At 41.7% G+C, this 115,471-nt stretch overlaps 1 long non-coding RNA gene across 1 annotated transcript; it reads left to right on the forward strand.

The window, feature by feature from the left end:
• The first annotated feature begins 48,065 nt into the window (after positions 1 to 48,065).
• Positions 48,066 to 97,640, forward strand: LOC122238339. The gene is made up of 3 exons (XR_006217247.1): positions 48,066 to 48,169; positions 90,659 to 90,905; positions 97,406 to 97,640. It is a non-coding gene; the product is annotated as an uncharacterized LOC122238339 (long non-coding RNA).
• The last annotated feature ends 17,831 nt before the right edge of the window (positions 97,641 to 115,471 follow it).

Consider the following 115,471-nt stretch of genomic DNA (forward strand, 5'->3'; position numbering starts at 1 on the left):
ACCCCCCTAGCAACCCTCAGTTCATTCTCTATATTTAAGAGTCTCTTAGGTTTTGTCCACCTCCCTGTTTTATATTATTTTTGCTTCCCTTTCCTTCTGTTCATGTGTTTTGTGGCTTCAATTCCACATATGAGTGAAATCACTCCCATCGGGCTCTTTAACTCGAAGCCTATTCTCGGTCAAACTCCTGTTTTGTGACCCTGTTTTGGATTCACTCTCTAAGATGTCACACGATTCCCAGTCTCTGCCTTCAACTTCACCTACCGTAACCACGGCTGGGGACGACGTCCATGCCCCGGTGATCTACCATAATTTGTGGGATTTGCCCCCGTGTTTTTCCCTGGCTTCTGCCTATCAGAGGAGGTGGGGATCAGCCTCCTGCTGGCAGATTTGAACACTGTAACCAACCCATGTCAGACCCTAGTTTGTGGTTCGGACAGCCGGTTCTTCTCCTTGGGGCCATGCCCAAAACCACATGAATCCCTCTTGCTTGGTTATTGCCAGTTTTCAGCTCATTCTTCCAGTGCTCACCCACCACTGAGATTCTAGCATGCCCAGTAGCCAAATCAGCCCACATTATAGCGCCCACTTTCCCCCGACGTTCAGAGAGTCCCTGCCTACACTGCTGTGCCCTGTTCTTGCCCCAAGACCCCCTTTCTCTAGAGCTACAGACTGCATGGGCTTGCCAGGACCCAATGCCTGGCTTTCCCTACCACGCTGCCCTCACTGCTGTCAGTCCGACCACATATGGACCTCGCTAACACCAACTGCCTGCTTGGATTGCTGCCGAATGCCCCCCACCCCCTCGGAGCACCGCCAGCTGGCCAGACACCCAGCCAGGCCCAGCCCCTGCCTCCCTGACACTCCCTGCCTTGTCACCCCTGTGGCCCCCATCGTGTGTTCCACTCACCAGTCTGTCTGCTGTCTGGTCCTGGCCATTCCTCACCTGACCTCTCTCCCCGGCTCTGATATTTAAAATCCAGTTGCTATGAAGGGACCGACTGCCTGCAGCACGGGGCACAGCTCCACACACGGGCTTCTAGAGACTTCCAGAGGCTTCATATGTGTACATCATCTCCTGAATTAGGTTTGGAGTTCCTTTAGGTTAATAAGTGTGTTTTATGCCGACCTAATTTAATGTCTATTGAGTTCTTATTGTGTCCTTAGCCCTGTGCTGGGTCCTAGGGTGGGGGTGAGTGGGCGGGGTAAGCACAGAACAGAATCATGAATCAACAAGTGGCCTTATACCTGGAATAAGCCTTTGAAAAGACATTTGTCCTTGAAGTTTGTGTCTGATATCGGCTCCGGATGGTAGAGCTTGTTGCTGATCTTGACCTTGTATCCAAGTTCACTGCTTCCCTGATGTATGTTCGATACCTTGTGCATATCTGGGATTTAAACCCTTGGTACATGTGTCTCAGTCGCTTCATGGGTGAGGCTGAGAACATGTGTATAGAAGAGAAATCCACTGGTTTGAGAATCTGCAAGACCATCAGGTTCTGATCCATGCGGGGTATTAATGTATAAGAGCTATTTCAGGATTTCTCTAGAGACTGGCCAAGAGTCCTAAACCAGTTGTCTTGCTGGTCTGACGGGGCTGGGAAGTTCCGAGCCTTAGGACCCACTTTCCTTTCTTACTCAATGTTTTCCTTCTAGAACACTGTGGGTTGTTAGTTGCCTTGAGTTGGAACACGGTTTGCATTCACAACGGCAAGTTTATTCATCCTTTTAATCGATGCATGGTTTTTTTTTTTTTTTTTTTTTTTTTGGACATAGTTCTCAATTCTTTAAGAGGTGACAACAAATTTTGGTTTTCTACTGTCATGTGAGAACATTAGGCCTCAGCAAAGCGTTGCTGGGTAAGGAACATAAAGTGCTTCTGTAAAAACAAAACAGAAAAAAGAAAGGAAGCAAGGAAGCAAGGAAGGAAGGAAGGACGGAAGGAAGGAAAGTGCCTTATATGTAAAGAGGTCATATGACTGATCATCCAAATTGGGAGACTTTGAGAGTGTGAGGGTCCTAAAAATAATTTAACTGGTCTACAGCCGGTGTAAAGCAGGAGCCTCGGGAGAACCTGGGAATTACGTCACACTTCTCAGATATGGCCTAGCTTGGCCTTTGCAGGCTCAGCGCGCTGAGCGGGCTCGTATGCAAGTTCTGGCTGGTGGCCGTGCTGGCTCCAGAGCCTCCATCTCCTGACTCCCAGCCCTCATTGTTTCTCTTGTCTTTCATCTGAATCTCTGCCCTGTAGGAATTTGTAATCTAGTAACTAATGTTCAAGAGTCAGGAAAAAAAAAAAAAAAAGACAATGAATGTATGTCAGTGAACTACCAAGTACGTGAGACAGACAAGCACTTTACCAGAGTCCCTCCGCTTAGATCTGGTCTCCACCTTGGCTTCTGCTGGGTTTTTATCCTCGGTAGAGTTATGGCCACCAAAAGCACGAAATCTTTTGGTAAACAATACATAGAATGGACAGTCAGAGGAGGGAAAGATCTTCTGTTGGTTGGCTTTTAGAGGCCACGGTAATTGAGTCATGCCTTAAAAGATGGGTGTAATTTAGATCCTTCTAATGCATTTCCAACCACATCCAACTCAATACCGTGATCAAAGTTGTTGTTTAATATATACTAGTTGACTTGTTTTGCCCTCATGTACACCCAAATACATTTTGGATACATTTGTGTCCATACCCCTGTGGCTCAGCTGTCTGAGGCCACAGTGCTATCAAATGACACATAACAAGCATCAGCGCTAGGGCACCTGGGTGGCTCAGTCGGTTAAGTGCCCAACTCAATTTCAGCTCAGGTCATGATTTCATGGGTTTGTGAGTTTGAGCCCCGCATCTGGCTCCACACGGACAGTGAGGAGCCTGCTTGGGATTCTCTCTCTCTCTCTCTCTCTCTCTCTCTCACTCTCTCTCTCTCTCTCTCTCTCTGCTCCTCCTCCGCTCGTTCTCTCTCAAAATAAATAAATGAACTTAAAAAAAATAAGCTTCAATGCTAGTTCAGTTTTTAGAGGGGTGTGTGTGTGTGTGTGTGTGTGTGTGTGTGTGTTTGTGTGCACGTGTGCAGTTTAACCCTGGAGCTTCAGATTAGATCACTTGCAAAAATAGTTAAGTTGAATTCCATCCCACCTACAAAGAGTTTCCATTTAAAAAAAGGTGACCAGTGCAGTTCTCTAATCTTCAAAGATACACCACCACCTTTCTGTGACCCCGGAGGGTGTAGAAGGCACTCTGTCTCCCTCCTCTTTGCGAAGATAGGAAATCAATTCTCTCATTTCTTACAGAAGCATAAAGATCTATCACATGCAGACTAGAGAACCAGACTGTCTGTACCCATTCAAATTAGAAATGGACACTTGCTACTTAGTGCCTGATATATACCAATGTACATGAACAGAGCACTTTGCAGAGGTCCCATTGTCACCAATCATCAGCGACAAATCGCCTTGAATACTCACACACGGGCCATTAATAACCTTATGTATTTATGTATTTATTTATTTATTTATAAAGTTTATTTATTTATTTTGAGGTAGGGAGGAGCAGAGAAAGTGGGAGGGAAGGGGAGAGAGAGAGAGAGAGAGAGAGAGAGAGAGAGAGAGGTTCCCAAGCAGGGTCCTCATTTGTCAGCACAGAGCCCGATGCAGGCTGAAACAAAATCAAGAGACACTCAACGGACTGAGCCACCAGGTGCCCCCCTTTTTTAATTTTTAAGTATTCTTTACAGCCAACGTGGGGTTTGAACTCACAGCCCACAGATCAAGAGTTGCATGGTCTGCTGACTGAGCCAGCCAGGCGCCCCAGCCTTATTTGTTGTTAAACATACCTTCAAATAGTTGCTATTCGTTGAATATAAGCACTTGCCATACCTCATCTTGTTTCAGCTTGGACGCCAGGAAGTGGTTATCATCAGCACCGCTTCCTAGGTGAGGAGACGGGCGCAGGAAACCAAGTGACTTTCTTAAGGGAGCAGAGCTAAGCTCTGAATCCACGTGTTTAAGAAGCACCCTCTCTTTCTCCTAAGCAACATGCTGTACTTTCTTATCAAAGGTTTAATCAAATATTGATTCTTTATTCTCAGAACTTGATTTTCATGATACATTTTTGACTAGGGAGACAGCACCAAGACTCTACATCCTAGAAGGTGATTAATGCTGGAGAAATCTTCCAGGGGCACCTGGACGGCTCCGTTGGTGAAGCGTCCAACTCTTGATCTTGGCTTGGGTCATGATCTCACTGTTCGTGAGTTTGTGCCCCTGCACTGACAGTGCAGGATCCTTGGGATTCTCTCTCTCCCTCTCCCTCAGCCCATCCCCTCTGCTCGCTCGCTCTGTCCCTCAAAAATAAATACATAAACTTAAAAAAAAAGAGAGAGAAATGCTTCCCCTCTTGGAAGTTGTGATATGTTTAAGAACAAATAGTATGATCAAGAAAGAATTTGTGGTATTTAGTGCAAGCCGTAGGCATCATTGTGAACGTTTTACTCATTGCCTGTCAAAAGCATATCTAAAACCCCAAGATTCAACTCTTCTCTTGCCTCACCGTGACAGAGTACTGTAAAGACGTTTCACTGTAACCCCTAAGGGAAGTCACACTCCTGGGAAATTAATAGCTATTTAACACTGGCTGAAAACAAAATTTCTCAAAGTTAGGCTTACATCGAGGCAGGGTAGGTACACTGCTGAACCGCATCAAACCTGTGCTCCGGGCACCCATAAACCTTTGTGTTTTGATTTCGCAACATTTTGTGCTACACTTACCCACTTAACTGCATTTCAATGTATGTCACAAGAATTTTGGCTCATGTCTTTTAGCTAGTAATATACATGCACTCATGAGCTTCAGAAACACAGGAAACCGATTTATACTGAGAGACAACGAAGGATCAGGAAAACAGAATTCTGGTGTCAGGAAGAGAATTGACATCCGGGAAGGAGACAACAGGAGTTCAAGGAAGACACGAAGAACGACAGTGTGTAGAATAAAGGTTAATAACCAAGCTGGGTGAGTCTTAGCTTCTGAAAGTACGAGTAGGCGAAATTCTGGACTGACTGAGAATTAAAAGTGGACTTCGTTTCCAGCATTTTCTCTGATGTATGTGACTTTGAGAAACCCGATTATTCTGTACCTCAATTTCTTTATCTGTAAAATGGAGTCATTGACCGCCTACTCAACTCCCCTTGTGGTTATAAAGATGACAGAGATAAGGGTTACAAAATGCTCTGATGAAACTCACTGTACAGACATGGAATACATCTGTTATTAGAAGCTACGCCATATTTCACCTCCAGTGGCCTCTGACTAAAGTGTGCTGAAGTCACATTCTAAGACAGATCATCAGGCACTCTTCAAATTTCCCTATCTTAGGTAATTACTTCCCCCACTGTCTTCTTCAGGTTCTTATTTGTAATGCATACGAAATCAAAAGTTTATTAGTTATTCCAAGGTTCGTGCATGTTGCCTGAACTGGAACACATGTCTACCTTTAGTGTCTTCAATTTCAAGTTTATTTAAAAGGGTACGGGTGGTGAAAATAGGAAATTGGATATTTTATCTTGCAGAGCACACTTTTTATGATGAAGATCAATCATCGTTATATACAATGTAAAGGGTTTTTTATTTTTTATTTATTTTTTTAATGTTTATTTTTGAGACAGAGAGAGACAGAGCATGAACGGGGGAGAGTCAGAGAGAGAGGGAGACACAGAATCCGAAGCAGGCTCCAGGCTCCGAGCTGTCAGCACAGAGCCCGACGTGGGGCTTGAACTCACGGACTGCGGGATCATGACCTGAGCCGAAGTTGGACGCTTAACCGACTGAGCCACCCAGGCACCCCATATACAATATAAAGGGTTTTTTGAGGTTTACTTGTTTATTTTGAGAGAGAGAGAGGGAGATAGTGAGTGGGGAGGGGCAGAGAGAGAGAGAGGGAGAGAATCCCAAGTGGGCTCTGTGCTGTGAATACAGAGCCCAATGGGGGCTTGATCTTACGAACTGTGAGATCATGACCTGAACTGAAATCAACAGTTGGACGCTCTTGAGACTGAGCCACCCAGGTGCCCCATGATGTAAAAATTTCAATGAGTGCATTGATTAGGAAGATAGGAAACATTAATTATTGTAGGAAAACACAGAGGATATCTAGCATCCTGTTACGCTAACTTGGCATATGAGTTTTATAATATAAGGAGATTCATTCAGCTGCAAGTTTTGGGGGGAGTAGTGGAACCCTGCCTGCAAAACCACAGCAGCCTAGAAATAAGTGTCTTCTCACAGACACTCTACAGGGCTCAGCTACTGACTTCCTGTTTCCAGGGGATGATATTTTCTGGTCAATTAGTAAAGTACTCTAAGATGAAACTTTCTCAGTGCGGCTGTAACTATTGAAACACAAACTGCTGCCATCTTGAAAAATCACTTGTCCTACTCTCGGGATATCAGCCAGAGAAACTATGGAAAAGAGGCCGTGAACTGCTTGGATAAAGGATGGAGTGGGGCATCTAGAAGATAAAATTCCAGGTCTGGCATTTTTTTTTTTTTTTTTTTACTTCCTGTCCTCCATCCTGGGCAGTGCACCCATCCCCATTAGTGACTCACTCAGGACAGCTCAGGTCCAGTTGAGTTGTGTGGACCAAGCATGGAGGCAATGGGCTTTGCCTTGTAAAGAGCTCTACCTCGGTGGAAAGAGGGTAGACTGGTCAGGATTGGAAAATAGAAGGTGTGTTGTGGAGATAGGGGAAATTATCAGGGATCATGTGCATCTTACTGGGCTTGAGTCAGACCTCAGAGGAGAGGAGCCAAGGGAAAAGAAATCCAAGACGGGCATCACTCACCAATACCACCAGGTGCCGGAGGCGGGGCACTGCTCCAAGCCCAAGTCTGCCCCAGGCAGCACCCGCTCCTTCAACAATAAATTGAGTAAAGACTTCTGAGCTCCTCTATGTGCCAAGTGCCGTGTTAGGCAGTGAGGATCCTGTGTTATTCTGGCCACTTACTATCCAATCCACTTTTTCTTCTGGTAATAACCTTATGAATTTCTTTCAGGGAGCCATTCCCTGCTCAGGCCACATGGTTTAGAGAGTCTCTATCCCCAGCTCTGGGCACAGAGCAGGTGCCTCAGGGCTGGCCAATCACCACACTGAGTCCCCATGGCTAGTGACTGGTTCAGAGATGGCTGAGTCACTCAGGTTCCTCTAATTAGAAAAAACCCAGAACCTAAGAGGGAAGCGCTGGGAAGACATTTTTCTCCTGGGATTTCTAGCAGTAAGAATGAAGTCAGCTGGAATTGCCAGGACCCACCGCATAGCACCCAACCTACATCGTGGGAGGCAGCGCTAAGATGGAGAAAAATGGAATTCTGAAGATATCATTAGAGCCTCTGGATCCGGGCCAAATCAGTTTGGCACTAACCCTGAACTTTCCCATTTTATGAGCCAATGGTTTCCTTTTTCTTTAACTCCTCCTTGGCTTAAGCCAGTTTGGATTAGTTTTTATGTCCTTTGCCACCAACACTGAAAGAATTTTGACACAGGGCCATAAATGAAAAGACATCACGCCTGATACTGAAGCTGCACACCTATGGTTAGTGCAAATTTAGAGACACATTCCCAGCGTGGGGGGTACAGCAGAGGCAGCAGCTGATTCTGCCTGGGGAGGATGTTCCCGCGCCCTGGGGAGGGGAACAGTTGGTGACTAGCCTACACTCCTACTGACCATAAGACATTCATTCTCTCTTCCTACATGCCTCAAGCTAATTAGTTCTAGGAGGGTCCAGTGGTCTGGAAAGAATTTCTGGCAACTCCTTTTTTCTTCACTTTCCCCTAGTCTGTGCATTTCCCTTAAGGGAAATGGTGGAGATTGCCGAAGACCCTATGGTCAAGTCAAAGGCTGGGCTGTTGAAAATGACAAGAGAAAATATTTTTCTTTCTTTAGGGAAGCGGTAATTGGCATTAACCACCCCCCTCCATGGCAAGAATAGGTCATGTGAATGACAACCACTAACAATAAAGCATGACTTACTGAGCTGTCAAACATTTCTTATGGCTGGATATAATCTTGGACATACTACTGAAAACCAGTGAATCCTGGATCCATCCAGCCGTTGTGCCCTCCTGCAAGCTGGATAGCCTACTGCAGCCTTCAGCAACAGTTCCTGCGGAATGACTTCTATAGCCGTGTTTTGGATTTGCAAGATTTGCTTGATAAGGACTGGCAGTGTTTTCTAGGACACAACGTCTGTCTTTGCGAGGCTGGCGTGGAGGAGGCAGAACGGTGAAGTGGAGAGAATGTGAACTTGGAGTCAGATGGATCTATTTTGATTTCTTACCGCACCCAATCAAGATCATTAACTTCTGTGAACGTTCATCACAGTCTTGAAGACAATAGTAGCTCACTCTGTGTGGTTCCTGTAAAGAGTGGATGGGACCTTGCACACAGCTTGCCCCATTCCACATTCATGATGAAATAAATGGTTAGAATCATTGTTGAGACAGGTTTAAATCCTGTCTCTAAAAGCCAAGATTTTTAAAGTTTTTTTTTAATTTAACTTTTTAAATTTTGTTAAGAAAAGTTTATGTATTTATTTTGAGAAAGACAGTGTGAGTGGGGGGGGGAGGGTTGCAGAGAGAGAGGGAGAGAGAGAGAGGATCCCAAGCAAGCTCTGGGCTGATTGCGCAGAGCCCAACGCAGGGCTCGATCCCACAAACTGTGAGGTCATGACCTGTGCCGAAACCAAGAGTCAGATGATCAACCAACTGAGCCACCAGGGCGCCCCTAAAAACCCAGATTTTGTAAATTTCTAACCAGACCTCTACTTTTCCTTCAAGTTCAGTGTGCCCCAACTTACCCTTTTCCATTCCCCAAGTACGAGGGCTATTTTCCCCAGAGTAAATTCTTCTCCATGACCTCTATGGTAACAGGGAAACTGATGGGCCACGTGTCCAGCTGGGATCCCAGCAGGGAGGGTAGACTATAGCATGATGGCTGGCTTGGGAGAGACCCACTTTCCCACTTTCCCTGGCTGAAGTCAGGTAGCAGATTTCTTCTCTGCTTCTCTGCTTTCACCTGCACCTGCTCTCAGCTGATTCTGTGGCACAGCTCAGCTTCTTCACAGGGGCCCGACTAGAGTGCATACTCCTTGAGGACAGAGACATGATCTTTCATTCATTGCTTGCTCTCAATGCCTAGACGGTTCCATGGCGTAAGGTAGATGCACCATGAATCTTTAGGAAGCACTGTGTAAGCAAATGAATCCGGAATCCTCACTGGCTTCCCTTTCTCAGTGTCTCCCCCGGGGCTCTGTCTGGATTTGGGAAAATGTGTAAGGGCTGATTGGAATCCCTTTGCCAGATTCTAGGGCTATCCTTCACTTTCTTAGCTTGGCAACCCACCTATGCATCTGGAGATCTTAAACTGGCTCTGAAGGTGGAGAGAGATACTTTGGTGGCTCAAAAGAGATTAGACTGGGCACACGAAAAGGCCAAGTTGACTTTTCAGTACCCCTATCCCTAGAGCTACAGCCCTCAAAACATTTAATTTCTGGCTGGATATTCCATTCCATTATATTTATATTATTAAGGAACTGCTTTAAACTCGTAGGAGCTGGGACCCCCCCAAACAATATTTTAAGTGAGACAATTTTGTTTGTCTTTCACAGAATAAGAAGGCTGGAGGCGGGTGGTCAAGGGCTGAGATAGCTCCACAGCAGCATCAATATCTGGCATCCTTCTGGCTTTCTTCTCTGCCGTTCTTAGCATGAGGCTTCCACCTTCACAAGAGCCTGCGGGGGCTAAAAAGATCACATGTAAGTCGGAGGATGGACAGAGGACGAAGGAGTGCTTGCCAGCTGAGGAGACGCCTTGAAAGAGCTTTCCCAAAAACCCTGGGCCAAGCTTTCCATTTCATGTCCTTGGCCATTCATTCTGCAAGGGAACGTGGAGATAATAGAACATACGTTTTTGTTTTTTTTTTTTAACGTTTTATTGATTTTTGAGACAGGGAGAGACAGAGCATGAACGGGGGAGGGTCAGAGAGAGGGAGACACAGAATCTGAAACAGGCTCCAGGCCCCGAGCTGTCAGCACAGAGCCCGACTCGGGGCTCAAACTCACAGACCGCGAGATCGTGACCTGAGCCGGAGTCGGCTGCTTAACCGACTGAGCCACCCAGGCACCCCAGAACATATGTTTTTAAAGCATGACGTATTGACACTTCCCAAATATAGGAGTTGGTGACGAAGACAATGAATACTGGCTAGGCAATTAGCAGTCTCTGACCAATTATTGTATCAAACCAAGTAAAAGAAGATCACGGACTTCATCCTGTAGATTTGTGGAGACATTCTTGGGAGGATGAAAAATCGGGCTTGAGGAGGCCGTGCTTAGGGAACAAGTCCCAGAGCCACACTGCAGGACTGGCCTGCTTAGCTAGCTGCTGCTTCGAGACCCCCAAACTGCTCTGTCTCTGCACCAATCAGGATGCTCCGGGTCTCAGCATAACCAAATGTCTCCACCGCTGTGCTTGCCAGAAAAAAAAAAAAAAACCCTCTCCCTGGGTAGGCTCCTTCTGTGACCTCTTTCCTCCTTGCGAGTTTGGCAAAGTGAGAATGCCCGGATTACTGTCCCGTGAGGGAGTCTCACTTCCTATAAAATTCCTTCCTATAAGGAGGTTGGAACAAATGTTGAGTAAATCAGTGGGCAATATTTGCCCCGATAGTTTAAGCTGGTCGTATAATACACAAATTTGCCATGTTCAGTGACTGTGTGTGTGTCTTCTCCTTTAGGAGCTTGCTCATTTACTTATTTACTTGATCAGCATTATTCAGGGCATGCTTTGTGTCAGCCTTGCACTAGGTGCCCTGCAGAAAACACGAAGTTAAGCTTTACGCTGGGGGTGACAAGAGGGCCGATAGGGAAGCGGGTTGTGGCGAGCTGGTGGGTGCTGGCAATGCCTTCTCATTGCCAGTTGTTTGTTTCTGGGAAGGACTGCAGTTTTCACACCTTCCCACATGTCAAAAGCCAGAATTTAAGCTTTCATGTGAATTCTTCACGTTCTTTTTTTTTTTTTTTTAATTTTTTAAAGTTTGTTTATTTGGAGAGACAGCAAGTGCGAGTGGGGGGAGGGGAAGAGAGAGAGGGAAAGAGAGAATCCCAAGCAGGCTTCATGCACTGTCAGCATGGAGCCCGATGTGGGGCTTGATCTCACGAACCACGAGATCATGATCTAAGCTGAAATCAGGAGTCCACTGCTTGACCGACTGAGCCACTCAGGGGCCCTAGGACTCTTCACATTCTTAAAATCAATTATTTAAAAAAAATTTTTTTAATGTTTGCTTATATTTGAGGGGGGGAGAGAGAGAGAGAGAGACAGAGTATAAGTGGGGGAGGGGCAAAGGGGGGGGAGGGAGAAAGAATCTGAAGCAGGCTCCAGGCTCCAAGCTGTCAGCACAGAGCCCGACGTGGGGCTCGAACTCATGAGCTGTGAGATCATGACCTGAGCCGGCCTCAACCGACTCAGCCACCCAGGAGCCCCAAAATCAATGATTTTTTTAAACACTAACTAGACATTAGAATAACCCAGAAATCTTAACATAAAGCACTCGAGCCTAATCATTAGAAAAACATCAAACAAATCCCAAGTGAGGAGCATTCTACAAATACCTGACCAGTACTCCTCAGGACTGGCAAGATTACCCAGACCAAGGTAAGTCTGAGCAACCACGATGACCAAGGGGAGCTTAAGGAGACATGACAACTAAATGTGACATGGTAACCTGGATGAGGTCCTGGGACAGAAAACAATCACTAGAAAAAAAACGAGGGAAGTCTGAATAACGCATGGCATTCGACAGTAATACTGGATTAATACGGTTCATTAATTGTAACAATCGTACCCCAGTAATGTAAGACGATAAGAGGGAAAACGGGCCGTGTGGTGTGAGAGGATACTTAGCACTATCTGCAATAATTCTGTGACTCTCAAACGGTTCTAGAATTAAAGGCATTTTAAACATAGATTCTGATGTCTCAGACCCTTCCCAGGCCAATTAAAGCAGAATCCCTGAGAGGGTAGGACTCAGGCAGTGACGTTTTTTGGAAAGTGTTCCCAGGAGACTGTGACGTGCAGTTGGGGTTGAGAATCGGCGCCTTGCATTTGGCAACCGACTCCTATATTTTAAAAACACTGTAATGGTAAAACAAAACATCTGTGGGGCCATATGCAGCCTGTCACCACCAGTTTGGGAATTCTGCTGTACACTTTCAAGAAAATTATAGTGCAGTTAGGGAGAAACACATATAATCAAATACAGAAGTCATGGCTGAAGTGTGGATAGCATATGAGTCTCGGAGAAGCAGTGGGTTCAGGTGGGAGAGGAAACAGCGGTGGCCGTCAGCGTGACTGAGAGAGAACCTGTGAGATACCCCCCGACTTCTTTCCCCGTTGCTCACCTATTTTCTCTGCCTGTACCTCGTCTGCTATTGTTGTCCCAGGGGACAATGTGCTTGGGGGAAGCACATCCAATCCAGTGATTGATGATTGATCAGACTTGCTTCTCCAAGTGTGGTCATCCATCGGCTAGCCTGGCTGGCGTTACTCGGGAGTTTGTTAGAAATGCTGACTCTCGGGCCCTGTTCCAGAACCATTGAATTGGAATCTGCATTTTAATAACATCCCCAGGTGATTTATAGTCACACCAACTTTTGAGAAGCACTGGTGTAGACAACTCCTGTAAGTCAGGAAGGGGAATTAGAAACACATTCCGGCACTAAGAGAAGGCACTGAGGAGAGGAGGAGGACAAAAGTTTAGCGGTGAGTGTTGGACTCTGTCTTCAGAGCTGGCAAAGGGTGTCGGAATAGCCAGGCAGTATTGTGGCAACCGCGAATATTGGGGCAGATTCCTTGTTTCTTCGGGGGCAGCTCGTCACACCGTCACGTCCAATATGGCGCAAGAACAATAGAAGAGCATTGGCAGAGGATGGGTCTACATTTGTGAGGGTGAGACAGTGACCAAGGACCCGCAAACTGCACATGGCACCGAGGACACCCAGACGCTTCATGTGCCTCAGAGAAAGGCTGTTAAAAGGGCCCCAAATCCAAGGAACTGATAAGGTCCCCTGGGCTGAGAATGAGGCGGCTTCAGAACATGGGGACAATGCCAGAGGTCAAGGATTTCTGCAGCTGGTATCATCGTAGCATCCAAAAAACCAAATGGGACAAGCCATACCTCAGCAGCTACCAGTTCAGTACATTCAGAAGCCTCCTGAGGCGAGTGGTGTCTCAGCACATGTAGGGAGGAGACGGAGGTATGTCACCTCCCATATTTCCTTGCATGCAGGTGCCATCTTGGCAAGTGCTGGGGGTTGTATGCACTCCTCTGAAAGGAAAGAAATCATCTGATGAGGAGTTGGAACCTTCCATATCTTCCTGAAAGCATTGACTTTATTTTTTATCTTTTTTTAATGTTTATTTATATTCGAGAGAGAGAAAGAGTGCAGCATGGGGGGGGGGCGGGGCAGAGAGAGAGGGAGACACAGAATCTGATGCAGGCTCGATGCCGGGCTCTAACTTAAACTTGCGATCATGACCTGAGCTGAAGCAGGATGCTTAACCGACTGAGCCACCCAGGCGCCCCATGAAGGCATTGGTTTGAAACCTAAAGAGACTGCATTACCTTTCATTGGCAAGTTGGGTGCTTCCACTCTACTGCTCCTGTCATTAGCAGAGATAATGGAATACAGAGAAGATAAACATAGGATTTTTACATATCTGAGCTGAAGCGCATGCGTTTCCTGCTATATCAGGAAGGGCTTGTAGGGAAATTTAAATTAAAGTTAACGGATGAGGAGTGTCTCCCAGGAGGGTCAGGGAGGGCATTCTAGGCAAAGGGACGTAGGGTTGTCCACAGCGTGATGGACTCGAACCGAAACTCATCCCGATGGTTAGAGAATGCAGTGTGTGCAAGGGAAGAAAGACACTGGTAGGTAGGGTGAGATCTTGGTCTTTGGATGCTATGCTGTTTGGATTTTATTTTTTTTATTTTTATTAAAAAAAATTTTTTTTAATGTTTTTATTTATTTTTGAAGGAGAGAGAGAGACAGAGCATGAACGGGGGAGGAACAGAGAGAGAGGGGGACACAGAATCCGAAGCAGGCTCTGGGCTCTGAGCTGTCAGCACAGAGCCCGACACGGGGCTCGAACCCACGAACTGTGAGATCATGACCTGAGCTGAAGTCAGATGCTTAACCGACTGAGCCACCCAGGTGCCCATGGATTTTATTTTTATGGGCAATTGTGGAGAGGGAGGAGTAGATTCAAGTTTCAGAGTCAGTACCCTGGCACCACTGAGGAAAATGAGTTGGAGGAGGAGGGCATTGGAGGCAGAGACCAGTTAGGAGGCTTCTACGTGGGGGAAGAGCTGGAATAAAGTAAAGAAAGAAGTCTTAGTTTTCTCCGTTGGGTTACTGTGGGGTGGTGTGGTCATTCCTGGAGAGAGGGGCTTGCAAGAGAAAGGAGGTGACCCCCATAGCATTGACCAGCCTCTGCTTGACCATCTCCCTACTGTGGAGCATTCAGGCTGTTGGGAATATCTCGTTATTACAGTGCTGCTACGGGGGCGCCTGGGTGGCTCAGTCGGTTAAGTGTCTGGCTTCCATGATCTCACGGTTTGTGAGTTCGGGCCCTGTTTCGGGCTCTGTGCTGACAGCATGGAGCCTGCCTGGGATTCTGTGTCTCCCTCTCTCTCTGCCCCTCCCCTGCTCACGCTCTGTCTCTCTCTGTCTCTCAAAAATAAATAAACATGAAAAAAATTTAAAGTGCTGTCACGAACATTCGTAAATAAATTATTATTTTTAAAATTTGGGGGGTTGAGGGAAATGAGGCCATATTTCCAAGTCATGACTTTTTTGTCAACATGCAAAACAATTTCATAATGCTTTTAAATGTTGTCAGATTGCTTTCTGGAAAGACATGCCACTGTATAGCTTACCAGCCGTTGTTAGTATACCTTTCTGCATATCGTTCTGATGTATCGGATTTTTATTTAAAGATCAATTTTAGCTAATTTAAAAGGTGGATCCTAGAGTTATTTGAATTTTGATTTCCATAATGAAGGGTAAGCCTGTGAATTTTGTATGTATTGTTTTGCTAGATTTTTTCAGGCCACTTGTTCATCTCTTTGGATACCTTATCTTTGATTGCAAATAGTGAGTACCAACCCTCCATAGCTATAAAACTCTCATGGGTTAAGTTTTTTGGTTTTTTTTTGTGTTTTTGTTTTTGAGAGCGAGCGAGAGCGAGAGAAAGAGATAGCATGAGAGTGCACGTGGTGGGGAGGGGCAGAGAGAAAGAGAGAATCTTAAGCAGGTTCCATGCTTCGAATGGAGCCCAATGTGGGGCTCAATCCACAACTCTGGGACCATGACCTGAGCTCAAATCAAGAGTTGGATGTTCAACCAACTGAGCTGCCCAGGCACCCCAGGTTAATTTTTTAAAATAGGCTTTATTACATTGTACACCAGAGGTCGTCATTCACATAATTTTTGTATTGATATCTAGTTGTGCCAATAATATTCATTAAATAATGACTCCTTTCCTGTTTTGTGTTCTTTTCGGTCATCATTATTTTCTGGTTTTTAGAGCAAACTTCTGCTACATCTACTCCATTCCTTGTTTGTTTAAGGTATGTCACTAATTCATGACAATTTGATTAATATGTACGGATCTTCACCATAACCTGCTTCTTCATGAGGCTCATACTTATTTCGTAAAAAGTAATATATTATTTTTTCCTTTTTCTATGTTTGCATCTCTTTGATTTTATTTAAAATAACAATTGGGGCGCCTGGGTGGCTCAGTCGGTTAAGCGTCCGACCCTTGATTTCAGCTCAGGTCATGGTCTCACCGTCAGTGAGTTTGAGCCCTGCATCGGGCTCTGTCCTGGCAGTGCAGAGCCTCCTTAGGACTCTCTCTCTCCCTCTCTCTCTGCCCCTCCCGTGCTCCCTCTCTCTCTCAAAGTAAGTAAATAAACTTAAAATAAAACAAAATAAAACAGTGATGGACAGCTTGTCTAGTACAGTATAAAGTAAGATTCATGACAAAGGGAAATTTGACATATTCCTATTTTTAAGCTGAACGTTTCTAATGTTCTGCATTAGGTGTGATAGTTACCATCAACTTTAAATATGCAATCTATCAAATTAAGAAAAATTCCCTTTAACTGAGAAAATATTTTATTTTATTTTATGGTATCTTTTAAGTTGTATGTATTTATTTTGAGAGAGACAGAGGCAGCATGAGCCGGGGGAGGGTAGAGGAAGAGGGAGAAAGGGAATCCCAAGCAGGCTCCGCACTGTCAGCACAGAGCCCGCCTCAGGGCTCCAACTCATGAAACCACTAGATCATGACCTGAGCTGAAACTGGGAGTCAGACGCTTAACCGACTGAGCCACCCAGGCGCCCCAAGAAAATATTTTATATTTAATCAGATTTGTATCTATTTATACTGTTATGTGATCCTTATTTTTTGCTGTTAATACAATGAATCACCTCGATAGTGTTCTATGGGTCATGTTAACCTTGCACTCCGTGTCAATAAACCTTGTTCATTGGTGACAATGTGTCTTTAGATGCTTGGAATGACCTCATTTCTTTCTTCCTTCCTACCTTCACTTCCTCCCTTGTCGCCTCCCTTCCACTCTTCCCCTCCCTTTCTTTCCTCTTTTCTCCCTTTCTTCCTTTGCACCTATGCTGATAATTATAATTTTCTTCTTTGATATTGGCCTTCGGCTAGGGAAACAAATCCATGTTGAACTTATGAAATCAGTTCAGGGATGTATTGTCTTTTCTGGTTTTTTGAAACAACACGTGATAGAATTAATTATTGGTTGAAAGACTGGCAAAGCCACGTGACTTTTCTCCTCCTTTGTTTTCATTATGTTGTAACAGCTTTTCCTATTTTTTTTCTAGATAGTTCTGGTGGCCTTTTTCCCCTCAACCATAATAAGTCTAGTATAATACATCATCTCCTCTCACTAATTTTTCACCCAAAGGTGGACTAACAGAAAATTGGTGCCTGTAGACCTCTTCTTTTTTAAAAAAATTTTTTTATTAAAAAAAAATTTTTTTAATGTTTATTTATTTTTGAAGGAGAGAGAGACAGAGTGTGAGAGTGGGGGAGGGTCACACACACACACACACACACACACACACACACAGAATCTGAAGCAGGCTCCAGGCTCTGAGCTGTCAGCACAGGGCCCGAGGTGGGGCTCGAACTCACAAACTGGTTCGTGACCTGAGCCGAAGTCGGACGCTCAACCGACTGAGACACCCAGGTGTCCCCCATAGACCTCTTCTTAAAGAGGTTCTGGGGAAACCTTTTGAGATGTTCTCCAGGAGCCTGTGCCAATGGGATTGAAAGCCTACATTCTTGCTAGTTCTCTTTGCTTATGTAGTTTATATTTTTAGAAAACTCGTCCATTTCATTTTGGCTATCAAGTATTTTAACATATAGTTGAAAATAATATTCTTCCATTTCAGTGAAATAAAAAAAACTTTGGCTCATATCGTAATTGCTTTTTTCTCACGCTGAATATTGCTAGTGTGGGTTTTCCTCTTATTTCGATGATTAATACTTCTCAAAAATTGTCAGCAAACCTCCTATTATTGATTTTACATCTCCTTTTCTGCCTTATTTATGCTTGGTTTATTAGTTCTCCATTTCTTTAGTTTCTCTTCATGATATTTTCTTTTTAAAAAGCAGATAATTTAGAAAATTAATAAAATAAGAAAAATTACGGCTCAGTCCCAGAAACCAAAGACAACTATGATTATTTTGATGCAGTTACTTGTGTATTTTTTTACATAATTGTCAGCTGTATGTACAACTTTATATATTGTTGATCATGTGTGTGTATTATACAGTGAGAATATATTGTTTAAAATATATTGGAGGGACACCTGGGTGGCTCAGTTGGTTCAGCATCCGACTCTTGATTTCGGCTCAGGTCATGATCTTGCGGTTCTTGGGTTCAGCCCTGCATCAGGCTCTGTGCTGACAGTGTGGAGCCTGCTTGGGATTCTCTGTCTGTCTCTCTGTCCCTTTCCTGCTCATGCCCATGCTCTCCCTCAAGAATAAACAAGTAAACATTAAAAAATAAAATATATATATTGGAATTATGTAGTAGATTTCATCTGACGTAGGTTATTATTTAAGAGATTAGTTTAAAACTTGAATCAATTCGGGATGCCTGGGTGGCTCAGTCAGTTGAGTATCCGACTTTGGCCCAGGTCATGATCTCGCGGTCAGTGAGTTCGAGCCCCGCGTCGGGCTCTGTGCTGACAGCTCAGAGCCTGGAGCCTGTTTCGGATTCTGTGTCTCCCTCTCTATCTGCACTTCCCCTGCTTGTACTCTGTCCTTCTCTGTCTCTCTCTTAAAAGTAAATGAACATTAAAAATTTTTTAAATAAAAAAAATAAAATATGAATCAATTCTTCTGTTGCCTTTATTTCAAATTGCACTCCTTTTTATTTTGGGAATGTATTATGTAAAAATATCTTCCTTTTTTTAAAGTAATCTCTACACCCAGCTTCGTCTTGAACTCATGATCCTGAAATCAAGAGCTGCACATTCTTCCAACTGGGCCAGCCAGGCACCCCTCTTTTTTTCTTCATGTAATGAAATTTTTTGATATTCTGATGACCCCTTACACTGGAAAAAAATGTATTAACTTCTATGGTTCCACATGTGTGTTAATTCCACCTAATTTATTATACTCATCAACTCCGTACTTTCTTCATTAAATCCAGTTCCTACTAATTTGTCATGCGGAACATTGACATTTCAAAGTACAATTCTAATTTCTGCCTGTTTTTTCCTTGCGTGGTGTTCTGGTGCTCTAAGGCTTTTGTTGCTAATGACACCTTTTATTATTATATAATGACTTTATTCGTTTCATCTTGAAATCGGACAGTGAGACAGCCACTCTTACTTACAATCAAACAGGCAAACCATGTCAACCCCTTCTGTGGTACTGCCCCAAGCATGTTCCTTGGCATAGGTATTGGTTTCCTGGGGCCGCCATTACAAAGTCCCAAAGGCTGCACGCCTTGAACAAGAGAAATGTATTATCTCACAGTTTTGGAAGCTTAAGTCCAGGATCAGAGTGTCGGCGGGGTTGATTTCTTCTGAGGACTGTAGGGAGAATCTGTTCCATGCCTCTCTCCCTGGCTTGTAGATGTCTGTCTTCTCCCCGTGTCTCTTCAGATTGTCTTCCTTCTGTGTGTGCATCTGGGTTCAACTTTCTCCTCTTTATAAGGACACCAATCAGATTGGATTAGGACTCATCCTAACCTTCATTTTAACTTGTTACCTCTCTAAAGATCCTGTCTCCGAATAAGGTGCCGTTCTGAGGTCCTGGGTGTCGGGACTACAACATATGAATTTAACAAGTTAAACATTCAGTTTATGATGTTTTGGGGAGGATATTCAGTTCTGTGTGTTCAATTCAACAAATCTTTAACTCCATATTCATTGAGTCCAATAACTCACGTAGTTTTACTCCTTTTTTTTTTGGTATCTCCTTGTAAAATGTATTTTTGTTTTTGCTATTCTTTTTTGCTTTCATTCATAGGGTTTTATTTTTTTAGGGTTTTATTTTTTTAATGTTTATTTTTGAGACAGAGAGAGACAGAGCATGAACGGGGGAGGGTCAGAGAGAGGGAGGCACAGAATCTGAAGCAGGCTCCAAGCTCCGAGCTGTCAGCACAGAGCCCGACGCGGGGCTTGAACTCACGGACCACGAGATCATGACCTGAGCCGAAATCAGACGCCTAACCGACTGAGCCACCCAGGCGCCCCCATTCGTAGGGTTTTAAAAAGTGTGCTTTGAACTCTGTATCTTCTTGAGATGATGATGATCTTATCTAATTTGGTTACTTTTCTAACATTTTTAGACATTAATTATTTAACATGGTGTTTACTTCTGTAAGTTTCTCGTACAAATGGGTGAGCTTTCTTTCCTGGGGGTGATAAGAAGTCAGAAAGTTTTCTGTGAAGGTGCCATCTTTCAGCTGTGTGTGTGTGTGTGTGTGTGTGTGTGTGTGTGTGTGTGTGTGTGTTTTCCCTTACATCTATCAGGCTTCTGGGTAAGATTTTATTTGAAGAAAGCCATCGGTTCTCTGTCTACATTCTCTTTTCCAGGCCTGGTGCACCCATCCCCCAGCGCCTGTGAACCTAGGCTGCTTCTGACCCACAGCTGCCCTCTTGTCCGCAGAATTGCCCTCAGCATGGGGCTGCCTGGAGCCACTCAGCAGCCCTCAGCCAATGGCCAACTGATAGGATACAAAAGGCTGGCCCCTTGCCTAGCCGGTGCTGGACTCTGAAGTGTAGATTGGCTCCTGGGCTCCCTGGGGATGAGGCTGAAGCCAGAGTCCAGCTGCGACCACGTCTTATTCAGTGTTTGCACCGTGCCTTATCTTGCTTCCCCCACTCCTCTGCCCCAGGACCACTTCCTCCACAAACCATTCGCACAAGAATCTCCATCTCAGGTTCCATTTCTAGACCAAAGGATTCCTTAGACAAGGGTTCCACAACTAAACACCATGTAACAATCATGGATCTAATTCCGTTATGTGGTGGTACATCTACCCGGGTAAGTGGGACCCCTGGTGGCTCTAAGGAAAGAAGTTAGAATTCATCTTTCAGTGCTTCTCTCTCTTGCCATCTTCTGAGAAAGATCCCTCTGGAGATGGACTTTGATCAGCTGCTACAAGAGGAATACCAACCATCATTTTGGAGAACCTCTGGTCCAGGGGACATAATCCAACTTAAGCGGATGCCTTAAGACTCTGATGTTAAATTGCTAAATGTCTTTGCTAGGGAGGATTACAATATTAATCCTTCTTGCCTCTTATGCTTCTTTTTTAAAAACTTTATATGCTTCCTCTGATGGGAATTGGAGACCGAGCAGGCAGGCGTCAAGCTCAGGAGTAAAGGCAACAAGGAAGGGAGACGAATGGGTGAGCGGAGTATGGTGGGAGGTGGGCAGCTGAGAAGTGGGAAGCTCTCATGGGTCTCCTTGGGCATCGTGGGTCCCTCAAACTCAACATGTACGAAATGGAAATATTCTGTCCCTGAATCATGCCTATTCCTCTTCCCTACTTTGGTAGATGATGTGACCATCTACCCACTTCTCTTGTCAGCTGGTACTCTGCCTCTTTGTCTCCAGAAGCCAACCTAACATTACTTTGCCATCTGTACCTTCTAAGTATTTCTCAGGTGTATTCACTTTTCTCCACCCCCTCTCCTACTAATCCTGTCCACACCACTGTCATGTCATACTTGGGCCGTGTGACAGGTTCCTAACTAACATGGACTATCCATTACCCACAGTGTAGCCACAGTGCCTTCTGAAACACAAATCTGTTTGTGCCATTCTCCTACTTAAATCCATTCATCTATCAGTGGACACTTGGGCCACATCCATGGTTTGGCTATTGTAAATAATGCTTCTATAAACATCAGGGTGTGGGGCGCCTGGGTAGCTCAGTCAGTTGAGTGTCCGATTTTTGGCTCAGGTCATGTCTTGTGGTTCACGAGTTCAAGCCTCGCATTGAGCTCTGTGCTGACAGCTCAGAGCCTGGAGCCTACTTCAGACTCTGTGTCTCCCTCTCTCTCTGCCCCTCCTCTGCTCGTGCTCTGTCTCTCTAACTCTCTCAAGAATAAATAATAAACATTAAAAAAATTTTTTTAAACATCAGGATGCACGTCTCCCTTTGAATCAGGATTTCTGTATTCTGTGGGAAATACCTACTAGTGCAATTGCTGAATCGTAGGGTAGTTCTATTTTTGACTTTTTAAGGAAAGTCCATACTGTTTTCCAGAGTGGCTGCACCAGCTTGCATTGCCACCAACAGTGCAAGAGGGTTTCTTTTTGCTGCATCCTCGCCACCACCTGTTGTTTCTTGTGTTTTTCATTTTAGCCATTTTGACAGGTATGAGGTGATACCTCATTGTGGTTTGATTTGTATTTCTCTCTTGATGAGTGACGTTGAGCATCTTTTATGTGTCTGTTGGCCATCTGGATGTCTTCTTTGGGACAATGTCTATTCATGTCTTCTGCCCATGTTTAAATCGGATTATTCATTTTTTGGGTGTTGAGTTGTATCAGTTCTTTATATATTTAGGATACTAGTCCTTTATTGGATATGCCATTTGCAAATATCTTCTCCTATTTTCTAGGTTGCCTTTCAGTTTCGTTGACTGTTTCCTCTGCTGTGTACAAGCTTTTTATTTGGATGTAGTCCAATAGTTTATTTTTGTTTTTGTTTCCCATGTTTCAGGAGACACATCTAGTAAGATATTGCTACATTTGACATCAAAGGAGTTACTGCCTGTGTTCTCTTCTAAGATTTTTATGGTTTCATGTCCCACATTTAGGTCTTTAATCCATTTTGAGATTATTTTTGTGTATGTTGTAAGTTTCATTCTTTTGCATGTTGCTGTCCAGTTTTCCCGACACCGTTTGTTGAAGAGACTGTCTTTTTCCCATTGGACGTTCTTCCCTGCTTTGTCAAAGATTAATTGACCATATAAATGTGGGTTCATTTCTGGGTTTTCTATTCTGTTCCATTGATCTGTGAGTCTATTTCTGTGTCAGTACCATACTGTGTTGGTTACTACACCTTTGTAATACAACTTGGAGGCTGGAATTGCGATGCCTCCAGCTTTGCTTTGCTTTTTCAAGATTGCTTTGGCTATTCGGGGTCTTTTGTGGTTTCATACAAATTTTAGGATTGTTCTAGCTCTGTGAAAAATGCTATCAGTATGTTGATAGGGATTGCATTAAATGTGTAGATTGCTTTGGGTACTATAGACATTTTAATAATGTCTATAATGTCTATATTTTTCTTACAATCCATGAGCATGGAATGTATTTCCGTTTGTGTAATTTTCAATTTCTTTCATCCGTGTTTTCTAGTTTTCAGAGTACAGAGGTCTTTACCTCTTTGGTTAGGCTTATTCCTAGTTATCTTATTATTTTTGGTGCAATTGCAAATGGTTTCATTTACATTATTGCTGCTTCATTATTGGTATAGAAATGCAACAGATTTCCGTACATTGCTTTTGTATCCTGCAACCGTACTGAACTTGTGTATCAGTTCTTGCACTTTTTGGTAGTGTTTCAGGTTTCTACAGAGAGTATCATGTCATCAGCAAATAGCGGAAGTTTGACTTCTTCCTTTCTAATATGGATGCCTTTTATTTCTTTTCTTTTATTTCTTTTCTTGTCTGATTGCTGTGGCTAGGACTTCTAGTACCATGTTAAATAACAGTGGTGAAAGTGGACAACCCTAACTTGTTCCTGATTGTAGAGGAAAAGCTCAGTTTTTCCTTATTGAGGATGATACTAGCTGTGGCTTTTCCATATATGGGCTTTGTTATGTTAAGGTATGTTCCTTCTAAATCTACATTACTGAGGGTTTTTATCATGAATGCATGTTGCACTCTGTCAAATGCTTTTTCTGTATCTATTGAAATGATCTATGGTTCTTATCCTTTCTTTTATTAGTGCAACACACCATGTTGATTGATTTGTAAATATTGAACCACCCTTGCAAACCAGGAATAAATCCCAGTTGATTGGGGTGAATGATTTTTTTTTTTCAAGGTATTGTTGGGTTCAGTTTGCTAGTATTTTGTTGAGGATTTTTGCTTCTATGTTCATCAGGGATATTGGTCTGTAGTTCCCTTTTTTTATGGTGTCTTTATCTGGTTTTGGTATCAGGGTAATGCTGGCCTCATAGAATGAATTTGGAAGTTTTCCTTCTCCTTCTATTATTTTGGAATAGTTTGAGAAGAAGAGTTATTAACTCCTTTAAATGTTTGGTAGAATTCACCTATGAAGCCATCTGGTCCTGGACTTTTTTCTTTTTTCTTTTTTTTTAATGTCTATTTTTGAGAGAGAGAGAGAGAGAGAGAGAGAGAGAGAAGAGGGGCAGAGAGAAAGGGAGACACAGAAACTGAAGCAGGCTCCAGGCTTCATGCTGTCAGTACAGAGCCCAACGCCGGGCTTGAGCTCATGAACCACGAGATCATGACCTGAGCGGAAGTCAGACACTTACTGGCTGAGCCACCCAGGTTGCCCCCTCCCTGCCCCGCCTTTTTAGAGTTTTTTGATTACTGATTCAATTTCATTGCTGGTTATCGGTCTGTTCAAGTTTTGTATTTCTTCCTGTTTCAGTTTTGGAAGTTTACGTGTTTCTAGGAATTTACCTACTTCTTCTAGATTGTACAATTTGTTGGCATATAGTTTTCCATAATATTCTCTTATAATTGCTGGTATTCCTGTGGTGTTTGTTATTTCTTCTCTCTCAGTTGTGATTTTATTTATTTGGGTCCTATCTCTTTTCTTTTTGATAAGTCTGGTTAGAGGTTTATCAATATTATTAATTTTTTCAAAGGACCAGCTCCTGGTTTCATTGATCTGTTCTATTGATTGTGTTTTTTGTTTTGTTTTGTTTTGTTTTGTTTTAACATCTATATCATTTATTTCTGCTCTAATCTTTATTATTTCCTTCCTCTGCTGGCTTTAGGCCTTGTTTGGTGTTCTTTTTCTGACTCCTTTAGGTGTACATTAGGTTGTCTATTTGAGATTTCTCTTGCTTCTTGAGGTGAGCCTGTATCTATGTACCCCCCTCTTAGGACTGCTTTTGCTATATCCTAAAGGTTTTAGACTGTTGTGTTTTCTTTTTCATTTGTTTCCGTGTATTTTTATCCCCCCTCCCTTTTTGAAGTAGGCTCCAGGCCCAATGTGGGGTCTGAACTCTCAACTCCAAGATCAAAAGCAACATGCTCTAATGACTGAGCCAGCCAGGTGCACCTTTTTAATTTCTTTTTTTATTTCCTGGTTGACCCATTCATTGTGTTATGTAACCTCCATGTATTTGTAGTCTTTCCAGACTTTTTCTTGTGGTTTATTCCTAGTTTCATAGTATTGTGGTCAGAAAAGGTGCATGGTATAACTTCAATCTTCTTGTATTTGTTGAGGCCTGTTTTGTGGCCTATTACGTGATCTCTTCTGGAGAATGGAGAACATTCTGGAGAATGTTCCACGTGCACTTGAAAAGAATGTGTATTCTGCTCTTTTAGGATAAAATTTTCTGAATATATCTGTTAAGTACATCTGATCCAGTGTACCATTCAAGGCCAAGATTTCCTTTCTGATTTTCTATTTATAACATCTGTCCATTGATGTAAATAGGGTAGTAAAGTGCCCTATTATTGTTGTATAATTATCTATTAGTTTCTTTATGTTTGTTCTTAATTGTTTTATAGATTTGGATGCTCCCATGTTGGTGGCATAATATTTACAACTGTCATATCTTCTTGTTGTGTTGTATTTTATTTTTTTATATAATATATATTTTATTATATAGTTCCCTTCTTTTTTTTCTTTTTATGGTCTTTGTTTTAAAGTACAGCTACTCTGACTTTCTTTTGACATCCATTTGCATGATAAATGCTTCTCCATCTCCTTACTTTGAATCTGCAGGTGTCTTTAGGGGTAAACTGAGTCTCTTATAGGCAACATATAGAAGGACCTTGGTTTTCTGCCCATTCTGACACCCTATGTCTTTTGATTGGAGTGTTTACTCCATTTACATTCACAGTAATTATTGATAGATACGTATTTATTACCATTTTATTACTTGTATTTTGGTTGTTTCTAGAGATATTCTCCAATCCTTTCTTGTCTTTCTTTCATGCTTTGTTGATTTTCTTTAGTGGTATATTTGGATTCTTTCTCTTTGTTCTTTGCATGTTTATTAGTGGTTTTTGGTTTGTGGTTATTATCAGCTGTGTGTATAACCTCTTCTGTATATGGCAGTCTGTGTTAAGTTGGTGGCTGTTTAAATCTGAACCCATTCTAGGCCCTGTCCTGTGCTCCCAGAGCCTGGATATTCTCCTTCACCCCATCTTCACACATCATTGTTTGCTGTCCTTCTTCCTCACAAGACTTCAGCTGGGAAGTCAGGAACCATGTCTCTCCTTTTTTCTACCATATCCCCAGTTCAAGGGCTGCAGTGAATACACACTAAACTTTTGTGCCAATCAGAAAAAGGCCCCTCTCCAGGCAATAGGTTTTTCTCTCTTGTTTTAGTGGGAGCCACGTGCCAGAATATTAGAGCTTGGGCTAGATTCGGCCTTCCTTTACCCCACTTGGTCAGATATTTTTGTGCAAAGCAAAGACCACACAACCATACACAGTGGCCTTGAAAAGCATCAACCAAGTGCTTTGTGGGACATAAGAAAAGAAGATACCCACAAGTAGCCTTGGGTTAGTCACTGAGTTATGTGTAAAAGGATTGCTTATCATTCCTTTTATAATGGAATGCATAGCAGAAAAGCCTGGAAAATCCTTCAGAACAGGTGAAAGAAATTTCAAAGCAAGAAAGAGAGGTAAGAACAATTCACGTATCTAATAGGGCTGTCACAGCATTGTGTTATAGTATAGTTGGCAATATTTTTTTCTTAGTAAGTCGTGCACAAAATAATGGTGCATCTTACAATCTATGGCATCCTAGATATGATAATATATGAACATCAGTTAGGGATTATATTCAGTTGCACGTAAAAGAGACTGAACTCCACTGGCATAACCAAATATAGTTTATTTTCCTCGTGTGCTGAGAAGCATGGAGGCAGGCAGTCCTGGGATGGTCTATCAGCTCTATAATGTCATCAGTCATGGTTCCCAGTAAGTACCCAGGTTCTGTCTCTTTTCCTTCTACTCCCAGCATATGGCTTTCTCATGATTCCCTCAAGGCTCACAAGGGGTTGGTGACTAGCCGTGTCTGGCACACAGTGGTTTCCATTATGGTCTTGTCTATTTAGTGTTTTTTTTTTTTTTTTTACTATTAAGTTGGATCTTAGTCTTTATTTTAGCTTTGCCCTTTATTTTTTATTCTTATCAATTGCTGTATTATTTAGCTGTGATTTTTGTTTTCTCTGTGGACCATCAATGTTCCATTAATTCTATTCTTTACCAATTCATGGAGCTGTTTTGTGTGTCAGCATTTACTTATTAGCCTCACTCTTCTTTGTCTCTCTTAGCCTCGTTAGTATCAGATGATTTCTTCTCTTCTTGGAATCTTTGGGGAGTATTGCCGGTCCCACCATTGTGCATAATTTGTCTTCTGTGATTTTGCCTTCCCCTTCAGTTTTGTCATTCTTCTTATTTGATTTTTGTTGTTAAAACATTTAGATTTGAGGGGCGCCTGGGTGGCTCAGTCAGTTGAGCATCCGACTTCGGCTCAGGTCTCACTAATAAGCAATAGTCCAGGTCATTTCTTCTGACAAAATCCTTAAAACACATACACACAGGGTTCCCTGGGTGGCTCAGTCGGTTCAGCAGTTGACTTCAGGTCAGGTCATGATCTCACAGCTTGTGAGTTCGAGCCTTGCGTCGGGCTCTGTGCTTACAGCTCAGAGTCTGGAGCCTGCTTCGGATTCTGTGTTCCCCTCTCTCTCTGTCCCTAACCCACTCACATTCTGTCTCTGTCTCTCTCAAAAATAAATAAACATTAAAAAAAAATTTTTTTTTAATTTAGATTTGCTTGTGGTTTTGGAAGTTTGTCTTTTTTGTTTTTGTTATTGCCATATTTTTCTTTTTACCCCAGAAATTGTAACTGTGCATGTGTGTTTTTAATTTTTTAACGTTTTATTCATTTTTGAGAAACAGAGACAGAGCATGAGTGGGGAGGGGAATAGACAGAGGGGAGACACAGAATCCGAAGCAGGCAGCAGGCAGCAGGCTCCAGGCTCTGAGCTGCCAGCACAGAGCTGGACATGGGGCTCGAACTCACAGACTGCGAGATCATGACCTGACCTGAAGTCAACTGCTGAACCGACTGAGCCACCCAGGCAACCCTGTGTGTATGTGTTTTAAGGATTTTGTCAGAAGAAATGACCTGGACTATTGCTTATTGAATTCATAGGGATATCTAATGTGGAGTAATTGTATAAAAATACACTGTTGTTGTGGGAAAGATTGGAATCTTCAATATTTTCCTTCAGCTCTCATCTAGTATCAATTACCTTCATTTAAAAAGATTATGTTTCTGAGGCACCTGGCTAGCTCACTCAGTAAAGCATGCGACTCTTGATCTCAAAGTTGTGAGTTCAAGCGTCCCACGTTGGGTGTAGAGATTACTTTTATTTTTGAAAAAAATTTTTAAAGTGTGTTTATTTATTTTGAAGGAGAGAGAGGGAGCGTGAACAGGGGAGGGGCATAGAGAGAGAGGGAGCGAGAGTGAATCTCAAGAAAGCTCTGCACTGTCAGCGCAGAGCCCGATGTGGGGCTCGAACCCATGAACCATAGGATCGTGACCTGAGCCCAAGTCGAACACTCAACCGACTGAGCCACCCGGGTGCTCTGAGATTACTCAAAAAAAGATTTTTTTTTTTTTTTTTTTACAAAGTTTGTGTTCCTTATTAGAATGTTATCATTTATCATCAGGAACTGACAAATTAGGGCTTATGGACAAATCTTGCTCATTATTTGTGTTTGTGAGCTAAATTTTAGGGGACCAGGGCTATACCCATTCATTTACACATTTTGTGCCACAAAGGCAGAGTTAAATATTTGTGACAAAGACCATACGGTCCTCAGAGTCGAAAATATTTACTATCTTGCTTTTTTAAAAAAGGTTTGCTGACCCCTGTACAGAGTCTAATTTAATCCTACAGCAGCCATATTAGGTATGTAGCATAGCATCACTTAAACTAAGAGAGGTTATGCAATCTGCTCAAAGTCACGTAGCTGGTAAATAACAGTGCCAGGCTCTGGTCCCAAGTCAGGGACCCTACTATTTAGGCTAGCCTCTTTTACGTACACAGAGCCATTTTCATTTCACAAACATTCTCTTGTTCTTCTTTTTCCACACGAGAAAACGTTCGCAGAGCTGGTGGACAACCAAGGCAGGATTTGAACCCACATCAGTCGACAGCCCCACTGGTCTGCTCTTTCTACCAGACAACACTGCCTCTCAATATTATATTGTTAGATATTTTGTATTACTTCTCTAACATTCTGTGAGCAGCAATGATTTGATCCTAGCTTTAAAAAAATGTGTCACGAAATCAATACCGGGTCCAGTTCCCTCCAGAAGTGAAAGGAAAACTGTTGGCAGGGGAATGATATTTTTTGACTGATCCATTTTTGTCCTTTCTGATCCCTAAAGCATTTGGGGACATCATTTACCTAACAAAGTAGTTACTGCAGGAACGTGGTAAGCTTGAGAGAAGTTGCTGTGTTCTAGCACTGCCTTCCCCCTATTTTTTTCCCTCTGGATTAGCAGGCAATAAATGCAAAATTACTCCTTATACGAAGTCACTATGCGATCCCATTAGTTTGATTGGAAGCCTACAGTTTAAAAAAAGAAACTGGATCAGATTCTCCCTCCGTATTTCTTTTGACCTTTGAACATGTAACACTAAAAGGTAATCATCATTTTATGATGTTCAAAGATTCGCATTTTATCAAAGTACAGACAGGATGCATGAGACAAGTAGGTCCCCACATCCTAACTGTGCGGCATTGGGTTGTAATTCCATATGGCTTTGTGGGAAGGAATTGGCAGCCTGATGGAAGTTAGTAGAACTAGAGAGACAGCATCAGCAACAGAATAGGAAAAGAGGCTGTGATAAAGACAGAGAAAGAAACAGAGATCCCCCTTGCAGATTTCCAAGTGAGTCTTACAGGCACAAGCAAGGGATGTGACACAGACATAGTGACATGGCTGTGGGGCCAGTCCTCCCCGGCACCCCTGATGTGTGAGGTTATCACTCTGCTTGTTCCACACCTGGAAGAGCAGAGACCTCCTCTGAAGTCTCACCAGGAAAACACAGGGGGAGAGAAGGGGACACAGCAAGACTGAAGGGCCACCACCTGATAGAAGGGCCTCTAAAATGCAGCCTTCCATCCATGACATAGCAGGCCGGGTAATGCATTTTGTTCCCCCACTGGTTTGTTTTTATCCCATAGGATCAAACAGCATGGACCCGATTTGCATCACAGACAAGAGTGCATTTGCCAATTCTTTGTTGGGTTTCTTCTAAGAAGCAGCAGTTTTAGGCTTGGAGTCCATTGAACAGAGAGCAAGGAAGGAATAGAAAAACACTCCTGGGACAAGGGGTTCCCTTCTAATTATATTTCTGCAAGCCTTCTGTTTACTTCCCAGGCTGCCCTTAATCAAGCCCCAGGGCACTAACAAGCCACAGGTGAAATTCACACCAGGCAGTCTGTGGGGGGTTGGAAATTGACACCACTAATTCCCAACGGGCTATTTTTGCAAAGGTGTAAAGTTTATTTTCTTAAATTACTTGGAATACACTTCCCATGATTTTAGAGGCTCCTTTAAAGGACCCAAAAGGTCTAGCAGAAGGTATGGGAGGTGATTGTGATTATAAGGGCTTTTTGAAATTAGTTATGACCCCGGTCTGAAGTACTCAGAACATTGCTGTTGTCATTGTCATGCTTTTTTTTTTTTCCTTCAGAAGCCACTGCAACAGGGCAGAGGCACAACAGATTGCTTACTCTGCCAGCCTCCAAGAACCACTGAAAAAAAAAAAGTAATTTGCAGCATTGGTGGGGGAGTCTAGTGAGGCATGCAGTGAGAAAAGAACCAGGTGTTCCTTACTTCATTTGTATTAGGCCAAAGAGACAAAGAAATTCATTCATGAAACAAAAATACAGACTAGGTCAGAGTAGAGAAAATCCATGCTCTGAGGGACCGGCCCGATGACCTTGAACGACCACTGGAGAGAACCATTGATCTGAAGGAAAGTGACCCAACAGGCTGCTTTTCTGGCTTGTTTTGACAAAAAGTATTCCCACGTGTGGTTATGGTGGTATGGCACAGGTCAACCGGTTTAACTAGCTTCTCTGATTTCTACCAAGAGCACATGGACACCGTTTTCTTTTCCTTCCTTCCTTCCTTCCTTTCTTTCTTTCTCTCTTTCTTTCTCTCTCTCTCCCTCCCTCCCTTCCTTTCTTTCTTTCTTAAATGTTTATATATTTTTGAGACAATTCGAGAGACAGAGTGCAAGCAGGGGAGGGGCAGACAGAGGGAGACAGAATCCGAAGCAGACTCCAGGCTCCGAGCTGTCAGCCCAGAGCCCGACGCGGGGCTCGAACTCACAAATCATGAGATCATGACCTGAGCCGAAGTCGGACACTTAACCGACTGAGCCACCCAGGCGCCCCAGACACCACTTTCTGACTTGTGTGATCAACAAACAGAGATGATTTGATTTAAGAAATAGCAGATAGTAGAAAGAGGACAAACAAAACATGTACAGATTATATTCTTGTTATTTTCAAGTGTTGGAATAATCAAAACGTCTCAGAAGAGCGAGAACGCAGGGGTTCCCTAACGGAGGCGAGCTGGGTCTAAGCTTGCTTGGGGCTGGGGTTGCCACATACTGCCTCTTCCAGCAGCCCATCACTGGTGCCCCAAATAATATCACCGGGTTTGTTCCTTTGGGTTCGGCTTGGTTATTAAGGGACCAGTGCGTGGACTTTCTAAAACCTTAAGTCTAGCCTAGCTTATTCCTGAGGTGTCCTGTTCCCCAATGTGGGAGATGACTGGGGAACGCATGCCTATAGACCTTCCAGAGGGTGGTTCTGGGCAAGGCGGAGCGTCACCGGGTGGCAGCTGGGAGAAGAGGAAGCTCTGGGGGTGGTAAGGGATGTTCTCACAGGGACAGAGAGTCAGAGAAAGAAAGCCAGCCTCACCCATTTCACAGTGTTTCCTGGGCTCGTGGTAAATTTGAGAAGGATGACAAAATATTGTTCAGACATCTGCCCCGGTTTCCTGCAAAGTTGGAGAACTGAGGAAATGCCCCTGGATTTCAAAGGCCTTCTATCAACGTTACTTGTAAGACTGGGAGGAAAACCACAGATGATCTGAGAGGCAACCCGTTGTTGGCAAGATCTCGACTTCTGAATTGACTAACGTTGTCCATCAGGGAGCTTTGGCCTCGGCGTGGCAGCACAGACTGAACCGTGATCTTTGCAGAGTGATGGATGCAGGGGAAGCCAGCAGATGGTTTACAGGGATGTGGCCAAGGCACTAATAGCAACAGAGCCCGGTGCTTGCAATTGCTTAGTCAGCTGAGGCCTTCACATACCGCACAGACGAGGAAATGGGCTGTTACAGGGTCGTGTGAGGACAGGAGTGGAGCCTGAGTCCTGGTTGGACTAAGCAGATTTCCCCTAATCTCCTCAGCACTTAGTCACGGGGGGTGCAGCCCTATGGAGCTTCACAAAATTCTCTAATGCTTTGTATGATTTCATGCTCCTAGAATGTTTTCTGCCATCTTTTGGTGATATTCGGAGCTCACCAAATTAGAAAAGTTTTCATGTGTATGGAAGTTGTCTTTGTATACCAACGTTCTAGGATTTTTTTTCCTTTTATTTTTGATGTCATTCTTTTTTTTTTTTTTTTTTTTAATTCCAGTATCGTTAACATGCAGTGTTACATTAGTTTCAGGGGTACAATATAGTGATTCAAACCCCTTCTTCTATTTCACCCATCCCCCTACCCGCCTCCCTTCTGGGAACCATTGGTTTGTTTTCCATGGTTATGAGTCGGCTTTTTTGTTTGTCTCTTTGTTCTTTTGTTTTGTTTCTTAAATTCCATATGTGAGTGAAATCATGTGGTATTTATCTTTCTCTGACTGGCTTATTTCATTTAGCACTATGCCCTTTAGATCGATCTATGCTGTTGCAAATGGCAAGATCCCTTTCTTTTTTACGGCTGAGTAATATTCCACCGCCCCCCCCCCATCTTCTTTATCCATTCATCTGTTGATGGACACTTGGGATGCTTCCATAATTTGGCTGTTATACATAGTGCTGTGATAATAGGGGTACATGTATCCCTTTGGATTAATATTTTCATATTTTTTGGATAAATATCTAGTAGGGCGATTAGTGGCTCATAGGGTAGTTCTATTTTGAACTTTTTGAGGAACTTCCCTACTGTTTTCCACAGTGGCTGCGTCAGTTTGCATTCCTACCAACAGTGCACGAGGGTTCCTTTTTCTCTGAGTTCTCACCACCACCTGTTGTTTCTTGTGTTTTTGATTTTAGCCGTTCCAACTGGCGTAGGGAGAGATCTCACTGTCGTTTTGATTTGTATCTCCCTGATGACGAGTGATGTTGAGCATCTTTTCATGTGTCTGTTGGCCATCTGGATGTCTTCTTTGGAAAAGTGTCTATTCATGTCTTCCGCCCATTTTTAAATTGGATTATTTCATTTCTGAGTGTTGAGTTTATCAGTTCTTTAGATATGTTTTGGATACTAACCCTTTATTGGATATGCCATTTGTAAATATCTTCTCCCATTCTCTAGGCTGCCTTTCAGTTTTGTTGACTATTTTCTTCCCTGTGCACAAGTTTTTATTTTGATGTAGTTCCAAAAGTTTCTTTTCGCTTTTGTTTCCCTTGCCTCAGGAGACATCTAGAAAGAAGATGCTATAGCCAGTGTCAAAAAACTTACTGCCTATGCTCTCTTCTAGGATTTTTATGGTTTCAGGTCTCACATTTAGGTCTTTAATCAATTTTGAGTTTATTTTTGTATATATTGTAAGAAAGTGGTCCAGTTTCATTCTTTTGCATGGAGCTGTCCAGTTTTCCCAGCCCGATTTGTTGAAGAGACTTTTTCTCATTGCATATTCTTTCTTGCTTTGTCAAAGATTAATTGACCATGTAATTGTGGGTTTATTTCTGGCTCTCTATTCTATTCCATTGATCTATGTGTCTATTTTTGTACCAGTACCATGGCGTTTTGATTACTACAGCTATATCTTGATATCTGGGATTGTGATACCTCCAGCTTTGCTCTCCTTTTTCAAGATCGCTTTGGCTATTTGGGGTCTTTAGTGGTTCCATACAAATTTTAAGATTATTTTTTTCTAGCTCTGTGAAGAATTCTATTGGTATTTTGATAGAGATTGCATAAAATGTATAGATGGCTTTGGGTGGTATGGACATTTTAACAATATTTACTCTTCCAATCTATGAGCATCGAATATCTTTCCATTTGTTTGTGTCATCTTCATTTCTTTAAAAAAATTTTTTTTAATGTTTATTTGTTTTTGAGAGAGAGAAACACACACACACACAGAGTGCGAGCAAGGGAGGGGCAGAGAGAGAGGCAGACACAGAATCCGAAACAGGCTCCAGGCTCTGAGCTGTCAGCACAGAGCCCAACGCGGGGCTCGAACTCACGAACCGTGGGATTATCACCTGAGCTGAAGTCGGACACTTAACCGACTGAACCACCCAGGTGCCCCTCATCTTCAATTTCTTTAATCAGTGTTTTACAGCTTTCAGAGTACAGGTCTTTCACTTCCTTGGTTAAGTTTCTTTCTAAGTATTTTATTGTTTTTGGTTCAATTTTAAGTGAGATTGTTTTCTTAATTTCCCTTCCTGCTAATTCATTATTAGAGTGTAGAAATGCAACAGATTTCTGTACATTAATTTTGTATCCTGTGACTTTACTAAATTCATTTATCAGTTCTAGTAGTTTTTTGGTGGAGGAATTAGGGTTTTCTATGTATAGTATCATGTCATCTGCAAATACTGAAAATGTTATTTCTTCCTTACCAATTTGGATGCTTTTTGTTTCTCTTCCTTGTCTGATTTCTGTGGCTAGGACTTCCAAAACTATGTTGAACAAAAGTGGTGAAAGTGGACATCCTTGTCTTACTCCTGACCTTAGGGGTGAAACTCTCAGTTTTTCCCCATTGAGTATGATGTTAGCTGTGGGCTTTTCATTGTGGGCTTTATTGTGTTGAGGTATGTTTCCTCTAAACGTACTTTGTTGAAGGTCTTTATCATGAGTGTATTAGTCTTTTTTTTTTCTCATAGATTGTGGCTATAAAACTGAACTGATTAAGAAAAAACTTATACAAGTAGTTCACAGTTGGGAGAGGAGGTGCTGAGGACTATTTTATATATATAAAAAAACACAGCCCCAGCCATAAATATTATATATATAAAATATGTATATAAAAACACATAAAACTGGAGCCTTCACAAATATTATATCTTTACACAACATATAAATTATAATATAACTGGGCCCCGCCCACAAATATTCTGATCTGTCCCATCCCGTCCCCCAATCCTTTTAACTTGAGTTATTTCATTGGTATTTTGGCTATGATTGCACTTAGATGTGGGAAACAGAAAATACATCTACAGTGGCTTAAACAGAAAAAGAATGATTTTCACACCCAATAAGTAATGTGGAGCTGGTGGGTCTGGTTCAGCAGTTAGACACGACAGGGTCTATCTACCCAGGGTGGTGCCCTTGGCCTCTTCCTTCATAAATGCAAGGCAATGGCTATAGTGTGCCATCTTGCCCCTCGGCGGGAAAGGAGACGGGGAACTGGGGCATGCCAGCTTTCCAGCAGCTGCCTGGGAAGGCTTCTGCTTCTGCCTCTTGGGTCTGAACTGGGTCAGTCAGACGCCTCCAGCTGCAAGGAAGGATGTATAGCCAGAGGGGACAAGGAGCAGACGTTGGGAAGGGTTGGGGTACCCATTCCACGAATCTGCCACAGTCAGTTGCTAGAATGACGAGAAAAACAACGAGCTTTGGCTGGTTGACTGTCACCATTGATGTGATACCTTCTTCTGCCTCCAATGTAAGATTTGCATTGTATGGATTGGCTGCTAAATTTTGGTCCTTGGGGACACCATCTAATAATGCTTTTCCATGAAATAAGAAACTCATTCAAGGGGAGTCTGTGGGTGGCATCAAAGCCTGGACCTTATATCTAGGGGCACAAATGCCTATACTTTTTCGGGACGTGAATTCTTGAGATCAAATCTTTATTCTCAAGCAGTTCTACCACATGTTTAACCGGGAGGTAAACTGTGCTGAACTGTGAAAAAGAGAAAACTCAGTGTCTGTCAATAGCTTCGCTGGGTGGAGTAGAGTGTGCCTGGGGGATATCCAGATGGCTTTGTCCTTTTCAGTGCAGACGTGATGAGCAGGGTTTTTTTGCGCATTTTATTTGTTTATATTTTTGTGCCAGTGTAATTGACATACAATGTTGTATTAGCTTCAGGTGTCCAATACAGCGATTGAACACTTCTAGACATTACCCAGTGCTCATCCTGATAAGTGTTCTCTTAATCCCCTTCACCTGTGTCACCATCCCCCCCCCCCCCGCCCCCACCTCCCCGTACGTTCTCTGCCGTGAAGGGTTTGGTTTTTTTGTCTCTTTTTCTCTTTCTTCGTTTGTTTTGTTTCTCACATTCCACATATGCGTGAAATCATATGGCATTTGTCTTCCCGTGATGAGCGATTCTGAAGGAGTCCTTCCAAGGATAGACCAAAACAGAAATCAAAACAGTTGTGCATAATTACGAACTACTGACACAGGAGCGGCGGAGATCCAGTCTGCTTCTGACTCTGCCACTGTCCAACTGTGTGACCTTAGGCAGGTCAGTAGTGTCTGTGGGGTTTTATTTCCACATACGGGAAACGATGACGCTGGATTCGGCGATCTTTGTTTTCAATATGAAGGAAAATGATGTTCCCCTGAAGGCTGAACGTTAATTGACTAATCAGATGGAGTACAGAATATACGGCTTATGGTTTGGATATCATCAATTAAAATTGAGCCAGTTTGCACAAAATTTTACTTAAGAAGTGCTGAAATGACATTTCTAGCTTAGATCTCTCTGCTGAACGTACGTAGCTGACCCCCGAGCGTCTCTTAGGGGATAACCCGCTGCAGGAATTTCTTTATTTTATTTGCTTTTATTTAAAAATTTTGTTTATTTATTTAGAGAGAGACAGAGACCGCATGAATTGGGGAAGAACAGAGAGAGAGAGAGAGAGAGAGAGAGAGAGAATTCCAGGCAGGCTCCACACTCTCAGTTCTGAACCTGACAGAGGGCTTGAACTCACAAAACTGTGAGATCATGACCTGAACAGAATCCAAGAATAGGATGCTTAGCTGGCTGAGCCACCCAGGCACTGCCACCGTGGTTGAGAATGGTACCTACTTCTCTTGCAGACCTGCTCCTCCTGAGTTTTCTAGCTCAGTGAATGAACTCTCCATTCAGCCTGTTGATTCTTTCTTCTGCGTATCTGTGTCCCTAAGCCTCTCTCTGCCCCCACTGCCACCATCCTGGCCAACTTGACCTCTCACGTGATTGCCACAGCAGTCACCCAGCTGGTTTGTCCTAGCCTTGCGAGCCATTCACGTGATCTTCCTACAACGCGAATGTAATTATTCTTTCACTCGGCAAATATTTATTGAATGTGTCCTATAGGACTGTCCCTGTTCCAGTCCCTGGGGATTCGGTAGTGTACAAAATAAAGTCTTCACCTTTGTGGAACTTACATTACAGAAGAGGCAGTCTGTAAGTAAATGAACAAATGGATATATTACTAAAGTGATGGATGGGGTGAGTGCTGTAAAGAAAATCATGATAGGAATGTTTTTAGATAGGGTGGTCAAGGAAGATACTTGCAGGGTGATAATGGGTGGGAATGAAGTGAAAAAGCAAACTAGGTGATTGTCAGGGGAAAGAATGTTCCAGAGTGAGAAAGCCCTGGGAGGAGTGGGGAGGGGCTTGCTTGGTGAATTCAAAGAGCAGTAAGGAAGCCAGTGGAGTGTCAGTGGAGAGAAACAGGGGCAGAGTGGACATGAGGCCTCGGAGGTGACAAGGGACCAAATTACTAGAGACCTGACCGGCCACTGAAAAATTTCTGGGGGGGGGGGGCGGCGGGGGGGAAGGGAGGGAACACGGTGCCCACACTGAGGTTTCAAAATTCCCTTTGCTGTGTAGAAAATTAACTGTAAAGGATCAAGAATGGTCACAGCGAGATCAGTTAGTAAGCTTTTGCATAGCTTTGGAGGAGTTGTTTCATTTTTCTTGTTGTGGTAGAATACACATAATCTAAAATTTACTATTTTAACCACTTCTAAGTGTCCAGGTCAGTGGCCTTATACACTGTCACACTGCTGTGCCACCGTCACCGCCATCCGTCTCTGGCACATTTGCATCTTCTCAAGCTGAAACTCATTAAATACTCATGAGTCCCCGTTGAACACTGACCCTCCATTCCCTCCTCCCCAGCATTCAACTTTCTGTCTTTGTGAATCTGACCATGCTGGGTCCCTAATATAAGGAGAATTGGGTAACATCTGTCTTCTTGTCTCTGATGCGGTCGCTTAGCAGTAATGTCTTCAAGTCTCCTCCATGTAGTGGCACGTGTCACACCTGCCCTCCTTTTTAAGGCTGAATACTATTCCACTGCACGTGTATACCGTTTGTTCATCCATTCGTCCGTTGGTGGACACGCGTGAATGGTGCTGCTGTGAACGTGGGTGGACGAAGATCTCTCCAAGCCGCTGCTTTTGATTCTTTTGGGTCGACGCCCAGAGGTGGAGTTGCAGGACCATGGGGTAATTTCTGTGGGTCTCTTTCAATGGCGGAGGACGGGAACCTCCACCTCTCCTTAACGTTTCTCAGTGGTTTTCTACCGCCACCAGGACCAAGTCCGAAGTCAGGTGAACGTGGCTCAAACATCCCACACGGTGTAGTCCTCACCCAACTCTCAAAGTCCCCACATCCACCTTCTGACTTCTAGCGAACTTCTTTGAATCCCCGCAACAGGCCACGTGGTTTCCTCTTCTGAGAATTGACCCCTGACCCCAGCTGACTTGTACTTATTGTTAGTTCCCCCTGAGGACTTATACTTCTCAGCCCACCAAGTTCAGGTTAGGTTTCTAATGCCTCCATCCTGTGTGCTCCCCCAGGACCTTGCCTTGCCTACCGTACGCGTGGCCATCCTTAAGCGCTGTCCTACCTCACTCCGCGATGCCCTTGACACGGTAGATGCTGTGTCTGACACAGACCTACTACCTACCTCCCAGTGGAAAGAGTACTTATTGAATAAACGAACAAAGGTGGACATACAATAAAATTATAATCTGTCCTTTCCTCGAGACACAGTGCTTTAAAACATGAGTTACAAACGAAAACACCCCCAGGGGCCACATAACACAACTTCATGATGCTGAGTGTGGGGGCTTAACAGACAGAGTGGGGGGCGTGGCTTTCCAGAGCTCCTCTTGTACAGTTCTGGGCAGTAGGATCACTGCATGACTATTTAAATCAAAACTTGTTAAGTGAAATAAAATTTAAAGTCAGATCCTTCATCAAACTAGCCACATTTCATGAACGCGGTAGGTAGCCACATGTGACTATTGGCTACCACACTGCACAAGGCAGATATAGAACATTTTCATCATTGTAGAAAGTTCTATTCAATGGTGCTGTTCTAAGGAGTGTATGTCCCACCAAAGTCATTCAGGTTTAAAATTTTGACCACCGTGCTGGCTGAGCAGAATACTTCGGCACCCCAGTTTCGATTCCCCGCTCTCAAAGACGAGTCTTCCGATAAAGCCAGACACTGGGAGGTTGCAGCACTGGGATTTGTCTTTGCAGAAATGACAGTTCCATTGACAAGACAATGACAGTGAGGACATTGCTTATTACCCACTTTATGTGGTGGCCTTTTCCTGAAAACGCTGGAGGAAATTTCTCTCTGATTTTAGCGTCAGGAATAGTTATATGTATATTTTTCCATCACAGTCTAATTCTGTAATTGATCAGATTTCCCTTTTTGCATTGGTGTCTAAACGAGTCAAATGTGACCCAGTGCTCGCAGGTGAGCCAAACCTCATTCTGTGCATAAAACCCTTAGTTTAGTCTTATTTTTCCTATTCCTCCTCCCTTCAGACAAATCCTGTGGCATGTGTTTTGTAAATGCATTCCCCCACCCCGCCGGTGAATCCAATCTACTTATTTGGTGCTATACAGTATCCCATATATATGCACTATAGGTTAATTCTCAACCCCTTTATTGATAGGAATTTGAATTGTTTCCATCCTTCCCTATTACATCCATTACACATGGATGTCCCTGTGCATATATATCTTTGCCCTGGTGCATGAGAGGGCACTGAGAAATGGAACCATGGGGGGCTATGCTTATTCTTAGCTTTGAGAGGTTGTCAAATTGCCTTCCAAAGTTTTGTAACAATTTATGTCCCCGCCAGCTCTGTATGAGATTCTCACTCTTACCTCCTGCTCTCATCGGGAATGGTTTCCATTTCTGTGAACATAATGGGCTGAAATATCCCATTGTTGTTTTGTTTTGCATTTTCCCCAAGCACTGGTGATACTCTGTTTTCATACTTGCTTGTCTAATTGTGTTTCCTCTTAGGTGACCTTCCAGGACATCCTTTGCCCATTTTCTACTGGAGTGTTTATCATCTTCTAATTGATGGAAGGGAACTATGTAAATCTGTTTTTAAAAATAACAGCTTTCTTGGGATATTATGCACATAACCATAAAACTAAGCCTTCTGAAGTATACAATTCAGTGGTTTTTTAGTATATGCCCAGAATTGTGTAACCATCACCATCATCTAATTTTAGAACATTTTCATTGCCCCAAAAAGAAACCCGGTAGCATTAGCAGCCATTCCCTACTTCTCCCCACCCCCACCTCCTGGCCCCAGCCAACCACCAATCTACATTCTGTCTCAATGGATTTGCTTATTTTAGACCTTTCATATAAATGGAATCATTTAATCACATCCATTTTGAAAAAAGATGGGCATATAAATAAACACTTTAATGAGTTATAAGGCAATTTTGCGTTTTTGAATTATGCAACTGGCCCACCATGCTTAGATGCTTTTTACTTGCATCTAAATCCTTTTCTCTTCCCTAACATAAGTTATGAATGATAAATATATACATTTTAAAATCCGCCTTCCCGATCCCTGGCATCTTTCACCTTCAAGGATTCCCGGAGATCAAAATCTTCCCTTTGAAAAGCATTGGCCTGAAGCAAATCATAGTCTAAACACAGCTCTTGTAAGAGCAGAGCTAAAATTCCGTTTTGTTTACATTTGGCTGAACTAAAAGGGGTCATTTCGAGAAAGAGTCAAGGACTAGAAAAGGAAATGGCCCAGAATGAGTCTAAAAGATTTAATGTTTAAAAATTGGGGAACGCTGAGGGGACTTGCAAACTATTATCAACTGCACGATTGAAAAGGAATCATGCAAAGTGTTAGGGTAACCGGCCAAACCAAAGCTCTTTAAGGGCAATCATCACAAAGTATGTATTTGAATGTATACATAATACCATGTACAGTGCAGAAATGAGAGCGTAGATCATAAAGTTCCTCTAGGAAATACATTCCTTGAGAGTTGAAGGTGGGGATGGGCAACAGGAGGGACGGGTGGTCTTGAATGAGAAACTTACAATCAGAAATTTTCAGCCCACGAAACAAAAGGATTGGGTTAAACAGAAGTGAAAGTTAAATCTAATCAGTAAATCAACTATAACGTTCATCTGTTCTGTTTCTCCCATCTTTCCAAAGCAAACAACGGTGGTGGTTATTGATTTTCTTTGTGCATTCCGATAGGCAAAACGGTGTTTTTAAATTTTATGGATTGGAGGTTCCATTTCGTGTTTTCGATGGAAGTATTCGTCCTACTGTTCTGTTGGGTTTTAGAAATCCAAGTTATTTGAACATATCTTTCAATGTTAATCTGGTGTTATTTTTTTTCCCCCTAAAATGTAAACTCTTGTAGAGGCTTTGTAAACACATCCAGGGTTTCACACATGCCCACGAGGCCCTAACACATGCTATTTGCTGCCAGGCACAGATAGCGACTGTGGGTATTGTTACACGGGCTGGCATCTTCTCCTAGGAAGTATATGTGTATCCGGATCTCTGGGGACATGTTAGATTTAAGCATAAGTGGGATTATAAAATAAATGCAATACGTTTTTTTGACTTGAAACTTCCACTTACGTCTCGCCAGTTAGCCTCTTCTATTTATGCTGCTTTTAAAGAGAAAATGGTCAAATCCTCTAGTGGTTTCCTGAAATAACAATAAGGAGATTCATGAAACATAGTCTAACACGTCGGTCACCTCCCCTGACTGTGGGACACAATCGAGACCTGAGAGTATTTTTAGGAACGGCAGTTTATGACTTTCAGGCACATGTAAACTAGAGCGGCAGGCAAGGTGTTTCCAAGCCAAGGACCTCCTGGTCTGTGTTTATGTCTCATTTGTGATGGACGGTGCAGACACTAACAGAGCGCTAACACGCTTCAAGCAGATTGGACCAATGGAAACGACAATGTGATCAACATCTTTTCTTTATTAATATGCTTATCAAGAGTTTTTACAGAGAGGAGTCGCCGTGCAGCTTCTTTTGCAGGCAAACACACTTCAAAGTATTTCAATTAGAAAGGTCTAGTCAATAAAGAGAAGGTGTGCACCCCAGGCACTTACCAAAGATCTCCGCTCTTAATTGGTTGCCAAAAAGCACAGCGGAAGCAATTAATATCCGGAGAAGCAGTTTTGAAGGACATGTTAATTATTCATTTTCTTAAATCTCTCCGTTGCTGTTTCTGCAGTCTTGCCTGGCCTAAAAGCAGCCATACTTTTCTCTACAAATGTTTCTCAGACTTTCACGTCCCAGGTTCCTGGGCCCTGTCCTCCCAGTTTTGATTTAGTTGGTCTGAGATAGGGCTTAGGGATCTGCACGTGTCAAATAGCACCAGGCGATTTTGTTTTTTTAATGCTTATTTATTTTTGAGAGAGAGAGACAGAGAGAGACAGAGTATGAGTCGGGGAGGGGCAGAGAGAGGGAGACACAGAACCTGAAGCAGCCTCCAGGCTCCAGGTTCTGAGCTGTCAGCATAGAGCCCGACACGGGGCTTGAACTCGCGAACCACAAGATCATGACCTGAGCGGAAGTTGGACGCTTAACCAACTGAGCCACCCAGGCGCCCCAGCCCTAACAGATTTTGATCCAGGTGAAAGCACCGACCACGTTTGAGAAACCAGGTGTGAGTGCATCAAAATTTCCTACCTGCTGTGGTCCGACAGATTATGCTGAAGGTAGATGGGAGGCAATTTCCTCTGAAGAAAATTTCACATCTCTCGCAAAACTGTTGTTTTGATGATGTTATTCAGTGTTTCTTATGGGTCTTGTATATCAGAAATTATGCAAGGGGCACCTGGGTGGCTCAGTTGGTTGGGCCTCCAACTTCAGCTCAGGTCATGATCTCACAGTTCGTGGGTTTGAGCCCCGCGTCAGGCTCTGTGCTGACAGCTCAGAGCCTGGGGCCTGTTTCAGATTCTGTGTCTCCTTCTCTCTATGCCCCTCCCCTGCTCACACTTTGTCTCACTGTTTCTCAAAAACAAATAAATGTAAAAAAAATAAAAATAAAAAAAATTATGTGACCAATTTATCTGAGAATTTCCTGAGTGGCAGGAAAAAGTTTTCCTCTCAAAAAAAAAAAAAAAACTGAATTTCCTCCAACTAACAACCAAAAGAATAAAAATTATTTCCTCTCTCCCCACCCCTGGAATATATAGGGGAAGCTCAGAGAACAAAAAAAGCATCTTTTTTTAGGTTCTCAGCTGGACTTTTTCCTTGTTCTCTTCCTCAACAGGCTTCTGAACTTTCTTTTTTTTAAACATCGTTTTAAAAAAATGTTTATTTACTTTTGAGACGGAGAGAGACAGACTGTGGGTGGGGTAGGGGCACAGAGAGACTGGAGACCGAATCTGAAGCCAGCTCCAGGCTCTGAGCTGTCAGCACAGAGCCTGACGCGGGGCTCGAACTCACAGCCGTGAGATGAACTGAGCCTGAGCTTAATAGACTAGGCCACCTGGGCGCCCCCTGAACTTTCTTTCCTATTTAGGTTTTAGCTGTTCTGGCACAGACCTCTCATTATTGTTATAATGCTTTCTGAGAAGTAGGGAAGAGAAATTATAAAACTCTAAGAAAATGTTTAATATAATTGTAGCTTCATAATGTTACCAATAGTTCTCTTGCATCATTTAACTGCAAGCCAGGGTCCCGTGTTGACCTGGACTATTTTTCTGGATTAAAAAAAAATTTTTTTTTTGGGGCGCCTGGGTGGCGCAGTCGGTTAAGCGTCCGACTTCAGCCAGGTCACGATCTCGCGGTCCGTGAGTTCGAGCCCCGCGTCAGGCTCTGGGCTGATGGCTCGGAGCCTGGAGCCTGTTTCCGATTCTGTGTCTCCCTCTCTCTCTCTGCCCCTCCCCCGTTCATGCTCTGTCTCTCTCTGTCCCAAAAATAAATAAAAAACGTTGAAAAAAAAAATTAAAAAAAAATTTTTTTTACATTTATTTATTTATTTATTTATTTATTTTCTGTCTATAGTAAAAACTTTTTTTTAAATGAAATTTATTGTCAAGTTGGTTTCCATACAACACCCAGTGCTCATCCCAAAAGGTACCCTCCTCAATACCCATCACCCACCCCCCCACATTTATTTATTCTTGAGACAGAGACAGAGCATGAGTGAGAGAGGGGGAGAGAGAGAGAGAGAGGGAGACACAGAATCTGAAGCAGGCTCCAGGTTCTGAGCTGTCAGCACAGAGCCCGACGCGGGGCTCGAACCTACGAACTTCGAGATCATGACCTGAGCCCAAGTTGGATGCTTAACCGACTGAGCCACCCAGGCGCCCCAACCTGGACTGTTCTTCTGGTTCACTGTGGTCCTCGGGCAGACTTTGGGTTCCCCTTGTTCCCCGAGGGTACATTATCCTGAGTTGGTCCCATGATGGTCTCTGTGTCCACTTTGCTGATAACCCTTCTTCGGCTGCTTTTCTCAAACTTAACAATGTTGCTTAAATCTGTTGTCTTCAACAGTGTCTGATATTTTGTGTTTATTCATCATAAGCATTGAATTTATTTTCCAAAAATCCTTATTACCAAAAACTGGAAACAACTTAAATGTCCTTGAGTGGGCAAATGGGTAGATAAACTATGGTACATCCGTGTAACAGACTACTGTTCGGCATTATACTATGTGAAAGAACCAGTCCCAGAAGATTATATGCTATAAGATTTCATTTATTCGAGATACTGAAAAAAACAAAGCTATAGAACAGAAACAGGTTGCCAGAGATTGGGTTGGGGAGAGGGTCTGCCCAAAGGGAGAACATGAGGGATTTTTTTAGGTATTGGAATGTTCTGTATCCTGTTTGTGGAGGTGGTTACAAGAATCTGTGCATGTGTTAAAACTCAGAATTGTACACCAATGTGAGTTCCATTGTACGCAGTTTTTAAAAAGACAAACCACACGGGCGCCTGGGCGGTTCAGTCAGTTAAGCATCTGACTTCACCTCAGGTCCTGATCTCACGGCTTGTGAGTTGGAGCCCTGCATCCGGCTCTGTGCTGATAGCTCGATGCCTTCTTCAGATTCTGTCTCCTTCTCTCTGCCCCTGACCCTCTCTCTCTTTCTCTCCCTCTCAAAAATAAATAACATTAAAACATTAAAAAAAAAAAAAAGACAAACTACAGACTAGGAGAAAATATTTGCAAAACATATATTTGTTAGAAGACTTGTATCCAGAATGACAATGATTTCTCGAAAGTCAGTAACAAGAAAACAAAGCAATTAAAAACAGAACAAAAGATTTGAATAGACATTTCACCAAATATACAGATGGCAAGCAAGCATATTGTCATTGGGGAAATGCAAATTAAAACCACTGTGAAATATACCTGTTAGACTTGATAAAATAATGATAAATAATAAAACTGACAATACCAAGTGCTGATGAGAGTCTGGAACACCTAGAACTGTCCTGGAGTGCTAGTGGGAATGAAAAATGGTTACAGCCACTTTGGAAAACGGTTTGGTGTTTCTTTAAAAAGTAAGTGTACCCCACGCCGACGGTTTCGCTTCTGTGTATTTATCCAAGAAAAAAATGAACACAAATGTTCACACAAAAACCTGTACAATTACATCAACTTTATTCATAATTGCCCCAAGCTGGAAACGATCTAAATGTTCTTCAGCTGGTAAATGGATAAACAACCTGTGGTCCATCCATACCATGGAAAAAGGAACAAATTATTGATACATGCAATGACATAACAACATGGTGAATTTCAAATTACATGGTGAATTTCAAATTACATTATTCTAAGTGAAAGAAGCTGGATGAATCCATTTATGTGACATGCAGAAAAGGAGAGAAATATAGGAACAAGAGAGAAACAGATCAATAATTTCCGGGGGCAGAGGGAAGGGTTGAACACAAAGGTGCAAGGGAATGTTTTAGAGTGCTCTCTAACCATTCTAGATCTTGACTGCAATGGTAGTTATACAACCATATGCATCTGTCAAAACTCAGAGAATTATACGCGTTAAGGAGTAAGTCTTTCTGTATGTAGATTATACCTCAAGGAACCTGATTAAAACACACACACACACTCGCACACACACGATATGGCCCTCAGAACTGAAAGAATTTGGCACTATGTAAACTTCGCTTTTTTTTTTTAATTTAAAAAAAATTTTTTTTTTAACATTTTATTTATTTTTGAGACAGAGAGAGACAGAGCATGAACGGGGGAGGGGCAGAGAGAGATGGAGACACAGAGTCGGAAGCAGGCTCCAGGATCTGAGCCATCAGCCCAGAGCCCGACGCGGGGCTCAAACTCACGGACCACAAGATCGTGACCTGAGCGAAGTCGGACGCTCAACCGACTGAGCCACCCAGGCGCCCCTAAACTTCGCTTTTTTAACTTTTCTTTCAATTTTCCCTTTCTTTTCCAATCAATTCAGTAATGTATCACTCGCCATGCTAAGCATTTCTTGGACTACAATAGAAGTTTAAAACTAAGTTTCTGATGTCAAGTTGTTTATAATTAGGAGGACAGGCATTGCAATTTAGACTTTATCTGGTAAGTAATAAATGGTCATTATGAGTCCTTAAGTATAGAGATGACTAATGAATGTAACATCTTAGAAAGGTCAATCAGAAAGTTTTGCACTGTATAGATTATAGCTGGCAGATACTGAAGGGGGAGACTAGTTAAGAAGCTGAACTAACCTAGAAGTAAGGTGGGTGGTAAGCATTCAGACAGGTGCAAGGCAGTTGTGGGTATGGCCAGGCAGCTTAAACACGTGCTGAGGGACAGAGCAGGGACCCCTAAAATCGAGAACCCCACCCCCCAGCTTCGTAACATTTCACAGACCTTTGCAACTTACAAAGAAGGGCACCATACATTTTTTAGTCTTAGGGCCAAGCTGTAACCTTTCTCTGTGTTAGGACAGCAAGAGATGGAAAGAAAAGGGTAAATTTAAACACAAAATAAATAAATTAAAAAAAAAATAATAGCACGTAAGGAATGTAGGGGAGAAGGAATAAAAAAATGACTTCCAAGTTATGATCTTGGACGAATGGAAGAGTCTGAGTTTTGCTTTGGACCTCGTGTAGTTTGATGCGAGAAAAGGCCATTTGGGGTGCGGATGTTCCTCCTGCTCCAGCTAGCCCCGGGCTCCTTTGCTGTTCTGGAATAAGCCAGGCGTATTTCTGCGGCAGAACCTTTGAACTGGCTGTTTCATTTGCCTGAACTCCTCCGCCCTGCCGCCCCTCCCCATCCCGCCCCCATAGTTCCAGGGTATCTGCCACACCCCCTCCAATTCTTTACTTAAGCCGCACCTCTAAATGAGGCCTACCTTGACCACCCTGTTTAAAACGGTAACTGGTTTTCTGCTTACTTCTTTTCTTTTTCTTAGCACGTATTAGCTCTTGCCTTCTAGCATCCGTTGTTTACTTGGGATGTCTGTTGTTTGCTGTCTGCCTTTCCTTGCTAGAATGCAAGCCCACAGCGGAAGGGATTATTCCCCGTTTTGCTCACGGATGCATCCCGAGCTTCTAGAATGGTACCTGGTACACCGTAGGTGTTCAGTAAATATCTGTGAATAAATAAAGTATAATAATGAACATGTACAGAGCACATGCTGGGACTAAGCGCTTTACCACCTGGTTTACGTTATTTATTTCACTGAAGACTTAACCCTCTGGGGTAGGTCCTATTATCATTCCCGTTTTACAGATAAGGAAACAGAGGCTCAGGCAGATTCCAAGACTAGCCCAAGGTTCCATACAGCCAGTAAGAGGTGGAGCCAGTGTCCAAACACCGAACTGCCTGCCCCCAAAGCCTGCATCTGGCCCATGAACACTCACACCGCCTCCTCACTGGTGAGTACCTGGCCGTGTTGCAGGTTCTTGGTAGACAGATCAGATCTGCGGGGCGGAGTTGACAGTTGAAGCCGTTTGAAGGAATGAGATATCCGAGCGACACCCTGTACCAGTGATTAGGAGAGACAGGCTGAGACAGCTGCCGTGCATACTTTCGAAAGATAATAAAGCTGGAATTTGAACTCAAGGTTTTCACTCTTCTGTGGTTTATAAGCGATACAAGGTTTAAATCCTATACATTCCTTCCTTCCTTCTTTCCTTCCTTCCTTCCTTCCTTCCTTCCTTCCTTCCTTCCTTTATAAAGGGGAAGTGCAGGCTGAATCCTCTTTACCCGCCAGTTTTTGGCCAAGTCCGCCAAAAATGAGATTCACTTAATGCTGACACTTACTGGAACTGTTCTATGGGAACAATTCATTTGGTTTCTGTTTTACCATACAGACAGGCGCATTTACCATTCTTTATATAGAATTCATTATAGAAATGCAATTGACAACACAATGGTAGTATTGGAGGAAACTCCTAATTTGGATCCTTGCTTTATCAACTCTGGCAGCAGGCCCCGGTTATAAAAATATTCCTAACCTCTTTGGACAGGGATTTACTCTTCCGGTGCGGATTTAGGGCAGGATGACCTTTCACTCCCTTTGGACGCGCGCCCTCTTGCGGTGGACGGTGAGTTTGCACGTCTCCGTCCGTTCATGTGAGCCATGAACAGAGTTTTGTCGTGATCATTCTGTGATCTCTATCCCTGGTAATTGTCGGTTGGTCTCTGGTGTTCTTTAAACATAAGGGCAAACACGCCGTTTTTATTTCTAGCCTTTATTTTTCACTGTGTGTTTGTATGCCAACTGCTGCTACTGTGACCGATTTTAGTTATAATTAGTTTCTCCATTTTATGGAGGGGAATTGGTGAATGAGAGTAGAAAAACATGTGAAATCGGTTTAAAAAGTCTCTACATTTTAAATTATTAGTTCGTCCTTTACCCAAACAATTCGCATTTTTGTGTTAAAAGCATGATATGAGTGTCATGCTGAGAAATTTCAGGATGTCTTGGGATTGCGAGTTCTGGTTTCAAAGATGTCCTAAGGTCAGGGAGAAAAGGGCAAGATTTGGGGAGAAGCAGGAGGATGAAGATTGTGCAAATCCTTGTGTCTCTCACGCATGGATGCTTGAGAATATGCCTCCTGGAGAATGGTAACAGATAGTATGTAGAGTCCCTTGTCCCGATTTTAATTCTCCTATGTCATGGCTGCCGTTTTAACGCCAATAAATGAAGGGACAATGCCTCGTGCTTATTTCATGATAAGGTCCTGGGTCTTTGGAGTCCAGCAGAACTAAGTTTGACTCCAAACTCTGGTACTTAGCAATATGGCTTTGGGCAAATTCTTCCATCTCCCTTGTTGCCACAGGGAGACATCAAGCCCCATGTTGTAGGGTCAAAGGAGGTCATGAGCATACAGGGCCTCACTTAGCGCCTTTCAACTCAGAAGTCATTCCTCCATGAAAACACCCACTCAGTCCTGATTTATTGTAATCCGGTTGGGACAAGATACACACTAAAATACTGGATAGACAGGGTATAATAAATTGAGAATTATTTGAGGCGTACAACAAATCGCCCTTATTGTACCGCCCATTTGTCTTTATGTTTGGAGGCTGTCTCAACAAGTGTATATATATATATAGGATTGTTATATCTTCCTGGTACACTGAAGCTTTAAAAAAGATCCTTGTTTGGTTACCCTAATAATGTTGTTTGCCCCTGGAACCTGTTTTGTTCAACATTGCCACAGGTATGATAGTTCTTCGGGCTAAAATTTGCTTGGTTTAAATCTGTAATTACGTATCTGCCGTTCTGAAAACCAAAGAGCTCCGAAAACAAGTTTTTCTTGTGATTCCTTTGACAGCAAAATCTGTTCTATGCTGATGTGAAGCTATTTATTGTCTTATTCTCTTAGTGTGAGCATTTATGTTTCCTTCGGAATACTACTGTGTGTGATTAAGAGGCGATACCTCAAACCCCAATGAGAGTGTAATGTAAAATATAAGCTATGACCTATATGGATTTCTGAAATTAAAACTAACCTGAATTTGGAAACACATTTGGTTTTAGGATTTTTAGGGTTTGGGTTAAAGGTGTGTGCATTTATATACATTTTTTTTTCTATATATACATCTTTAAGATGTGTATCTTTAAGTAGAGTTTAGCTGGGTTTGTTTCCAAGCTGCTGTAATAATGTCTTTTAAATGGAAGATTTTGTCAGGGTGCCTGGGTGGCTCAGTCGGTTGTGTCCGACTTCAGCTCAGGTCATGATCTCGTGGCTCTTGAGTTCGGTCCCCGTGTCAGGCTCTGTGCTGACAGCTCAGAGCCTGGAGCCTCCTTCCGATTCTGTGTCTCCCTCTCTCTCTGCCCCTCCCCTGCTCATGCTCTGTCTCTCTTTGTCTCAAAAATAAATAAACATTAAAAAATAGCTAAATGGAAGATTTAATCTATTTACATCTATTTCTGATGTATTTGGATTTTTTTTTCCTGTCGACTCATTTATTTTGCTTTCTAATTGTCGCGCATTCTATGTACTCGCCTCCTTTCCAGAATTCTACTGGATTAATTGACCATCCCTTTCTCTTTTTTCCCAAGTTTTTGCTCAATTAGCTAGGAGTTATACCCTCTTTATCTCTTAATTGTTCCTTTTGAAATAGTTTCATGCATATTTAATTTACAAAGTCCAAAATTAATGTCTTCAGCCTATGCCTGAAAAATTCCAGAACGTTTCATTGCTCTCTGAACACACTCTCAGCTTACATGCTTTTTTTACTCTATGTTTTATCTTGTTTATTTGTTTTTTATCGAAGTGTAGTTAACGTATGTGTTATATTAGTTTCAAGGGTACGATATAATGAGTCAGCAATTCTGTGCCTTACTCTGGGCTCACCACAATAAGTGTACTCTTAATCCCCTTCCCGATTTCACCCACTGCCCCATGCCCTCTGGCGACTAACAGTCTATTCCAATCGTTAAGAGTCTGATGTTTTGTCTCTTTTCTTCTTTGTTCTTCCACTTGTTTTGTTTCTTAAGTTCCACGCGTGAGTGAAATCGTATGGTATTTGTCTTTCTCTGCCTTATTTCACTTAGCATTATACCTTCCAGCTCCATCCATGTTGTTGCAAATGGCAAGAGCCCATTCTTTTTTTTTTTTTTTTTGGCCGAGTAATGATATTCCATTGTATTTATACCCCACATTTTCTTTATCCAGCCGTCTATCGATGGACACGCGGGTCACTTAATTTGTTACATAACTTGGCTATTTTAAGTAATGCTGCAATAAATGTAGGAGTGCATAGATCTTTTTGAATTAGGGTTTTTGTATTCTTTGAGTAAACACCTGATGGTGGAATTAACTGAATCATATGACAATTCTATTTTAAATTTTTTAAGGCCTCTCCTGTTCTCCTCAGCAGCTGTACCAGTTTGTGTTCCCACCGATAGTACATGAGGTTCCTTTTTCTCTGTATCCTTGCCAACACTTGTTGTGTCTTGCGTTTTTGATTTTAGCCATTCTGACGGGTATGAGGTGATATGTTGTTGTGGTTTTGACTTGCATCTCCCGGATGATGAGTGATGTTGAGCATCTTTCCATGTGTCTGTTGGCCATGTGTATGTCTTCTTTGGAGAAATGTCTCTTCATGTCTTCTGCCCCATTTTTAAATTGGATTGTTTGGTTTTTGGGTGTCGAGTTGTATCTGTTCCTTATATTTTTTGAATATTAACCCTTTATCAGAGATGTCATTTGCAAATATCTTTTCTCATTCAGTAGGTTGCCTTTTTGTCCTGTTGGTGATTTCCTTCACTGCACAGAAGCTTTTCATTTTTGTGTATTCCCAATAGTTTAATTTTGCTTTTGTTTCCCTTACCTGAGAAGACAGATCTAGAAAAATGTTTCTATAGCTGATGTAAAAGACATTACTACCTGTGCTTCCTTCTAGGAGTTTTACGGTTTCAGGCCTCACATGTAGGTCTTTAATTCATTTTGAGTTTATTTTTATGCGTGGTGTAAGAAAGTTGTCCAGTTTCATTCTTTCGCATGTTGCTGCCCTGTTTTCCCAGAGTCATTTATTGAAGAAACTGTCTTTCCCTTGTATGTTTTTGGCTCCTTTGCTATAGGTTAATTGACCATATATGCATGGGTTTATTTTGGGGCTCTCTATTCTGTTCTGTTGACCCGTGTGTCTGTTTTTGTGCCGGGACCATACTGTTTTGATTACTACAGTTTGTAGTGTATCTTGAAATCTGCGGTTATGATACCTCCAGCTTTGTTTTTTCTCAAGATTGCCTTGGCTATTCGGGGTCTTTTGTGGTTCCATGCAAATCTTCAGGACTGTTTGTTCTAGCTCTGTGTAAAATGTTGGTGGTATTTTGATAGGGGTTGCATTAAATTTATAGATTGCTTTGGGTAGTATGGACATTTTAACTATATTTGTTCTTTCAATCCATGTGCATGGAATATATTTCCATTTGTTTGTGTCATTTTCAATTTCTTTCATCAATATTTAATAGTGTTTGGAGAACAGATCTTTCACCTCCTTGGTTAAGTTTCTTCCTAGGTATTTTCTTTTCTTTTTGGTGCAATTATAAATGAGATTGTTTTCTTAATTTCTCTTTCTGCTCCTTCATTATTGATGTATAGAAATGCAACAGATTTCTGTACATTGACTTTGTATCCTGCAACTTTACTGAATTCGTTTATCAGTTCTAGCATTTTTTTTGGTGAAATCTTTAGGGTTTTCTATATAAAACATCATGTCATCTGCAAGTTTTACTTCTTCCTCATGGATTTGGATGCCTTTTATTGCTTTTTTGTTGTCTGATTGCTGTGATAGGACTTTAAGTACCCTGTTAAATACAGGTGGTGAGAGTGGACGTCCTTGCTGATGATCTTCAAGGAAAAGCTCTGTTTTTCACCGTTGAGCATGATATTAGCTGTGGTTTTTTTCACGTGTGGCCTCTATCATGTTGAGGTTCATTCCCTCTACACCTAGTTTGTTGAGAGTCTTTATCATGAATGGATGTTGTACTTTGTCAAGTACTTTTTCTGTATCTATTGATATGACAGTATGGTTTTTATCCTTTCTCGTGTTAATGTGATGTATCATGTTGATTGATTTGAGACTATTAAGCCATGCTTGCATCCTGGAAATAAATCCCACTTGATTGTGGTGGATGATTTTTTTAATGTATTGTTGAATTCAGTTTGCTCATATTTTGTTGAGGATTTTTGCATCTGTATTCATCAGAGATATTGCTCTGTAGTGTCTTTATCTGGTGTTAGTGTGACAGTAATGCTGGCTTCAATGAATTTGGAAGCTTTCCTTCCTCTTCTATTTTTTGGAATAGTTTGAGAAGAATAGGTATTAACTCTTCTTTAAATGTTTGGTAGGATTCATTTGGTAGAATTCACTTGTGAAGCCATCTGGTCCTAGGCTTTTGTTGGTTGGGAGGTTTTTTTTTTGTTACTGATTCAATTTCATTGCTGGTAATCGGTTTGTTCAAAATTTCGATTTTTCTTGGTTCATTTTTAGAAGATTATATATTTCTAGGAATTTATTCATTTTTTTCTAGGCTGTCCAATTTTTTGGCTTGTAATTTTTCATAATATTCTCTTAAGGGGCACCTGGGTGTCTCAGTCGGTTAAGTGTCTGACTCTTGTTTTTGGCTCAGGTCATGATGTCCTGGTTCGTGGGATTGAGCTCCACATCAGGCTCTGCACTGACAGTGTGGATTCTACTTGGGATTGTCTCTGTCCCTATCTCTTTGCCCCTCTTCTGCTCATGCTGTCTCTCTAAATAAATGAATAAACATTTAAAAATATATTCTCTTAAAATTTTTTGTATTTCTGTGATGTTGGTAGTTATTTCTCCTTTTTCATTTCTGATTTTATTTGAGTCCTCTCTCTTTTTTTTCTTAGTGAGTCTGGCTAAAGGTTTATCAATTTTGTTGATCTTTTCAAAGAACAAGCTCCCGGTTTCATTGATCTGTCTTACTGTTTTTTCAGTTTCTATTTCATGTATTTCTGCTCTAATGTTTATCATTTTCTTCCTTCTACTATCTTTGGGTTTTGTTTTTTCTGCTTTTTCTAACTCCGTTTGGTGTATGGTTAGGTTGTTTATTTGAGATTTTCTTGCTTTTTGAGGTAGACCTATATTGCTATAAACTTCCCTCTTAGAACTGCTTTTGCTGCATCCTGAAGATTTTGAACCATTGTGTTTTCTTTTCTTTATTTACCTTTTTTTTTTTTTTTTTTTGAGAGAGAGAGAGAGAGAGAGTGCATGTGTGTACAAGTTGGGTGGGACAAAGGGAGAGGGAGAGAGAGAATCTCAAGCAGGTTCCACACCCAGCATCGTGCCCAACCCGGGGCTCAATCTCACAACCATCAGATCATGACCTGAGCCTAACTCAAGAGTTGGATGCCTAGCCGACTGAGCCACCCAGGTGCCCCAGGTCCATTGTGTTTTCATTTTCATTTGTCTCCATGTATCTTTTTTTATTTCCTCTTTGATTTCTTGGTTGACTCATTCATTATTTATCAGAATGTTATTTGGCCTCCATGTATTTGTGATCTTTCCAGAATTTTTCCTGTGATTGATGTCTAGTTTCATACCATTGTGGTCAGAAAAGATGCGTGACCTGATTTCAGTCTTTTTGAATTCACAGAGGCTTGTTTTTTAGCCTAACATGTGATCTATTCTGGAGAGTGTTCCATGTGCACTTGAAAAGAATGTGTATTCTGCTGTTTTTGGATGCAGTGTTCTGTATATATCTGTTAGGTCCATCTGGTCTAATGTGTCATTCAAACCTGTTCCCTTTCAATTTTCTGTCTGGATGATCCATCCATTGATGTAAGTGGGATGCCAAGTCCCCTACTATTATTGTATTACAATCAATTTCTTTCTTTTCATCTGTTAATAGTTGCTTTATATATTTAGGTGCTTCCATGCTGGGTGCATAAATACTTAACATTTGTTATATTCTCTTGTTGGATTGTTCCCTTTATCATTATGTAGTGTTCTACTTTGTTTCTTGTTATAGTCTTTGTTTTAAAGTCTATTTTCTCCAATATAAGTATTGCTACCCCAGCTTTATTTTTGCTTCCATTTGCATGGTAAATGCTTTTCCATTCCTTCACTTTCAATCTGCATGTGACTTTAGGGCTGGATTGAGTCTCTTGTAGGAAGTATATAGATGGGTCTTGCTTTTTTTTTTTATCCATTTGGCCACCCTGTGTCTTTTGATTGGAGCATTTAGTTCATTTGCATTTAAAGCAATTATTGATAGGTATATACTTATTGCCATTTTGTTACAATAGTAAAAACTATTGTTTTTGTAATTTTTCTCTATTTCTTTCTCCTCTTGCTCATTTCCCTTGTGGTTTGATGGCTTTCTTTAGTGTTGTGACTAGATTCCTTTCTCTCTTTCTCTTTATTTTTTTAATCCATTATAGGTTTTTGATTTGTGGTTACCATTAGGTTCATATATAATGTCTTATGTGCATAGCAGTCTATATGAAGTTGATGGTTAAGTTTGAACCCATTGTAAAAGCACTGAATTTTTACTTCCTTCCTCACATTTTATGTACAGGATGTTGTACTTTATATCCTTTTATCTTGGAAATCTCTTGACTAAGGGAGATTTGTGTGTGTGTGTGTGTGTGTGTGTGTGTGTGTGTGTGAATGTAATTGATTTTCTTGCTTGTTTAAAACCTCCATACTGGTTTTGTAGGTGCTTAATCAACTACTTTTATTATATGTTTGCATTTGCCTATGAATTTTTTTCCTTCATAATTTTCTTATTCCTGATTATGGCCTTTTCTTTCCACTCTAAGAATTCCCTTTAACATTTCTTGAAAGGCTGAATTAGTGGTGATAAACTCCTTTAATTTTTGTTTGAGAAACTCTTTATCTCTCCTAGTCTGAATGATAACCTTGGTTGCAGATTTTTCCCTTTCAGCACTTTGAATATATCATATCACTTCCTTCTGGCCTGCAAAGTGACTGCTGAAAAAGCAGCAGCCTTATGGGATTTCCCTTGCATATAACTGTTTTCTTTTCTCTTGCTACTTAAAAAATTCTCATAACTTTTTGCCATTTTAGTAATTATATGTCTTCGTGTGGGTCTCCTTGGGTTAATTTTGTTGGGGGAATCTATGTGCCTGCTAGATCAGGATGTCTGTTTCCTTCCCCAGATTAGGGAACTTTTCAGCTATTATTTCTTCAGATACATTTTCTGCTCTCTTCCTCTCTCTTCTCCTTTTGGGATCCTTATAATGCAAATGTTATTATGCTTGATTGTGTCCCTGAGTTCTCTTAACCTGTTCTTCATTTTTGTTGGTCTTTTTTTCTTTTTGTTCTTCAGCTTGATTGCTTTCCATTGTCCCATCTTCCAGATTGCAGACCTGTTCTTCTGTATCCTCTAATTTGCTGTGACTCCCTCTATTGTGTTGTTTATTTCAGTTTTTGAGTTCTTCATCTCTGACTGGTCCTTTTTTTATATTTTATATCTTTGTTGAACGTCTCACTGAGGACCTCTTCTCTTTTCAAGTCCAGTTTGCATCTTTATGATAATTACTTTGAATTCTTTACCAAGCATATTGCTTATCTCCATTTCAGTTAGCTCTTTTGCTGTGGTTTTGCCCTGTCCTTTCTTTTGGGACATAGTCCTCTGTATCCTCATTTTGTCAAATTCTCTGTGTTTGTTTCTGTGTACTAGGAAAGTGAGCTACATCTCCTATTTATTAGGAAAGTCAGCTACATCTCAAGTAGTGGCCTTATGAAGAAGAGGTCTTGTGTTGCCTTATAGCACAATGTTCCCTGTTCACCAGAACCCGGTGCTTCAGGGGTATCTCCTATGTGTGTTGTATGCACCCTACTGTTGAGACTGTGTTTGCCTTTAGTTCACTCAGCTGTAATGGCTCACTTTGCCTGTTGTAGGAGCACTGGGTAGGGTTTGGTCCCTGTGCTGTTTAGGGACCTATCTGGGGCCATGGGCTTGTAGTTAGGTGGTGTTAACAGTCAGACCAGATGCCTGCTCTCAGCCCATCTGCCAGGACTGAGTCACACGGGCCTGCCTTGTCCACCCAGAGGCTTTCACTGGTGAGCATGCCTGGCAGTCAGATCAGATGCCTGCCCCCAGTCTGTCTACTAGGGCTGCAGTCACACTGATCGGTAAGGCACCTTCTCTGTACTGGCATCTATAAGGTTAGCTGCTGGGACTGTGGGCACAGTGGGATGTGTGGCTATCTTCCCCTCTTGCCAGGGCAGGAGTCACATTGTAGTGGCACTGGTCCCTAGTGACATTGCTTAAAGCATATGCTGCGCAGGAGTCGCTTTGGAGGGATACCTGCAGAGCGGGGTGGCTTGGATGGGGTGGATCCACGGGCGAACACAGCAGTGGGGCAGGTGATGTTAGCAAGATAGGTGGAGAGTGTTTGTTCTGGTTCCTGCAAATGTCTGGCTATCGAGGCTGGGGGTGGGATTGGGGGAGAAATGGTACCTATGAGCTCTTTTGTTATGGGAGAAGTCTCCTAAAGATCCCTGTTCCTCCAGCACATGTTCTGAGATTAGTAAATAAATCCCCATCTTGTATACCCCAGGTGTTCTGCAAACTGCTGCTTCTATGCTGTATTAAAATTTTTTTTAATGTTTATTTATTTTTGAGAGAGAGAGAGACAGAATGTGAGCGGGGGAGGGGCGGAGGGAAAGGGAGACACAGAATCTGAAGCAGGCTCCAGGCTCTGAGCTGTTAGCATAGAGCCCGACATGGGGCTCGAGTTCATGATCCATGAGATCATGACCTGAGCTGAAGTTAGATGCTTAACTGACTGAGCCACCCAGATGCCCCTCTATGCTGTATTTTTAAGGGCAGGGATTTAGTTTCCTACTGCCTTCAGCTCTCCTGAATGTAAGCCCACTGATTTTTAAAGTAGCTGGAGTTAAGCCCCACTGATTATAAAAATTTGTGAAGTTAAGGAGTGAAGCCCTGAAGGTTTTTAAAGCTGAAACGTGGGGACTCATCTTCCCACTACAGGTCCTCTGTTCCTGGGGTTCCTGATATGGGGTGTGATACTCTTACTTCTCTGTGCTTGTGGTGTTCCTCCCATTTGTGGTTAGTCTTGCCAGGGATTTGGTTCCTAACCACATCTCTGCCCCCTTTTCAATGTGGCCTCTCTGATTAACTGTAGAAAGTCTCTTCCACCAGTCTTTAGGTATTTCCAAAGTTAGTTGCCCTGATGTGGCTGTTATCTCATTGTGTCCACGAGAGGAGATGAGTTCAGGATACTCCTACTCTGCCATCTTCCCATAACTGGTTATTTGTTTTAATTATAAAAATTTGATGTTATTATTTAATGAAAATGTTTATTTTAATTTATGCCCCTATTTACTAATTTGTTTGACAACCATTTATCTAACACATATTTTTAGCTCTAGGGAATATAGGGTCTACCATAAGTCTAGGGACTAAGGCAGTGAAGAAAATAAAGTCCTTGATCTTCAGGGACTTAACTTCCAGCTCAAGTTAACTGTCCCTTTTTACATCTCAGATCTTCCTTCTGGGATCACTTTCCTTCTTTCTGCACATCTTTTAGAAGTTTCTTTACTGAGGGGTGCCTGGGTAGATCAGTTGGTTGGGCATCCAACTTTGGCTCAGGTCATGATCTCACAGCTCGTGGGTTCAAGTCCTACGTTGGGCTCTGTGCTGACAGCTCAGAGCCTGGAGCCTACTTCAGATTCTGTGTCTCCCTCTCTCTCTGCCCCTCTCCCTCTCACGCTCTGTCTCTTTCTCTCAAAAATAAATAAACATTAACATTAAAAAAAAAAGAAGTTCCTTTACTGAAAGTTTGGTGAATCAATTCTTTTTGCTTTTTAGATATACATTTTTTTGAGATATAATTCATGGGCCATATAGTTCTCCCATTTAAAGTATATAATTAAGTAGTTTTTAATATACTTACAAATACGTGCAGCCAACACTACGGTCAATTTTAGGGCATTTTCAAAAAGCAAACCTGTACCTGTTAGCAGGCACTCCCTATCATGGGTTGAATGGTGTTCCTTAAAATTCATGTCTACCTGGAACCTGAGCATGCAACCGTATTTGGAGATAAAATCTTTGCACATATAATTCGTTCAGATGAGGTCATACTGAGTTAGCATGGATCCTAGATCCAATACTAGTGACCTTCTAAGAAGAGGAGAAGGCACATAGGGATGAACACAGAGAAGAAAGCCATGTGGAGGTGGTGGCACCTTACAGGATGCAGCTACAAGCCAAGGAATGCCCCTGATTGCCTGCAGCCACCAGAAGCTAGAAACCGGCAAGGAGGGATCCTTCCCTAGAGTCTTTAGAGGGAGTATGGCTCCTTAGATTTCTGACTTCTAGCCTCTAGAACTGTGAGAGAATACATTTATGTGGCTTTTCAGCCAGCCAGTTGGTGGTAATTTGTTATGAAATGGATACAATTCCCATTTTTCTTTTCTCTCAGCCCTTGGCAACCACTAATCTATTTTCCATCTCTGTGGATTTGCCTATTCTGGACACTTCATCTAAATAGAATCACACAATATGTGGCATCTTGTATTTGGCTTCTTTAACTTAACGTTTTCAAGGGTCATCCACATTATAGCATATATCGGCACATCATTCCACTTTATGACCAAACGATATTCCATTCTAAAGGTATACTGTATTCTGCTTATCCACTCATCAGTTGATTGACATTTGGGTTCTCTCTAATTTTGGGCTATTATGAATAATGCTGCTATGAACATTTGTGTACAAGTTTTCATGTGGCATGTTCTCATTTCTCTTGGGTATATACTTTGGAGTGGAATCGCTGGGTCACATGATACCTCTACATTTAAATACTTGAGAAATTGGCAGACTGTTTCCCAAAATAACTACACACTACCAGTAGTGAATGAGGGTTCTAATTTCTTTACGACCTCGCCAACATGTGTTACTGACTTTTTGGTTCTAGTCCTCCTAGTGGTTGTGAGTGGTATCTCATTGTCATTTTGATTTGCATTTCCTTGATGAGTAATGATGTTGAGTGTCTCATCATGAACTTACTGGCCACGTGTATATCTTTGTTGGAGAAATGTCTATTTAGGTCCTTCACCCAATTTTTAAATTGGCTTGTTACCTATTCTTGATATATTATAGGTAAACAATCCTTGTCAGATATATGATTTTCAAATATTTTTTCTCATCTGTGGATTGTTTTTTCAGTTCCTTGATAGTGTCCTTCAAAACACAAATGTTTTTTACTTTTTTTGAACTCCAATTTACCCTATTTTTTTCTTTGTTGCTCACGTTTTTTGTTTCCTATATAAGAATCCTTTGCCAAATCCAAGGTTATGAAGACTTACTCCTATATTTTCTTCTAAGAATTTTACAGTCATAGCTCTTACATTTAGGTCTTTGATTCATTCTGAGTTAATTTTTATGTATATTGTGAGATAAAGGTCCAACTTCATTCCTTTGCATGTGGCTATCCAGTAGTCCCAGCATCTTTTGCTAACAAGAATATTCTTTCCCCATTGAATGGTCTTGGTGCCCTTGTTGAAAATCATTTGGCAATAGTTGCATGGTTTCATTTCTGAATTCTCAGTTCTATTCTATCAATTTCTATGTCTATTCTTATGCTGTAAAAATGGTATCAATTATCATTGCTTTGATTAAGTTATGAAATCAGTAAGTGTGAGGCTTTGAACTTTATGGTTCGTTTTCAAGATTGTTTTGGCCATTCTGGGTGATGTATAGTCCCATACAAATTTTAGAATCAACTTATGAATTCAAATTTGGTGGAATTCTATTAGAAATTGCATTGACTCTATAGATCAACTTGGGGAGGGTTGCTGTCTTAGCAATATTATGTCTTCGGATCCATGAACATCAGGTGTTCTTCCGTTTATTTAGATCCTTAAAAATTTTTTTCAACAATGTTTTGTACTTTTCAGAATATAGTATTACACTTCTTCTATTAAATTTATTCCTAAGTGTTTTATTCTTTTTGATGCCATTGTAAGTGGAATTGTTTCCTTAATTAAGTTTTCCAATTATTTATTGCAATAACATACAAATACAGTTGACTTTTTATATTAATCATGTATTATGCACATTGCTGAACTCATTTATTAGTTCCAATATGGTTTCAGTGCAGTCATTAGGATTTTATATACAATATCATATCATCTTCCAAAAGAGATCATTTTACGTCTTCTTTTCAAATCTGGATGCCTTTTCTTTTTCTTACCTGGAACTAGGTAGACCTTCTAGCTAAAACTTCCAGTACAGGATACCTGGGTGGCTCAGTTGGCTAAGTGTCTGACTCTTGATTTTGGCTCAGGTCATGATTTCAGGGTCATGGGATTGAGCCCTGTGTCATGGGATTTCAGGGTCATGGGATTCTCTCCCTCCCTCTCTCTTTGCCTCTCCCCAACTCTCTCTCTCTCTCAAAAAATAAAAAAGTAAATAAAAGAATTTTTTTTAATGATGAATTTGGAGCGCTTGGGTGGCTCAGTTGGTTAAGCGTCTGACTCTTGATTTCAGCTCAGGTTATGATCTCATGATTTGTGAGATCAAGCCCTGCTTTGGGCTCTCGTGCTGACAGTGTGGAGCCTACTTGGGATTCTCTCTCTCCTTCCCTCCCTGCCCCTCTCCCCTGCTTCAAAATAGATAATAATACAGAACTCCCAGTACTATATTGAGTAGAGTGGTGAGGACAGACATCCTGGTCCTGTTCTTGATCTTAGAAGGAAAGCCTAGTTTTTCATTATTAAGTGTAATTTTAGCGAGTTTTTCATAGATGCCCTTTATTAGGTATAGAAAGTTCTCTTATTTTCCTAATTTATTGAGTTTTTTCCCCTAATTCTGATATTGTGTTGAATTTTGTCATATGCTTTTTTTGCATCTATTAAGATGATTTTGTGTTTCTTTTTTTTTTCAATTGATATGATGTATCACATCAACGGATTTTTAGATGTTAAACCAACTTTACATTCTTAGCATAAATCCTACTTGACCATGGTGAATCACTCATTCTGTATATTGTTGGATCTGGTTTGCTAGTATTTTGTTGAGGATTTTTAAATTCAAAATCATGGCATCACAGTGGTCTTTAGTTTTCTTTCCTTTTGATATTTTGCCTCGTTTTGGTATCAGGTTAATAATGGATTCATACAATGAGTTGGGAAATCTTCCCTTCTTTTCTATTTTTTTTTTTGAAAACAGTGAAGAATTGATATTAATTATTTAAATGTTTGATAGATTTCATTGGTGAAACCAGTTGGACATGGGTTTTTTTGTGTATGTTGGTAGTGTTTGATTCAATATTTTATACGTTATGAAATGATCCCCACAATAAGTCTTGTTACCATCCTTGACCATACAAAGTTATTATGATATTATTGACTATATTTGCTATGTTATACTTTTCATCCCTATGACTTACTTATTTTATAACTGAAAGTATATACCTCTTAACCCCGTTAACCTATTTTGCCCATCCCTCAACACCTTCCCAGTCTGGTAACCAAAGGTTTGTTTCCTGTATCTATGAGTTTATTTCTGTTTTGTTTAGTTTTTTGATTTTGTTGTTTAGATTCCATATATACTATCTGTCTTTCTCTGCCTGACTTATTTCACTTAGCATAATACCTTCTAGGTCTATCCATGTTATTGCAAATGGCAAGATTTCATTCTATTTTAAGGCTGAGTAGTATTCCACAGTATGTATGTATGTATGTGTGTGTGTGTGTGTGTGTGTGTATCTTTTTACCTATTGATCATTTTTTTTAAGTTTATTTATTTATTTTGAGAAAGAGTAAGAGTAAGCAGAAGAGGGGCAGAGAGAGAGAAGAAGAGAGAGAGAAGCCTAAGCAGGCTCCACACTGTCAGCATGAAGCCCAGTGTGGGGCTTGAACCCACAAACTGAGAGATCATGACCCAAGCCGAAATCAAGAGTCAGATGCTCAACCGACTGAGCCACCTGGTGCCCCACTTAATGTCTTTCTGATAGCTCATTATTGGTGTATAGAAACACAGTCAATTTCTGTATATTAATTTTGTGTCCTGTAACTTTACTTAATTCATTTATTAGTTCTAATAGTTTTGGTGAAGGAGCATAAGGCAGGCTGAGGACAAAGTACAAGCTAGCACAGCCCCTACCCCATGGGATATGTGTGATATTCCTCAGGCACTGCTGGCTGCCCAGAAACAAAGGAAAGGAAAGGAAACAAATGGTTAACTGAGAGAGATCACAGTCATACAGGACAGGAGTCTCTATCAGTTTGCAAATATCTTAGTAAATTACAAGAAAAAGGTAATCTTATCGATAGCCTAATCTCCAGAAACCTGTAGACTCAGTTTCCTGGAACCCCAACATCACCCCTCCAGAGTGATATGGGGAACAAAAGCAAAAAGGAAATGGGTAAAATTAAATTTCCTTATAACCTGCAGCCCCTGGACGGGTACCTGAGGCAGGCAGAGCAAAATGTTTCTCTAGGAAGTCCCTACTGTCTTAATGTTAATGCCTTGTTAGAGGGAGAGACAACCTTAGGGTGACAACAGCAAGGCCTCAGGTATCTTTGGAGTCCTCTTTAGCAGATCAAAGTCCTTCTGGAGGCCTCCCATTTGACTTTACCTCCCCCACCTCCATAGTATATAAACAGTCACTCTGCACAACCCCAGTGCAGCCCTTTCTGCCCACGGGTCCTGTCCCTGTGCTTTAATAAAACCATCTTTTTGCAAAAAGGTGTCTTCAAGAATTCTTTCTTGGTCGTTGGCTCCGGACCACCCCCACCGTCACCCCCCGCAGTACCTTTAGGAAGAGATTAAGAGCTATCTGTTTTATGGCCTGCTTCTCTGCAAATCTCTGAGGCTGGCTCTGGATAAAAGGGTTGGCGGCAATGGCTTGCCTCTCTCGGAGTGACACTCCCATTTTGAGAACTGACTTCTTGGGGGGATGGTAGCCCCAAATGTCGTTAGCTTGTCCTGGCATGGAATTGCTGCCTTAAGAGCTGAGTCAAAGGCAACCGGGGTCCCAGTATTCTCAGCAGCGCTACGCCCAGCGTGGGACCTCCACCCCGCAAACAGGTAGGGTAGGTTTGGATAGAAGAAGAGAGCCTCACTTCTCAGTCATTTTTGTCTAGAACTTTGCTTCAGTTACATATAGCTGGGGACAGCATGAGACACGCTGACATCCTGTTCCCCTGGGAGGGGAGCCCTCTGGCTGGGGGCTGGGGCAAGAGTGAGCTCCCTGTGCTTGGTGGCACAGGTGTGGAGGGGAGTTCCCATCTTGCTGAGCTGGGATAGGTTAAGGAGGCTGTGTTCAAATACCATAGAATCTCACGGTTCTTTCTGAATTCTAGTAGCTTTTCTTGAGTATATGGGTTTTTTTTTTTTTTGTTTTTATTTGTTTGTTTGTTTGTTGCTGTACCTCTTTGGGTCCATTTCTAGAGATTTTAAATGGTTAGTTTAAAAAAAAAAACAACGAATTTTGCTGGCTGTGGGGGGGGGGGGAGTCGGTCTGCGGAGTTGCTCATATGTATCTCTCAATTCCTTCTAGTACTTTTTATTTTTATTTATTTATTTTTATTTTATTTTAACATTTTATTACATTATTTTTAATTTTGAAACTTTATTTAAACCCAAGTTAGTTAACATAGAATGTAATAATCACTTCAGGAGTAGAATTTAGTAATTCAAAACTTACACATAACACCCAGTGCTCATCCCCACAAGTGCCCTCCTAAATGCCCATCACGCATCTAGCCCATCCCCCACCCACCTCTCCTCCAGCAACCCTCGCTTTGTTCTCTATATTTAAGAATCTCCCTCTGTCTTTTGTGCAGGGAATGTGTCATTTTTATCTTATTTTTCCTTCCCTCCTTCATGTTCATCTGTTTTGCTTCTTAAATTCCACATATGAATGAAATCATATGATATTTATCTTTCTCTGACTTCTTTCGTTTAGTATAATGCTCTTTAGTTCCATCCACATTGTTGCAAATGGCAACATTTCATTCTTTTTGATCACTGAGTAATATCCTATTGTATATAACACATCATGTGGTACTTTTTAAATCTGAAAATTATTTTAACTTCAGTTGTGAAACATTTTTTTAGGGGGTAATACATAATTCTAGCTGACAGTTATTTTCTCTCAGCATTTTTTTCCCCACAGTCTTCTGGATTTTCCTGTTGTTAAGAAGTCTGCCATCAGTATAATTTTAATTCCTTTACAATGATCTGTCTTTTATCTCTGGGTGTTTTCTCCACCTTCTATAAACATTAAAAAAAATAAAGTCAGGTATAATATAATATAATATAATATAATATAATATAATATAATATATAAATGCAATAAAACCCTTTTTATATTTAAAGTTCTATGAATTTAGGTGGGGTGCCTGGGTGGCTCAGTTAAGTGTCTGACTCTTGATTTCAGCTCAGGTCATGATCTCACAGTTCATGGGTTCGAGCCCCGTGTGGGGCTCTGTGCTGACAGCTCAGAGCCTGGAGCCTGCTTCGGATTCTGTGCCTCCCTCTCTCTCTGCTCCTCCCCCGCTCACACTCTGTCTCTCTCTGTTTCTCAAAAATAAACAAACGTTAAAAAGAATTTTAGAAAATGAAGTTCTATGGATTTTGGCAAATATGCATAATTCATCAGCCATCCACAATCTAGGTATAGAATGTTTTCATCATCCCCAAGAATTCCTTAGTCCTGTTTGTAATTAAATTTCTTCCCTTCATTCACATTCCCTGCAAACACTGATGTGTCCTTCTGCTTTCGCTCTTTCCCGGATATTATATAAACGGAATCAAACTGTATGTAGTCCTTCAGTCTGGTTTATTTCATTTAGCACATTGTTTTACGATATATCCATGTTGTTGTTTATATTTTTTTTAATGTTTATTTACTTTTGAGAGAGAGACAGAATGTGAGCAGGGGAGGGGCAGAGAGAGAGGGAGACACAGAATCCGAAGCAGGTTCCAGGCTCTGAGCCGTCAGCACAAAGCCCTACTTGGGGCTTGAACCCATGAACCGTGAGATCATGACCTGAGCCGAAGTTGGACGTTTAACCGACTGAGCCACCCAGGCGCCTTGCTGTTGTTGTATTTTTAAATTGTTCCTTTTTATTGTTAAGTACTATTTCTGGTGGATGTACCACAAATTGTTTATCTCTTCACTTGTTGAAGGACATTTTGGACCATTTCCAGATTGGGTGGTTTTTACAAAGCGGCTCTACATATTTATATATAGGGCCTTTATAGATATGTATCTTAATTTCTTGAATAAATAGCTGGGAATGGGGTCGCTGGTCTTATGGCGAGTGTGTGTTTAACTCTGTAAGAGGATGCCAAACTGTTTGCTAAAGTAGTTGTACCAGTTTGCATTCCCTCCGGCAATGAGTGCTTTTTTGATGTTTCCTATCTTTGATTTTCTAAAGTCTTATTACACTGTGTCCAAGGGTCATTCCCCCCCCCCCCAAATTTAAGAATGTATACCTGTTATCATTAAAGGAAATTCTTAGCAATTATGTCTTCAAGACAAGACTATCATTTCTACTCTTTTCTGCAGAACTCTTGTTGCACATATCGTAGGCTCTCTTACTCTAAAAGACATGTCTCTTAACCTTTCTTTCCCATTTCTCAACTGCTTTTTACTCTTTTTACTCTGTACTAAATCATGGGCAGTTGCTTCGGCTCTATTTACCAGTTAATCGTCTCTTTTGACTATACTTTATCTGCTATTTAAGTATCCACTGAGTTTCCCTTTTCAGTGATTAATCTTTTCTAGAATCTCTGCTAGGTTCTTTTTAAAATCTTCCTGGGCATGTTTAATTCTATTTGCTCCTTCCACATTTTTTTTTTTTTTTTTTTTTTTTTTTTTTTTTACGTAGGCTCTGTGGCCAGCACAGAGCTCAATACAGGGCTTGAACCCACAACCCTGACATCAACACCTGCACTGAGATAAAGAGTTGGACGCTCAACTGACTGACCCACCCAGGCACCCCCCTTTCCACATTTTAAAATTCAACTTTTACATCTTTAAACATTGTGTACAGTTAGTTACTTTCTACTCAGAAAATTCAATATCTCATAATTCTAACCTCTGAAGCTGTTGGGAACTCTACGAGACTTTTTGTTGTTTTTTTTATTAAAATTTTTTTTTAATGTTTATTCATTTTTGAGAGACAGAGCATGAGCGGGGAAGGGGCAGAGAGAGAGGGAGACACAGAATCCGAAGCAGGCTCCAGGCTCCGAGCTGTCAGCACAGAGCCAGACGCGGGGTTCCAACTCAAGAACCGCAAGATCATGACCTGAGCCGAACTCGGACGCTTAACTGACTGAGCCACCCAGGCGCCCCTCGTTTGTTGTTTCCACTGACTCTTGTTTGTGGGGTTCCCTCCCTCATGCATTTTGACTGTGAACTCATATTTGACAGAAATTAATCTGTGGGAATTTGGGGAGGCTTGGTAGGAGGATGTTTTCCTTCCAAGAGGATCTGCATTTGTTTAGTTTGATTTTGGGTGCTAGTATAACCTGGGACCATTTCCTTTCATTCTTCAACTTGTGATTTAGCATCTGTACAAATATTTAAATTAAAAGCCCAGATCTGCATGTAGATAAACTTATGGGAGGGTTTTTTGTTTGTTTTTGTTTTTTTTCCCCCTTTTCCTTAGGAGATAGATTTTCTTGTCGACTCTCCTTGCTATAAGTAGTGTTTCTTCTGGTCTGCATTTTCACAGAGGGCAGGGACTGCTCAAGGTCCCAGATTTATTTGTGTGGAGGGTCCCAGGTTCAGAACCCTTCAAGCTACCTTTGAGAGACCGTGGCCTAGCATCCTGGGCCCGAGGCTGCTGGCTGTTGATCCTCAAACCTTTACATTTCTGGAATTAGCGTTTGTCCCCAAGGAAGTCCCAACTTTTGTATTCTCATACTTCTCCAGTTTCAGAAACTTGTGCATTTTATTTTCTGGGATGGGGGCGGGGGCTGGAGATTACTTTTAGGTTTCACGACTTAGCAGTGCATTTAAAAAGTATTTTTGGTAATCGACCCAGTAACTGAGTGTTTTTCAGTGCGATGACTTTTTAGAATATCTAGATGGCTACCCTCCTTTAAATAGAAACTCTACAGTTTATTTACACATTTAACTATTGGATATTCCGGGCATTTCAGATTCATTTTTTTCTTAATACTGTTACCAGCATTATGGGTCGTGTCTCCTTGTGCAAATCTTTGTAGAATTTCTCTAAGGTTATATGAGTGCTGGAGCACAGGGGTGACTTATTCAGCTTTATGAGAGATTTTGCCAAACTGGGTTCCAGAATTCCTGTGGCATACTATCAGTAACGAATAATGAGTCTCTGCTGTTGGGTGTTGTTGCCAAAACTTGGTACGACCAAACTAATGTTTGCCTATCTGATGGGTGGGAAATGGCGCTGTATAAATTTGCATCTGCCTGAGGACCAATAACTGAGCATCTGTCCCTATTTATTTACCATTTGGAATTCCTTCTTGGGTAGTGACAGGGAATATCCTTTGCTCGTTTTATATGTAGTTATTTTTTTCTCACTGATTTATTAGACATCTTTATATATCCCTTTTCAGTTAGAGTCTAAATATCTTTTCCCTTTGGCCATTTTGTTCCATATACCCAAGAGATTACTTTCTTCTTTATGGTTATGACTTTGGGTTTTGTCTATGGACTTCTTCCTAAACCCGAGGTAAAAAATACATTCTGCCATTTTCTCTTAACGCTTTCTTGGATACGTACTGATGTAAAAGGGCTTAATTTTTTTGAGATCTGTGATTTAAATCCTCTGCCCCTTCCCCAAATTTATACTACGCAGAGAGAGATGATTTTAATTTGGGAGAGGGGAGAGGTGTCAGGATTCTTAATAAATTTAGCCCAGGGCACATGCGTCACCTACAAACCTCCTTTATTCTTTGAGTCTCGGTTTAAAAACGTTCTCCTCCGAAGCTTTCCTGACTTCCTCAACTGAATTCAATTCAATATACATTTATTGAGCACCTTTTACATACCAGGCCATTCCCTAGAAGTTTAGGTCACAGTGTTAAGTAGAGTTTCTATTCCAGTGTAGAACTTAATACGTTAGCAAGATCTAGGCACAAATTCTCTCATGGTTCTTCTGTGTGCTGTAAACCTCCTCCATAGTAATTATTATCTCACCAGAATAATGCATGCATGGTTCTCTCCTCCATTAGCCCATCCCATGGGCTCTACCTTCAAAATGTAACCAAAATCTGACTACTTCTCAAGATCTTCAACATGATCTCCATCTTGTGCCTGGATTAGGTAGTGACCTCCCCCTGATCTCCTGGCTCCTGTCTTTGGGCGCTTCTGTCTCTCCTCAACACCACAGACCAGGTGATTCTGCTAAAGTGGATGTCACCTCCTGTCACTCTTCTGCTCAGAATCCTCGGTCAACTACCATCTCAAACAAAGAGAGCTGAAACTCTCCCACCCTGCCATCAGGATCTGACCTGCTCCTCCTCTCCCATCTCTCCCCCCCACCTGTGGGACCACAGCCACACTGATTCCCTGCTGTTTCCACAATATTCCAAGCACTCTCCTGCCTTACAGTCTTTGCTTCTGTGATTTCCTCTGGCCAAGACTTCCTACCCCAGGACCCCGTATCCACATGACTTGCCCTCTCACTTCTGTTGTATCTCTGCCCAAATATCCCATTTTCAGTAGGACCTCCTTTAACCAAAAATGAAATTTAAGAATATAAGTAATAAATAAGTCAAAATAAAGTTAAAAATAGCACACACAGACTTACCCGCTGTCGCTCTTAACCTAGTTATATTTCTCCACAGCACTAGTCAACATTTGATCTGTTATGTATTTGTCTTCCCATCTACCACCACTAGTATATAAGCTCCCTGAAGGCCAGGATCTAAGCTCCGTAAGGGTCAGGAACTGACCTATATTCACTGCTATATCATCACTGCCTAGAACAGCACCTAGTACGTAGTGGGTACCCAAGATATGTGCTTATTGAGTGAATAAATATGAACATGTAGGAATGAATGAATGGCAGGTCTAGGGGTGCCATAACTGGTGATATTAGAATAAAATAGGTGGAGTGGAGAAGAGACCATAAGGAAAAGAAGAGGGTAGATAAATCTCTCCCATTGTGCAATTTTACTTAAAGCTTTTCATGTAGCTAACCATCATGACATTGGCCTCCTCTGTTGCCATTGGCATTAGTTTCCTTCCTGAAGGTCCTGAAGGTGGCTCTCACTAAAGACTTCTTGACTTAGAGCTTAACTAAGTTATTAGAAGAGGTTTTCTCCTGGATCACCCAGAAAATGGAATCACTTTCCAGACTGATGGGCAGGCTTGTCCTCAGAGCCCCCAGGAGAGGGAAGGACTGGGAGCTTGCTGTGTTCCTGTGGAGAACCCTGGACCTTGAGCTAAAGACATGGTCTCCATTATGAGAAGGCCACTGTGTTCAAAGCCATACAAGAAAGAGTCAAAACCGAATGAGATGGAACTTGGCTGACATCTAAGATTTAGCTCTTAGTTCAAAACTACAGTGAGAAATAATACTGGTAAGTTAAGCCTCAACTTTTCTTGGTTGTTGTCTTTGACTCACTAATTTATACTTTCGAGACCTTGATTTTTGGGTATATATTGAGAGATAGTGTTGTCTACTAGCACATAAACTGAGGGTAAGAAGACCTGCTTATATGCTAATCAACCGTGTGTTGTAGGTGAAATATTTATTCACACTGTGGCTCCCAAGTGGTGGAGACAGAAGAGTTAAAAAACAAAACTCTGAGGAAGGTAGCCAGTTTTTAACCCCAGCTATGACAATCAGAGACTATCAATCAGAGAGGGACACACTGCCAGGGAAACATTTTCCGTGCTACCTTTTACTTGTAAGGTACTCATTTCCTGCTTAAAGACAAGGACTAAAGCTTTTCATCATTGGAAAAAAAAAGCACCCAAGTTTTGGAGCATGTCCTGCCCTTCCCCATTTCCTTGGCCTTGTGCGGTGGCAATTCAAATGGGGATATCTAGAGATAGGGCCATATGAATATAAAACATGTGTGCTGGAAAGGCCAAACTTTGAGAACAGCAGGTACAAGTGAGTGGAATCTCCTCTCCGATACAGGGATCAGAATGCAGATAGTGTGGTGTAGACAGATGAGAATCAGCACAGGATGTGGATTGGCATAGCCTGTGGTCTGTGTGGGGTTCAGAAGCACCTCAGTGGTTGACCAAGAACCCGGACGGAGGTGGATGGAGTTGGATAATGAGGACTGAGTGTTCAGGTAGGACACCTTCAGCAACAAGTGACAGAAAACAAACCCAAATAAGGTTGAACAGAGTGACCTATCTGAATAACCCAGTGCATTCTTCCTCTCTCTCTCTCTGTCTCTCTCTGATCTTCTCCACTTAAGCTTCCTTCTCTGCTGATGACAATGGACATTCTCTGTTTAGTAGGAACAGTGGCCTTCAGCAGGTGCCAGAGTCACATCCTGAAAGATTGGTAACCAGAGATGTCTTTCATCACTGGATTTCAGTTGGAAAGATCCTAGGAAAGAGCTCAGACTGTCCAGATTGGATTCTGACTCCTACCTCCTAGACTGTCACTGTAGTTGGGAGGTGGGCTCTCTGTTGACCCAGCTTGGATCATGTTCTCTTGTTTGGGTGAGAGTGAATAGTTTCTGTACCAGATAGTGGCTTAGCACAGACGTGACCACTGATCTGTTTCCATTAGACAGCCCTTACGTCGAGTCTCTGACAGTCACACAACCTTTCAGGAGGGATGGTCATTTACCATGAGAACCCCACCCTGGAGTGTGTGAGTGTGCACGTGTAGTCAGACGACTAGGTTCAAATGGCTACTCCACCATTTACTGGCCAAGCCATCTTTCTATGCATGAGGTTCCTTGTTTATAAAATGAAAAAAATAATAGGACCAACTCCATAGGTTTGATGACAGGATTACATGACTGATATGTAAAACCCTTAACATAAGCTTGGAATGTGAATGCTTAGTTGTCACTATTACTAACATAATAAAACCATAAAGACCACTCACTAAACAAGGGCACCTTTCATAATATCTTCCATGCCCTTTATAGACCACAAGGTCTGTGAAGTCGTTTTCTGTTCATTATCTTGCTCACTAGAAGATGCTCAGTGGGGCTCTGAGGCTTCCCTGGGTCTTTCCAGGCTTCCAAATCTGAGTGTTTTCCTCACTTCCTTCTTTTATGATCCAATACCTCTTATCTCAAATAAATAAACTTACTTTAGAGTCCTTTATCAGAGATAAAGCCTCACTTGAAAGCCCACAGTGGGCAAAGCTGTATGACCTTTGCTTAGCTTACTTGACCTGGTTGGGTCCATAATTCTGAACAGCCTCCCTCCATGTTGAAACAATGGCTCTTCTTGCCCTTGGTGGCTTGGCTTCATGTTAATCAATTTGTCATCACTCTTTTACCCATCACAGAGTTCTCACTCCTAACAATACATTTCTAAAGCCTAATAGTGTGTTCACTTTTCCTTAACCTTTTCTTTCTTTCTTTCTTTCTTTCTTTCTTTCTTTCTTTCTTTCTTTCTTTCTTTCTCTTCTTTCTTTCTCTTTCTTTTTCTCTCTTTCTTCTTTCTTAATAAATGTTTTTCTTCATTTCATCACACAAATCTTTATGTCCAACAAATCTTGGTCCAACTCAGCAAACACTGTTTGTTGTTCTTCTCTATACCAGGTATTATGCTCGGTGTCACTCATTTTATTTCCTTTTTCTTTTCTCTGCCTTTAATTCTCTCTTTGTAAGCTTCCTTGATAGAGGGAATAATTTTTTTTTAAGATTTTTTTTTTTTAAGTAATCTCTACACCTAGTGTGGTGCTCAAACTCACAACCCCGAGATCAAGAGTCACATGCTCCACTGATTGAGCCAGCTGGGCGCCCAAGGAATCACAACTTTTAATACACATTTTAACACTGGAAATAAAATTATCTTAGTTGTTGGAAATGTGTTCATAAATAAATAAATCTCCATGCATTAAAACTTTGTGTGGGAGCAAATTATAATTGGGAAGGGATTATATGTATTTGACTCTATCTATCTATCTATCTATCTATCTATCTATCTATCTATATGTCTATAGTTAATAAATTCCATGGTATGGCTTCATTATTCTCAACTAATCTTTTTGTTGCATTTATAGTCACGAGTTTTGAAGTAATTCTTCATATACTTTTAAATGAGAGATATATGAATCAGATAAACCTCTCAGCATTTAGGGTCTGTAATTAGTTGCTGAAGGCAGTTAAATCAGTCAAGAACAGAGTAATCCCTAAAGAGGGCCTATTGTTATGTGATGCTATGAAGGAAGACTTTTTTTAGTTTGCTGTAGTCCCACTTGTTTTGTTTGTTTGTTTGTTTGTTTGTTTTGTTTTTGCTTTTGTTGACTTTGCTTTTGGTCTCAAATCCAAAACAATCATCACCAAAACCTATGTCAGGGAGCTTATTGCCTATGCTTTTTTCTAAGAGTTTTGATTTCACCTCTTGTGGTTAAATCTTTATTCTGAGTTAATTTTTGTGTATGGTTTAAGTGGTCCGGTTTCATTCTTTCGCATGTAGCTGCCCAGTTTTCCCAACACCATTTGTGGGAGAGACTGTCCTTTCACCATTGAATATTCCTGTCTCCTTTGTCATAGATTAATTGACCATATGTATGTAGATTTTTTTTTCCTGGGCTCCTGATTCTATCCTATTGATTTATGTGTCTATTTTATGCCAATACCACACTGGTTTTTTTTTTGAAATCTCATAGAAATGTATTGTTATTCCTTTTTTCTCTAAAAAATTTTTAAAAATGTATATTTATTTTTGAGGGGGGAAGGCAAGCGTGAGCAGGGGAGGGGGGAGAGAGAAAGGGAGACAGAGAACCCTAAGCAGGCTCTGCACTGTCATCCCAACGTGGGGCTCGAACCCACCAACCATGAGGTCATGACCTGAGCCGAAGTCAGATGCTCAATCAGCTGAGCCACCCAGGTGTCTCTGTTAATCCTCTTATTTCTGTTTTATTTTCTAATTTTTTTTGGCTCACAATGTTATCAGTTTCCCATGTACAGCATATAAACATGCAGCAAGTTTATACATCATGCTGTGCTCCCCACACGTGTAGCTACCATGTATCGACATACGGCTATTACAACATCACTGACTAGATTCCCTCTGCTGTGCCATTTCATTCTAGCGATTATTCATTCCATTTCCGGAAGCCTGTATCTCCCCCTCCCCTTCACCCATTTTGCCCATACCCCTGCTCCCTTTCCTTCTGGCTACCATCAATTTTCTTTATATTCACAGGTCTGATTCAGCTTTTTGTTTGTTTATTCATTTTTTAGATTCGACACGAGTGAAGTCATATAATGCCATACTACTGTGATTATTATAGTTTTGTAATATAGTTTGAAGTCAGGAAGGATGATGTCTCCAGCTTTGCTTGTCTTCCTCAAGGTTGCTTTGGCTATTCAGGGCCTTTTGTGGCTCCATGCAAACTTTAACAGTGTTTGCTCTATTTCTGTGAAAAATGCCATTGGAATTTTGATAGGGATTGCATCAAGTCTGTCCATCGCTTTGAGTAGTATGCACATTTTAACACTATTCGTCCTTCTAATCCATTAGCATGGAATATCTTTCCGTTTATTTGCCTCTTCTTTAATTTCTTTCATCAATGTCTTAGAGTTTTCAGTGTACAGATCTTTCACCTCTTTGACTAAATATATTCCTAAGTATTTTATTCTTTTTGATGCAATTGTAAATGGGTTTTTTTCCTTAACTTCTCTTTCTGATAGTTCATTGTTAGCGTATAGAAATGCAACTGATTTTTGTATGTTGATTTTGTTCCCTGCAACTTTACTGAATTCATTTATTAGTCCTAATAGTTTTTTGACAGAGTCTTCAGGGTTTTCTATATAAAATATTTTGTCATCTACAAATAGAGACAGTTTTACTTCCTTCTTTCCAATTCTGATGCCTTTTATTTCTTTTCTTGACTAATTGCTGCTAAAGAACAAAATTCGAACAAGTAAATTTGAAGATCTAATTGGCTTTATTAAACGATTCATGAATCAAGTGGCACCCCATCTAGCAAGTAGAGAGGGACCCCAAGGTGTTGTACACAATGGAAGGTTCTTATAGACAGGGGGTGGGGACAAGAAAAGGATTGTTCCAGAGAAAGCTAATTGCTAGGGGAAAGCAAGGTGTCTTATCATGCAGATGACTTCATCTTTCTTTGGGGGATGGAGAGGACCCAGGTGACAGACTCATGGGTGCTGATGGAAAGACAAGTTTCCTGCCTGACCAGTTAAGGACACATTTCTTGGGGGGGAGTGGGGGCGGTTGATACTGTAGTTACATTGGGTGTTAAGTCCACATTTGGGACTCAGTCTAAGTGACACCAATTTGGTCCACAGCTTGCTTTCTTTCTTTTCTTTCTTTCTTTCTTTCTTTCTTTCTTTCTTTCTTTCTTTCTTTCTTTCTTAACAATTCCCTCCTTTTGATCAGACTCTCACCTTAACTGAGAGATGTGATCAAATTTTAAAGCATTAAGACCACTCTCAGATACCACTCTAGTTCAGGTTTGTTGCTCCTTTCTGTGGTATCTATAGGTTTTTACTTAGCTTCTGTGATATTCATAAGTCATGGCTTCTGGCTCACATTCTTTAAGTTGGTTATTATTATTACTATCATTATTATTTTTTCATTCTTTTGATGTTCCAGTCTTAGGGAGATCACTTGCTTGGGGGTCAGTGACTGCAAAACTGCATTTAAAGCTTTTGAGAGAATACAATGCACCAGGGAGATTATTATGATTACTTTAAGCAGGATAACTTCAAATATTTGGAATGCACTTTATTTTTTATTTATTTATTTATTTTTTTTGGAGTGCACTTTCGAGCCATGGTCCCCAAGACTTAAACCTTTCAAAATCAGATAAGTCAAAGAAATGCCCCCTGGAAGGAGTCACTTTTTAAAACCAAGCGGCTTGTTCTTATGTAATTGAATTTTAACTTCCCCAGAAGCATTAATCTAGGCATAGCACGTGGTGTCAGGCACAGAACAGACACCTCCTTGCTCAGTTAAAAGATAATCATGGGGCGCCCGGGTGGCTCAGTTGGTTAAGTGTCTGACTTCGGCTCAGGTCATGATCTCGTGGTTTGTGGGTGTGAGCCTTGCATTGGGCTCTGTGCTGATGGCTCAGAGCCTGGACCCTGCTTTGGATTCTGTCTCTCCCTCTCTCCCTGCCCCTCTCCTACTTGCACTCTGTCTCTCTCTCAAAAATAAATAAGCATTAAAAAATTAAAAAAAACCCAGATAATCAAGAGATATTCTATTACCAAGAACAACTTTGGCCAGAGAGTCTAAGGACTTTCATTGGGCTGCCATTGCTTTAGTTTGTAATGATTTTAAGAATTAACTGATCAGAGCTTCATTTATATTTATCCCTAACCAGGGAAACAGGGACCTGCCCAAAGAAGTGTCCCTTTTAACTCCACAATGGGAATTTAGGGGAGGGACCAATGAGATGTATTATTTTGCTTGTGAAAAGTTAAGAGACACAATTAGAATTTTTCCTAGCCTGAAATAAAAGAGGTTACCTCTGCTTAGCAGTGGCCTAGGAGATGAGGAAGCCATCCTTCTAGGCAAATGTCAGAGTAAAGAAAAGGAAAAGAAGGAGAAAGGATTTTATGGTTAAAGGATAAAGTCTTGATCTGGCATCTTGACAGAAGCAGGCTACCTCCATGTCAGTCACTTCTCTCCCTTGTCAGTTAAATTTGGAAGCTTCCAGCATCTTTTAGTTCTGCAGCCAGTGTCAGTGGTCAGGAGCACATGGTAAGCTCCCTTTTAATGCCATCTCTGATGATATTTTAGAATACCAGTCAGCAGGCTCTAGACTGTGACCAACAGATTCTTTTGAATTAGAATCCGGGAAGACTTCTTAACCTGTTGGTGACAACCTTGAGCATAAAACTTTAGAGACCTATAGTAGCTCATCATGCTAGCAGGGGACAATAACGGATCAGCAGAAGGTTGTATACCGGTAGAATTACAAGAGTTTTGCAAGGTTTTTGTTAAGACTCACATGATTTATCCAGTGGAGTGGGTGTGCTGCCTTGATCACTGGAGATGGTAGAAAGTACACCCCAACTGGGAAACAATATTTTCTAACTTTCTTTTCTTTTTTCTTTTCTTTCTTTCTTTCTTTCTTTCTTTCTTTCTTTCTTTCTTTCTTTCTTCTTTTTTTTTTCTATGAGGACATCAACCTACCTAATGACAAGGAAAGGCTTTAACCCATCCAGAAAATGCATGTACAATAACAGGAACATATTAACAACTCATACTAAATGGCAGTTTAATTAAGTTCAGATGCAGGTGTTAAAATTTCGTAGACGTCTCTACACCAATGTCTATTCGTAATTGGAGTCGTCTTAAGTGTACTCTGGTGAGGGAAGGAATGCAAAAACCAATAAATGAGGTTTGTCAGGGAGCCAAGAAGAACCAAGTGATGATCTTGGGCTTCTCACGGCTCTGTTTATTGAATTTACAACCAATATTTGTCTATATTATTTTTTTCCCCGAAACGGACTGTTGCCATGTCACAGTGGTTTTAGGATAACAAAAGTCTGCTAATGAGAAGCCAGTTTTTTGTAGAAGTGGAATAGACTTTATGTATATGTACCACGATTTTACAAATATAATCTGAAAAAGGTTTAATAGAAGGGCACCTAGGTGGCTCAGTCGGTTAAGTGTCTGACTCTTGATTTCGGCTCAGGTCACGATCTCACAGCAGGCTCCCCCACTGATAGTCTAGAGTCTGCTTGGGATTCTCTCTCTCCCTCTCTCTCTGCTCCTCCCCTGCTCATGTGTATGCTCTCTCTCTCTCTTTCTCAAAATAAATAAACATTTTTAAAAATTAAAAAAAAACATTTAAAAGGCTTAATATTATTTCTTTGATAATATTTTCAATGTAATTTACACATCAAATAAGCCTAACTAGTTTAACAAATCTTTTGGAATATTTCAGATTCAAAAGACATTTTGTTGTTGTTGTTGTTGTTGTTGTTGTTAGGATTTGATTTTGGGAAGTTTGTCAAAAATATCAAAAAAGGTTTTAAATCACTTATCTAAATAGGATCATAGATCATTATAAAAATTAATATTTAAAAGGTAAAGAAACTTATATAACCTTATTAAAAGCAGACCAAACGTCCAAGAAAACTTTGTCCTTTTAACAAAGAGAAGACCAAATTTGACTTTTGTCGACTGAACTCAAGGAATTGGCTGCTTAGGGTGCTTTAAATTGAACACAACCCAAGGAAATGTTGGAAGCAAAGAACTTTTTATTACTTATTACAAGTAAGAAGACGGGAGATGGCTCTCAAAGCACTGTTGTCCCACAAAGTTAGCCCTCGCAGCTTTTATTCGGTGTATCAGGGGTGGGGGCTCGCATCTATATTTAGGAAGTGACACATATTCTATTACTTGGGCACTTCAGCTCAATTGGACATGCCTACGTGTCAACATGCCAGTGCGTACATCACCTGTTCAAACAATGGCAGAAAGCCCAGCCCAAAGGAGCAGAACTTAGTATTATACCGAGCTAAAGTAACTTCAGGACGACTCAGGGGGGTTTCTGCACGGGTCCTCAGCCCCAAACTGAGTCACACGGGCTCACCTAAGGGGCTGCCAGGCAAGACACACCTAGCGAGGCACTATCCGATGAACCAGCCTCACTGGGCATCTCCTTGATGGGAAATGCTGGTTTTGCAAAGAAAGCACATTCTTTCCCTGCCTCTGTCTCTTCCTCCTCCTCCCTTCTGCTCATAATTTTCAGCCCTCTGATTTGAGTACACCCTAGCTAACATTTGCACCAGCTTCATTTGGATATTAAAACTTACTGTAATTTTAGCCAGCTCGACCAAACATTAAAATTTAAAACATTTTTTATAAATCTCAAATTTTTTTTCTATATTCTGATTTTGTCCTCTGTTTTCACTTTTTTTTTTTTTAAGAGAGGGCATGAACAAGTGAGAAGGGCAGAGGGAGAGATAGAGAGAGAGATAGAGATAGAGATAGAGAGAGAGAGAGAGAGAGAGAGAGAGAGATTCTCAAGCAGGCTCCATGCTGTCAGCACAAAGCCCGATGCGGGGGCTTCATCCCATGAACTGTGAGATCATGACCTGAGCCAAAGTCGGACGCTTAACTGACTGAGCCATCCAGGTTCCCCTAGCTAGCATCATACTTAATGGTGAGAAACCAGGTGACCTCGGGCTCATGACCTTGGGCTCATAACCCACACTGAAATCAAGAGTTGGACGCTCAACTGGCTGAACCACCCAGGTGCCCTGTTTTCACTTTAAGCCAGCTTTATTTGAAGGCAAAATTGTTATTACTATTATTCTACATCTATCATTTCTCATTTTCCTGGCATATGGAGATATTTCTCTTACTACTTTTAGTAGTTTTGATTACATATTAATTGGAATTTTTAACCCTTAGTAATCTTGATTTCTAGGGAAAACTAAGCAATTGGGAACAGTCTGTTATATCAACATGTTTTAAAATTGCAAATTTAAGAATGCATTTAAAAATATTTAGAAGCATATGTCTTTTTAATTTATTTTAATGTAACATTAGCATATCCCAATAGTTTTAGTTTCTTTGTAATAAGAAGCCAAAAGTAGATCAACCTATATTTAGTAATTAGTCTTCTAGTATTCTGTCTTATTTGGAAATGATTTCGATATTTAATGAATTTAACTCAACTCATTATTTAACTTAGCAAAACTAATAAGATTTTAAGTTACCAAAAAGATTTGGGAAAACTAGTGTTGGGGAGGAAGAAATTGTACCTTCCGTTTAAGGTCCTTCTAGCTGTACTCAGAATCAAATTGACATGAGACAGATTTACAGGAGAAAAATTTAGTTTCCTGCATGTGGAGACTCTACATAGATATGAAACATTAAAGTCAGGCAACATGAGGCTAATAGGACATCTTGGGCCAGAGAGAGGAGTAGGAGTCTGAGGATACACAGGGAAGGACCATGAGGAGGAAGGTGAAAAGAATTTGGAAAACAAACATTGCGCTGCTATGCAGGTAAGTTTCTTAAAGAAGAGTCTCTGTTAATAGCTCTTTTTCTGGTACAGGCAGGCAGTTGATGGTGGAGATAAAGAACTCTTCCTGAATCTGCTGGGTTTTGACTGCTTTTAACTCAAAGTATTGTTCATGCCAAAGTGGCCCATCTTGAAGTGGTCTACCCTTGGCCTCTACACAATTTGGAAAATTTACCTAAAACTTTGTTTTTTAATGTACTTGTTTTTGACAACTATTGGTAGGTTACTTAGGAAAACTTTATTAAACATGAAACAAAGTCATCATTCTAAGCTATTATTTTTTGTTGATAAATCTTATAAGAGATAACAGAAACTTATTTGGCTAGTAAACTCACGTAGAATGAAAGCTTTATATTTAGTGTCCATAACTCTAAAGGCATATTTATTTGTGTAGGGGCCAAGGGCAGGCAGCCCCAAGATGAACCACTTTGGCATAAAGATCACTTTGAGTTAGAAGCAGTCAAAACCTGTAAGTTCAGAAGGAGTTCTTACCTCTTCTTCAACTACCTGCTTTCCTAGGTAGAGAGCTATTAACAAAGATTCTTCTTTACCTAAGAAACTTATCTGTATAATATGGCACCTTTGTTTTCCAAACACCTCCTTTCACCTTCTTGCTAGTGGTCTTTCTCCCCTTTGTATCCTTGGACCCCCTAATCCTCTCTTTATCTCGTATAAGCCTTGTTGCCTGTTTTCAGAATATCCATGTCTGTGTGGATTTCCTGGACATACACTATTAATTTTTATTTTCTCCTGTAGATCTGTCTCATGTCAATGTGATTTTAAGTTCAGCTAGAAGAGTCTTGAAGAACAGATGAGATTCTCCCCCCACCAACATTTTGATTAAACCGTCAATCTCAAGCTAGCTTTTGTATCAAATATTTTTCCAGATCACATGAATTTGACAAGCATTTGGGTTAGTTTGTATCTTTTTGAGTTTTAGAATGCCCAATCCTTACAAGCATTTGCCATGAAACCAACTAAATAGAATGCTTTTATAAATTAATTTTAGCAATACCATCCAGAGGTGAAAACACATTTACACACATAGACACACATACAGATAGGTGCAGAATTTATAGCTTCTATTTTATGTGTTTGTCTACTAAAAGATTTTATTTTTAAAGTAGTCTCTGTGCCCAACGTGGGACTTGAACTTACAACAACGAGATCAAGAGTTGCGTGCTTTACCAACTGCGCCAGCCAGATGTCCCTTATTTTAAAAATACTTCTATTTTACTTCTGTGCTTCTATTTTAAAATTACTGCCATGAAATAGGTACAGAATTTACTAGTTATGAATGCCAAATCTGAGTTTGTTTTTCTGGTGGATGGAATAAGTTAAGGTTATTGATCTAGATGGCTAATGCTTTTAAAAAAATGTGCAGAAAACACTTAAGATTTGTATTTTTTCTTGGCAGGTCAAGTTTTAAAAAGCCTTTCCCCCCTTTTTTTACTTGATAAGATTTACCTCCCGGGAATTTGAATTTTAAAAAGATGGGCTAGATAAAGAATTCCTGTAGATGACCAAACGCTGGCAAAACACTGTATGTATATTTACATTATAAAGGCATGGGGGTAGGGAGGAGGAAAAGCAAGCACTTTCTAAAAAAATTTTTTTTTTTAACATTTATTTATTTTTGAGACAGAGAGAGACAGAGCATGAACAGGGGAGGGTCAGAGAGAGGGAGACACAGAATCTGAAACAGGCTCCAGGCTCTGAGCTGTCAGCACGGAGCCCGACGCAGGGCTCCAACTCACGGACCGCGAGATCATGACCTGAGCCGAAGTCAGACACTCAACCGACTGAGCCACCCAGGCACCCCAAGCAAGCACTTTCTAGAAGGACTTTTGTTCTCTTAAGGACAGAATTTTTACAATGTTTATAAGCTTTTTGAGATAAGTAAGGGAGGTTTTGGAATTGGTAAAGAGGATTGGTCTTTGACTTATGTTTGTAACTACACCTCTGGTCCTGTAAAGACTAGATTTGTAAAACATGGATGGCTGTTTTTAGTTTCTCAAAAAATTGGGCCGTTGCCTGAAACATATCAAATGACTCATATATCCATCTTCCAATGAGAAAGTCTTCTTTTTTTCTGGGTACACTTAGTTTGGGGGAAGAGGCCTAAAATTTTTTTTATCAGGCTCTGAATGTCAGCTTTTAATTTGGCCAGATTTTTGATTACGGAGTTTTGAAATCTTTTAAAAATATCTTGTTAGGTTTTAGCTGGGACAAACAGTAAAGATTTCTGGCAGTATATAACAACCTCATGGACCCAAGAGGCATCCTCAAAGAGGGTGTAAAAGATACTATTTTTATAAGATCTAGAACCACTCCCAAAGAGAGCCAAAGAAAGAACCGAGGCAGGCACAAAGCCAAGCCATGTTCTCAGAATGTAAAACAAGATGAGCAATGAAGAAACAGCTATTCCCAAGAGAAAAAGATCAATAACCAATGGGTCTTGATTTGGAAAGGAAGGAATAATGTGAATTTTTTTAAAGTTTATTCTGAGAGAGTGAGTGAGTGGGGGAGGGGCAGAGAGCAAGGGAGAGAGAGAATCCCAAGCAGGCTCCAGGCTGACAGTGCAGAGCCTTATACTGGGCTTGATCCCATGAACTCTGAGATCATGACTTGAGCTGAATCAAGAGCCAGACGCTTAACCAACTGAGCCACCCAGATGCCCCAGCAATAACGTGAATTTTTATTTATCTTTCTCATTTGGGCTCAGGCAATAATCTATCTTTAAAGAAACTTTTGAGGATTCTCCTTAGGTTAAAGGAATTAACTATGGCCCTTAGTTAGTTTTTGACTAGGGAGGGAAAGCTATCTGAGGAGGGTCACCTGTAACCTCAGGTGATTTTATTTTAAAAGGTCAGTTGTCTCTTCCAAGTGGAAAGGCATTTCAGACAGAAAGTACGCCGAGTACTCAGGCAAGAAGGATGGAGGGGAGTTGGGACCCAGCAGTCTTAGAGCCTTTTGTCCTAGGTACCTCTTATGTTTTAATTCTTTCATTAGCCTTTTGTTATGAATCTTTCAATGAGACTATTTTGGAATCTGGAAGCTTTTGGGGAGTTTCTGCATACCAATGAAAGTAGGCATCTCATTCTGTTTATTTAAGAGCCTTCGCTTTCAGGGGCGCCTGGGTGGCGCAGTCGGTTAAGCGTCCGACTTCAGCCAGGTCACGATCTCACGGTCCGTGAGTTCGAGCCCCGCGTCAGGCTCTGGGCTGATGGCTCGGAGCCTGGAGCCTGTTTCCGATTCTGTGTCTTCCTCTCTCTCTGCCCCTCCCCCGTTCATGCTCTGTCTCTCTCTGTCCCAAAAAATAAAATAAAAAACGTTGAAAAAAAAAAAAAATTTAAGAGCCTTCGCTTTCAAATGCGCTTCTTAAATGAACAATCTTGTCTAATTGGAACATTCCCTATAATGGCCACTGTAATTCTAGGTTATTTTTAATAATTTCTTTTCTATCGCTAAAGGTATTTAACTTCAGGGATTTTGGTTCTTAGACATAAAATAAGTAGGTGTGCTGGAAAGCCGTGTGCTGACTGTTTAGAACTTAAAGATCCCATTAGCTAAGGCTTTGGGTTTCTCCAAGCTCAACGAATAACCTAAAAGGGCTATGCCTCGTGCTTGGGGATGTGCACATATTACAGTGTACCCTGTAAAGACGTTTTCTTGAGTTTGGCAGGTGAAGGAGTATGAATCTAACCTGGTATGTGACCAATTTACCCTATCACAGGAATCTTCTTGAGGTGGGGAGCACCATAACAGCCTTTAAATGCTTGATCTGTGCCTACGGATTTTGTGCTTTTTGGCTTCCGAGATCCTGCTAGCAATAGCCTGTTATTTACACAAAACAAGACACACAGGGTCGCCTGGGTGGCTCAGTCGGTTGGATGTCCAACTCTTGATCTCAGCTCACGTCTTGATCTCAGGGTCGTGAGTTCAAGCCCCGCATTGGGCTCTGCACTGGGCGTGAAGCCTACTTTAAAAACACAAAGAAATGATGGGGCGCCTGGGTGGCTCTGTCAGTTAAGCGTCCGACTTCAGCTCAGGTCATGATTTCATGGCTCATGGGTTTGAGCCCCAATCCAGTTCTGTGCTGACAGCACAGAGCCTGGAGCCTGCTTCGGATTCTGTGTCTCCCTCTCTCTCTCTGTCTCTCCCCCGCTCATGCTCGGTCTCTCTCTCTCTCGAAAATAAATGCTACAAAAATTTTAAAAAACAAAGAAACAAAAACAAGACAAACAGTTATGCACCTTAATATATTAGCAGCACTGCATCCTGACCCAAGTAGGCCCTACATGCACCACCACCAATTCCCATGGGACTTTACTGAGGCTTAAGCTGACCCACTCTGTAAAGGAAAGCCAATGAGATTGGGAGCTCAAATGCCAAAAAGGAGAATTCAGACCGAGAGGAGCTTAAGCCTAGTCCCCAGAAAGTGTGAGAAAGACAGGGCACTCAGAGAGTGTGCAGGTACCATTTTCGTGTTTCTCATTGTCCCCAGTGCTGCTTGGAAGTTTGCTTCCAATGCTGTCACTGCCACTAAATCAGTTAAATAACAAAATTCAAACAAGTAAGTTTGATGATCTAATGGGCTTTATTAAATGATTCCTGAATCGGGCAGCGCCCCATCTAGCAAGTAGAGAGGGACCCCAAGGAGTTGTACACAATGGAAGGTTCTTACAGACAGGCCACAGGCGCAAGAAGGTTATCAGTACAAGAAAAGGATTGTTCCAGAGAAGGCTGTTTGCTAGGCCAAAAGCAAGGTGTCTTATCATGCAGATGACCTCATCTTTCTTTGGGGGATGGAGAGGACCCAGGTGACAGACTCATTGGAGCTGGTGGCAAGAAACATTTCCTGACTGGCCAGCTAAGGTCATAATGCTGGCCTTGTAAAATGAATTCTGAAGTGTTCTGTCTTCCTCAGTTTTTGGAAAGAGTTTGAGAAGAGTTGGTTTTCATCCTCCTTAAATGTTTGGTAGAATTTACCAGTGGTCCTAGACTTTTGTTTGTTGGGCGTCTTTTGTATTACTGATTCAATGTCCTTACTAGTTATTGCCTCTTCAGATTTTCTGTTTTTTCATCGTTCAGTCTTGAAAGATTGTATATTTCTAAGAATTTATCCATTTCTTTTAGGTCATGCAATTTTTTTGGCGTATAATTGTTTTATGGTAGTCTCTTATCCTTTGTGTTTCTGTGGTATCAGTTGTAATGTCCCCTCGTTCATTTCTCATTTTATTTATTTGCATTCTCTCTCTTTTTTTTCTTGGTGTGTCTGGCTAAAGGTTGGTCAATTTTGTTCATCTTTTAGAAAAGAAAAAAATTGTTTATCTTTAATGTCTCTTTGTATTTTATTTACTTAAAAATATTTTTTTTAACGCTTATTTATTATTGAGAGACAGAGACAAAGCGTGAGCAGGGAAGGAGCAGAAAGAGAGGGAGACACAGAATCTGAAGCAGGCTCCAGGTTCCGAGCTGTCAGCACAGAGCCCGACGTGGGGCTCGAACCCATGAACCGTGAGATCATGACCTGAGCCGAAGTCGAACACTTAACTGACTGAGCCACCCAGGCTCCCCTCTTTTCTATTTTAAATCATTTGTCTTCATTCATCAGTAACTATATGCTACTATAAACAAGTTATTCTTGTCATTGATAAAAATATATTCCCTTCCCAGTGATAGGATTTATTTAATTAATTAATCTAATTATTCAACACACATGTGTTGAGTCTACCATGTACCAGGCACTGAGGAAACATAAGTATACAAGGAGGATATGTTCTCTGTCCTCTTTGGCGTCTATAGTACAATGGGGAGCTTAATCCAATCTGTGATCCTCTAAACTGAGCTTAATCTACTTGTCCTTCATGGTCCAGTTTCAGACATGTCCTTAGCCCCACCTTCCACCATCCCCCAACCTGCCCATTTCTCTAGCCATATTTGCAGTTCTGAAGACATATCCGAGCATCTGTACCTCTGTGCCTTTGCATGTACAGGGGCCTCTCCCCAGAATGCCCTTGCTCTCTCCTTCCTCCCTCACTTTCTCCATATCATACTTGGCCTTCAAGATTCAGTTTAAGCATGAATCTTAGAAGTATTCCCTTTTTTAATATTGTTTTAATGTTTATTCATTTTTGAGAGAGAGAGAGAGAGAGAGACTGAGCGAGCACGAGCAGGGGAGGGGCAGAGAGAGAGAGAGGGAGACACAGAATCCGAAGCAGGCTCCAGGCTCTGAGCCGTCAGCACAGAGGCCGACGTGGGGCTCGAACCCACCAACCGCGAGATCATGACCCGAGCCGAAGTCGGATGCTTAACCGACTGAGCCACCCAGGTGCCCCCCCTTTAAAAAAAATTTGTTTTTTATGTTGGAAGTATTTCCTGACACCACCTCCCCATCTGATTGGATGTCTTTTTTTGTGCTGCGACTATTCCTCTCTACCCAAATGTAGCTCTGTCAGAACATTTGCCAGATAAACTTGCTGTACTTGCCGGCTTCCTTGAGCCTTTCCCCCACATTGAACTATTAGCCACTGGAGACCAGGGTGCATGTCTTCTTACGATCTGTGTGATTTTATATTCTTACCACCTAGCATCAGGCCAGCCATATACTCTGGAAGTATTGGTTGAACTACAACCTGAGGGTCCCTGTCTTTCCATCTATTTCAGTAGAATCTCATCCATTTTCTCTGGCTTCATCACAATGCTGAATTATATCGAAATGAATTGTCAGTGAGGAAATATCATTAGTTTCCTTCTTGTGAACTATAGTACATCAAGTTGAATCGCAAAAGAAAAACTTGAAGTACCCTCTTACGAAATCTTTTAAATGGTGCAACTTGTTGGCTTCTAAGCCCCATAGGCAAGGCTGAGCCTGAGGTTGTTAGGAGGGGGCAGCCTGACCCACAAAGGCTCTTTGTCAAAGAGGCTAATTTATAAACAGTCATGATGATTTGGCCAATGGCAGTTGTGGCCCCAAACAAGGACCTGTCTATATCTCCTTAGAGTGGCGGGATGGCTGGGCTTGCCTTGGTGGGTAGAGTCGTATCTTATGCCCAGATAAGAATTTTTCTGAGTAGTATTACCTATTAGTGCCAAATGTCAGAAGGAAAGTTAGAATTATCCTCTGTTAGAGGATAATAAAGTTATAGCATAGTTAATTATGTCTTCATTGGAATAAGAGTTAAGAACGAGCGTGGAAGCATACTTCTCCTGTGTCTTCTTCTTCTATACCATTTCTGTAGTAACCCTGTCTCTCCTGGTTCTGTTTTTACCGGCCAACCAAATCAGATGAGTAGATGCAGTGGGGCCGTAGTTTAAAGGCTGAAACCCTTACAATGGGAAGGCTGGCTTCCCCAGCAGGGAGGGTGTGCCTGTCCCTTGGGAATCCAAACAGAACATGCTTTCCTTTCCTCTCCTAGTCACACCCTGAGAGTAGCTGTTTTAAAATCTCAGGCACGAAGACTAAAATACAACCCAGCCTCCCAGAACAAGCTTCATATGCCCTGGCAGGCTGAGCCTGAAGACCTGGGTGATAAGAGGTTTTCTTTGATCATAACTTGGGGCGGTTGGGCTGGGAAGATGGCGGAAGCCTGGGGAAGACGGTCAGTAGGCAGACACCGTAGTGTTGAAAGGTACCTGCACAGTTTTTGCTTTAAGCCTTTCAGGTTCAGTTTGGTTTAAGGAACATTTATAGGGTATTTATGATGTGGCAGGAACAGGTGCTAGAAACATAATAGTTGGCAAGAAAGAGATGATCCCCACCCTCATGGGTGGGCAAGTCCCTTGCCCTTGTGGACAAGAAATAAGGAGATACAGACAAGTCTCATGGTAAGGGACTTGAAGATGCTAAAAAAAATACCAACCCATATTGAAGGAGAGGATAATATGTAGCTTGCTGATCAGAGAAAGTGAATGGACGCGTCCAGCCCATCTGTGTAGAAGGGTAGATAGATAGCTGCCTTGACTCCTGCTCCAGAGGAAGAGTCATGTCAAGGATCTGCACCGGGCAACAGGGAGTCTACAGCCCAGATATTCCTGCTTTTCCCAGCTTCTCCACATAACTAATATGGTGAGAGAACAAACAGAGGCAGTGGTGGTGGAATCAGTGATGGCCGGCAGGGTCAGGGTGAGAAATGTCGTTGTCAGGGGAGCGTCTATTGTGCCAGCTGTGACAGTTGTGACTGTGTTCCATCAGTCAGGAAGTAAGCGCCAGCTCGCCATGACACTGGTGAGGCAAGGCAATTAGCAGCCAAGGGAGACTGCAGAGAGAATAAAAGCAACGTGGCACCTGAGGTCAAGGAAGAACAGCCTGAATGGAACGATTTACCTAGGGTACATGCACTCCTCTGGAAGGGGACAAGCGAGCGGGGATCTGTCCCCTCCGTCTGAAGACTTTGGATTGGGCTGTGGATGTTTGTTACTGGAAAGGAATTGTCCTTCAAGGATCTCCTCTGGGTAGTGAGTGAACTTGTGTTCTTTTTAGGATGTTCTTTTACCATCATACTTGGTATGATCAAACCAATAAGATGATGGAATTTAATATGTGTTTCAAATCATTAACGGAATGCACAAAGCCCAAATAATATGATGATGCAGCTAAGAAAAGTCAAATATATTCTACCCCCTTTTTACAAAGACTTTTGAAACATCTGTATTCATGGTTGCTGGCGTTTGACAAGGATGCCTTTGCCCAAGATTGCTGTTAGGATGGGAGCACAGGCAGGATCCTGTGATAACAAGGTTTCCTGGCAACTAAGCACCTTAAACAGTGTTAGAAACAGACTATAAACCAGAATTCTGTACTGTGTCAGGATGCATTTGACAAGACTTCAGCGTCTATTTGGTATTTTTATGATTCTCAAGGCAGCAAGGCAAGTGAGCCTGACAGCCCAACGTAGATCTACTAAACATTTTTTTAAATTAAAGATGTTTAAATATTTTGATAGGGCTCTCTCTAAAATAAATCAAAATACAGAAACTTAATTAATTTGCTAGACACTCAGATTTCATGAGTTCCTTTTATAAAGACTCTTAGGAAAAAAATGTTTAGAGATTTAAATAAAATGAGCAGCCGTCACTGGAGTAACTTCTTGAAACCATAATCCAACCTGACACCTGAATGTTCCTTTGCACTAAAAACTATAGCCCCAAATTCTGGTGTTGTCAAGATTTATTGACATGAGGCTAAAAATTACTCTAGGATATAGAACACAGCAATCTCTTTGACAGACTGAAAAATTGATATGTATCAAAAAAAACCACACACACACACACCAAAAAAACAACCCTCCACCAGTGACCAAAGTCATACTGCTCTTGTTATCATAAAAGCAATAAGTAATCTACCTTGGATTGAAATACATGTTGTACTCACTCCACTTCCAACATTTGCAGGGCCCAGAAAAGAATACAAATAGAGGCGCACATGCCATAGGGCTGGAAGTGATAAGCCAGGCTAACAACTTGCTAAACAAAGTATGTTCTATCCTTCTGTATCGACAAGTGTACTTTCATGATCAGAAGGCAAGGTCAAATGTAGAATTCTTGGACCACTTAGTATTGTATGCCCACAACTCCTGGGCCAGGCCATCTCCCAGGCCACCCCTCTTCTCTTCCCACCAGCAGCTCCATCCCGGACGGCAGGGCTTTGTGGAACATGGCACATGTGGACACCCTCGCCTTGCACTTACAAGCTCTGTCCACCCTCCGCCACCTCCCCAGTAGCTGCCATGGCCACCTGCAGGGCTAGGAGTGGGGTTTCCAGCTCTGCTATCCACCCTTGGGCCAGACCCAGAGAAGAGGCCAGTACAGGCCCTGGAAGGGGGCTCAGGGTCCTAAGGGAATTCCGGGATCTTGGGTACCTGGAGTGTTATCTAGATGAGAGGTCACGGGTGCCCGTTTGGTATATCCCTTTGGCTGTGAAGGGAGGGCATGTCTAGAGAAGAGCAAGAGTGGACGCTCTAAAGTATGGGATCCAGGATAGGAGCGTATCTGGCCCACATCATAGGGTGAGTACTAGGCTACTTCTTTGCACTTGACGAAGGCTGAGACCAACCCACTCCTATTTAACAGTGTTCTCTCCCAGAGTGTCTTGTCTACCTCCCTAGAATAATTGTATTTATAGGCTTCTGGACAAACAGGGGCTATGCCATCATCCACAGGAAAATAGCCAAAGTAGCTGCCAGATGTTACTGGAAGTTTGGGCTGCAGGGAGGATATTGGAAGCAGGGAACTGAAACCATCCTCTTACCTTTCAGGATATTTCTTCAACTTGGCAAACTTTCTGCAACAAGCAAACCCATCGACTCCTTATGTCAGGCCTCCCTCCTCGATATCGCCCATACATTGTGCTCCTCCTTGTGAAGGATGCCAGCAGGCCTGCTCGCCCCGTATCACCTTGACCTTCATCCAATGGTTCTCTTAGCTGTTGCCCTTGGTATCACCCTGTCTGACATCAGTGTTTCTTTGTGGGTCAAGACGTGGTCTGGATCTCCCCGAATCCTGGTATGTGCCTTTTTGCCCACAGAATGTCAACTCATCCCCCTGGGCTTATCTCCTGTTGAATGACTCATCTGAGGGTGGAGTGGGGAGGCCAGCCATGCCTAAAAAAATGTGCCCCGTGGATCCTGGGGATTTAGTTACTCTGGACATCCGATTTTACTGTTTCTACTAATGTAATCAGAGAGATGAGAATAAAGCTACTTGCTGGCATTTTCTCATTTCATCTTGGGAACTAGCAAGTGATAAGAAGAACTATCTTCTTTTCTTTTTTTTCTGGAGGGGGACATCTCCCTTCCATTTGTACTGTGCTCCTTACTTAGATCATTTCCTGCTGGGGCAATTTCAGGTTCAACCTGTTTTTTCAAGGTATGAATCATGTAAGTGACTCAAATCCAATTTGGGGAGAAAAAAAAAGGCTAAGCTGGCTGTCTATAGAGCATCAAACCTAGTAGTGAATATGTATTATTATTCATGGAACTTTTGGCAAACACCCACTAAGGCATTACTCATCCATTCATTTTGAAGCAAAAATATGCTTAATGGATGGTGGTGTCATATATAAAGACAATTAAGTACTGTTTTCTGAATGCGTAAGTTTGTTTTTAAGTCAGATCCTTATTTTTCTCATGGGGAAACAAAACTTAGAAGTTGTAGTTACTATAAACTTGTCAACGATGCTGCTATTTTTCTTAAAAAAGGGAATTATGGAGTTCCTTAACTCAGATATAGCATGATAATGAGTTCATATGTCAAATATGTATTTTCTAAGTCTCAGAGCCGGGAGAGACCTCACAGATTATACATACAACTTTTCGATTTGACTAATGAGAAAAGGGAATCTCAGAGAGGGTGAATGACGTACTCAGCCCGTGAAGGAATCAGACCTGGAGTCTCAATCTCCCGTCTTTCCACGGGCAAGCGCCCTCCCCAGGAACAATCATGGTGGTTATTACTGATTGATTACGAGAGCAAGGCACTTTCCCTTCTGCTATGCCGCTTGATACTCACACATCTTTGTGAGGTAGGTATTGTTATCTTTAGAGAAAGAGAGAACAAGGCTAAGAGAAAATGCCACTTAGCCAATGATTTCCTGACTAGGGTTTGGAAAAGCCAGACTCTGATCCCGAAGGTCACATTTGTCCCATACTCCCGCCATACTTTCCACCACCCCTCTCTACCCCGTGCTGCCAGGGAGCATTTTCTTACGGTTGCCGTCTTTGCTTGTATAACCAAGACCCGAGGGGGATGAATGACAATCTGGCCCCAAGTTGATATGTTTGCCTCCGTGGTCATTTGTTTCTTCATTCATTCTTCTCTGTGTAAAAACACGGAGTGAGTGCTATGAAAGATAAATGGGTGACAATCAGACCTGCCCCGTAAGATAGCCAGAGCCTAAAAGGGGGTATAGGACTTGCTCACAAGTAACTGTAGTAGAAGATAGAATGTAATAAGAAATGACCAGGAGTACAAAGTGTTACAGGCATTCCTGTATTGGAAGAAAATAAGAGAATTTAGTACAGTTCAAGAGGTCTAAGAGTTCTGGGGAGAAAAAATATCTTGCAAAGATCATGAGTTGTTTCACTTTTTGGCCTGTAGGTGGGGGGAAAGAGCACATGCTCCTGGAGGTTTTCTTCTTTGAGAATGGGGGTAATGCTTTATCAAAGACTAATTTGAATTAATGAGCAGGAAAGATGAGGAAAATTGGATTTTCCAAATGGGCCCTTGGAAAATAACAAAAAAACTTTTGAATTTCTGGTCCAGGCTTCTCACCTGTACAAATTTTTATAAGCTAACTAAAACGTAATTAATAACTAAAAATATATAGTTATTACATTTGCTGAGCTTGCACCCTGAGTTATGTAAATCTGAATGAATTGGTACATAAGTAAACATTCAAATTTTTATGGAAATGAATAAAAAGTTAGTTGAATAGGAAGACATTCAATTGAGCAAGGGCCACCCTGTTTTTTTAAAAAAAATTTTTAATGTTTATTTATTTTTGAGAGAGAGAGAGAGAGCGAGCAGGGAGGGGCAGAGTGAGAGAGGGAGACACAAAATCTGAAGCAGGGTCCAGGCTCTGAACTGTCAGCACAGAGCCCGATGCAGGGCTCGAACTCACCAACCATGAGATTGTGACCTGAGCCGAAGTCGCACGCTCAACTAACTGACTGAGCCACCCAGGTGCCCCAGGGCCACACTGTTTTTGCCGGGATATTTACAGCTCTAAATGGCTGTCCTATGGGAACATAAAATATAGAATCAAATATCTGGTGAAATTATACAAGATCTTCATGACGTCTTTGTGCGTTTTAAACGTAAATTACTTAGACTGAAGGCAGGTCAGAATTTCAAAGCAATTTTAGATCTTTTTTTGTTGTTGTTGTTCACAACCTAATACCCTGGAAAATTCTAATTCTGGTTTTGAGTTTCTTGGAAAAATGAAAAAGAAATGCACTACGAGTGAGAAGGGAAATAGGCTCTAAGACCAACTAGGTTAAAGCCGGTAGCAACATGAGAAGAAAATTGTTACTTTTGAATGCCGTCTTCAGATGTATTACCACTGTGCTCACAGCCTAGTGTCTAAGTTAAAAGAATAATCATAATAACCACAGCTTCAAGAAAAGGCATACAGAGGACTTCAACTGCATCTGCGATATTATATTGCTTCCGAAACATCCGAAGTAAACGTGGGGGAGGTGAGAACAATCAGGATCGTGGTGACTAAGAGCCCGGTATTTTGCTCTCCCTCTTTTATTGTCTGTTGGGAACGTCTCCGGATAAAACCCCTGCCCACGGGCTTTAGGAAGACGTGATCATTTTTATAAGTCATCAGATCGTTCCGCACACCCACTCTGATAGGGGCGTTTTGATTCACCGCTGGGGATACCACACCACAGAAGTGACACTGGAGAGTGACTAGAACTTCCCACCACTTAGTGGAGGTAGGGAAAGCGGCCAGGGCGAGTGGCAAATTTGGAGAGGCAGGAAGGCCTCTGCTGCTGGTGGCAGTGCTGTGGGCAGGCACGTGGCGGGGGCGGGGCAGAGAAAGATGGGGGTGCTCCCCCATCCCCCGGCCCTCAGAGTGGGTTTCCTCACTGCTGGGAGTTGCTGGGCCCCTTCTGAGGGAACCAAAGAATGCCTTTCCAAGGGTCTCGGAAAGGTGTCCCACCCGCCAGACCTCTCAATTACTGTGTGAAATTTCATGTCGAGTTTAGATTTTCAGAGATACAGGGAAGGATGCCCTGTAGGATCCTAAACTAGGATCCCTGACCCTCTTTCGCTTATAACTGCCTTCTTCTGTCTCATAGTGTGGTTTAGGTGTGAGGGCAGGAGACTGAGCTGAAGACGGCCTTACCTAAAAACATGGTGGTGGAGGGAAAGCACTTCAGAAAGTGTCCAAATCTTCCAGGGTTTTTCTCAGCCCAACACTAGTATTCTGTGAGTTGATTCTGCTGAATACGATTTATTGTGGGCCAGGCTTGGGTGTCCTCATAGCTGTCAGGTATAGTTTCAGGGAAATTTGTAATCTAGGTGAGGAGTGTTCTTGATATCCGAACACTGGGTGCTTCTAATGAGATAGTTACTGTGCTAAGCATTTCCTTCCTTGTGTGCATTATTTTATTTAACTCACACCATTCTTTAAGATACCAAGTTTCTTCCGTGTTTCGATTATGAGGAAATAGGCGAAGAGGTTCAAGTAACCTGACAACAGTCACTTGGTCCACAGTAGAGACAGGATTTGAACCCCGATCTGTCTGCTGTCACAGGTTATGATCTCTTAAAATAGCCCAGACTGCCTCCCCTTTTTTCATGCTCATCCTTGGAGACTTTAATCTTACTTTATGTACTTTCTTAAAATTTTTTTTAATGTTTATTTATTTTTGAGAGAGAGAGAGAGAGAGAGAGAGAATAGAGTACAAGCAGGGGAGGGACAGGGAGAGAGGGAGACACAAAATCTGAAGCAGGCTCTAGGCTCTGAGCTGTCAGCACAGAGTCTGACATGGGGCTCGAACTCATGACCCTGAGATCAAGAATCTCATGTTCTTCTGAGCCAGCCAGAATGAATTTTTTTAAATTTTTAAATCTTATTTATTTTTGAGAAAGAGAGAGAGAATGAGAGAGAGAGAGAGAGAGAGAGAGAGAGAATCCAAAGCAGGCTCCAGGCTCTGAGCTGTCAGCACAAAGCCCAATGTGGGACTCAAACCCACAAACGGTGAGATCATGACCTGAGCCAAAGTCGGATGCTTAACTGACTAAGCCACTCAGGCGACCTAAGCCAGAATGAATTTTAATTAAGTTTCGTTTTAACGTAAAAAAACTGAAGCAGTATAAACTATTTTCCTATTAAATGCAAGCCTAGCATTTTTGGCAGATCTATATTTCACTTTAAACATTGCATTACGTAGGTTACCGGTGTGTTGTTGTGCATGCATTGTGTGAGTATGTATCATCTAATATTAACATAAATACATCACCTATCTAATTGGTCAGTGGATGGATTCAAGCTGAATTCCTTTTTACCTGTACAGTGTAACACTGCAATGTGTTTATTTGAATATTTTATGCAGAAAGCCCAAGTTACAGTGATGCTTAAGTGAATCATAATTGGTCAGTACCTTCAAATATTATTATTTTAATTACAATATCTTTAAATCATTTTTTCTCGCAGTCTATGTTATAGTTACTTGTGTATAAATCTTATACCCTCTATTAAACATTGAGAATCTTAAGAAGCAGATCTTTAAGTATGGAGAACTTTTAAGTGTAAAATGAAGGCATTGGGGCACCTGGGTGGCTCAGTCAGTTAAGCGTCTGACTCTGATTTTTGGCTCAGGTCATGATCTCAGGGTTGTGGGATCGAACCTGGCCTGGGGCTCCATGTTGCTAGAGAAGAGAATCTGCTTAAGATTCTCTCCCTCTCCCCCTACCCCTCCCCCCCCCCCCATAAATGAATAAACTTAAAAAAATAAAATGAAATAAAATGAAGACATACTACTGATGCAAAATGGAGTAGAGCCATAGGAGCTAGTGTTAAAACTGGAACAGGGCTGAAAAGCATATTGCAAAGAGGTAGATCACAAATTTCACAGCGAACGGTCATTGCAGTTTGCTGAGGCAGAGAAAAATGAAAAAGCGGTTACGTGAAACAAAATGCACGTGTGTTGTCTCCATCGTATGACTATTGAGAAGTACTTCCAAAAATGAGTTCCAGAGAATATGAATCAGGTGTTTGTAAAAGAAAAAAAAAGCGTTTGTGGTCCAGTAAGTTTTGGAGGTGATGAGTATTTTATCTCTTTATTGGAGATTCACAATGTAACTTAGCATATTGAAAGCATTGCAGGGGCACCCAGGTGGCTCAGTTGGTTAAGCATCTGATTCTTGACTTCTGCCCGGGTCATCATCTCACGGTCCATGAGCTCGAGCCCCATGTCAGGCCCTGTGCTGACAGCGTGGAGCCTGCTTGGGGTTCTCTCTCTGCCCCTCTCCTGCTTGCATGCGCTCACTCCCTCTCTCAAAATAAATAAACTTAAAAAAATTAAAAAAATAAAAGCATTGCAATATGTGGTAAGAAAAATATTTTTTTTTTTTAATTTTTATTTATTTTGAGAGAGAGAGAGACAGAGTGCAAGTTGGGGAGGGGCAGAGAGAGAGGGAGTCACAGAATCCAAAGCAGGCTCCAGGCTCTGAGCCATCAGCACAGGGCCTGATGCAGGGCTTGAACCCACGAGCTATGAGATCATGACCTCAGCCAAATTCAGAGGTCTAACTGACTGAGCCATCCAGGCTCCCTGAAAAAAATTTTTTTTTAACTTGATTTAACCCAGTGTCTCCTGAACCTACATTACCATTTAAAATTATGTTCTATTTTGTTTTATCTATTCAGATCACCTGCTGAAGAACGATACTGTTATTGCAGCCAAGTTTGGTGACTCTTATTCTCATGCAGTAAAGCTCTGGGCCAGGGGTTCTTGGCTGGTGCACTGGCAGAAACTGGGCTTGCCCCCTTCTAAATAATGCAGGCAGATTGTCTGGCCTTTGATGTGATGTGAACCGAAGAATGAATACAATTCAAACTAAACAAATAAGGCTCCAGGAAGTTGAGACTATGTGGGTTGCTTTTGGCTGAGTCACTTGGAGGTGACAGTGATTCTGGAGGATAACCAACAATTTAAAAACGTGCCCTCAGATGCTGTAAGCCTGGGGATTTTCTTTTTGAGGTGTGCAAACTCCTTCTGGAATCATCTTCCTGGTTTGGGTGGTGCTTGGTATGAAACAATGGAATTTCTATGTTCGGCTCTGATAAGGAGAGAGGTGCCAGCATGCATTAGGGCTGGAAAGTTACCTTCTTAAATTGAAGAAGTGCTTAGATACAGCTTAAGAGCTGTAGAATGATCTGGAACGTTTTACACAGAACGTCAATAAAAGTAACTGCAAAATGTGCACATCACGTGTTTTTAAAGACACTTCTCTGCTGCTCACATTCCCTTACATGTTATTCCCAGGCGTGTTCGGCCCAGACCCCAGCTGGGATCTCTGAGGAGGGCGGCACAGACAATTTGGGACCAGAGGCAGAGGAGAAGAAAGCAGCCTTCCAGGTAAAGGTCAGCCCTCGCTTGAAAGAGCAGTGTTGGGCGTGTAGGCTCAGGGGAAGTCTGCAGAGGGCAGCTGAGTGCTGGAAGGAGGTCGGGTTAAGTCTGGCCCAGCATTCTGCATCTAGACACGACTCTGGTGCATTTCAGCTCGGCTTCTGAATCAGTTGTCTTTTCCAGCGTGACTGTCAGCCTCTCGGTGAGCTCAGCCCTAGTCTCTGCCAATTTGGATTTAATCTGTCTTGTCCTCGTGTTTGCCTTCTCCTGAGAGGGCTGTTTTCTAGCACGTGTGGACACCTCAGGCTGTGGTCCATTCGTCTGACCTGCTTGTCCGTCTCTCAGTGAGGGTACTTCGTCACCCCAAGCCACCACCATACAAATCCCCTCCCCTGCTTCTGAATGCCTCTCTGATGGGCTTCGTGTCTGTGGTTAGATCTCTCAGAGCTCTGTTTCCTTCTCTTTATTCTCAAGCCCCAGTTTGTAATAACCTTCAGACCTCCCTGTCTCCTCCAAAGCTTTCTGAGCCTCATCCGGTTTTTGCAAGGCGGTGGCTGGGCACTTGTGAGCTTTCAAGATAGGGTTTTCAGACTACGCGTGTGCGGTGTGTAATAATAAATGCATCCCTATTTTAATTTTGTGACACTTTACCTTGAGGATTTACACCGATATTCCAGGGACGCTTCCCCTTGTTCAAACTGTTTGGGATTCTCCTTTTGAGTCTCCGGCATATTCTTTGGAAATCTTTCCATGGTAAAAGACCACTGTTTGTGGGCAGGCGTAATTTTTAGAGTAAAAATTACTTTGAGCCCAGAACGGTAACTAAGGTTGGTAATCATATGGGTCACGCGCACAATTGGGTTAAAAACAATAAAGTGAGATTTATATTATGCGATGGGTGCCATACTGCCCTTAGTCCCGGGTAAGGGAGTGTCCCGATATGGGCCCATGACTTAGAGGGCCCTGCATAGATGACACACGCATTAAAAAAGAAAAGAGCAGGTGGACCGTCGATCACTCGGGGTCTAGAGCAAGCACAGTGCAGTACAACTCACATCCTTAAAGCATCTGCCCTCACGAGTTATTCTGTTCTGGCCCCAGGGAAGTACTTCTGGACAATTTCTGTGCAATACCCTTGATGTCTTTGAAACCAAAGGCAAACGCCAATGCTGTGGGTTTATACTGCTGCCTGCACTGCTCTGGAGACAGCGGGTTTGGAGCAGTGGATGTGCTCAATACAAGAAAACAGATCAATAAGCGAGTCCAATGCTTTGTCTTGGAGAGCTGAATGCAATGGTTTCTTACTCCAGGAAGTATCATCTCCCAGTTAGCGTCTGTCTATTTCACCCATGTCTTCATGTTACTACTTGTGATCGAGGAGGCAGTTCATGGTGCCTGAGAATGATTTTGCAATATTAAGTATTAAGCGATTCATGTTACTTTTATTTTTTTATTTTTCTTTCTTTGTTTTTATAGAGAGAGCACATGCACGCAAGCAGGGCAGGGGTAGAGGGAGAGAGAGAATCTTAAGCAGGCTCCACACCTGGTGCAGAGCCCAGTGTGGGGCTTGATCCCGCAACCCTGAGATTATGACTTGAGCCAAAATCGAGAGTCGGATGCTTGACCGACTGTGCTACCCAGGTGCCCTGTGTTACTTTTAAATATATGTGTAGGTCTCAATGTAACGTGTGTGAAGTATGATTCTAATGTTTTATAGTAGCTACAAATGGACATTGAAGACTCACACTGTGAGTAGCTGTATTTTTAGAAATATTTAATAACGTTTAATGAAAATCTCAAAAAAAATTGCAACTTCAAATATTTGCTTTAAATTTTAGTATTCGCTAATTATAATTTATAATCTGCCGTTTATATCAAAAGATGATTTTAAAAGTTTGGGGAAAAAATGACTTCTTTGGAAAGTATATATATAAATAACTTTAGTTTTTAAATTTGTTACTTTACATTTTTATGAAAATGCATTTAAATTACATATACCTCGATTACAAATTCACTTCGTTTTTTAATCTTTTAAGTTGTTACCATCAATACAACACGAATGATGTGCAAATCTTGATTAGTACAACATAACCAGTGATTTTTACTGATAGGAAGACAAAGAAATGTTCTGAAATAAATAATTTATAAATTATATGTTTTAATGTTTTTACCCATCCAAGTTTGCCAACCCATCAGCAAAATATCCAAGCTTATGAAATAATAATTAAACTCAGTTGCCTTTGATATTTTGCTGACTTCCAGCCATACAAAATCCAAAACTTTCACATAGTGTTCCCCCCGCCCCCCCGCCTTTTATTATGAAGGTATATTTGTCAAGTGAGAAGGATGGGACATACTTTATTCAACTGTAAGTTTGATTTATAAGTTTTAATTATTTAGCCATACGATATGTGCGTCTCAACTTAAACTCTTGCCCCAGGCTCTGCAAATGGTAGGCATGGTCTGGGGCTTTAGAGCAAACGGATTCTAATCCTGTTTGGAGTACTGCCATCATAATGGTGATGCTTCCAAAGATGACCACTAAGGACAACACTCACTTGCAGAGACATATCTATTTAAAACTACTCATTTGTCTTTATGGCAGTATTTCCTTATCGCCGGTCACACGTTCAGCATGAACAATAGATAGATGTGTTCCTAAAAGGTAATGTGCAAATTGGACTTCCTGAGTGATTTACAGGACTCACGGTTGGTCAGTTTTGTTTTTTACTTTATTTGTATCTTTTATTTTTTTAATTGATTAAAAAATTTTTATTTTAGAGAGAGAGATGGGAGAGAGAGAGCACGAGAAAGGGAGGGTCATAAAGAGAAGGAGAGGGAGACGGAGTCTTAAGCAGCCTCCACACTCAGCACAGAGCTGAGACATGGGGCTCGATCCCATGACCTGAGCTGAAATCATGAGTTGGACGCTCAACTGACTGAGCCACCCAGGTGTCCCCAGTTTTGTATTTTAGAGCAAATATTCTTAATAAAGCAAGTTATCACCTTCTAATTTACATATTTTTTGAAATCTGTGCTTGCTTTAAGTGATGGTTCAGCCCTGAACACCCATTAGAATCATCTGGAGTGGGTTTAAAAATTTTGATGTACTGTCCCACCCCAGGAGATTTTTTTATCTAATTGGTCTGGGACAGGGCCCAGGCATCAGTATTTTATTAGTGTGCTTTTATGTATTTTTTGCTTCCAAGCTTCACTTTGAAATAATTATGAAGTCACAAGAAATTGCAAAAAAAAAATAAAAGAAAAAAGTACAGGGAAGCCCCAGGCGCCCTTCACCTGGCGTCCCCCAGTGATTATCTTGCATCACCATAGAACAATACCAATTCTGAGAAAATGTCACTCTGCAGAGTATATTCAGATTTCAGGTTTACACACGCTCGTGTGTGTGTGTGTGTGTGTGTGTGTGTGTATTTATGCAGTTTACCACAGGTGTAGATTCATGTGACCACCGCCACAATCAACATACAGAACTGTGCCGTCCCTACAAGCCTCACTCCCCGCCCCCCCCCACAACATCTGGCAACCACTGATCTGTTCTCTATTCCTATAATTTGGTATTTCAAGAATGTTATGTAAATGGGATCATACAGTACGTAACATCTTGAGATTAGCATAATTCCCTTGAGAATCATATAAACTGTTGCGCGTATCAACATTTGTTCCCTAGCGGTCCATGGAATGGATGTACCCCGGTTTATTTAACCGCTCACCCATGGAGGGTGTATTGGGGTAGTTTCCAGTTTGGGCCTGTTACGAATAAAGCTGCTTGCTGTAAACATTCATGTAACAGGTTTTTGTGTGGAGCTTGATTTTCATTTCTCTGGCACAAATGACCAAATGTGGCATTGCTGGGTCATTTGACAAGTGTGTGTTTAGTTTTATCAGAAGCTGCCAACGCTCTTCCAGAGTGGCTGTACATTTCCACCAGCAATGTGTGAGTAATCCAGATTCTCCCCATCCTTGCCAGCATTGGGTGGTGTCGCTATTTTTTTTTTTTTCTTTTAGCCATTCTGATAGGTGTGTAGCACAATTTTATGGTTTTAAGTTGCAGTTCCCTAATCGCTGATGATACTGAACATCCTTTCATGTGCTTATTCACTACCTTTATATCTTCCTGGGTGAAATGTCCCTTCATGGCTTTTGCCCACTTTTTAATGTGGATTGTTAAATTCAAATTTAAATTTTATCATGAATTTTTGAGAGTTCTTTGTACCTTCTAGAAACAACTCCTTTGTCAGATCTATGGTTTGCAAATATTTTCCCTCACTCTGTAGCTTGTCTTTTTATTCTCCTATGTGTGTCTTTCACAGAGTAAAAGTTTTAGATTTCAATGAGACCCAATTTTTCCTTTATGGATCATGCTTTTGGCATCAACTCTAAGAATTCTTCACTGAGACCTAGGTCCTAAAGAGATTCTGGTCTTTTTTTTTTTTTTTTTTTGCTAAAAGTTTTATAGTTTTGTATTTTATATATACATCTGTGATGAATCTCAAGTTAGTTTGTGTATTAGGTATGAGATGTAGCCTGAGATTTGTTTTCTGCCTATGCACGTCCAGCTGCTACAACACCGTTTCTTGAAAAGGCTGTCCTTTCTCAACTGAATGGTTCTAACATCTTTGTCAAAAACCAGTTGGGCATGTTTATGTGGGCCTATTTTCTAGGTTTTCTTTTCTGTTCCCCATCCCTGCATCAGCACCACACTGATCGATTGCTGTAGCTATGGAAGCATTAATATCAGGTAGAGTGAGTCCTACCATTTTATTCTTCTTTTACAAAATTGTCTTATTCTAGGGCCTTTGCCTTTCCCGTGTAAATTTTATTTTTAAGGTTCATTTTTATTTATTTTTTGAGAGAGAGAGAGTGAGCAGGGGAGGTACAGAGAGAGAGAGAGAGGGAGACAGAGTCCCAAGCAGCCTCCGCACTGTCAGGGCAGAGCCGGATGTGGAGCTCGAACTCACAAACCAACCATGAGCTGACATCACGAGTTGGATGATAAAGCTGCTGAGCCACCCAGGCACCCCTCCATATAAATTTTAGAATAAGCTTGTTTATGTCTTCCTAGAGATCACCTCAGGAAATTTTGATTCACTTCGTCTTTAATAGAGCCCTGGCCTCAGTAATTTATAAAAGCAACACCCACGCCACCCGCCCCCCCCCCCCCCGCCCCGGCACTGGCCAGGTGATTCTGAAGCATAGCCAAGATTGTGAACTTTGGTTTAAAGCTAGACACATCTAAACAAAAATTATTCTTGGACAGTGTGTGATTCAAGCAAGCATTGGCTTAAAAGTTTGAAGAATAGGTGGGATCTTCGAAGGAAATGGATCATGAAATGAAATGTACAGCAGTGAAATGAGAAATAGGAATCACTTAGTGGCCTGGTACAGTAGTCTCTATTAAATGCCCATCCTTGGGGCGCCTGGGTGGCTCAGTCGGTTAAGCATCTGACTCTGATTTTTGGCTCAGGTCATGATCTCGTGGTCGTGGGATGGAGCCCTGTGTCAGACTAGCGTCAGCCTCTGCCTTGAACGTGGAGCCTGCTCAAGATTCATTCTCTCTCTCTCTCTCTCTCTCTCTCTCTCTCTCTCTCTCCCCCTCTGCCCCTCCTCCACTCAGGCTCTCTTTCTCTCTCTCTGTCTCAAAATAAATAAATAAATTATATGAATAAACACTCATCCAAGGAGGTGGAAGCCTCGGTTTGAAAAAGTATCTCAACTAATCTTGATGAAGCTCCAAAGAATGGAAAGAATTGCTCTCCGGCCACAGCATTCTCACTTGGTTTCAACACACACACACACACACACACACACACACACACACACACACACAAGACTTCGGTGCTGCTGTGGCTATACCTGCTTGAGGCAAATACTCGAGACAGGCGTGGTGCAGTGTAAGAATGTGAAAGTATTCCCTCCATGCGGGTGGTGATGAGAAGACGTGTTGAAGGTTTAAAGGTTTTTATTTATTTATTTTAACGTTTATTCAGTTTTTGAGAGACAGAGCATGAGTGGGGGAAGGGCAGAGAGAGGGAGACAGAGAATCTGAGCAGGCTTCAGGCTCTGAGCTGTCAGCACAGAGCCCGATGTGGGGCCTGAACCCACAAACCGTGAGATCATGACCTGAGCCAAAGTTGGCCACTTAACCAACTGAGCCACCCAGGCGCCCTGAAAGTATAAAGGATCTTAAAAGGTGGGTCAACTCAATGAGACAGTTTGAATCCTGAGCTGCATTCAGAAGCTTATCTGAAATAAAATCAATAATGGCAGATGTGGTAAAAGATTTGGTGTTGTTTTCTTTTCTTCATTTTTTTTTAAGTTTTACTTATTTTGAGAGAGAGAGAAAGAGAGAGAGGGAACAGGGGAGGGGCAGAGGGAGAGAGAGAAGGAGAGAGAAAATCCCAAGCAGGCTCTGTGCTGTCAGCATAGAGCCCGACGTGGGGCTCAAACTCACGATCCGTGAGATCATGACCTGAGCTGAAATCAAGAGTGGGAGGCTTAACCGACTGAGCCACCATGTTTTTGTTATTTTAACCGAAAAACGTTTTAGCTGTGTCCAGTGAGCATCACCGTTATTACATTTCTTACAATCTCCCTATTATAATTTAGAGCAGCCACTGGTGACTAGTGAATATATGCTTGAGGGGATAGCTGCTGTCTTTAATGAGAGCACCCCTACAATGAATACATATTCGTACCGATAGAAATGACAGAAATATTAAAATAATACCATTTCAGAGCACATTACAGTCCTTTGTCTACCTCCAACAGCTTACCGTGTAGCTGGCACCACCAGAGTTTGGGTCTGAAAACAGTTGGGGAAAGTTGATGTTTGTGACAACACATCCATTTCTCAAGGCTGCTTTCTGCAGTGGCCCCAGGAGGGGAAACAGAAGTCTTTTTCTTCACGGTTCCTTCCTCTTGCCCCAGTTCATTACCTTCCCCTGCTGGTGAATCTCTCTCACGGCGAAGGAAACGAGGCCACCTGCCAGCACAGGCCTCACTTTCACGCCCGCAGAGAACCTTGTTCAAGACCAAGATGCCTGGTCCCCAATTCCAGCCTTTCTGACACAAAGACCTCAAGTCCGCGTTGTTGCTCTTTTTTTTTTTTTTTTTAAAGAAACGTAATAATTTATCAGGTAGCTGGTAGTGTAGGCCCAAATGTTTACCTGGAAAACAAAACTTCTTTGAAGTTTTATTTAAAAGTGCTTCTGCAGTTTACATCATCTTAAGTCACAACATATTCGTATTGGTTCAGTTCACAGCACCTTTCTCCCGAATCTTCCACTGAAGTAGCCCCGGTCTGATCACGTGTCCTGCACGTCCTGTGGCTTTGAGACCTCTACCATATGTCACCACATGTCCTCCTTTAACGGAAGACAGTGGTGAGAGTCTCTCCTGGCTGCCCATTCTCTCTCCAGCTGCTTGTCCTCTGGAAACTTCTCTGTTCTCTCAGCTGCCCTAACAATCCTCCTTTCTCACTTCTCCCGACTTCACTGAGAGTGTGATGGACCGCTTCGGTGCCCATGGATGTGCCCCCTCTTCTGGACTTGCCACCCTCAGAACGAATGAGACGGAAGCCGGCTTCTCGTCTGAAATGTCACGAGAGGGGCTCCAGGTTCTGGCCGGCCCAGGAGGCGTCCCCACTAAGAGACGGTTCTTCCCCCGACACATGTGTTGTTCTGCCTCTTCTGCTCCTCCTCTTCTGCCGCCCCCTCCACCTGCCTCTGTGGCTCCCCCCTGCCACTTCCTCAGCGGTGATGGGGCATCCCTTTCTCTGTGCTGCCCAGCCCCAGAATCAGTTCCATGCCCTCGCCATTTGCCTTCGAGACGTTTAGAGAGTTGTTTTTATGAGCACAGCCGTGACAGGACTAAACAGCAGCGCAGGGACTTCCACGGCCGGAGATTTGGGAAACTGAGTTACAGCTGTGGGCTTTGTCACTCACGGGCCCAAACTGACTGTTGCACTTTATGCAAGTTGGTCTTGTCCCAACTTCACCAGAAGCTCCTGAAGAGCAGGGACTGCGTCTTCTATTTTTTTTTTCACCCTATTTTCCATAAGCTTCGTTAAGATTTGAGAAGGATGGGGGCGCCTGGCTGGCTGAGTCGGTGGAGCACACGACTCTTGATCTCGGGATGGTGAGTTTGAGCCCCACGTTGGGGGTAGAGTTTATTTAAAAAAGAGAGAATGGAGAAGGATGTTACAGATACAGCAAGAAGAGGTATAATGTAAAGAGAAGAGCATGGGCTTGGGAGTCTGTACAGATAGAATAATGGCCTCCCCAAAGAGGTGCACATCCTAACTCCCAGAACCTGTGAATTAAGATTGCAGCTGGAATTAAGGTTATCAATCGGGTGTGCTGAAACGTAGGTATGTTATCCGGGTGGGCTTGATATACTCACAAGGATCCCTCGACACACAGAGGCAAAAGCGTCAGTGTCAGAGCGACCAGATGTCAAAAAGACCTGACCGGCCATTGCTTACTTTGAAGACAGAGGGGACCCACGGATCATGGCCAATGTGAGAAGCTTCTAGAAGATGGAAAAGGCAAGCAGGTAGATGTTCTAGGGTCTCCAGAAAGGAGGGCCGCCCTGCTGACATTCTCATTTTAGCTGGGTGACACTCACTTTGGACTTCTGAACTCCAGAACTGTAAGATAAAAATATCTGTTGCTCAAAGCCACAAAGCTTAGGGTAATTTGTTACAGCCGCGATAGAAAACTAATAGAATCTGACAGTTTCTTTATCGCCACTTAGGAGTTTTATGGGAATTTCGGCAAGCTACATGACCTCCTCATCTTCAAAACAGGCATAATGACACAAACTTTGAAGGACTCTCATCAGGATTTAGCGAGACAACAGTATGTGTACTTGGGGCACAGTAGCCACACAGAGCTGATGCTTAGTGAACGTTAATTCTCTTTCCTATAGAAATGCTCGTTCCTAGCTTGTACTTGATCTAAGGATTTCTGGTAGATCATTCATGGTGAGTCAGCCTTTTCCTGAATACCCTGAGTGACAGAGAGCTCACTCCACTCATGTCGTTTTCCAAATGATTGTCGTTACAGTCGTCTTCCCCGGTTTCTATGTACTAGTTTTAGTCTGTCTTTGGAGTTAATTGGAGTAAATAGCCACACGAACCCTGCTAGCCTATAAAGTGCTTTTGTGCAAATGGGAAAAAAGACTACCTCTTTTCAAGGTTTGTACTTGACTTTCCTCGGTTGGAAAATCGTCACGACAATGTGCCAGTTTGGTAGCACTAGGCACTTTGTTGCCACGGTTCACAAAATTGTTCACCATGTCTGAAGGATCCGGGATGTCTCCCAAGTGAAGGGCGCCCCCTTCAATGCAGCCGTAGGTGGAGTTCACCACTTGCACATCTAATCATGGCACCCTTGAGTGACCACTGGTTTATACAATGTTTTACAAGTGGGGAAACAGATTCAAATGCTTAACAAATGCCACAGATCACATAGCAAGGTAGTGAGAAACCTTTCTGGCTTCCGACTTTCATCCAGTTCCTATTCTTTTCATTTCATGTCCTTTGTGATATCAAGTGAATGTCTCCGTGAATTCAGACAAGCGATTGGTAAAACTGTTCTTAAGGTCAGGCCTGTTGGACAAAGAAGGGAAATCTACTGATGGATTCTTGGTGCCAGCAGCTTTATTTGATATAATCCCATTCTCTTGAGAAAAAGATCATTATATCCATTTTACAGATAAGGAAATAGATAGGTCAGCAAGTTGCTCAAATGCCTGAAACCAGCAAATAGTAAGTACAAAGCTGGTCTTTGCCTCCAGTTCTGTCTGAATCCAAGGGCCCATGTTTTCCTTCTCTGCCCCACGCCATGTGTCACAGGGCAGGCCTCAAATGATTCTGGATTTTGGACTTCCTGTTACCTCTTATAGGTCAATGTCAGATATTGTTTGTGTTTGGTTGCTTCCTTCATTCACCTTTCCTGAATATCGTTTTAAAAATTCGAGTTAAATAGAGCCTGCAATTGAAACCATTTCTTTAGACCAACCCCCCCCCTCCCCGCACCCGCCACCTCCCATCTCTACCTATTTTGGCAATCATTTGCAATTATGAAATCAGAATTCCTCTCTTGAATGTATCCCAAGAGCCTTTTTGCATTCAGAGGAGTACTTGCTGATTAATTGATAGTAGACATTTGATGAAGATTTTTGGAATTTAATTTAGAGATTCCTAGGGAGCCAGCATATTTGACAAACCGTATAGCCACAGGAATTTTAATTTTATCGTTGCTTTCATTTGACAATATATTTTATTTATTAAAAATTTTTTTTCTAATGTTTATTTACTTTTGGGGGGGAAGGGGCAGAGAGAGAGGGAGACACAGAATCCAAAGCAGGCTCCAGGCTCTGAGCTGTCAGCACAGAGCCCGACGCCGGGCTCGAACTCACAAACCACGAGATCATGACCTGAGCTGATCCTGGACACTTAATCCACTGAGCCACCCAGACACCCTGACAGTACATTTTATTTTATTTATTTATTTTTTAAAATGTCTTTAATGTTTATTTATTTTTGAGAGAGAGAAAGACAGAGACAGAGAGAGACAGAGCATGAGCGGGGAGGGGTAGAGAGAGAGGGAGACACAGAATCCGAAGCAGGCTCCAGGCTCCGAGCTGTCAGCACAGAGCCCGATGTGGGGCTCAAACTCATGAACTGCAAGATCATGACCCGAGTCAAAGTTGGACGCTCAACCGGCTAAGTCACGCAAGTGCCCCCTCTCCCCACAATACATTTTAAAGTGTTATTTTCCTCCAGTCCCTTAACATAGGTCTCAGGAAATGAGGGAATTAGCTTTAGTGATTTTTGTCACTTCCTCCTCTCCCTCATTTTACAATTAACAAATTAACTCAAAGGGGTTGAGTAATTAAACCAAACCTGGGCAGCTAGTTGGTGAAGAGACATGAATATGAGAATGAAAAAAATGACTTCAACTTAACAGGGATAAATACATCTGAAATTTAGAGCTAAAGTGGGCATTTGTTTTTATTAAGAGTCTGATATCCATTGTCCCTTCTTTTGGTAAGAGAACCCTAATTTTTTTTCTCGGAAAATTACTCTCCCCACTTTTTTTTTCTCCACCCCACCCCACCCCCTAACCTCCACTTTCAGTCTGTGTTGAGTGGAGTGAATGCGGTCTCAACTCCACGGATGTGCACGTGGTACAGGCCTGGCCAATCAGAGTGGTGCATTCCTTGCTGGGCGCAGGGGAGACCAAGTGACTCTTCCGGAGCCGGTGAGACTCAGTCCTGGGATTACTGTTAAGAGGACAGAATCACTCGGGTTACCGAGAGGATGTCCATCTTGCCATCTTAAGGGAACTTTGCCCAAGAATTGGAGCCGTCCTAGAGAAAAGCAAAGCTTAGACAATGCAGAAGACCAGTCCTGAAAACACGGAGACCCTAGATCTAGATGTGTCTGCGGGGCGACTACTGTTAGATTTTTCTCAGTTATCTGACTAATTAGTTATGTGAGACAATAAATCTCTGACCTGTTTTTTGTTTGTGTGTTTTCATTGAGAAAGGATACTTGAAATGAGATTTCTGGCCCTTGCAACTAAAAGAAACAAATGAAAATATGATTTAAAAAAGCCAGTTGATCGGTATAAGATTGGGACACAGGGCCTACAGCTATTTGCATGGAAAAGGATCTTAGTGGACATTCTTACTCATATTTAGTTGAGATCTGGTTTCCCGAAATACATAATATTAAGTCTTAGTTCTATACTGAGGAACCAAATGAAATCATGTAAATTTACTTCTATATGGCAGGGATATTATTAACCCCTAGAAAAAGCTGATGATAGGTCCCATCTACACTGCACTGGCCATGTCTCACTTGGAAGATTATTTTCAGTTTTGTGAAATGGGTTTTAAATAACATAGGGACAAAGAACACGGTCTCAGGAGGAAGGGGGCTAGGATAGGTTGAGATCTTAAAATCACAACATTATTGAAGGAATGGAAGTTTAGTCAAGGAAGTAAAGGCTTAGAGGAGAGGGGGAGGGGGCAGAGGGGAACTTTACACAGACCTTAACTGAGGTCAGTTGGAAGAAAATATATTTTATCATTTTCTTTCCTTTGGCAGAACTAGGAAGAGTGGTTAAGAGTTTCAGAAAGGCAGGTTTTAACTCAACATGAGCAACATTTTTAGACAATGTGTTTTTTCCACTTTGTCTATTGTGGGCTACATGTGAACCCCATATGTTGGTTATTTTCTTAGAAGAATCAGTTGACACAGTGGTTTTGCTGGGTTTTTTTTCTTAAGTTCATTTATTTATTTTGAGAGAGAGAGCACGTGCACATGTGAGTGGGGGTGGGGCAGAGATAGAGAGAGGGAGAAAGAGAAGCCCAAGCAGGTTCCTTGCTGTCAGCACAGAGCCCAACACAGGGCTTGATCCTTGGAACCTTGCGATCATGACCTGAGCCGAAACCAAGAATGGGATGCTCAACCGACTGAGCCACCCAGGCGTGCCCCATGTTTTCACTGTTTAAGCACAGTTCCTCTCCCTCCTCCAGTTGACGACTGAGAGTAGACTGTGTTGATCTGTGCTTCATTATATCTGCATGATCTGAGACAATGTTGGGTAAGAGTGTTATGATATACATTGAATAAATGTATGAGTAAAATGGTTGTTGGTTTTTCAAAGCTCTCACATCAAAAACAATGTTCTACCTGCCTTAAGACTTTGTGAATTTATATAATTGACTTAAGTCAGCAGAATATAATTTACACTTTTCTTCTGCAATGGTATGCGCTTAGCAGGACCTAGACTCTGTCTACTAAGAAGGAATTAAATGTGGCCTCGTGTAGTTTCCGTATACTTTATACGAACTATCCCATCATATGTCATATGTCCTGTCCTACTGTGTCATCTTGATGTGTTAACTACCCCCCAAAGGCACTTCATGGAGGACTTTGTCTTATCAAACCCCATATGCAGGTACCGGGATGTTCTAGCCTGCTCAATAGGATAATAAAAAATAGAAATAGCACACTAAGAAAGGAGGAAATACACTGTAACTTTTTTAGGAAGATGATGTGATTATCTATATAGGAAACTCAAAAGAATCTTCATACAAATAAATCAAATTAATAATAAAAATTTAAAAGGTTGCCATTTGTCAGATGATGAATCAATTCCAAGAGTAAATTGCAGCAAACAGGGCAGGTAATGTAAAAAAGGAAAATTTGCAGGGCACCTGGGTGGCTCAGTGGGTTAGGCATCCGACTCTTGATCACAGCTCAGGTCTTGATCTCAGGGTCGTGAGTGCAAGCCCTGCATTGGGCTCTGTGCTGAGTGAGGAGCCTACTTAAAAGAGAGAAGGAAGGAAGGAAGGAAGGAAGGAAGGAAGGAAGGAAGGAAGGAAGGAAGATTTACAAGTGCAGCAGAAAACATATAGAGTTGTGGAATCACCTGTTTTACCCCTGGAACTAAGTGTGTGTCAACTATACTCAAATTAAAAAATAATAATCATAAAGCTATAGGGGCGCCTGGATGGCTCAGTCGGTTGAGCGTCCAACTTCTGCTCAGGTCATGATCTCGCAGTCTGTGAGTTCAGGCCCTGCATCAGGCTCTGGGCCGACAGCTCAGAGCCTGGAACCTGCTTCGGATTCTGTGTCCCCCTCTCTCTCTGCCCCTTCCCTGCTTGTGCTCTGTCTCTCTCTCTCTCAAAAATAAACTTAAAAAAAATTTTTTTTAAAAAGATAAAGCTATAAAACTAAAATAAAATTCAAATAATTGTTACCTTTGTGAGGTGGTGATGCACTGAGAAGGGGGCACATGGGGCTTCTTAAGGCATTGGCTTTCAAATATTTTGTTCACTTTTTTCCTAAAAGAATTTTGAAAAACCATGCATTTACTCCTACATTTTAAAGTGAACATCAAAAGTTTTCCATTATAAGTTGAGAGAGTTGCAAAGAGCATGTGGTAAACATTGACATTTTAAAATAAAACTGCTATATCTTGCTTTTAAAAGTACTCAGTGGAACATAAAATGGTAATAATTGGATTTTGTCACCAACCAACGGTTTCAAACACAAGTGAACAAGCTCTTAACATTAAAAAAAAGGTGTAAATCTTCCTTTTTGTCTCTTTGAATCCTATTTCTCCTCTATTTCTTTCACAAACATTTGTCCTGATACATTTGTATGCTTGAAAGTCCTCTACTGATCGATTACCTTTCAGATTTTCCCAAACAACGCATATAAAGGTAATTCTTGACATTCATCTAATTTCCTGACATTATAAGGCTCTAAGATAAAAAATTCTTCTAGATGGAGTTATGTTTTACAATTGTTACTATACACTTGATCAAACTCAAGTGTGTTATAAATATTGATAATTATTTAATATAAAAAGCAAAATTTACTAGAAATACATCTGTTTATAAGAATCATGATCTTATTTCTATGCTTTTAGTGAAGACAAGGGTTTATACTGGTAAGAGCTGGTAGGACTACCAGTTCATTTATTTAAAAATTTTTATTAATTGGGGCGCCTGGGTGGCTCAGTCGGTTGAGCGTCCGACTTCAGCTCAGGTCATGATCTCACGGTTCGTGAGTTCGAATCCCGCGTCAGGCTCTGTGCTGACAGCTCAGAGCCGGGAGCCTGCTTCGGATTCTGGGTCTCCCTCTCTCTCTGCTCCTCCCCTGCTCACACTCTGTCTCTCTCTCAAAAATAAATAAATATTTAAAAAAATTTAGAAAATTTTTATGAATAGAAGATAGAGGAACACCTGCCGGGCTCAGTCGGTGGATTATGTGACCCTTGGTCTCAGGGTGGTGAGTTTGAGCCCTATGTTGGCTGTAAAGGTTGCTACAAAAAAAAAAAAACAGGAGATAAACAATTATAGGCATTTTATGGGATGAAATAAGAGGAGGAAATTCATAATATAATCATGAAAATAGATTTTAATTACTACATTCAGTAACACATACCAAAATGGAACAACATTATATAAAAGTTTTATCTTTGGATCTTTCCCAGAGTTATCCTGAAAATTTTGGCAGTCCTAGAAAACATTCCAGTTACATTGAAAAGAATCAGAATCATTCTACTTCTTCAGCTGATCAACATGTTTTTATTTCCAACAAATGACACAGCCTAGGAGAGAATATTGAGAATAGCTGAAAATAAATGCTTATTTTTTAAATATGAAAAAAAAAGCCCAAGGTTTTAGTGTTGAATGTTTCTCGTCCACGTTCTCTTTGTTTTGGCCTCCTAGGACCTTTCCCCATTCTTTGAAAATGGGTCAGGGAAGAAAGAGGTAAAAATCACCATTGCTTCTTCCCCTTCCTTATTACCGTCATAGATCTGGTTTCAGCACATCTCCACAGGAGCTAAAATACTCATTTCTAAAATGTATGCTTTACTCTTAACAGAAATACGTACAAAATGGGAAACAACACAAGCTCTGTGGGTTTACAGTACCTTGCTTAATCCTTCAGGAGACCTGGCTATCTGGAATGAGAGGGTTCACACCCCTGGACGGTGGTCCACTGTGAGATTTGCCACGGCTGCTCTGGTCACGTGGAAGGATTGTTATGAACTCAAGAGTTCTCAGGCAAATTGGCTTTAGGAGGAGTATATACGGGATTTGGGTATCGAGAAATAGACTTCCTGAAACTGGTAGGTGCTTAAGTACTCCCAGAAACTCCTTATGTACCTGAGTGGGGGTGGAGGGGTAAGGCAAAGGGGGGGGTTGTGTCTCCATTTGAAGAGCAGTGTTGTTGGTATTCCTGATGTTCTGTTTCTTAAAATGGGTTGAGGGAACGTGCATACCTGCTTTACTTGACTATTTTTATTTAAATTATATATATATATATATATATATATATATAATTACATTTAAATTATATATATATATATATATAAAATTACATTTACACATTTGATATATGTTTCTATAAATGTAGTTTTGGAAATCTACCATGTTTGCAGGCAGTTTTATTTCTCTCCTCCCCCCTCCTCCCCCCGCCCCCGCAAACACAGGGAAACTGCAGCCCAGGAAGATTGGGTTCGTAGTGACACAAGGAAGCTGAAGGACTCCATAAAAATCTGCTTTTGGCTCCTTTTTCTGCTTCCATTTTTGCTAGGACCTGCACCCCTACCCCACTTTAAATATGCCTCATAATGCAAATAGTGTATGTCCTCCTTATAAGGGGCAAGGAGTTAATGATTTCTTCAAAACAGATAACATCTAAAGAAGGATCAGGTGAGAATGACTGGATGAAGCCATCATATGCATATTCTAGACCACTGACACTGGACATCTTCACTCCAAGGTACCCTGGCTCCAAGGACAAAGGCCCCCTGGGCCTCTGGTTCCTGGATGCCTGAGGTGATACAGACACCAGATCACTGTCCTCAGGAAAAACACCTAGACCCCAAGATGAGACTCCCTTCTTTCTTTTATGAGTCTCCCACTCTGTTTGTACCTGTATTCTCTCTATTCCTTCAACAAACTCTTTTGCCTCCTTCTGGCTCGTGCTTGATTTCCATCCTGTGCGAAGCCAAGGACCCTCTTGGTTGGTCCTATGGGACCCCCCCCCCCCGCCCCCGGGTCCTCAGACCTGGCCTGCCTGCCATCAATAGGTGTGTGTTCCCTGAAAAGGAGATATGTGCAAAACGACCTCCAAAGGAGCTAGAAGACTGAAGGACAAAGCCAATAAGTCCAGCTTTATGAGAAATGGTTTTTTAAGGGGACTTATGGACAGAAGTATGTCTTGGGCTGTGCAACAGGAGTAGATCTTCGCAAGACCACCCCCTGCTAGACCTACTTTTATAGCCCTAGAGGCTGGAAATACATGCGGGGAGCATCCAGGAGGAGAATGTTTGAGAACAGGTGCATGCCATAGTGTATCTCCTAGGTGGATGAAGAACATTTTGCCCCTAGGGAGCGCTTAAGGATGTGGTTAAACAAAAGGGAAGAATGTGGGGTGAGGGGGGCTGCGCTCAAGAAGTTCTCAGGTCACAGAAAGGCCATCATGGTAGATTTGTCCAAGATGATGGTAGTGTGGTTCACACAGTGTGACAGTGGGAAAGAACATAAAATTTTCATAGCTGGCAGGAGAATTCATCTCAGAGAGAGAACTATCTTTATGTAGGAAAATAATTAAGCCCCTTTATGGTCTAGATTTTAAAGAACTTGGTAAGCAAAGAGAAAATTCAGTATTTTACATTCAAAATAAAGGGATTTGGATAAACCCTTGCATATATGATCAAATGATCTTCCACATGGGTGTCAAGACCACTCAGTGGGGAAATGGCAGTCTCTTCAACAAATGGTGTTGGGAAAACTAGATAGTCACATGCAAAAGAATGAAACTGGACCCTTATCCGACACCATAACCAAAAATTAATTCAAAATGAATTACAGACCGAAACATAAAACGGAAAAACTCCTAGAAGGAGACATAAGGTAAAAACTTATGACATTGAACTTGGCAATGATTTCTTGGATATAACACCCAAAGCACATGCAACAAAGTGAAAAGAGATGAGTGGAACCACATCAAACTTAAACACTTATGTGCATCAAAGGACACAATCGACAGAGTGAAAAAGCAACCTATGGAATGGGAGAAAATAACTGCAAATCATATATCTGAAAAGGAAGGGGTTAATATCCAGAGTTGATAAAGAACACCTATAATTCAACAATGAGAAAAGCAAATAACCTGACTTAAAAATGGGCAGAGGACTTGAACAGCCATTTCTGTAAAGATGATACACAGATGGCCAACAACCACATGAAAAGATGCTCAACATCACTCATCATCAGAGAAATGCAAATCAAGGCCACAACGAGCTATCATCTTATACCCATTAGGATGACTACTATTAAAAAAAAAACAACTACAGGGGTGCCTGGGTGGCTCAGTCGGTTGGGCGGCCGACCTCGGCTCAGGTCATGATCTCGCGGTCC

The sequence above is a fragment of the Panthera tigris genome, chromosome B2 (genome assembly GCF_018350195.1).
Source record: "Panthera tigris isolate Pti1 chromosome B2, P.tigris_Pti1_mat1.1, whole genome shotgun sequence".
NCBI lineage: Eukaryota > Metazoa > Chordata > Mammalia > Carnivora > Felidae > Panthera > Panthera tigris.